Source organism: Rhea pennata, chromosome 14 (genome assembly GCF_028389875.1).
Source record: "Rhea pennata isolate bPtePen1 chromosome 14, bPtePen1.pri, whole genome shotgun sequence".
Lineage (NCBI taxonomy): Eukaryota > Metazoa > Chordata > Aves > Rheiformes > Rheidae > Rhea > Rhea pennata.
The window spans coordinates 1,222,039-1,355,337 of record NC_084676.1 but is presented as its reverse complement, the minus strand read 5'-3'; the positions used below and the strand labels follow the sequence as shown (position 1 = coordinate 1,355,337).

Genomic DNA, 133,299 nt, shown 5'->3' with positions numbered 1-133,299 from the left:
TGGGAATCTTCACTCTCTCTTCATTTCTTCTGATTATTTCTTCTACTTGTTGTTACACATATTCCTAGCAACGAATTAAAAAGACTATCTCATCACAAATATCTCCAGATTCTTGGGATGCATATCTGCAGGTCAACTGCACAAATGTTTTATTTTTCAACCTGTTTAACATGAACTTGTTTGCCCTGCTTCATGCCATTGGAAGAACATGCTGAATTCTGAATGCTGAAATAAAAAAGTGCTGCTATTTTTTAGAATGTGCAAAAATATATTGCTTATTTAAATACAAGATTTGTAAATCAGAGAATTTCATGGGAAATGAATCATTAGTCAAAGTGCAGACTGCACTGGAGGCTGTATTTAATTTATTTTCAAAGACTGTATTCGTGCTCTTTGGTCCATGATGTCATAAGTTATTCAATACACAAAGGTGTCTCCTTATGTCTCACAATAATTAAGCTGATTAAGTTGTATTATCACTAACAAGAAGTGTTCATTCCACTCAAGTGAACACAGCAAATAGAGTCAGTGACATTTCCACCTCTTAGATTGAAAGCACATTATAGGCAAACTGGGAGGCAAGAGCCTCACTTAGCCCAGGCCTATTTCTTCATCTGATCTCTGTGGAGGAGTTAGCAACCGACATTTTCAGAACAGTAAAAAAAAAAAAAGAAAAAAGAAAAAGAAAAAGAAAAGGAGCATAGGAGCAGAGCAAAACAAAACATGACAATCACATAGACAATTTTTCATTGCGGCAGAGGCTAAATTATGAGGGCATAAGTGAAAGAGTATTTATTTTTACAAAATGTGTACTGAGATCAAGAAGGAAGCAGGCGGAGAGAATCTAGCCAAGAACAGGAGGCTGTTCTGTAGGATGAGTCCAGGGAGATGTTTAAAATACTAAGGCAACTTAAAACAAACAAATAGACAAAAAAAACCCAGTATGGATCTGAACTGAGTCATAACTAAATTAAGGCATGTTCATCCTCATATAATCTTCAGGTGAGAGGAAGAGAAGGTGAAGGCCTAGCATCACTGGAAACTGTAGTTAACCACTGAGTGCTGCAGACCTCAGGCTGAATCCAGAGCCCTCCAAGGTCGGTGCACAGACTCTCACTGATCCCCAGGGCTTTTAGATCTGTTGATATTGATCCCCATGTGCAGCTGTGACCACAAGTGTCCAATAGCTCTACCCAACCCAGTATAGCTGCATGTTGAAGGAGGGCCATGTCTCCAGTTTCCTGGGGCCCTGGCTTTTCTAATTGCTGCTAGACTCCATGCAGGGGTAAATAAGGGGTAGAGTTGAGCACAAGCTCCTCTGCATGCCTTCTTTCTGTCTTCTTTTCTCTGTACCTTTGGATTCATTTTACCTCTCTGGTACAGACTTCTAAGTCATTATAGAGATGTAAGTAATGTTTTCATCCAGAAAGCCTATTCAGCAGTAACAGGAGCATGAAAACAGTCCCTATTTGTGCTCGTGCCCAGAAGCACTGTATGTCTGCCTAACATGGCCTGCAGCATTTTGCACCACATGGCAGCCTTCCCACTGTTGTAGAAGCAAATCTCAGGCTGTTTGACAGGTCCCTGAAAGCTGGATTTGCCTCTGGATCTCTGCAAGAACTGGAGGGCATAAAGAGAGCTGTTTGTTGAGTGCATCTCCAAAGTGGCTCCATGCCTGTGCATTACCAGACTAGAGAAACCAGATAATGCTCATGAGCTGTGCAGGAGTATAAGCACAGGAAGAGCTGTAAAAATAACTGGCTGTAGGGCTAAGACCTTGCATTTTTAATCACTTTCTGCCCCTCTGGGAGATCTTCAAAGTAGGAAGATCTATCAGACTGATGTATCTGACCAGGGATGCCCTTTTGAAGAAGGGACAGTACTATGGTTGTAGTTAGGTTTAAGCCAGTGCTATCTTCCCTAAAGCAAGTCCTTTTTTAATCATCTTTTTTATTGATATACCAGTGCAGAAGAGAGATTGGAACTGAGCTCTTGTCAGAACAGCTGAATTTCCTCTAACAAAACAAAAGGAGACCCTCAGAGCCTGCAGCGAGCTCTGCTTGAGGTGGGCTGTTTGCTGACCCACAAATACCTACTGGAAGTGGCCTGGCCTGCACTGTGGTGATTAACCACACTGACCTGGTGATTAACAAAAACCACAACTATTTGTATGTATCTATCTCATCTCCTGGGCTGAGGATGGCCAGGAGTGATGGAAAGGAGAGGGCAGCAGTTTACTCAAAATTGATTTAGCCTTAGCAGTAAGGGAGAAAAATGCTGCTAAAATGCACTAGGCAGTGAGACACATTTCTGGGAAGGTGACAACAGCTGGCTGTTTGGCTGCTTAATTCCATGAATTACCACAGAGAGGGGTGAAAAATGTCCATTTCAAATGCCTCTGTTTTAAGTGCTCATTTTTGAGACCACTCTTTGGGGAGGAACATCTAAGAAGCTGATATAATGTAACAGCTCCGTGGGTAAGAAGCACAGTCCTTCTCTCTGCTCCAGGATACCACATACCAGATAACTAGGTTGTGTGAGCTAATGGCTTGGCCCCACTGCAGAGGGGACAGGGCTGAGTCATTCTAGGCTTACTGGAGAGGGGCTACAGTGCCATCTCCTAAAGCCTGCCCAGCACCACCTAAAAACAGCTGGGAAGATATTGCCAGAGCTAATCTGGGAAACAGGGATGCCCACTGCCCCCACAGGGAGCTGAGTCCATTTGATGCTTTTATTGTTTTTTAACTCTGTTAATAAGTTTATTGTATCACTTCAAATAATCCTCTTGTTTTTCTCCTTCTGCTCCTTCACTGCTTCTCCTTCTGAAGCAGTGAAACAGGCTAATACTGTACAGCAGTCTGAGGCTGCAGCTGTTTTGGGCTTTTTTTTTTTAAGCTTAACACTCTGCAGAGGCAGGCCATTGAGCAATCCACTTCAAGAATAACATCCTTCATTCTACTGTCAAATCAGGATAGAAAGTCTTTCATCTGCTCAGACATGAGCAGGGATTGAAGTCACTAGAGGCAGTCAGATCCCTTTCATGTCCAAAACAGTGCCCCCCTGGGGTGCCTGACCCCCCAAGGACCCCTTCGAGTGCCCTCTACCCCCCCCCCCCCAACATCTCTAGGAAAGAGCACATTACATGCATGTAGACAAGGACTTGCTGGATTAATCTCAAAAGCTGCACCGCAGCCTCAAGCTGGTTGCTGAGTGAGTGGGGGGCACAACAGCCATGGTGTGGCCATCTCAGGGCTTCATCTGAAGGTGGACTCCTTGCCCCATTCAAGATGAAAAGTGTGCATCCCCCCACCAGATACAGACTTCCCTACTCTCAAAGTCAGTTCCTGTTCCGGGCACACATCCTGATTATATCTTCCTGTCTTCCTGCTAGTCTCAAGGCAAATTTGTGGGTAGCACCAAGCACTCTAGCAAGCATCAAGAGGAAAGCTGAAATGAATCATAGAAATAATGCAGAAAAAAAGAGCATTATTGTTAGATCCAGCCCCTGTCCCCAGCAGGCCAAGGTCTGTCATGCCTGTGCCTTGGCACAAATCTCTGAAGAATCTCTGTGTAAGCTGGAGCAAGAGCAAGGAGATGTGCGATGTCTCCAGCACACAGACCCTCCTGACCATGTTCCCTAAATGGCCCTGAATTCGGAGAGGGAGGAAAGCAGACCTGGAGCTCCCAGTACCCTGGTAAAATGAGTAAAATGATGTTCTCTCCTGGGGTGTTCTAGTAGGTGAGGAGGCCAGAGTGACCTGCATGACTGCTGGAGCTGATGGCCATGTTCTTCAGCTCAGCAGCAATTTCTGCTGTCAGGTGTAGCTGATGGCTCAAAGACAGTGAGATGCCAGGATGAGCTATTAAAATACATTTTTATTGGTACAAAACAGACATTGTGAAACAAACTTGGTTTAGAAAGAGCCATCATGCTCTGCACAGATGGGTTGGAAATGAACTGCCCAATGACATGCCAGCAATTGGCAATGCTGGCAGACAGACTGGGTGGACAGACACACCATCAGGTTCCCACCATTTCCTCCTCTCCCTCCCTCTGCCCTTGACCTGAACACGAGCAGAACTGATGGACAAGGTGCCTGAGAGTGAACTTTTGGGGCTTCCAGTATGTCTCACCTCTTTTGGTAGGGTTTCCTGCTACCTCTGCTCCCCAGGGTGGGGGAGGTCAGTGGAGTAGGAGGAGATAGTCTTCTGGGGATGGAGTTCTGCCATTAAGGCCCCCTGACAGCTTGCTAAAAGCCCTCAAAGAGAAGCAGGGCACAGAGGGAGATGTCTGCCCTGTGCATGTGGGGACATGCAGAGACTTCAAGGCAGAGGTTCTCCCCAAAGGTTTAAGGCTCAAGGAAAGCAGAGATTCTGGTGAGGGCCAGGGAAGGGGAATGTCACACATTTTGGAGTGCTTCTGATATCTGGAAAATTTCAAATGATTTCACCTTGGGCTAAGGGGTAACTCAGCAAGGCCTCTTACTGTGCATCTCTCAGCCACTTAAACTAATAGCTCTTCTGAAAGTCACATCTGTTTCTACTCCATCCCATACTGCTCAGAGAGCAGAGACTGGTGGTGACCTGGACTCTGGTTGTGTCCTAGGCACAGGATCTCTAGCCCTACAAGTGTTGTGTCACAGTCAGAAGGGAAGCACCCATGATGACTGGGTTTTACACTCACTTCCCAGAGAAATCAGGCACCAGTGGCTGCTCCGAGCATGCAGCACATCCTGCTGGGTCTCAGGGCCAGAGCAAGGTACATGTGTAGGGCCAGGCTGGACTGGACCAGGCTTAGTCTGTTCCCTTCATGTGGAGAGCCCCTTTCCATGCCTTCTGGGGCAGAAATACATGCATGCAGCTCAGTACATTCACATAGCCAGACAAGACAAAGAGATAATAATGTGTACAGAGAAGGACCGTCCCTAAAGGGACATGGCAATGGGTAAACTCGAGGCAGATTTGCTTAACAGGTCAATGGAAGCCCAACACAGCTCACTGCCAACAGAGCCCCACAGAATGAAATGGGAGAACCCTCCTCCCACCCCTGTCCCTAATCTCTTGCTCCCAAAAGCCTTTCTGTGCACCCTGGTGAACCACAGTCTTGACAGCCCTGTGGGGTCCCGAGTGGTTCGTACAGGGATTTATATGCTTTGGATGGACTTTGTAGCTGAAATAATGTAAGCAGCCCCCAGGACCTTGGGCAGAGCCATCCAGACCTAACCCCAGCCACTATTTTAGGTCATTGTTGATAACCACATTGTCATGCATGTCACAGTAGGTTGTCATCTTCTTCCTCTTGCCAAAGGTGGAAAAGCTGTTCTTGTCTTCCCGGCCCAGGAAGAGAGGCCCATCTTTGCTGGAAAGTAGGGTAGGAGTGCCGGGTATGTAAACATTGTGTTGATAATCCAGGGCTGGTATGTGCCCTGGGTACAGGGGGCCATACCGGGGTGTCCAGATGCTGTTGGTGCCTGCTGAGGCTTTCTGAAATTCTGGAAGAAACATGGGTGCGAAATCAGCTCAGGGGAGGTCACATTCCATTGCTCAATGGGGTGATCAGATCCATGTTCCCACATGCAAGCCCATGGTCACTTGCCACTATCCTTCCCTTCTGGGGCCCAGATGCCCTTTTCCCCCACACTACCCTACCACTGCCAAAAGCAAGTCTTCATATCTCCACCAGATGACAGGAAACTCTGGTTTCCCCAGCCCCAGTGCCCCAAAACGAACCAGAAACAGGGGTCATCAGCGTGCACAGCCTCTCATGCTCCTTCTGGAGGGCTCTGTGGATTTCCCCCATGTCTTCCAGGCTCTGGGAGCTAAAAGGAAAAGATTAATTCAAAGCTGAGTCAGAGATTTCCATCTTTCCACCTGCTCCCTTCTTTCCCATATTGCCAGATTGAATACCTCTTCAGGGTAGGTCGCTGCATGCCTGGAGGCAGCCAGTCTGTGTTGGGCTGTTTGATCTGGAAAACACAGGGAAGGGGAAGAGTGGTTATCAGGGTCCTCTATTGATCAGTCTAGGCTCTTGTACCCGAGGTTTCCCATTCTCTTTGTGGAGGAGCAAGCAGTACATACCCATTTTACCTATCGAGAAACTGAGGAAGAGTTGAACTAGTCCATTCCCTTCCAGGTCTTTCCTACCCTCTTGGGCATTTGGGTGGCCTGAGGCTTAAACTCTATCTATGGAGTTTAATTGTCAAGTTCTGACCTTCTGAAAAAGGGGTACTTTTCTTAATCTTGTTAGTTTTAGAAAGTCTCTTTTTCAGATGTGATGATGGTTTAACCCAGCTCTCAAGCCATAAAAAGGGAGAGGTGAGGAAACTGGCTCAGGAAAGAGGGAGTGGATTAAATATCTGGGGGTTGTAAGTGACTGGAGGGGGGATATTAGGCAAGTGCATCGAGAAGCACAAGGCGAAGGACCAGGAGAGTCTGTCACCAGGGAGTCAGGCTCTTCTTGGAAGGGCTGTTTCGTTAAAAGTCAAATATTTGTAAGTGGATTAGACGCCTCATCCCTCTCTATCCCTGTAATCGCGTTTCCGAAGGAGTCTTTCATCGGAGAAATTAGACGTTCCTCATTTCAATACTTAACAAGTGTTGACATCAAAATCCCTCCCCGGCGGCTCGGCCCGGCGCCGCGCAGCGGCCGTCGCGGGGAAGCGCCGGTTCCTGCGGCGGGACCGGGGATGAGAGGAGCGGGGTGACGAGCGCGGGGCAGGACCGGGGCCAGAGAGGCGCCGGTGGGGTGAGGGGGGGGAGACGGCGAGCGGGGCTGCAGGGCCACCGCGCCCAGTGACCCCCGCGGTGGCTTGACAGCCCTGCAGCCCCCCAACCCGATCCGACCCGACCCGACCCGACCCGCGGCCGCCCCCGGCCCAGGGCAGCGCCGCGGCGAGGCCGTGAATTGCCTACCGAGACAAATGCGAGCCGCGCCCCCCCCCACTCCTCCCCTCGGGGCGCAGGAGCGTCTCCGTTGCCTCTCACGCGTGGGAAGGGAGGCGGGAGGGCATTTCCACCCGTCTCAGCTGAGCCTGCCGTTCCCCCAGTAATTAGACCCGCAGGGAAGCTCGGCAGAGAATTTCCCGCTGTCTGACGGCTGCTAATTCCTACACTGATCAAAGGTCCGGGCTGTTTTCTTGGAAAACTTGAGCCTGCTTTCTCCCATGGCAAAGGTTGAGGGAGGTGGTCTTTAAGGCAGGGGGATGGGGGATCTGTGGAGCCTCAGTAGGTGCCACCCAGCCTGGTGCCCCGACATTACCTGCTTAGAGACCTGGAGCTGCTGGCTGGTTTGGGACTGCTTCCCGGGAGCTGGGAGGTTCCCAGGATCTTTCTCATTGTTCCGGGGTGGGCTGCAGGGCTTGAGGAACATGAAGTCACTCTGTGCAGACTCAGGGCTGAGGCAAACCTTGTAGCAGTAGCCTGGCGGGCCCCCACCAGGCACATCCAGGCAGGCGGTGGGCACTGTGCCCGCAGGGAGCTGTGCTGCAAGATTCGACATCTTGAGGCCATCGGAGGAGGTGCCAGGCCCGGGGCAGCAGCGGCAGTGAGGTGGTGAGCAGCCACCACCTCGCCAGGAGTGCTGCTCCCCACGGCATCGGACGGCTGTGAGAATGAGGATGGCAAGGAGGAAGGTGAGGGAGACTGAGCCCAGGGAGACAAGGAGGTAGAGGGTGAGTGGGGAGGATGAGGAAGCCTCAGGGGGGAGGCTGAAGTCACTGAAGTCGGAGAGGGTCTGGGGCATGTTCTCTACCACTGAGAGCAGGATGGACACGGTGGCTGAGAGGGCTGGCTGTCCACCATCTCGCACCTGCACCACCAGTCTCTGCCGGGTTGCATCCTGCTCCAGAAAGGAGCGGAGCGTGCGCAGCTCACCTGTGTCTGGTGCCACACTGAAGAGGGTGAAGTCAGTGGCCTGAAGGAGCTGGTAGGAGAGGCGGGAGTTCAGCCCTGCATCCGCATCCACTGCTGACACTGTGCCCACCAGGTAGCCAGGCCCAGCTGATCTTGGCACCAGCTCAGTGGCCACTGAGCCATTGCGTGGCATGGGTGAAACGATGACAGGTGCATTGTCATTTTGGTCCAGCACAAAGACATGAACAGTGACATTAGCACTGAGTGGGGGGAAACCTGCATCCTGTGCTTGCACTTGGATCTGAAAGCTGCGGATCTGCTCATAATCAAGCGAGCGCAGGGCATACATGTGCCCGCTGTCTGAGTTGATAGACACGTAGGTGCCCACAGGCATGCCATGGATGTGCCCGTCAGCAATGGAGTAGGATAGGTAGGCATTCTGCTGGCAGTCAGGGTCCAATGCACTGACAGAGCAGATGGAGGCTCCTGGTGCATTGTTCTCCATCACATAGACGCTGTAAGAGGGCTGGAGAAAGCGTGGCGCATTGTCATTCACATCAGACACGGGGACAGTAAGGGTGCTGCGGGTCAGCAAAGCAGGTGAGCCCATGTCCCGTGCTGTGATGCTCACATTGTACTCGGGCACAGCCTCTCGGTCCAGTTCTTCCGTGGTGACCAGAGTGTAGTAGTTGTGGAAGGAGGAACGAAGCTCAAAGGGCACATCGGGGCTGACCTCACAGCTCACACGTCCATTCTCCCCAGAGTCCCGGTCAAGAACACTGATGACAGCAATGACAGTGCCAGGTGGGGCATCCTCCAGCACGGGTGTGGACACAGAGGTGAGGGTCACCTCTGGTGCATTGTCATTCACATCAAGGAGGTGCACGAGAACCCGGCAGTGTACAGCAATGGCCGAGGGCCCACGATCCTTGGCTTGCACATAGAGTTCGTGGAGGCTGGCACGCTCATAGTCCAAAGGGCCCTTCAGCAACACCTGGCCACTGCGGGGCTCCACACGGAAGAGATCACGGACATGAGGTGGTGCATGCCCACTGAACGAGTACTCAATCTCCCCGTTGGAGCCCTCATCCAAGTCAGTGGCATTGAGCTGGATGACCAGGGTGCCAGCAGGGGCATCCTCAGGCAGGCTCACTCCATATGAAGGCTGGTCAAAGGCAGGCACATTGTCGTTGGCATCCAACACCGTGACAAGGATGTGTGCTGTGCCTGAGCGCTCAGGGACACCACCATCGAGGGCAGTGAGCAGCACCCGGTGTGTGCGTTGCTGCTCACGATCCAGGGCATGCTCCAGCACCAGCTCTGCAAACTTGCTGGCGTCACTGCGCGTCTGCACCTCGAGGGAGAAGAAACCATTAGGGCTGAGCTGGTAGGTGCGCACAGAGTTGGTGCCCATGTCAGGGTCGTGGGCACTCTCAAGTGGGAAGCGAGCACCAGGCACAGCAGATTCAGCCACCTCCAGCACGTACTCCCGCCAGGGGAAGGTGGGTGCATGGTCGTTGATGTCCTGCACCTCCACCTCGATGCGGTAAAGCTCTAGCGGGCTCTCGACGAGTAGCTGTAGGTGGAGCAGGCAGGTCCCCCCGGCCTCGCACACCTCCTCCCGGTCGATCCGCTCATTCACGAAGAGGATCCCGTTCTCGAGGTTCACCTCCAGGTGCTGCCGGGCACCGGCCCGCGACACGATGCGGAACCGCCGCGCTGACAGCGTGGACACGTCCAGCCCCAGATCCTCCCCGAGGTTGGCCACGAAAGCGCCGTGCTCCAGCTCCTCTGGCACTGCGTAGCGCAGCTGCCCGGCAGCGGGGCGTGGGGCCGGGGTCCCGGTCAGGAGGAGGAGGAGGAGGAGGAAGGAGGGGAGGAAGTACTGCCTCTGCCTGGCGCCTGCTCCGACCCCCATGGTCCCGCAGCTCTCCCGGAGCGGCGGCGGTGGGAAGAGGCGCTCCTCTGCGGCGGGGGGAGCCCCGCTCCACCGGCGCTGCTGCCTCCTCCCTCGCTTTTGCTTCGCCACTTGCACTTCCAAGTAGTTTCGGGCTCTCGGGGGCGGCGGGGGGAAGGCCCCGCCCGGCGCTTCAGCACCGCATTGGTGGGCCGAGCCGCGGCCACAGGCGGCCGCTTAACCCTTTCCCTGCGGGCCCGAGGGCCACTGGGGCTGCAGTCCACCCGGTTTGCCCCCCTCCAACTCCCCCCACCGAGAACCGGAGGCGGACGGACTCGGAGCGGGGGAGGATTAGCCCTCGGGAGGAGGCGACGTCCCGTTAAAGACGATGGGAGCCGCGGCGGGACCGGCCGGTGGCCCCGCACCCGCGGCGCCGATATTACCCCGCAGATGCTGCGCTCGTCCCCGAGGTAGATTAAGAGGAGCCCGGAACGCGGCGGTTGCCAAATCCCCCGGCTGCGTCCCCCGCCGCGCCGGCCCTAACCTTTACCAGATGGTTAAGCCCCTCCAGACTTGATTACATTTCTCTGCACACCGTTTTCCTTGTAATGCGGAGTTTTTAATTACAGAAGCAGGGGGATTACAGCCCCGGATAAAGCTGAGCCCATCAGCGTGGAGGCATAGAGAGACCCCCCCCCCCTTTCCCTGCTTGCTTCCATACCCGACACCCTGCCTGCCCAGAGCCCCTCGCCCCTGATCCCGCGGCTCTACCGGCCGCCCCCACCGGGCACCCGAGCGCCAGTCCCTCTGCTCCGCCGGGGCACAATCGCCCCGAGGACCGAGCGCCAGCCTCCCCGTGCCCCCCAGGGACGCGGGGGTCAGGCCCTCCCGCCCCCCCCCCCCCCCCGGGGCAGATCCCCCCGCGGAAGGCGCCGGCACAAACTTTCCGCCGGGGGCGGGAGAGGAGAGCGCGGACCGAGCCTCCCTTCCCCGGAGGGCGAGCGATGGAGCCGGTGGCAACCCGTCCACCTCACCCCGGTACCAGCCACGGTTCCTTCGCCGGACGATCCGTTCCCGCTGCAGCCGCGGTCTCCTGCCGCTAAGGCGCCCGGGCAGCTCCGCGCTTCGCCTCCCGCCGGCGGAAGGTCCGCGGCCGGCGGCGCCGTCCCCGGGCGCTCGTTAGCGGGACGGTGCGGACGCGCCGAGCCCCGCGGCCGCCTGCCCGTGGCTGATTAGGGCCCGGATAATCTCCTAACGATCTAGTTAAGGGATCGGCAGGGCTCGGAGCGGCTTTAGCTGTGCAGTGATATTTTACCGCTTTTGTCTCTTCCTCCCGGTCCCCCTCGGAGAAAAGAACTGCCTGTCGTCCCCTCCCCCCCCCTGCTCCCAAAGACCCGCGTGGGAAGCAGAGCGTGGAGGCGACCGAGGGGCGGGAGGGAGCACGGGGCTACGGAAAGGGGCAGAATGGAAGAGGCAACCTGCTGCAGATAGGGAATTTGTTCCCCGGGAAACCCAGCCGACCCCTCGTGGGACGTGTCATGCGTGGGGCTGCCAGTTAGGGAGAGGCGAGGGGATGGACAGTGTGAGAGCAGAGTGACACTGCAGGGTGAACAGTGGGCAAGAGCGGCAAGCCTGGGTCACGCATGGGATCAGACTCAGGGCTCCCGTGAGGGCAGTACAAACAGGATGATGCCTGGTAAGTGAAGCCCAAATGGTGTCAGAAGCACTGATGTCTGCCACCCTACTCCTGGACCATCTTCCAAACCAGGGCCACCTCTGCCTTCATGCCTCACCCCCGTAAGAGCAATCTACCCCTACTCCATACCTGGTCCGACCCCACGCTCTCTGATCTGTCCTCCCAGTTCCCGATCAGTCCTCCCATCGCTGATCTGCTTCTCTGTCTAGGTTTGTCCAGTGCCTGGACCTCTCAGAGCCGGTGCTGGGGTGGTTGGGATACAGCTGCTCTGGCAGTCTTCTGAGTGCTTCCCAGGCAAGAAGGGTATTTGGGGATAGGGGATTTGGGGGGGGGGGGATGGGAGGGGGTCTCTTTTCCTCCAGTCCAGTCCTCTCCCATCTCTGATCCGGTACATGCTGGGAAATTCTTGGAGCTGCTCTCACCCCTTTGTCTGATTCAGATTAAAATATTCATTCCTCCCCCCTCTCCCCCCTGTGGTTCCAATCTGCTCCCAGAGGGATCCCTGCTCCCCCCAACCCCCTCGCCCACCCTGCGGAGTCACAGCACCTGCTGCCTCCTGCTCAGTGCTGCCTGCCCTTTCCCAGCTCTGCTGCTGGTGCACCCCCCCTACCCCAGCATGTCTCTCCAGCTGCTCCCCAGGCTTATTGCTGCTTCTTTGGGTAGGAGGAATCTGTCCATCTCCCCTCTCTGCCTTGCTTTCCTCTCATGGGGGACCCTGTAGCCCAATCATCTTCACTCCCCCAAACCCTGGGGGTCCTTCCTGACCTTCTCCCTCCCCCAGTCTCCATCTGTGCCCTAACCCTATCAGACACCAAGCCACCCCTCAACATATATTTTACCAAACACTTAAACTCTGCCTGTCCAGTCCTTCTTGGTCATCCTTTCCCCCATGTCCACAGTTTCAGAGGACCTAGATGAAAAGTGGTGGGCTTGGGAGATGAGTCCAGGCTTGTTCCGAAGATCCCTTTTCTGCAGAGGAAAGACCTAGGAGGGAAAAAGCACAAGCTGGGGGGTGCCTAGGGGGTCCTGCAGGGATATGGGGGCTCCAAGAAAGAGCCTTTTGTTGGGGAAAACACAGCAGAGGAGGGCAGACAGCAGGACAAAGAAGATGGCATGGGGGCAGCTCTGCACCTCCTGTTAACACCTCAGTTTGCATCCTATAGTTTTTAAGTTCTCTCCTGTGACTGGGTCACCCAGGGGAGAATTCAGCTGTCATTCCTGTTCTCCTGGGGTGGGAAATCAGGGTGCAACTAAAAGTCTGTTTTTGGAAGAGGCTGGAGGCTAGAAAAAGTGTGTATGAGGAGGGTTGTCCCTTGCTCTGACATGTCTTGGCACAAGCAGGTGGGAGGCTGGGTGCTGCAGGTCACTGCTGACATGTCTTGGCAGGCCAGCAGGAAAGATCAAGGTGGGATGTACCAGGAGATGCTGTGGATTAGGACTGACTTGCCTTGGAAAAGCCATACAAAAAGTGAGGGGAGATGGGTCATCCAGCTGCCTGCTGGCACCAAGCCTTACTCAGCCACCACTGTCACTCCACTTTCCTGTCAACTGCATTCTGGGGCAGAAGGGTCTGAGAGGCAAAGATACCTCTATTAGGGCACATATCCCTCCCCCCAGCACTCCCAAGCGCTCAGCCATGTACATGGGTCTGCCACTCCCTTCCTCCTGGCTGTGAGAACAATTACAGTTTGAGGAACACCACTGTGGAGGGTTCCCATTTGAAGGTCAGAATGGGCCCAGCTCTTTGCTGGTACTGCAGCTAGCGAATTGCTGCTGAGTTGCCTGCACAGGGTCAGGAACAGGGGACCTGGGTCTGCGAAGCCAAGAGGTTCTGTGCAGAACAGTGGGTGTTGTGGTCATCACTTCTTTCTCAGAGGCATTGGCTCCCTGCAGTCACTTGAGAAGATAAAGGAAGCACCTTGAAGAGGATGGTGGCTGGTCAGGTGTTTTTACCAGTGCTTGCTGGGCAGTCTACCACACCTTCGTTGCTGGAATATCCTTGGAGATATTCAAATCTCACCTGGATGAGACAATGTTCAACCTGATTTACCAGCCATACTGAGAGCAGCTGTTGAACCTGAGACCTCCAGAGGTTCTTCCTGACCAAAATCATTCTGTGATTCTGAAAGCCCCAGTCTGCAACAACTCAGAAGTGGCCCGAGAGGTGAAGGGGACAGATGCCTTAGTTTCAAGAGAGCTCTGCTATCATCTTGGGCAAGGAGACATTGCTTTTTGCAGGTCCCTGGCCCAAAGGTGAGATATGGAGCTCTGGGGGATGCTGGGAATCCATTCCACCTGAGTGACTGGAAATCCCAGCCCACAGGCTCCATTCTTGCTCAAGTTGCTCAGCATCCTCATACACCCTGACAAAGGACAGTGGTGCAGATACGCCTTTCACACCAGGTAGAATTGGACCCTGGTACATCAGTAAGGTTTTCCTGAAGTTCCACATGGTCTGTAGGTGAGAATAAGATGCAGCTGAGGAAGCCAGATCAAAGGCCAATATTGATAGGGTAAATTGGATTCTCTTGGCCAGCCATACATAGGAATGAATCCCCCAACTTTTCTACCTGGGATGGATGGAGGTTGAGATACAGACTCAGATCAGCTCACAGCAATCCTCTGTAGTTGTCATCTACTTCTCAGCATTTTTAGGACATGTGTGGACAGGCCCTGCTCAGCTTCTGGGTGACCCAGTTCTCTTGGCTCCCTGTAGGACAGAGACCTCATTGGCAGCTTATAAAGAAGACCTCTCCATTCCTGCTTGAGAGAGGGAAATTTTCTTGCCAGCCCAGTGCTGCAAGGGGAGCTGGTTTTGTGGCTGGTGTCTCATTCCTCTTGAAGTAAGAGACCCCCAGACCTGAAACAGAAGAAGAGTTAATGCTCCATTATCCCGAGAGCTGAAACTTGTCCTCTCCCAGACACCTCCTTAATGCCCTGTGAGTATATTTCCGTTCCTGGAACTCTGAGATATACTGTGGGGATCGACAGGCAGGAAAGTCAGGCTGAACAGTGCTGTGATCCTTGGATGAGGGAAAGAATAGGCCTTGGGAGAGAGAAGGTGATGTCACTCCTCTGCTGGCACCGTGTAACTCGTCTTGCAATATTGCACACAACATCTATATCTGCAGATTTGAAAGGCTTGGGAAAAATACCTTAGAAGAACATACTTAAATGAAACAGATTGAACTTTTTATTCAAAAGAAGCTGGAGGTGGTTTGACTGTAAGGCCAGAGAGCTGTCACAAGGAAGAAACATTGGGGACAACAAGACATTTAAAGGCATAAGGTCTCATGGCTTGAGGTTAGAGCCTTGGGCAATTTCATGCATTGAACCGCAAGAGGGGATCAAGCTGTTAGAACTGCTAATAACTTTCCGTCTTTTTATGTTTGCAGATCCATGTGGGGCAGAAGATTTGGTTTCATCAAACCCACGTTTCCTGATGTACCTGGATGAAATGGAAAGATCAGCTCTGGGGAGAAGGGTTCAGGTTGACCTCACATTTTCCAGCAGAGAAACCATTGCAGCTGTCTCCTTTGTGTTGGTGATACAAGAAGACACTTCATCTGCTCTCTCCTATGAGAAGCAGGTCCTGTGGTCACAAGGAAATCTCCTGTCAGCTCCTAAAGAACTCCAGGCAAGGGACCATAACACTGACAACCTCCCTTGGCAAAAGGCCTCCATGGTCCTGTGCTTAGACCCTGAAATCATGCCTCCTCCTCTCCTCTCCTCTCCTCTCCTCTCCTCTCCTCTCCTCTCCTCTCCTCTCCTCTCCTCTCCTCTCCTCTCCTCTCCTCTCCTCTCCTCTCCTCTCCTCTCCTCTCCTCTCCCCTCCCCTCCCCTCCCCTCCCCTCCCCTCCCCTCCCCTCCCCTCTCCTCTCCTCTCCTCTCCTCTCCTCTCCTCTCCTCTCCTCTCCTCTCCTCTCCTCTCCTCTTTCCTCCCCTTTCCCTTTCCCTTTCCCTTTCCCTTTCCCTTTCCCTTTCCCTTTCCCTTTCCCAGCCTCTGTCCTTGAGAGCACTTGGCTGCATGCTCCACTCTCCAGGAGAGATGGACACGTTCTTGAGGAACATGCCCACTCTACTGGTAGAAAGTACAATGGAAGGACATATCTGTGGACAACAGCAGGGTTTCTCCCGGTTTTGGTGTTATGGAGGGGCAGTGTCCACCCACTCACTACACAGCATGGTGTGGGCATGCACTCACAATGCAGCTTGTCCCAGGGGACTCACTGCAGGAGGACTCACCACAAGGGCAGGAGGCTGAACCAAACTCTGGTTGCTGTCGAGCACTTTCAGGTGAACTTAGAAAGGTGCCTCAAAGCTAAATAGCAGCCAGGAATATGGGAGTTACAGCGACCCAGGCAAGAAGACAGAGAGATGGGAGCTGGGGTTGATGTTCCTTTTTTGCTCTCCCCTTGCATCTCCCTGCACCAATACCTGAACAACCAATTTGTGCATGCATCTCGCTTCAGATTTCCATGCTTCTGGGCTGGGTTGGTGGATCTCGAGAGGGAAAGGGAGAAAAAAAGCACATTCTCCTTTGTCTACACTTCTGCTCTTCAGCTATCTGTTCCCATGGACCCATCCTGGCTCTCTGGGAATGCCTCTCTGGAGAGGAAATCCCAGTTCTTTCAGTCCTGGGCAGGTATGAGAATGTTTCTTCTTCCCAGTTCCCCCTCCATTTTCTTTAGCCATCCTCATTCCTAGACTAGAGACCCTCTCTACCTTCCTACCCTCCCTTAACGCTTGCCAGGAACTGTGTGGCCCTCCATGATGCCTCCCAACATCCCTGTCTACTCCTGGGAGATTTGCAGATCCTCCAAGACTCCCTTTCTCCCCCACCAGCCCTACTTCTTTTCTCTCTGTCTGGGAGATCAGTCACTGAGGGTGTCGACACGTCCAACTCCCCTGGGAGGATGGGGAGTGCAAAGCTGGGGGGTGTTGTTATGCTGCAAGGAGGCAAAGCTGCCATGAGCAAGCGCTTTGATCTACAGACAATTACAGACGAGTGTAGGACCTCGCTTCGCTCAGCCGATAAATAATGGAATTCGTGCGTTGACACAGACAGATTCCCCCAAACTGTCAGCAAAAGGGAGACAGAGAGAGAGAACGAGCAGGGAGACAGAGTGACTGGAGGGAAGGGGAGAGGAACAAGGAGAGAAAGGGAAGAGGAGGTCCTGTGGGAAAACGGGGAGAGATGGCAAGGGAGAAAGAACAAGTTTAGAGAGGCAACACTGATGGAGGAAAAAGGATAATAATTAGAAGATGGAGCATGTGGAGAAAGGACAGTGACAAGGAACACATATTTGTAGAGAGAAAAGAAAATCAGACAGGAAATGTGGGTAGAAAGGGGAGGGAGGGGAGTGATGTACACACAGTGGGCTGAAAGCAGAGAAAAAAATCTGAAGGTGGAAAAGAAAGAGGAGGAACAAAGGCATGCCAGTGCCCCCTGGGCTCCCCGGCTGCCTGGTAGATCACACACTCTTGAGGGCAGGGACCGTTTTCCTGCTTCGGGTGTGCGCAGCGCTCTGCAGAGGGGCCCTGACCCCCCTGAGGCTCTCAGCACAGCAAAGCCATGCAACGGGAACACACATGTGATTTGGTCAAATGATTCCCCTGGTGAACAGCCAGCAGCAGAAATTTGCTCTAAGATCACAGCTCCCCGAAAGGGTTCCTGTGGACACCCTGTCCCCATGTGCCTCCTCCCTCGTTTCCCCCTGCTTCTCTCCATCACCCTATTGCCCTGATCCTTCTTCAGCTTGAAGCTGTTTGTTCTCTGGCTGATGATGATTTTTTCTTTTGTCAGAACAAAGAAAATGTCTCTCCTTTGCTCATGTGCCCTACCAGAAGCCTCCCACGCTCATGAGCCCTTCCACGGAGCCCAGTAGAAACGATCCTTCCAGCAACCCTCCAGCCAAACAAGCGAACAGTTCTGACAGCGATGGAGTGAGCCACCGGGGGCCATCCCTGTCCTCCCCATCTGGAGCACTCACGTGGACTGTCACTTCCCACTCAGCCCTATTTGTAGCCTAACCTGGCCCAGCCATGAGTGCTGAGTGTATGGAGAAGAGCCTGACCTGCTCAGGTTTCCAGGACAAGCATCACTTCACTGCCACTGTCCCCTGCTCCCCACTTGGCTCTTTTCAGAAAATCACAACCTCCAAGCTCCAGAGGAGAATTGAACACCTCCCAGCCCAAGGAACCCACACTCAAGTCTCCAGCCTGCCCCTGCCACTGTTCCTCCATCCCTCCATTCTTCCTTCTTCAGAAATGCAGATTCCGACTGAGTCTTGCACTGTTGCCCTCACTGGTACATAGCAGGGTCTCCCACAGGGACGTGTTCCTCTCCTGGGTGAGGAAAGCAGGACAGGTTGCATCCTCAGAGCTGGTTAGGCTGAGAGCCAACCCTTAAGTGTGGCAATGGAGCTTGGGATGCACTGGGAGGATGCAGAGCAGCCTGAGGGTGCTGCCGAGTGTGCCACCTTCTCCACCAGCTTCACAGGAAGCAAAGGGCATGGACCAAACTGGATCAGGATAACACTTAGGAAGCAGGAAGCTCTAGGGCTGTCCCTCAACAATGTTGAGCCAACAGGCTGGGGTGGACAGGCAGAAGTATTGGCCCCAGGGTTATATGGCAGACTGTCGCAATGGAGGGTTGACTGATGGGGCACGGGAGACCCAGGAACCTGCCTTTGTGGTCTGGCCCCGCCCATGTCCTACCCCCCTCCAACGCACATCCCAACAGAGCTGGGGTTTGATGGTAGATCCTCCCAGCACCGTGTTACTGGGTCAAAGTAAAGCGGGAGGGCAGATTTATGGGAATGTCTCCCATGGAAGTAATTTAGCTTAATGATGGTGAATGGCAAGAACTGCTGCCTAACTGGGGCAGCATTAGCATATGGCCTGAGCAGTGGGAAGACTGGAGCCTCTGCCAAGCACTTACACAGCAATCTGGGGGGGGGGGGGGGAGAGAAGGGGGAGGGAAATGGGTGTAAACCGCTAAAAAAGCTGGTCTTTTAGTGCCAACACTGCCAATAAAGTCACTGAGGCACATCGCGATTCCACTGGCCAAGGCAGAGTAATGCACGGGGCTGGGCTGGAAACCTCCCTTCCCCAACATCCCTCTGGGTCTCTGGTGCAGGGCCAAACCCAGTTGTTTTACTGGTACAGTGTGAACCCTGGGTTGGATCTAGCTGCTGCTACTCCATTCCTGAATGCAGTGTGAAGAGAGAGACAGGCCCAGCTTTGCCCATGCAGGACAGCAGGAGAGGGCAGGGATGCAGGGGCGCAGAGCAGCCCTCCAAATGCCCCTGGCAAGAAGGGGGGCAGCAGCATCGTGCTGCACGTGGCGGGATTCAGGCACTCTGCAGGGTCTTCCCTCCCCCTACCCCCCCCCCCCCCAGGACAAGGACAGGGAAATGAATAGCTGTGAGAGAAGAAGCAGCGCGAGCAAAAGAAATTGTTGTTTTCTCTGGGGTCTGCCGTGACGCTTGAGCGCTTCCCCAAGCACCGCCATCAATGTTTAATTTCACGGAGCAGGGATAGACTCGTTCAGGCTGACCACAGTCTCCAGCTCATCTGGGACTGAGTGGTGTGTGTATAAGTCTGCTGAACCGGGAGATTGTCCCCACAGGGTCGAGGGGCTGCATGTCACAAAGAACCACTCGCCAGCCGGCCAGAGTGGGCCCTGCACCTCTCCACCCAGGCACTGAGACCAGGCACTGAGCTGGCATCAGGCACATCAAACCACATTCCTAGGGAGATGAGACAGGGTATCCTGGCCAGGACACAGGAGACATGAGAAATGCCCTGCCTTTCTCCACCAACCCCCATTTGGCCCAGTACAAACCAGCAGAAGAGCTGCACCAGAAGAGGTCACAAGCCTTAGAAGAGTGAAGTCAGAAGGAGCAGGCACAGAGTGTCCTGGGGCTGTTTGATGGTGAGGAGAAGCAGCAAGAAGAGATGCTAAGCTGGGCCCTGCCTCTCCCCAGATAAAAACCCCCAAGCCACCTCCGTGCTACAAAGGCACAACCTCCTCTCCACCGGCAGGCTTGCAGCTCAGCATGGAAACAACGAGAGTTAATGAAGAGCCATGGAGAATCACTGCTCTGCTGCTGCGGGGGCAGCAAGCAATGCTGGGAGCTAAGGGTTAATGCAGAGTGTGCAGGGAACGTTATCTGTCTCTTCTCTAAATATTATTTCCCCCCATGAAACCAGCTTTTCATCCTTGGCTAGAGGCAGCTCCTGCTGCTGGGAATCCAGCAAGAGCTTGTATCTCTGCTCCTGCACACGCCGCTGCTCTCAGCAAGCAGCCAAGACAAAGAGCTGGGCTCCCCCAGAGAGAGCAGCCCCAGCGCGGGGACCGGGCAGCGCACGGAGATGTTGGCACGCGTAGGCGGCCGCTTCAGCCCAGTGGATGCAGATGGCCTCAGGCTTGGGTCTGGGTAAAAGGCTTTTAGTGAAGGCTGGGGAAGAGCCATGTTAATGAAAGCCCTCTCGCACCCCGCTGCACTGCAGAGGCATTTCCTGCTCCTCTTCCTCCTCTCTGACAGGGCACAGAGAGCGATGGAGAGCACCAGGCAGAGAGAGTGAGACCTGAACATGCTCAAGTCCTGCACAAGCCTTGCCACCTGTCCCAGGACAGGAGAAGAAGGCATTTAGGAGCATGGGAAGCTGGGCTATCCCTTTCATACCTCTCCCCATGGATGTGCTGAGATGAATGAGAAGCAAGAGATGCTCCACAGGGAAACCAAGGCAGCAGCCGTTGACACTGCTTCAAGGTCACAAAGCAGGAAAGATGAAGGGTGCAAAGCAGCGTCTGCTGGCCCATCACACATTTCAGCAGTGTTAGCCCAAACTGAATTAGTTCAGGCTGCAGTGAGGGTCCGTTTGGCTGCAGAGTTGGTGCCTGGGGTAAAACGGCTGCTGCTAAATCTTGTCTGAAATGCCCTAAACTTTTAATGCGCGTGAAACAGCGCCATGGCAGCATCTCTTCCCCACCCTGGAGGGCACAAAGGCACAAGCATCTCCTCTCTCCCATTCAGCTGGAGCCATGCGCTGCAGTCTGAACAGCACCAGGTACGTGGCTGGAATGAAAGCTGCCTTTCCAGCCCGTATGCTGAGGGAGCATTTGCAGAAGTCAAAGAATTGCCGAGTTGAAAGGGTCAAATCTCCAAGGACAGTTGTATCTGACTGGCTATATATCATTTCAATAGCATCTTCAATGGGGATTATAATCTGAATTGAAGTGGAAAGACCTGAGGCAATGAAGCTGTCAGCAGTCTAAGATTAAGGAATTAAAACAGCAGCAAAGCATTATAGGATTTGTTCTAGACGTATCGGAAAGAGAAGGCTAAACACACTTCAGCCTTCCTCAGCTAGGAAATTTCATAAAGGTACAGAGAAGGGCAAGAACAAGGATCCCATCAATATACATAAAAGAGTGAGAGCAGAAAGAGAGATACAGAGCTATGAAGGAAAAAAAAAAAAAAAAAAAAAAAAAAAACACTCAGTCACACAAGATGTAAATCCTAACCGGAGATGGAAATGATTCACACAAGGTCTGATTGAAGTAAATAAAAGCAGCAATGAAGAGGATTTAGGGAAGAGCAGAGGTGAAGTGACACTCAAAGTCAGTAGGAAAGAAATGATCCTTCATATATTGACTGGTAAATTCTGGAGCACAGCCCAGTCCGCTCTGGGATTCCCTAATAGAAATGCAGGTCCCCAGTCCTGTCCTCGCCTCCCTCCACCCTCCCAGTTTTTATACACATCTCCAGCACTACTTTAGAAAGCAAAGAACAAGGACAACTGCCTGCGCATGGGATACAGCTGAGCAAGTATCCACTGAGGGACGGGGAGGACAAGTCCTGTCTTCATTTCCATGAAGCGCCCCAAGAGACCACCGCCGGCTTTGCATACCTTGGGAGATGTCAGCCACTCTTCTCAGTAAGATGCAGAAGCTTCAAAACAAAAAAGGAATCAAACTCCCAGCAAACGGCCAATTAAAATTATCAGTTTATTTATTTTTGGCAAACTGCACACATCTTTTCTGCCATTTGCTCTATCCTAGATCAACCCCAGGGAGGAACTTCTCCCTTGCTTTAGGAACACCATAGTTATGCCATGAAACACAAGGAAAACCAGGAAAGTAAAAGTTAAATCTGTTACTGATAAAATACACAGGAAAGTTTCAGCAACTCAGACTCCAAGCAACCACCAGCTCTGCTCAGCTCAAGCCATAAAGATTCAGGTTGAACAAATCACCACCGCTCATGTAGCACATTTCCTTCAGTTACATGATCTGAAAAGAAACCGAATCACTCCCCGCATCTTGAACACACAGCCCCAAAACAATAATGTCCATTTGACTAGAATAATTCTGAGCGATGCTGCCTGTACAGAACTGTGTACTTTATTGACACAAAAACATACCCAGCAGAACATTTCCCTGCACACACAAGGCCACAGAGCACAGTGACGAGTAGCCAGATCTAGGACACAGAGGGAGATGAGAAGCTAATGACAGGTGGAGCTTGTTCTGCAGCACAGGTAGAGCGTGGAATCAGTTTTCAATTCCTCCAGCCAAATTCTACTGGCAGATTTACATACAAGTCCTCAATCAAGTCTTTAAAGAGTTATCCAGAATCCCCTGGTAAAAACAATTGTTTCAAGAAAGAGGAGAGTCCAGAGCTGCTCAGTGATTCTTTTTGGTTGAACCAAAACCAGAGAAACCCATCACAGCTGCCATTTCATCATCCTCTTCAAATGTTAAGTCTTCTTCTGCCCTCCTTTTCTTCTCTCTCTGCTTCTCCTTTTTGTAGGCTTTGGCCTTTTCCTCCTGCAGTGAGGAAAAGATAAGCAAAGCAATTTGAACCTCTTTAGCCAACTAAGCTTTTGAGACACTGGGCACTGCCCAGAGACACAGTCATCCCAAGACCTACCCAACACCCAAGCCATCTCTGAAGAAACAAAATAGTCAGAGGGAACCATGGACTGCAATCTCTCAGGAGGTCTCCCTTTGTCTACAGACCCCAAGAATGAAGTCACACACAGAGCGGATGTAGTCAAAGAGAAGTGTCATGAAATTGTCAGCTCCTGCTTCAGAACAAATGTCAGAGGCTTCATCTGGAATCAACACTGAGGCAAGAAGGAGCTGTTTTTAAAGCAGGAGGTGTTTCCCTTGTACCAGTGCCCTGTTCCAGCAACTGCAATGTCGAATGTCACTGCCTGATGCCTTTCAGAGTGGCAGAGTGACAGCTGCTCACTGGAACAGAAGCTGAGCTCTGAGTAGCTTTGGGGGTTTTGGCATCAAAGAGTTTGCACTGCTCTAATCAAAGTGTTTCACTACGCAAAGATCACAGGTCATGGAAGAGCGCCAGGCTTGTACTGGGTCGTGTAGAAGCACAGCTTTGGCTTCCAACTTAGCAACTACTCCCACCATTCCCATCATCATTCACCATTCAGCAACTAGGAAAGACAGCCATGCCCTGGAGAAAGCTACACCACAAAGTTGCTGCTGATTTCTTTGTTGCTAAACTTGATTGGCAGCAGCTTTTCAACCCACAGCTCTCCCCACACTGCTGAGGCATGTCTCTTACCTCCTCCAAATAGATTAGGCTCAGCAGCACCAAAGCCTGCTGGAGACAGAGCACAGGGCTTCTTTCTATGCTAGGATTTGAGCAGCATCCCTAAAAGGGCATTCAGCTGCGCAGCAAAGCTCAGGGCTCAGACAGGGAGACTCAAGCAGGCAGCAATTTTAATATTTGGCTTTTCAATGACTGCTGATCAAAGAGAAGCATCCACAGAAGCTTCCCCAGTCCCCAGGAGAACTTTGTCAGCTGCTTTTCCAGTGAATTCAATCTTCATTTCATGATACTGCCATTTAAGCCCAGATTTGAGAGGGATTCAGTATCTTTCACTGCCTCCACACACATCTTGCAGCACATCACATTCCTCACAGGCCTCTTCCACATGTTGGGAGGCCATGCAGGGGCAACGTGCCACCTGGAGAAGGAACCCCAACAATCCAAAGGATCGCGCAGAACTTCAGAATGACGGGGGGCAAATATGTGCTCTGATTAGCAGATCTGTTAAAGTCAAAGTTAAGGTACAAAACAGGTGCACTGTCAGAGCTGTGCTGCTCTCAGCTGGAGCCCAAAGTGTCAAAAGTTATTCTTGCACATAAAGGGGGAGAAGAATTTCCAGGGAGACTAGCAGAGAATTAAAGGGGAAAAAACAAACAAACAAACAAACACACACACACAACAAAAACTCAAAGCAGTCTACCAGAGGTGCATGCTATCAAGAACAAGACTTCTGTTGAATAGAATTAGGAACTAGAGCTGCTTTCTCTATGAAACATGTTTCTTGGGGCCCATTGACTCAGCAGTGCACTGCCATTGCCCAGGCTCACCTCCTCACGGAGCTCCTTCATCCTCTCCTCAAAATCATAGTCCTTCTGCTTCTCCTCCATCTTCTTCTTGTTTACCTCAAAGCGTTTTTTCACCTGATCCAGCGTGGAACGCTCCACCCTCATGGACATGCCCAGATTCCTCTGGTCTATAGAAAAAGGAACGGAGCCAGCCATGTTCAGCAACATTCTGAGCCTTTAAAGCTCTGTGCATAGCCCCTTCCCTGACTCCAATTTAAATTTCTTAGAATGGCATCATCTTACTGCTTGCCATCCATCCCCTTAAAACAGTTCCTATTGCCAGACTAAACTCACGCACAGGGCTGTACATGGTCATTCACCCCAGAAGCTCAGTACTGCCAACCTGACCTAGCCGCACTGAATCCGAGTCCTAAGGGTCAGAGCAAACAACAAATGGAAGTGCAGGCAGCAGTGTTGCCCCCGTGTTCCTGAGTGACAGCGCCTGACACAACACTGTACAACCCACCCAGTAGGCCACCCAGCCTTCAGTATGAAGGTCCAGAGCACGTACGAACTGCCTGGAACACTGCAGCAACCCTCTGAGTCAGCCAACCCTCCAACAACCCACAAAAATTAGCCTTACGTTTTTTGCCATTAATGTGATCCAAGAAGTTAATGGAGTCTTTCACCACACAGTCACACACGTTGCAGTAATACCTGCCAGGATAGAGGGACATTAGCTCCAAAGCAGGGGATAAACAGTTGTTTTGTGAAGTGAAGTTTAAGAACATCTGAAATGCAAAATCCATGCATCATTTGGACCCATTGGTTCTAACCCAGACTGCTGCTCTAGGCTAAGATCAAACCAGACCAATGCCACAAAGCCAAAACTCCTCATCAGCATTAGAGAAGCAAGTGCAAGCCCAGCATTATAAACTGAACTTCCATTTCATCATCTGGTCTCAAACTCATTGGAGGACCATGCCTTCCTTTGGGATAAAGCTCTTCTACCCAGGACAAGGAAATTTCCATTGCAAAGAGCCCCAGCGCAAAGAGATGTGCAAGGCCAAGCCCCAGATTTACAGAGCTACCTGAGTTAACATTGGAGTTGCCACTTCTGATCTTGATGCCTACGCCACTGCAATGAAGGACGGGAGCCAAGACCCATGCTCACCCATCACCAGGGCAGCTGTGGCATCTTCCCCTTCCAGTGGCAGGGAACATGGCTGCAACAGGGCTCCAAAGGCAGGACTGGCCAGGTTCCCACCTCAGCTCCTAACTGCAGTCTGTTCTCATCTGGCGGCAAGGTAAGTCCTCACATAGCTATCACCTCTTAGGAGTGAGTCACAGCTTTAAACAGCACTGCTCTAGTCCTCTTTAACACCTATTACTGCAAAAACTCAGCCAGGGCCTGCCTGCACTTCCATCCCTGGATTCTGTATAGGGATGTGGATCTCCTCGGGCACTGCTGGCTACTTGGCTATGCCAGTGAGTCACTCACAGACTACTCTTATAACAGTACAACCTTAAAGCATTTGTTTAGCTGCTCAATGGCTTAGGATGAATTACGAATCTTTTCAGCATTTGGCCAAACACAATCCTCACAAATAGCAACCAAACACCATTCCTACGGACAGGCCTCTAGCTGTTTCTCTCATTCCCAGCACAAAGATATCAAGATCACAGACCCAAACCAACAGCAGTTGGCCCCTTTCTGCAGGCAGGCCTCCTGGCTAACAAAACCTAAGTGTGCAGCAGAGATCTGTCTCAGTTGCATTTTCAGGAGGGCTAAGTCCTAAGTCCCCAGGTCTTACCAACACAACCCTGACTCCAACACAAAGACCTACCCTCCCATCTCTGACTGTGGGGTAGTTTTGGTGATGACGATGGTCTTTCCCAGCTTCGATTCCAGGTCCACCTTATAGTCTCGGTGCCGCAGGAGTTCTCTTTTGACAGGCTGAGCTGGTTTGCCTACAACACAAGCAGAAAACCCAGGCTCTCATCAGGAAAGGTCAAGCTTTACATGCTGGATTTTGTGTTGCCCTCAGTGAAGAGAGGCCCACCAGGAACCTGAGAACTATACGATTCATTCAGGAATTACACATTTTTGTGAAGAAATGGTTCCATTCCCTCCTCATTGTGCAGGCCAGAATTAAGACTCTTATAAAAACAGAGATCAGTAAGGCATCTCCAGCTCTGATCTGGGTCATCCTCTGAGATTTTCCTGTTTCCAGAGGCTGATCGTTCCTCTCCCTCCACAAAGAATAGGCAGACAAAGGCAAAGGAAAGAAAGTAATTGCTTTTGTAACAATTATATTCAACGACAAACACAGGAAAAAGGATCAGAGCAAGCCAGCCTTGAACTGCTGTTATTTCCCTTTGGGACTTCACTTTTAGCTGCTCTCTCCCTCTCAAACTCAAAGGGTTTGGGTGACTCACTGCCAAACGAGCAAAGCTTGCCTGGAGTCAGTATATTACCCACCATCTTTCTTTTCTCTCTCTTCTGTGAGCCGCTTCTCTGCGAGTTTCTCATATTCATCTTTGTCCCACTTTCGGCGGAAGTCCAAGTTCTTAGTCTGAGAAGGAAATAAAGTATATTAACATCTGTTAAACAGTTTGACTAGCTACAAGGAGAGAATGGGGAAAAAATGGAATCCATTTGGCCTGTGATGCCACAGCAATACATTAAGGGCACTACATTATATTCTAATCTCTGTTTTCATACCCAAAAACTAATGATATAGTTTAAGAGAGTAATATTTAGTATGCCTATATCTGCTTCTTTCAGAAGGATTTCAAAGCACTGAGCAAAGTAATTAATTTATCTTAATAGTTCCTGAGATGAACATACATGTTCTACATTTGAAAACCAGGCACAAACAGGATTTAAACTGCTTTATCTAAGGACTTAGAAGTTCCAACTGGCAAAACACAACATAGCCATTAGCTGATCATATCTATTTTTTCCAAAGTCAGTTAAATGTGAGTTCCAAAAAAATCAAGTGAGGAGACCATGAAACACAACACAGGCTATAAAGAGCTTGATTAAAATATATGCAGAAGCATGGAAGGATGTACATATCTGCTCTCAAAGACAACAGCAGCACATGTTTATATTATAGGAATCACAGCACTCCGTTTGCTATTAAACTCTCAGTGAAGTATCCCACCCCTATAACTTTCCCATTCCAAGTTTCAGACAGGTAGGAAAAGGAAGAAACATCTTCAAGACAGACTGGCTCTTAACCAGCTTCCCAAAGCACTCGGAACTGAGAGTGAGGATATATAAAGACTATTCTTTTTGCAGGTAGCTCTGTCACCATCTGTCACATGTGGATTTTTATCTAGCCACCAACACTTGAAGGCAAAAGTGACCTGAGAAGAATCCCTTTTGCACCCACATCTATTCTTTCACTTAATAGTCAGAGTCTCTTCTTAATGTCTGTATGTCATACAGTAAAGGCCACAAGGAAAAGGTCCAACACCTCGTAAAAGTCAGGGCTTAGAGCTCAGACACTTCTTTACTTCCTACAAAAGGTAATTCTTGGATGATTAGAAAGTTGCATTACACTTAGCATGGCAGAGGCAGCAATAGGTTCTCAATTTCATATTAAGAATGAGGATAGCTGTACTTTAAACCACCGCTGGGGAAAAAAAGACCCACATACATCCACCACCTTCTCCAATTCAGGCAAATCAAGAATCCAATCACAATCCGAAGAAAATAAATCTTATTTGAAGCTACAGCAGCAGCAGCACAATCATTTAAGGTTTTTTCCTCGGGCACTCCTTCAAATGGAACGAACAACTACTGATAAGAATAAAAATGCCTTAGAGAAATGTAGAAAAATTCTCATTTATTCTCAGAGCTTCTTAAGCACTTTAAGTGTATCATAACAGGTTTTATTAGCCACCCTGAGCAAAGGAAAGAGGAATTATCACACAGTATAAATTAATGTTTCAGGGTGTTTTCCAGAATCTAGATTCTCCTGCACACTGGAATATTATCACAAATCAAAGCTGGTTGGAGCCCAGAGAGGAAGAGATTTACTTGCTGCTTCACTCTCTAGTTATAATAAAAGGGAAATAGCCTGCCATAGATCTTTACCAGTCTCCCTAGGCCAGAGACAATGAAACAAATCAAATCAAAAACTGCGAGCTATCTGTGGCAAGCTTTTAGACATACACTATCCAAAGGAACTTTCTTTAATTGGTCCAGTGGAAGCAAGGGTGGCTGCAAGCCCCCCAAAACTTTATCTAACAACTGCTTTGGGTGACACACAGTATTTCCCAAATAAGTAACAACAATTAAAAACTGAATCGTGCTCCAAAGCCTCCTGTTTGCTGCAGACATAGACGCTGAATGATCTGTTCAGTATCAAAGCCTATAAAAGATTTCAGTAGTCTCAAGTTGGGCTCTAAGCAAGGGGAACACAATCACCAGCAGCTAAAAATGAAACACAAGCTCTGAGCCATTCCCCGGGAGACATCCTGTCTCTTGCCCTCTCTCAGCATTGCTCACTTCTCAGCAAGAGAACGGTAAAAATATTTGCAAAGAAAGTATTAAAACACAGCCCCTGGTGCTGTGCTGCTGACAGCTGTCAATGTGTTTACCAGTCTGGCTCTCCAGTTTGGTTATACAAACAGCACCCACCTCAGTCACCTGATCTCAACAGGCCCCAAACCCAGTCCTGCAGGATCTGTACAGGCAGAAAGACCTCACTGCCACAACATACAGATCAACCAACGCCAGTAAAACAACCAAGCAAAGCAGGAGCCATCAGAGACTTGAGCACCACCACCATGGGAAGGAAGGTTTCTCTATGCAACGAGTAGCAATTTTGGCAGGACAGCGCAGACGCTAGCTCAGATACGGGCAACCATTTCCCAAGGAAACGGAAGAGAAGCCAGGCAGGGTGCAAAGGGGGAAGGGAAGGAGGGAGCTGCCTCCACACCGGGCCAGCCTGCCCCGGGAGGGGGAAGGCAGGGGAATGCCCCCACGCCAGGGCTGCGGCAGCCACAACCCCCCTCGCGAAGGCTCGCAGAAAAAAAGCAGGGCTCCCCGGCTCTAAGAGCGGCGCTCGGGGTGCGCTCACCCCCCCCCCCCCCACTTCGGCCACGAAGCCATCGGGGCTCCGCGGCGCAGCTCCCGGGAAGCGGCCCGCTCACCCCCACCCCCCGCGGCCTGCCCGCAGGCCCCGAGCACGGCCCCCCGCCGCCGCCCCTTCACCGCCCTGCGCCCCACGAGCGGCCCCAGCCAGCGCGGCCCCCCCCCCCCCCCCCCCCCCAAAGCCCACGGACAGAAAGGGGAACGGGCCACCGCAGCAGCCACCACCACCACCTACCCCGCTGCCTGACGCCATGTTGAGGATGCAGGCGATAAGGGAACGGAAACTGTCGCACTGTGCCCGCCTGGGTCGTAAAGCGAGGCAGTCCGCCCAAGCACCACGGAGGGCTCGCCGCTTTGGCCTAGAGCGCCACGGGGAAGCGGCGCGGGAATGGTCACGTCACGGCAGGTGGCCTGCGGTTGGCTCTGCGGCCGGAGCGCCGCCTCTCTATGGTTGCCGCGCGGCGCTCTAGCTGCCCTCATCTCCAGCTGTCATGCCTAGAAACTCTATGGCGGCGGGGGCGGCCCCGCGTGCCGCCCGGTGCTGACGGCGGGCCGCGCTCGCCGCCGCCGGCCATGCTGCGGCTGCGCTCGTTCGCCGCCGTCGTCGCCGCCGGGCGGCTGCCGCCCACGGGCCCGCGCCTCGGGCCGCTGCGCCCCGCCGCGGGCCAGGGTAGGCCCGGCGCGGGCCGCCCCCCCCGTCCAGCGGGCCCGCGGCGGGGGCGGGCGGCGGCGGCGGCGGGGGGCGGCGGGCCCGGCCCGGCGCTGAAGACGCCCAAGGTAACGGTGGGGGGAGGAGAGGGGGCGGCGGGGCCGGTAAGCGAGGGCAGCGCCGGCGGCCGCCGCGGCATGGCCCGCCCCGGCGCTGACGGCCCCTCCGCCCCCCCGGCCAGGGCACCCGCGACCACCTGCCCGCGCACATGGCGCTCCGCGACCGCCTCTTCGCCGCCGTCGTGGCCTGCTTCAAGCGGCACGGCGCGGCCGCCATCGACACTCCCGCGCTGGAGCTGCGGGTAGGGCAGGGGCCTGGGGGCGCGGGGAGGGGGGGCGGATCTGGGGCCTCCGCACGGCTCTGTTCGCTGCGGGAGGGCTGGCGCACCCGGCCGCGCCGCGCCGCCTCGGCCGAGCTTCCCCATCCCCTGGCCGTGTGCGCCCCGGGGCGAGTCACGGAGCGCTTCCCCACGGGGGGCCTGGGCCGGCAGCAGCTTTAGCGCTGAAAAGCTGTGCGTGTGCCCCCTGCTCCCCTCCAAGTGAGTCCTCACTGCGAGGCTGGGGATGGGGTTCAGGGCAGCCAGCCTGTGCCGGCGTTTGGGCTTCAGTGCCCGTTCTCCATCCCCGGGGGCTCTGAGCTTCACCTATGGCTGCCCTGCTTCTCACTAGGAAACGCTGATGGGGAAGTATGGAGACAACTCCAAGCTCATCTACGAGCTGCAGGACCAGGGGGGAGAGCTGCTGGCCCTGCGCTACGACCTGACTGTATCCTGCCACCACCACGACCGTGTAGAGAGTGTGAAGTTCTTGTGGAAGCTACAGTGACGTGCTGTGGTCTCTGCCTAGGTTGAAGGCATTAGCGTCCTACTTGCCCATGTAATGTTGCCGTGACCCATCCGCAGATCCCAGCTTCCTATAGTCTGGATGACCAAAACTCTGACTCCTTCGCTCTGACCAGATGAGATACCAGCTGGTCTGACTCTCTCTGTGTGACTCCCACCGCTGGTTGCCTCCCAGTCAGTCCAATACCTGCAACAAATCTGTTCTTTCTCCTGTAGTCTGTGGGCAATAACTGGTTCTAACCCAGTACTGTGCACCAATATCCTGCACAGTACCGTTTTTCTCTCTTCCTAGTCATGGTCCCCACCTGTGAGCACTCCTATCCTCTCTGCCATGCCAGGCTAGGCCAGGCCTTTCCGAAGCCAGTGCAGGGCTTTGGTAGCTATTCCGAGTGCAACAGCTGCAGATATGAAACAAACATGCATCCTGGGCCTTCTCCGTCTCTGCATGTTTCCCCTAAAAGCTCTTTTCTTTAATATCTTCTGCACTGTATATTGAATTGTCTCTGTATCACAGCTTAAGAAAGCAAAATGACCCAGCAGAGGTCTGTGTCTGCCAGGTGTTAACATCCTGCAGTTAAATGAAAGGAAGTGAAGTTGTCCCTGCGTTACAGAAAAGCTAAGCATGGTTCCTCACGCTCTGCATCAACCCAGTCTGTGTTTTGGAGACCTGTTACGCAGTGAGCAGCCTACAAAGTGACAGGAGGACAGGGGTGGCTTTGGGGATTTGGTTGTCTGTCTCAAGGAATCTCTGGGTTCTGTCCTTAACCTTTTGGACCCAGGTGCCCTTCGCTCGCTATTTGGCAATGAACAAAATCACCAACATTAAGCGCTACCACATCGCTAAGGTGTACAGGAGGGACAACCCAGCCACAACCAGGGGCCGCTACAGGGAATTCTACCAGTGCGTGAGTGTTGTAGCTCCTGTGTGCGAGGAGCAGGGCCGGTTCCTGCCAGGAATGTGGGAAGAGAGCGCTGGGGAATGGCAAGAGGGCTGTTTACCTTCAGCTGCTGTGTGGTTGTTTGTGCCCTGTTGAGCTCTACAGCTGGAATAAAGGCTCTGGAGTAAAATAGAAGGGAATGCTATGTAGGAAGATGGAATTTCTCTGCCTTTTCTTGTGCCTTAGGATTTTGACATTGCTGGCCAGTTTGACCCTATGATTCCTGATGCTGAGTGCCTGAAAATAGTGCACGAGATCCTGAGTGAGTTGAAGCTTGGGGACTTTCTCATTAAGGTGAGACGAAAGCCAAGTGGCTTTCTTGCATATGTACTTTCCCTCCCATCCCCTGCTCTAGTGGGCTCTGGGTCTGAGAGACCAGTGAAAAGGTAAAAGGAGATCCCAACAGCCGTAACTTCCAGCATGTCTTGGGCAGGAACAAAGAGAAATTGCAGTGGAGTGACCTCCCCTGGGCTGAGCATGCCTCTTCCTCCCCCCAGGTCAATGACCGACGTATTTTGCATGGTGTGTTTGCCATTTGTGGCATCCCAGAGAACAAGTTTTTAACCACATGCTCTACCGTGGACAAGCTGGACAAGGTAAGAGAGTTGTGAGGGCTCTCCTACCTGCATCCAGCACTGTGTGGGATAGTAACAAATGCCTGGAAGTAGCCCTGAGGTTGAAAATTGTGCATTATACCTTTTGGGCTGGTCACTTCCAGTTTCAGGGTATGGATGTCCAAGCTGGGCAGTGGTGTTGCTATTCCCATGAGAAAGAAGTATCACAGCAGTTGACTCAATATTTGTAAGGGATTCTGAGAGCTCTTTGGCTGGTAGCGGTAGCCAAGAATAAAGCCTGGCATTGTCTGTGACTTCCATTTAAGGATTCCTGTGACATGGACACAGATCATTAGCAAGAGTGCTTGCTGTGAAGCATCTGCTTTCCTTCCACACGTGTTCTGAATCCATAGGCTGGTGGAGACCACAGATGAGGGCATTCTGCAGTGACTGATGTTCTTGTCTCCCCTCACAGATGTCATGGGAGGATGTGAAGAGCGAGATGGTGGGAGAGAAGGGGCTCTCTCCTGAGGCTGCGGATCGCATTGGGAAATATGTTCAGCTCCATGGTGAGCACTGTAGGGTGGATCCCTTCTCCCTCTCAGCTGAAAGCCCCCTTCCAGCCTGCTCGGTCACTGTCCCCACAGGTGCGGCCACTCTCTTCCAGACCAGGCAGAGAGGGGCCAGTGCACCCTGGGCAGGGACAGAGCGTGCAAAGCAGCCCGCGTGACTGGCTGGGCCCCTGGTTGCCAGTGCTGCCCTGTTGCTGGCCCATGGCAGACCCCAGGCATGCCTTGTTCCCACAGGTGGCCTGGACCTGATTGAGCAGCTCCTCCAGGACCCAAAGCTATCTCAGAATAAACTAGCCAAGGAGGGGCTGGGGGACATGAAGCTGCTCTTTGAGTACCTGACACTGTTTGGCATCACAGGGAAGGTGAGGAGGTGCAGAGGATGGTGGGGGGGAGGGGGGAGCGGGTGCTGCCTTTGTGTCTGAGCTGCGCCCAGTGATGGGACTGTGCTTGTGTCCTGCAGATCTCCTTTGACCTGAGCCTGGCACGAGGTCTGGACTACTATACAGGGGTGATCTTTGAGGCTGTCCTGGTACAGCAGGAGAACGACCTTGTAGAGGAGTCAGTCAGCGTTGGGAGCGTGGCTGGAGGTGGTCGCTACGATGGGCTGGTGGGGATGTTTGATCCCAAGGGACGCAAGGTGCCCTGTGTGGGAGTCAGCATTGGGATTGAGCGGATCTTCTCCATCATGGAGCAGAAGGTGAAGGTAGGTGCTGCAGGCAGTACTTGATATGGGCAGGGTGCTCTGAAGCAGTCTGTATCATTTGTTACGGATGATAGAAAATGCATAGCTCCATAGTGCTCAATAAAGGGACTTCCTGGAGAGGGCTGTAACATCTGAACATCACTGTGGAAGACAGAGCACTTTCCTCTTCTCTTCTGCAGCCCATTATGTGGCAGTCACTGGCATCTGAGGGCAGCGTTTTGTAGCAGAAACTAAGGAAGTGTCAAAGATGGACCCCGAGTTCTGGTCCTGCTTCTCTCTTTGATTCCTGCGTGGCTTGGTCCAAGTCACTTCACTCTTGTCTCTCCCCTGTGAAGTTTTTCCCCTAGGGATTGTGAAATTATAAATTCAGTAACAGCTGTGAAACTCACTTTATAATGAGTGCCATAAAAAAACCCTGAGAGGAAAGTAATCACTTTACATTTAGTTCTGAGCTCATGATTGATGGTAAATGAGGCCAAGGCAATGTGTTTGTATGTGAAGAATCAAAAGAAACATGGGAAAGTTGTCCAGGTCCCATCTGGGAAGGAGGAAGGCCATTGTCTCACAGAAACAGCAGCACACAAATAGTCTGTCAGAATGCAGATTCACTGCGGGGCTCGTTAAATTTGCCCAGGCTGTCTTAATTGTGGACCCTGTTAGCTTCTGAAAGGTTAGCCTTGCTCAGTAACATTCACTGAACAGTGATGATCTGCTTTTAAATAGACTTGTGTTAGTGAGCCAACAGTTAAGGTCTAAGGTGAGTTAGGATGAAAGCGGTGAGCTCCTGTTGAGAGCTGCGGATTCTCTCAAAGCCGAGTGTGATGAGTGTGTCTGTCCTTGCAGGCCTCTGGGGAGAAGGTTCGTACGACTGAGACGCAAGTGCTGGTGGCTACACCTCAGAAACATTTACTTGGTGCAAGACTGAAGCTCATCTCTGAGCTGTGGGATGCAGGCATCAAGGTAAAGCAGGGATGTTGGCTTGGCCCTGTTACATTAACTGCAGTCACAAGACAGGAAGATCAATCCCCACTAGCTGTCTGTCTGTTCAGATCTGGGCCTGTCTGAGATCTAGCGGACGGAGAAGGAAGGCAGCTGTGAGCACCACAGGCAACCACTTGCTGCAGGAGTAATGAGGCAGTTTTCTATGGGGCTGACTGTTTTGCTCCATGATCATCAGAGAAAATTTTGCATTAATGATTTAGACCACCTGTTCTGCTCCCTTCTAGGCAGAGATGCTCTACAAGAAGGACCCTAAACTGCTGAAACAGCTGCAGTACTGTGAGGACACAGGGATTCCCCTTGCAGCCATCATAGGAGAGCAAGAGTTGACAGATGGAGTTGTCAAACTGCGAGTTGTCACAACAAGAGAAGAGGTGAGAATACCCTTTTACACCAGGATTCAAAAGTGCTTCCAAAATCTATAAATCGTCATTGAAAGGCTCCAACTTTTCCCTCATTGATGGTGTTCTTTTGGGTAGTTGTATCACGGATCTGTCAGAAAATCATCGTCACAAACTGTGTTGGGATCCACAGCAAGTCCTCAGGGCCGGATCATTCTGCTTAGCAGCTTTAAATATATTTGTTCCCTAAAAAAGAGGGCAGCAGTGGGCCTCTTCATTTTTCACTGTCCCTTCTTGAACAGCCTAAACTGTACTCCGAGGTGGGAGGCAGGACATGTGGAGTAGGGGTCCTGTTAAGCCTGGGGGATGGTTGAGAAGAGACAGTTTCCTGATCAGCAGCGCTGATTTCCACAGAGCAGGTTCCACTGCCGCTACCTCTTTCTTGCTGTTTGCTTTGTAGGTTAATATCCCAAGAGAGAAGCTTGCTGATGAAATCAGAAGAAGGCTGGAGCCCTGCAGCCTTTCTGACCAGAGCTGCTCAACTCTGTGAACTGCTGTGTAACTGAAAACCCCCAGAGCACTTAGCCATCAGCTGCCAGCTGAACTGTGGTCCCCACTTGTTACCCTGAGGCTCATCTGCCTAGGCTAAAGTGGTGTTGAAATGGGGTTATCTGCTCAGAAGTAGAAAGGATGGAAAAGGCATGGACAACGCGGTCGCCTTCTTAACCTTCTGGTTAACTGATCTGAGGGGGCAGGACAAGTTTGTGCGCTCCTAATTCCGCAGTAGCGGTTAACCGTACAGCAACTAGTCTATCTGCTGCGAGGGTGATGCGGCCGGGGTGCCTGGAGGGTCGCGGCGGGCTGGGGGAGGAGGGTCTGCCGGTGCTCGCAGAGGTTCGAAGGGGCCCTGCGGGAGACCGCGCTGGGGCCGCCGACGCCGGGGGCGCAGCCAGCCGCCCGGCCCACTGCCGCCGGGGAGCCGAGCCTCTGCGTTGGGGCTGCGGTGGCGCTTCCGGGGGATGGGTGGGTGGGAGCAGAGCGCCTCGGCGTGTTGTGTTTTTTTTTTTTTTTTTTTTTAATTATTATTATGATTTTTTGGAAGAATGACCGAATGAGAAAATAAATGAAGCGGAGCGGCCGCTTCACCCCGGCGCCGCCCCGCTTCGCCGCCCGCCCCGTCGGTGCGGCGGCCCCGCCCCCGCGGCAGGGCGCAGGCGCGCGGCGCAGGCGCAGGCGCGGGCGCGGCCATGGCGGACGCGGCGCGGCGGCTCAAGCAGGAGACGGCGGAGCCCAACGCGGTGCGGCAGCGAGAGACGTGGGGGGCTGGGCTGGGCGGGGGGGGGGGTGCTGCGGGGGAGCTCGGGGCGGCGGCGGCGGCTTGGACGGGGCGGGCTTGGGGTGCTCAGGTTGGGGGACCCGCAGCAGCAGTGGGGCTGCGGGGGGACAGGGGTGCTAGGGCTGGGACTGAGGCGGCTGGGGAGGCAGCGGAGATGGGGCGTCCTGGGGATGCAGGGGCTGAGGGTGCTGGGCGAAGCCTGGGGGCTGCGCCTGCCTGGTGCGCTCACCCCGCTTCCCCTGCTGCTCCCTCCCCAGATCGCGGAGGAGGTGGCAAAGTTGCTGGAGATGAAGGCCGAGCTGGGAGAGGAAGGGAAGGGCAAATTTGTGCTCAAGACCCCGAAGGTAACGTCTTCAACCGCACGTGCCCGCACACAGCTCTCCGTGCGCAGTCTGCTTGTGTGAGCACCCACCCGTATGCACCTGGGTGTGTAGAGTCTCCGCTGGCAGCGCTGACCTGCCTGTCTTTGTTTCTGTTTCCCTTTTGCTCATAATGGCTATGTGGTAGGAGAGAGAAGGATGAAAGTAACTCTGACAGCATCCAGCCCAGATATCCCTACTAAAACTCTAAAGGCTTCTGGTGCTTCTGTGACAAGCCACCCCAAACTGATGCAGTTAGGGACATAAGTTCTCGTTTGGTTGTTTTACAGCTGCACACTATAAGGCGTGTGTCTGCCTCAGTCTCACTGTTTGGAGTAGGATCACAACTTGTATTACCCCTGGTGGCAATCATGACTTGTATTACCTCTGGTGGGCAATTTAGGACTAGGGCTCTTCAGCACTGACCAGTAGCACCAGTGTCTGCAAACCCTGGCTCTCAAAGGTAAGGATCCTCAATGTGCTCATACTCCTGCTAACCACGCAGAGGGGTGAAGCCGCTGACAGGTTGAGTGAGTGCACAGTATTGCAAAGTGCCAGGCTCAGTGCGGGGTGCTGCAAGGAATATATGAGCCAAGGAAACCCCAATGCCCGGCAGTGTTTGCCGGAAATATTCAGCACATCTTACAATGTGGCAGGGAGGAAAGATGTCTTTTTTTTTTTTCTCATGGCTTCTGGTTTTGTATCAGTCTGTAGGAATGGATCCATCCTGTTTAAAGAGCAGGTCTGGACTGCTGCCAATATCTCTTCTCTCACAAAAGAACTCTTTCCTCATGGGCAGCCTTAGGCCCCAGAGAATAGTGTCTGTAATACAATTTATGCTAAAGTTTTTTTGTAACCCAAATGTTTCTTTGCTAGCAGCTGACCAAAGACAAACTGCTCTGCCACACTGTGACTTGTAGACAGCTATGGGTGTTGTTCACTAATAAACCAGCTTATGCTAACACCAGTGACTTAGAGGAAATCCTTAACAATGTTCTCCTCTGATTACTGCATTTCCTTTGTTGTATATTTTGGTAAACTTAATTGTGATCTGGAGAGGCGATTTCCAGCCCTGTGAGTTCCAAGGGAAATACAAGTGGAATTTTCTGCATCTTAGCCATGTCAAAGCACTACTGAAAGGCACTTTTCACTGTGCAACCAGTATACAGGATGTTGCTGAGTGTAATATGCCTGAGCGCTCTGCTTTTTCTCATCTGACTGTACCTTGAAAGAGAGATCCAGTTAATTAACAGTCAATTATGCATTGCTGAAAGCTTAAAAGGGAGTTATCAAAATGACTCAGTGGCTCTTAATAGTGAAGAAATTAAAAGGGAGCCTATCCCGTTGAACAGCAGATGAGCAGTTTTTAGGTAGCACCATTTGAAAATATCTGACTTCCCTCTACATGAGTTCTTTGGAAAGTATAAAGTTGCTGTTTGTTTGACAGTTTCAAAGGGTGTATGCCCTCTAAGCCCAGTCGTCAGAATTATTTTACAGATCTGGCTGATGCATCTGAATCAAAGCTGTGAACAGATCTTCACTGTATCATCTGCCTTAAGAGCACTGAGTTCTCTGGGTCCTGGATCCACATAAGCTCCTTTGCCTCCTGCATCTTGAAACACCTGGCTCACATTTAGCTCTGCTGACTGTGACAGTTCACGTAGGAGCCGAGTCCTGATGTTTTCTAGTATTCTTTGGCGATGCTTTTTACCAGCTGTCTTGCCATCTGGTTTCTGGACATGATCTTGGTAGATTCTGCACCTCTCTGTCTGCTGCTGCATGCCTGGCCCACAACACAGACAGTCGCCAGGGATATTCTCTGTTACCTCTAACCTGATGTGTGTTTTGCTCTTCTTTTCCTCATCTCATCCCAGGGCACGCGGGACTACAACCCCAAACAAATGGCCATTCGGGAGAGAGTCTTCAATGCTATCATTACCTGCTTCAAGCGCCATGGAGCAGAGGTTATTGACACACCAGTGTTTGAGCTGAAGGTGAGCAAAGGCAGAGTAAGCTGGCTGAGCTGGTTCAGATCCAGCAGTTGAAGGCTTAAGGTGCATTTACAGAGTGGGAAAATCATTAACGCTGACCTTAGGAGACCAGTGACCTCAGGAAACTGGATTCTCTGTAGTAAGCTGGAGGACTAAGAATTGTTGTCTTCCATTTCCTGGTGTGTCCTTTCTTTCCATTCTTGTTCTCTGCATGTTCTAGGGCTGATCCCTTAGATCAGCTTTTAGGTATCCCAGACAGACTGTGGACTGTCCATCTCTGGAGATATTCAAAAGCCATCTGGACACAGTCCTGAGCAACTTGCTCTAGGTGACCCTGCTTGAGCAGGGAGATTAGACTAGACGATCTCCAAAGGTCCCTTCCAACCTCAAGCATTCTGTGATTCTGTGATCTGTTGTCACTGAAGACGTTGTTTGTTCATGTGTGCTTGTTTTGTAGGAAACGCTGACAGGGAAGTATGGAGAAGACTCGAAACTCATCTATGATCTGCAGGATCAGGGGGGAGAGCTGCTGTCCCTGCGCTACGACCTGACTGTATCCTGCCAGAGCCCAGCTCCTGCAATGCTGAGGGGTCTTGTTGTCTTTGGTATCTCCCTTTTGGAGCAGCCCTATCCAGAGGGCAAGGGAGGAAGAGGGATGACAGTCTCTTGCTTCTGACCTCTGTAGTGGCATGAAGAGCATGAGCAGATGGTGTAGTTCAGTGTGGGCAGAGCTCTTGCTCAGTTACTTGCTGTTTAGCTCTACAGTTGAGCAAAGTAGTGCTTGCATGTGGAGGGAAGGGAGATCTGTGCTGAGTGGGGTTTGTTCTATAACAGGGTACCCGAAGCAGGCTACAATTGTATTTAAGCCACACGGGCATGAGATCTGGCCTGTGGCAGTGCAGGAAGGTGTCTGTAAGGACACCTTTTCTTGTGCTAATGGCAGCACATGTGGGATTGTGTCTCAGAGAGCTGGGGAGGCCTCAGGGAACCGCAGGGAGTCCTGACACTTGTTGCTTTCTCATGGGTGTATGCTGCACTGTGCTAGATCTTGGGGAGATAATGAGGGCCCAGCACTGCCTGTGGGTGATGATTGGGTTGGGGTGATTCCTCCCCATTTCTGTCCTTAACCTTTCGGTCTCAGGTGCCTTTTGCTCGCTATTTGGCAATGAACAAAATCACCAACATTAAGCGCTACCACATTGCTAAGGTGTACAGGCGGGACAACCCAGCCATGACCAGGGGCCGCTACAGGGAGTTTTACCAGTGTGTGAGTTTGGCCATTGGCAGAGATGTTGCTGGGCAGCAGTTGTGAGGATATAGGACCAAAGTCAGTGCTACCCTGAGGTCAGCTTCCCCGTGACTTTAAGATGCTTAGGAGGATCTGTTGACCTTCTCCTCTGTGCACCCCTGTGGGTGCTAAACCCAGCCTGAGAGTGAGAGCCTGAAGACAGTGGCCATAACTTAAGGCACTGTTGTAACAGGGAACTTAGTAATGGAACTTCCTGGAGCCCGAGGCAGCAGGCTGTTGCTTTGCACTGTGGAGGAGGGCAGCTCCTTACTGCATCCCACAGTGCCTACCAGCCTGGCCTAAGGGAAGAATTTCTTCCTGATCCCGAATCTGGCATCAGTTTAACATATGGGTATGCAAACAGGACACGTGAATTAGGCAGGTGAGTGACTCAGCCACAGCACTTTTCCTGTGCTTAGTTGATCCTCCGTTTCAAAGGAAGGCGCAGAAAAACCTGGAGGCCTCATTACAGAACAGGTCAGAGAGCAATGTCCCTTTTGGTGCTCTCAGTCAAGTACAGGAGCCCTGAGGAATGGGTTTGTTCCACTGTATTGACACAGTCTCCAGGGCCTCATATCACAAACTAATTATTAATTGAGAATATTACTGTTTCTCCATACGATCTCTGTTGATGTATTCCAATTCCTGATGCTGTCAAATTCCCATTTCCAAAATGTCTACAGTTTGCCTGCTGTCTCATTTGAAAGATCAATCCAAGATGTTATTCCTAGTTAGAAATGGTCTTCTAATATCTAAGCTAAAATTATAGCTTATTTTCCCTTGTGCCAATGCAGTTATTTAAACAATAGCTCTCATCCCTTGATATTGATTCTCACCCCTTTCCAAGTATTCCCTTAGAGAAAACTTGCCTTCCTTAAACTGAGTAAATCAAGTTCTTGTACCCTCTCTCCTTGACCTGCTTCGCTTCTCTGCTCAGCCTAGCAGCTTTTTCTGCATCATTTCTTAAATATGATTGACCAGCTCTTGGCTGGGTTTTTCCAGTAGCATTGCCAAAGCGCTCACTACCTTTTCTTGTCCCCAGGATTTTGACATCGCTGGTCAGTTCGATCCTATGATTCCTGATGCTGAGTGCCTGAAAATAGTGCATGAGATCCTGAGTGAGCTGCAGCTTGGAAACTTTCTTATTAAGGTGAGACCAGAGCTAGATCCCCAGGCATGATTCTCTGTGCCACAGTGCAAAGCCAGTGGTCTTTGTCTCTATGGCTCTACTCAGCAACATCTGTTCCCTTTCTAATCCCTACCAAGTCCTCATCCAGAAACCCTAGTTGATCTGGCCTCTCCCTGCTCTTGCACTGTCTGTGTTTGCAGGTTGAATGTTGGTCCTCAGCTCAGACTGCCCTTTAAGTGGGAACATAGGGGGTTCCCCAAAGCCACAGTTAGTGAGGTTCTCTGAAGAATTAACCATGGTCCCCTGCAAAATATCCAGCAGCCCAAATAACAATGTGGCTGTCATATACACTGCCTGCAGTAAAATAGGCTCTAACCCAGGATGCTTGCCCTTGTCCCCACTTCTGGTCCCTTAGTAGGGATATCTCCTGTGTGTGTGCAGTGTTGTCTGCAAATTCCACCAGGTCCTTTGTGGGACTGAGACATCTTCCAGAAGACATATGCATTACTTTAGGTTGCACTTGCCATTTGCTTCAAAACAGCTGTCATCTTGGTATGGTAACAAATGGTTCTAGGTGTGCAGATCAGGATAAGTATGTTTACAGCAGCAGGAGAGTGATGGGTAGGAGGATCTGACATGTAGGAGGACAGTGGGAGCTCTGAGGGGGGCCTAGAGCTGGGCTTTTGATGGGCTGGGCTGGGAGGTGAGAGGTGTAGGTCATATCTGACAGCAGGCTGGGTGTTAGGCTCACCATTGTGGCCTCCGCTGCGTCTGTCTGCCCTTGAGCCAGTCTGAGATGAGCTGAAGGGCTGTGCACAGGAACTGCCATCAAGTTGAGGTCCAAGTAGTTTGTGTTTGGTCAGCGGCAACAGCAGATCCTTATGAGGACAGACAAGTGACCCTGTAATGGGGAATGGCAGAACAGCCTGCCTGTGGTGGAAACAGCTCCATCTCTTCCATGAGTGACCATCTGGTTCATGTCAATGCAGGAGTATTTATAGCCTTTGAACAGTCCGTTGCTGTCTAATTTAACTGCAGATATTCTTGCTAGCCATAGAAATATTGAATCCAGCTAAGCCTTTGGCCTCAATTATCTCCTCTTGCAGAGCATAATTAAACTGTGGGAATTTACTGTGCTATAAAAAAAAAATCCCTCAACAATGTTTTAACATAATCGGATATCACTTTACCCTGTTCTCTCAGTGCAGGAACAATGTACTGAATTCACCTCAGTTCATGGTCTGTTCCTGGCCTGTTTTTAAACCTGCATTAGAGACTGATGGCATGTGTGCTCATGTAAGAGGGCTTGTAGGTCCCACTAGTTTTCTTCAGCTTTTTCTCTGTTAAGTGGAGATGTCTGTGGCTCTAGAAGGAGAAGCTGATGGCTCTACCCAGGCTTGGTAGGAATTAATTGCTGTAGTTGGCCTGGTGTGAGGAGAGAGGCAGCTTTGCTCCTCAAAAATGAGGAAAAGACTGAAATTGCTCAGGAATTATAAGCAGCAAAAAATACTACCAGCCACTTGCACTCCACGTTGACTGTTGTTTCTCTTCCACTATCTGTCTCTCCACCCCACTGCTCTAGCTGAGTCTGATTCTCCACATTCTGATAAAGCTCATCTCATCTTGGTCTTTCCTTTCTAGTTCCTAACCAATGACAAAATTTTGCCCACTCCTGACTGGCTTTTTGAGTCGCTGGAGAGGTGCGTTGGCAGACTTTTGAGAATGCAGATAGCTGTCTTTTTTCCCTACTATTCTGAAATGGGAAATATCTTATACATCAGAATGCCAAGCAGCTCCACAAGAGTTCCCCATCAGGCTAGGGTGGCTGCTAGTTTTTCTCTTACATAGCTGAAACCAGAGAGGAGAGAAACTGGACTCAGTTGAACCATATGTCTGAGTTCATAGTAAATGACTTGTTTCCTATCCCCCAGGTCAACGATCGACGCATCCTTGATGGGATGTTTGCAGTTTGTGGTGTTGCAGATAGCAAATTCCGGACCATCTGCTCCAGCGTTGACAAACTGGATAAGGTATGGGTTGGAGCTCTGGCCTGCAGCAACTGCTACTGGGCTTTCAGTGAGTCCCTGTCCCTGTGGTTGCTCTGGCCATGGGGCTATGAAAGCTGGCTGCAAAATGCAAATAATTGAGGTGCTCCTTCTCCTTCTTTTTCTTTCCCACATGAATGTTGAGGAGGAGACGTGCTGGGCACTGCAGCCACATAGCAGAACTGGGTTCTATGCTTTCTCCTCCAACATCTCACATGGTGCTGACAAATGGAAAGAAGGGAGGAAAAGGCACTCTTCTCCTTGGAGGCTCTCTAAAATTAATATCCCAAACCTCAGGTGGCTTAAGCTACCGCTGCTTATGAACCTAGAGCTTGAGATCCCACCTTTCAGACTGAGCCACAACATTGAAAAGCCTTTTCCAATGTGGTTTTTAGGATGGTGGCTTAAGGAATCATAATTGTATTCTGGAATCTTTGCTCAAATTTCAGAACTCAGTAGGAAAGAGATCTAATGGCAAACTGCTGTGGTAGTCTAGAAGAGGAGAACTGCAGTCGTGCATAAAAGCAGTTACCCTGCAGGTGACAGGGCTGGGTCAAATGGAAGTGGTTGTGTTGGCTGCAGAAATCGTTGTGTTGTCCAGCAAATCTTGCTGTTGAGTAAGTACTACTCTTGCTTGGCAATGTCATGTCCAGCATCCTTGCTGGGAACATATGGACCGTAGTGTGTGCGCTTTGCTGGCCATGCTGTTTAGGGGTGATCAGGGAATCCTGGTAGAACCTGTGCCTCTAGCTGGGTTGTGGGGCCCTCGGGAGATGGAGTGAGCGAACAACAGGAAGACGGCAATAGAAGCAAGAAGGACATATAGAAATGAGGTTTTCATGTTCGCTTGGAAACAAGTGTCTGAGTTAGAGAAAGAGATTTAGAGTGAGAAAGAATGAGAGATCAGAAACTCAGATCAGAAACTCTGTGCACAACTGGTTCTGTAAGTTTTTACTGTCCTCTACTAATAGCTAAGGAATAGGAATCTTAAAATAAAGATACAATTTTTAGTGCACTTCTTTAGTGCACTGCAGTGCTGGGATATAAAGAGGCTCTGCATGGATATAAGAGATGGAGTTATGTACTGGAGAAGAGATGCCGTGGAGAGCATGGAAGAGGTGATGACGCAATTCTCCAGGTGCAGCTCATGTCTCACAGGAAGTGTCAGCATCTAGGGAAGAGTGAGCATCAGATTAAGCAAGATGCTAATACAGATTAGCACTTCTTGCTATGAGTCCTTCTGTCTCTTTTTAGATGGCTGAACACAGCAAGGGGAGCTTGCCTGCTCCTGCCTATACTGTCCTTAGCCTGTGCTTCCCAAAGCCCTGTTTTAGTTTCAGTTCAGTCAGCAAACCTTAGCAATGCTGTCAAGAGGAACAGCGTTACTGCTTCACGGTGTCCAAATTACACCTTGACAGCATTCCCAAGTTGCTTCTGGCCTTGCAGCTAAGACTGCTATCATTGTGGGCTGATCATCTGCGTATTCAGCTTCATACAAGTGTTCCCAGCTATGCTGAGGTCTATGCTGTCTCAGTGCAGGCCTGCTGCATGAATCACAGTTTAGGCACAGCTGTAGAAAGAACAGTACCAGGTGAGAGTAAAGCTCACATAGCCCAACATCCTTTCCAATGGTTACCAAATGTAAGTGCCAAGGGAAGAACTGAACATGTCCCAGCTTTCTTACCAAGTGTGCCCTACACATTATGAGAGAGAGATTTACTGATGGTAAGCATCAGGTGTGGTGGACTCTTTCTGTTGTATGCCTCTGTCTTCTTGTGGTCATTGATCCGTCCTCTGTATTTTGGTTTCTCTCCTTAGCACAAAAGATGCAGTAGTCTGGGTTGTGACTGGATATATGCCTACATGGTATTAGGGAATAATGGGACTGTTTAAAGAACAAATGGATCAAGCCAGTTTGACTTCAGAACAACCCTTGGTTGGAGTGACATTCATTAACAGTACACATTGCCAGTGCTCAGTTCTTAATTATTATCCAGCATTATCACTACAAAGAATTAGTCCTATACAATCTCGTGCCAAATTAGCTGTGAGTGTACTTAACTGTTGCTGTGTTGTTAACGCTGATGGCTCCATCCTTTATGATCTCAGCAGCTCAGGTGGAGGCGACTCAAGGTTTCCATGGAGGGAAGGTGTGGAACTGAAGTGGTCAACTTCTTTGTTTCTTGTTTTTTATCACTTGTTATTGGTGTTCATATGCTCCTGACTCCATCTCCAGAAAAACAGAGAGGCTTCATTTGCTCCCGGCACAGTTTGTCTTGTTTCTATGACCAGGACTTGTTCTGGTTCCACCATACATCTATCCTGCTCATTCTGCATCCTTTGTTGTTGTGTTAGATTTTACTTCTTGCGTGTGCTTGTCTTCACCTGCTTTATGCAACTGCCTCAAATCTATTTGCTGCTTTGTAGTTACATGTTTATTACATATTTTTGCTGAGCTTTGTAACAAAAGGTTTTTACATTGTTGCTGGCAATGCGATTAGTAGTATTACAGTGTTACAAAATGCTCCTACAGTGTCAATTATTATATCATGCTCCTATCCAGGTTCAAAGCAAGTATATTAATTATATGCTGCTAAGAATACTTCATGGGTGCAACAGGCCTCAGTTTTGGCTACATTTTGTTTTCCGTTTCCTTCACGGAGTCCTTGTCCACTCTGACACTGACAGAGTCCCACAGTGTAAAGACATGTTGGAGGAAGACAAGTCTGTTCACCTGTGTGAGGCAGGACAGAGGGCCAGGGCTGCCAGAGAGCGTTCCCAGGAAGAGCTGTATCCCTGGGGCAGCAGCTGATGTTCTTGTCTCCCCTCACAGATGTCATGGGAGGATGTGAAGAGCGAGATGGTGGGAGAGAAGGGGCTCTCTCCTGAGGCTGCGGATCGCATCGGGGATTACGTCCAGCTCCATGGTGAGCACTGTAGGGTGGATCCCTTCTCCCTCTCAGCTGAAAGCCCCCTTCCAGCCTGCTCGGTCACTGTCCCCACAGGTGCGGCCACTCTCTTCCAGACCAGGCAGAGAGGGGCCAGTGCACCCTGGGCAGGGACAGAGCGTGCAAAGCAGCCCGCGTGACTGGCTGGGCCCCTGGTTGCCAGTGCTGCCCTGTTGCTGGCCCATGGCAGACCCCAGGCATGCCTTGTTCCCACAGGTGGCCTGGACCTGATTGAGCAGCTCCTCCAGGACCCAAAGCTATCTCAGAATAAACTAGCCAAGGAGGGGCTGGGGGACATGAAGCTGCTCTTTGAGTACCTGACACTGTTTGGCATCACAGGGAAGGTGAGGAGGTGCAGAGGATGGTGGGGGGGAGGGGGGAGCGGGTGCTGCCTTTGTGTCTGAGCTGCGCCCAGTGATGGGACTGTGCTTGTGTCCTGCAGATCTCCTTTGACCTGAGCCTGGCACGAGGTCTGGACTACTATACAGGGGTGATCTTTGAGGCTGTCCTGGTACAGCAGGAGAACGACCGTGTAGAGGAGTCAGTCAGCGTTGGGAGCGTGGCTGGAGGTGGTCGCTACGATGGGCTGGTGGGGATGTTTGATCCCAAGGGACGCAAGGTGCCCTGTGTGGGAGTCAGCATTGGGATTGAGCGGATCTTCTCCATCATGGAGCAGAAGGTGGAGGTAGGTGCCTTGGAACTTGACTAGGGTGGGAGGAAGGTGAGGATTTCCACTCTTCACCTGTGTTTTGCCCCCTATTCCAGGAGATGCTGAAGTTAGTCTTACTCACTGTGGTCCTTTATGGAGGAGCCAGTCAGGTCCCCACTCTGCTCTGCAGCAAGAGTCAGAGCCAGGTCACAATCTCCTTTTTCCTCTTGTTTGAGAGATGATCTTTGGAAGTCTCACTAGAGATAAGATCCCTCTTCCAGCATGATTAGAGATGGGAATCTGACATGTTCAGCTGCAGCTGGAGTGGGTTCTCTCAGCAGTACCAGGTACCCACATCAGATGCCTTAGTGTTCTCCGCTGCATTAGGCACCTAAAATGACCACTGAGCCTTCTTGGCATGCCAGCCAGTGCGAGACTGACAGGGTGAGAGCAGCCCTGTATGTGCACCCATCATAGAATCAGTAAGGTTGGAAGGGACCTCTGGAGATCATCTAGTCCAACCCCCGTGCTCAGCAGGGTCACCTAGAGCATGTTAGATAGGGCCACATCCAGGCGGGCCTTGAATATCTCCAGAGAAGGAGACTCCACAACCTCTCTGGGCAACCTGTTCCAATGCTCCGTCACTCTCACAGAAAAGAAATTCCTTCTCACATTCAGGTGGAACTTCCCGTGTTTCAGTTTCTGCCCATTGCCTCTTGTCCTGTCACATGGGACAACTGAAAAGAGTTTGTCCTCGTCCCCTTGACACCCTCCCTTCAGGTACTTGTACACATTGATAAGATCCCCCCTCAGTCTTCCCTTCCCGAGGCTAAAGAGGCCCAGCTCTCACAGCCGTTCCTCATAGGGCAGGTGCTCCAGCCCTCTGATCGTCTTGGTAACCCTATGCTGGACTCTCTCCAGTAGCTCCATGTCTTTCTTGTACTGGGGAGCCCAGAACTGGACACAGTACTTGAGATGAGGCCTCCCCAGGGCTGAGTAGAGGGGCAGGATCCCCTCTCTCGACCTGCTGGCAGCACTCTTCCTAATGCACCCCAGGATACTATTGGCTTTCTTGGCCACAAGGGCACATTGCTGGCTCATGGTCAACTTGTCATCCACCAGCACTCCCAGGTCCTTCTCTGCAGGGCTGCTCTCCAGCTCCCCAGCTTGTACTGGTGCGGAGGGTTATTTTTTCCCTAGGTGCAGAACTCTGCACTTGCCCTTGTTGAACCTCAGGAGGTTCCTCTCCGCCCAGCTCTCCAGCCTGTCCAGGTCTCTCTGAATGGCAGCACAGCCCTCTGGTGTCTCAGCCACTCCTCCCAGCTTGGTATCATCAGCAAACTTGCTGAGGAGGCGCTCTGTCCCCTAATCCAGGTCATTGACGAAGAAGTTGAAAAATCACATTGCATACAAGATACTATGAGGATCAGAAAGGGATTGGATCTCCCAGATCAGGGAGCATAGTGTGTCTAGGAGGTGCCAGATACTTTACTCCTGTCCCTTCTGCTCAAGAGTTTCTCTGCCCATTCCTCATCTTTAGTCCTATTCAGTGCATGCCAGGTATATCTTGGCCTCCCATTTGCATCCTCCAGAGCTCTGTTGTTGTGGAGAGCTCTCTCCTGGCAGCCAGATACAAACTGGATTTCTAAGTGGAAAATGAACCCTCTCCCCACTACCTCCAGTCCTGGACAGGTTTGTCCTTCTTCAGGTGACCTTTAAAGATTTCTCCCTCCAGAGAAAGCAGAGGCAGGAAAATGCCACTTTGAGTATCCAGTGTCTCATTTGGGAGCCGATGGCTGATGATTACTCCTGAGAGTCCTGGAGCATATCAGTTTGCTGCTGTTACATCCAACTCACAGTTTCCAGCCCAACTGTGCAGCAGACAGCTGGCTCTGTCCAGCTCCCACTAGGCTGCTCCTGAGCCATTCAAGGCAGGTTTCTGTGAGGCTGCAAACCTTTGGGTGCAGAGGAACAGTCTCTAGGCAGCTGAAGAGAGAGAGAGATTGCTCATCCTCAGCAGATCCTCCAGCCTGCACACACTTGCAGTGCAAGAAGGAGACTGTGTTAAACACCTATCACAGAACAATCCCAGAAGGTTGGATTTGGCTCCAGGATGGGGGTCTGTGGGCCTCTCTGACTGTGATGGAGCTGTGCTGCTTGTCCCACTGAGCCTGGTCCTTTTCTGAACAGGTGGATCTGGGATGTGGACCATTCCTCCTCACAGGGTCTGGGATATCTCTGTATGTCCATGGCATTTACTGAGTCTGCCTCTTCTCCAGGCCTCTGGAGAGAAGATCCGAACAACAGAGACGCAGGTGCTAGTGGCCTCTGCCCAAAAGAAGCTCCTAGAAGAGCGACTGAAGCTCATCTCTGAGCTGTGGGACGCTGGGATCAAGGTATAAACTGCTGGTGGTCACATGAGGAGCTGCCTAGTCAACTCTCCTGTTTCCTATGCCAGGAATGGACCAGATCTAGCTTTACTCGGAGAGGAGGGAGTTGTGGAGAGAAGGTTGGCAGCAGGCTGCCTTCCTGACTGGAGTCAGCCTCTTCTCTGTGCCCCGAATTGGACATTCCCTAGGAAGGGCTGGACACAATATGGTTACCTCCCTAGCACTGCAGGGGTTGCTCTGGCTGCATCTTTAACTTAAGACAGATTGTCAAGCCAGCCCCTGCTGCATGGCAGCTGTGATTTCATGCTGCCTCCAAGAGAAAGCCAAAAATACCTGGCCTTTCAAGGAGGGGAAGGAGTCAGGGAGGAGCCTGGGCTGTTTTCCACATGCAGAAGGTAAGTTGTGCAGCATGCCCTGCTCCCTGCTGGCTTCAGGCAGCTTCTCCCCAGACTCCTTGGAGGCTGAGTAGCACCTCAGTACACTGCAGGGGATTCTGAGCCCGCAGGGACATTATGGGTGTCAGCCCTGGTCTGCCACAGACTATAGCTAATAAGCTGGTGCTTTCCTATGATAAACAGAGTGTTGTGAGTGCCTTTGAGCTGCATTGCCTTACTCACTAGCTATAATGTCCAGCCTTCTCCTTTAGCTCCAGTCTCACAACCCACTCTGTACCCCACTCACCAGACAGCGATGAGCAGGTTAGACCAAGAATGTCCAGCTGAGGGTGCAAAGAAATGGGTTGGAGCTGAGCAGAGTGTTGTGCTTTGGGTCTCTTGCAGGCAGAGATGCTGTACAAGAAGAATCCCAAACTACTGAATCAGCTTCAGTACTGTGAGGACACAGGCATTCCCCTTGTTGCCATCGTGGGTGAGCAGGAGCTCAAGGATGGAGTTGTCAAGCTGCGAGTTGTGGCCACCAGGGAGGAGGTGAGGCCTGTGCTACCTTGGGAGTGGGACTGCCAGCTACTTGACCCTTCATCTCAGCTCAGGCCAGCCCTCAGGACCCATCATACTCAGCTGTTCAGCAGCAGTGCAGTTAGGTTGTAGGTAGCAAGGTGGCTTTGCAGGCTTGCATTCTGAGCTTAGTATCCAAAGGGGGAGATGGGAGGAGCAAGGCACTTCCACCTGATGTGAAAAGCCTCCAAGACTTTGGAAAGCTGCTTGTCAAGGAGGTGCTGCAGAGGGAAAGACTGTCCACATATAACAGTCAGAGGAATGAGAGCCTGTGCTGGCAGACTCGATAGGAGGTCCATTGATTGATGGCAGTACTTTAATAGGCCTGGACTTGTGTGTGCACCTTTGGAGAGAGTGTATGGAGAGTCTCCTCAGCCTTTCTTGACTTGCTGTGCAGCACTTGCCTGGCCTCAGTTTCCCACAAAGCCTCCTGTAACAGTTTAGGTTCTCAGGTCTTTATACATTGCACTTCTCATTAGATCTTTTTAAGTTGTGGTCTCTCCAGGGACTTCTGAAACACATGCTATTCCAGTTCTTCCCCCTGCACCGTTCCCCCAAGCCAAGGAGCACTGTCTCCTCCAGCTCTGGAGAGTCTCCCATCATGTGGCCTCCTCGAACTTCCAACTCTTCCTTAATTCAGAGGTCTGGTGTGTGTGGGAAAGCTCAATGGGCTGTGTGTATGCTCATGCTCTCCTTCCAGGGCATAGGACATCACTCATCATCCTGGGTGCACTGTTAGGATGAGTGGGGACAGCAGTGATCCATGTGGCTGTGGCTTTGGAACCAGTAGGAAGCACTCTGGGAGGAATGTGACTCATGATTGTCAAGAGCCAGATCTGCATTTGCTGCTCGATCCCTTTGGAGGAACAGGGGACAGAGAGCACCACCATGTGATCTCCTGAGATGGAGGGCAGCGAATGTTGTGTGGGCCATTCCTGTGGGACCAGAAAAAGTCACAATATGTCAAGCTGCTTGTGTTGTATTTATGGAACTTCGTGCTTCTCCTTCGTAGGTTGGTGTTCCCAGGGAGAACCTTGCTGAGGAAATCAAGACACGAACAAGCCAGTTTTAAACCCTTCTGGCCACATCTACCTGTTCACTGGATTTCTGCTGACAGATTTCCTCCTGTAAATGCCAAGCTGCTTGTCTCCTTTACCAAGCGATGTGGCTCTGGAGAGCCTGAGAGCCTTTGAAAGCTGTGTTTATTCTTGTCTTGTGCCCTCCTTTCCGCAATGGGAGCAGAGAGGCTGCGTTGCCTTCTACAAAACACTGTGGCCCTGAGCGATTTGCTGGAAAGCTGTTTTGTGAGAGTCCCTGGCAAGCATTTGCCTCCTGTCCATGATCGTTAAGGTGACAAGCGGAGCCCCATGCTGCTGGCAGACCCCAGGGTCTTGGCTGCAGCTTCTTGTTCCCTTCATTTTGAATAAACGTCCAGTCTAGCGTCGCTGCTCTGGCTTGCAGGGAGGTGACCTTATGCAAAGCAAAATGTAAAGGCCATTCCAAGAAACATAAATCTTCTGTCTGTCCCATCCCTGCCTCCTCCTTTTGCCTGCTTTCTGCTTGGGGCAGGGATTCATTTACCTGCCTCCGCTCCTCTGAGCGGGAGCTGACGTTAAATGCTGTCTTGGCTGCTTCTTGAGCTGTGCTTCCTTCACGGCCCCTTGAACAAGCCATTCTGCAAAACATGGTGCTGTGCACAAAGAAAGGCTGTGCTGACGTCCACCCTGGACAAACGGTGCCGGTGCAGGGTGCCACTGCTACGCTGGGTCAAACGGGTCCCCTCCCCTCCCGCCCCGAGCCTGTGAGTGCCCAGTCCTCAGCTCTGCGTCTCACCTCTGTGCCTGTGCCTCTCGCCCATCATGCTGCTCCCCTGCCCTCTGCAAAGCTGTGTTTTGTTTTTTTTTTTTTTAATTTGCCCAGTTTTTCCCCCTTCCCAGAGGTCCTACGGTTACAGAGCCCTGGTGGAGCGCCCAAACCTCACTGCAAGGCAGTGGGGAGCAGCAGCGTGGAGGGCGCGGGTACCCCCCCAGGGCGCCCCGCTTCCCCGGGGGCGCGTCCCTGGGGTGGGGATGGGGGGGGGCGGTGGGATCCTCCCGCCCCGGGGCGGGGTAGCCGCGGCCCAATGGGCGGTGGCGGCGCTGGAAGCTTCCAGGCCCCGACGAGGGCGGAGCGGCGGCGGCGAGGAGAAGCGGGCGCGGCGATGGAGGCGGCGGTAGGTGCCGTCGGGGAGCGGCCCCGCGGGCAGCCGGGGTTGGGATTGGGATTGGGATCTGGGGGGGGAGTCTAGGCCTGGGGCGGGCCCGGCCGCCGGCGGCGGGTTCGAGTCCTCCGCGCTTCCCTTCGAGGGGCGGCCGGGCCCCCGATCGCCCCGTAGGGTGGGGGTGACGGAGCTCCGGTGCTGCGGCTGGGCCCGGCCCGGCCCGGCCGCGAGGCCGGTATCTAGAGCGCGGGCGCCACTTAGGCTGCGGGGGGGCGGGGGTGCAGCCGCCGGTTTCGGAGCCGTCTCGAGGGCTGGCGGGGAGGGCTCGGAGCCGGTGTGTCGGGGCTGGAGCCCCCGGGGCCGGTCTTACTGCAAGGCCCCGTCGTGGTCCGCACCGGCAAACAGCGCCCCGAGGCACCTCCCGTTGGGCGGCGGCGGGGTCGGGCCCAGCCCGAGAGCCGTCGGGGCGGCGTAGACCCCTCGCTCCGCGCCTTCTCCTGGCGCGTTTGCGCTGGCTCCGTGGGAACGGGCCCCTCCCGGCGGGGCAGCCGGCCGAGCTCATGGCTCCCCCGGGCCTGGAGCCCCGAGCCCGCCCGCCTGCCCTCCTGCGTGTCCTCGGGGCAGCGGGTTGGCTCCGTGCCTGGGTGGTGTTTAGGGACCATCAAGGTGATGTTAGCACCTAATCGGTTGCGGCTGTGCCTGGAGAGCCGGGCCCTGCCCTTCCCGAGGGCCTGCCCGCATGCACAAGCTACCCGAGACGGGGTGGGGGGAAGGATGGCCGAAGGGGCGGGCAGTAGCCTGGGCTGTAACGCAGCTCTGGCGCTGTGGCGGCAGGAGGCCTAGTTGCATAATGGCTGGAGGTGAAGCTGGTCTTTCCGCTCCCTCTCAGCAGAATTGACCCACTGTAGAGTCCCCACCTCTATACAAAACTGTTTTCTCACCTTCGAAAAAGACCAACAGCTTGGAGAGAGAGAGCAGCCGTTACCTGATGATGCAAAGGTACATCAGATTGAAGTTACCCATTTGGGTACATTTTAATCTACTCAGTTTGTGGCCTTCAGAGGCCCTAATGGGACCTTGCAGCACTTAATGAGCTAAAGCATAATATTGTCACATAGGTGGTGTTTTCAGTCCCTCCTTGAAGTTTTTGTGACCCCAAAGCATAGGAAGGTGCTGGCAGAGAAGAGAGTTGGCTGTCTGGGGGGTCCCAGAAAGGGCTCTAGCCCTTTCTTGCAACAGTGCAGGCTATTGAGCAGGTGCCTATGTCTTTGCTTTCAAAGCTCCAATGGGTATCTGTAGAGGAACACCAACAGTGTCCTTGTGCTGTACAAAAATCTCTGGAGTTGACTGTTTCACATGGAGCAGACTTGGAGAGCACACGTGGAAGCTCTTAGAACGTACAGTGTTGGGAGTCCGCTCGGGTTTCCCGAGGAGCCTTACCTTAAAGGCAGAGCAGCAAAGCATTTGTTCCTCCGTGGCCAGCTGGTGGTAGGGCTTATGGTTGCTTCCTGGGGTTGGGATGCGCCTCGCTGGGAGGCTGGAAACTCTTTGCCCAGAGCCGTTGTAGCGTCATCTGCCTTTGCAGACTTGGACTGACAGCATCAACCAAGTCAATAAGATGGCCCTGCTCACCTGGATGAAGGAAACTGGCATCGACCTAGTGCAGGTCAACGGGCAGAGGCGATATGGCGGCCCACCACCAGGTATGTGAAGGGTATCTTAGTACTGCCGTGCACTGGAAGCGTGGCATGCCTGGGCGTCTGGTGGGCATGGAGGCTAAGTGGGTCTTGCCCCTATGCACTGTCACTGTGTACCTGCAGGCTGGGTGGGTGACCCCCCACCAACGGGATCGGAGGTATTCATTGGGAAGTTGCCACAGGACATGTACGAGAACACGCTGATCCCCCTCTTCCAGAGTGTGGGGAAGCTCTATGAGTTTCGTCTCATGATGACATTCAGTGGGCTCAACCGGGGCTTTGCCTATGCCAAGTACAGCAACCGGCGCAGTGCCAAGGTGGCAATCACCACCCTCAACAACTTTGAGGTGCAGGAAGGCTGCGCCATCCTGGTGTGCAAGAGCACGGAGAAGTGTGAGCTGAGCATGGATGGCCTGGCCACCTCGCTGAGCCGGAAGCACCTGGAGGCCATGCTGCAGGAGGCTGCTGAGGGCATTCTCAGCATCACGCTGTATCCCAGCCCTTACTGGAAGCAGGCCCACCTTGCTGTGCTGAAGTACAACTCACACCGGGCTGCTGCCATGGCCAAGAAAAGCCTGATGGAAGGTACTGGGAGGCAAGGGGGAGGCTTGTTTGCTATGGGATGGTGCTGGGTTTTGTCTTCCTGGTATGTCTAGGCAAGCACTGGCCCCAGCTCCAGGCTCAGCTGGGGGGTGACTTCAGCCTTGAGACATCGCATCCCCTGTCCTCTCCCCATGTTCCCTCTAAGAGCAGTGGTCTTCTATGAGGCTGATCCCTGGCAGTCATTATGCAAATTGAGCAGTGCTGGGGGCATCTGGAGGGCCTCAGTCTAGTTGGCTGCTTGGAGCAAGGACACCAGCAGTACTGGTCTGTGTCAGCTGGGGCTTTGGCCAAGTTCTGCAAACCGCATTGGTGGAGGCATCACACCTCTCAGTGCCCTGTCCCAGGGCTCCACTAGCCTCTTATGGGACATGTTTCCCAAAGGTCCAAACTGAACCTTCTCAGCTTTTGTGTCTGTCTCCAACTTTTATCTGCCCCAGTTGAGAAGCATTTGGCTCCGTCGTCTTTGCACCTGTCTCCAGGTAGTTGTAGTCTGTCTCTAAAAACACCCAAGCTTTGCAGCCCTGTGCCCCAGCTTAGCTTGGTTGCAAAATGGAGTGGAGAAGCAGTACTCTGAAATGAGAGCTGGCCTGTGGCTGAGCGAGGTGTCACAGAGGTGGAGGATCCTCTGTGGTTTATGCACTCTGGGTCGGAGTTAGACTAGCCCTTGGGTCATTGTGCCAGATGCTGGGGAACAGGAAGGGACAGTGTGATAGTGACTGCAGAGCCTGTAGCACTCCTGAGAGGTAGAGGGCTGGTGCACAAGTGTCTCTTGCAAGCTGAGATCTCTCTTGCACAGGGAATATGAGGATCTATGAGGAGGAAATGAGGGTGGACTGGCTGAAACCTGACCTGAAACAGAAGCTACGATCCAGTGAGGAAAAGCCATTGGCCATCTGGGTGCCACGTGTCAAGTCTCCAGGGAGCTTCAGGCAGGCACAGGTGCCCCTGTCTCCAGTGTTGTGCAATGTGCTGGACCGTCTGGATGCCCTGTGCCGAAGGAGACACCTGGGGACCCCCTTGTTCTTTACAAAATGTGTCCAGGAAAACCCTGATGGGTGGCTGCGGTTCTGGTGTCAAGTGGTGATCCCGGCGTACCCAATGCCCTTCAGTGGGTTCACATGGGTCCGGCAAGACGTGCCAGGTGCCAGTGGGCATGAAAAGGCAAAGGACATGATGGCACTGCAGGTGCTCAGGATACTAGGTGAGTCCTTCCACAGAGCCAGCACAATACCCACCTCTCCCAACGTCTTACAGCATCTTCTGGGCCTGTGGGAGTTGTGTGTTCCATAGGGCAGGTTGGGACCCAATCGGGGAAGGACCCAGCATAGCCTGGCAAGTGGGGCAAGGATTTGAGCCCAAATCTAGGATATGCAAGAGTGGAGTGGGGTTCCTGGTTGGAAGCAAAGGGCATGAGGAGCTAAGAGGAGGTGTTGGGATTATGAGCTCTTGGCTTCCTGCAGAGCCTGATACTTTTCTCTCTGTCACAGGGTGCCAGCTCATGTAGGCAGTCATCCCACCTGAACCATGGGCCAAACCTGAGCCATCTGCCTACTCATCACCAGTCCACAGGAGTGAGATGCAGGCCCAGCTGGGGATGCGGTCCTGTTTGTTTTGGTTTGAGTTTGTTTGGGTTTGAAAGCTAGCTCTGGAGAATAGAGGTGCTGTCACAACTTGTGATGGCTGCCACGTCCTCAGCCAGCAGTTGGTTCTGTTCTGTTTTTGGTGGGTGTAGGTTTTACCCCCCTGGTTTAGCTTTTCTCTAATCAGTTTGTGTTGCTCTGCTCTGGTGGGGAAGCCTGGCGTAGGTCCTGGGAGAAGAGGAAACTGCTTGGAGGGACTTCTGGCAGTGGGTAAAGGCCAGGAAGGCTTAGGGGGCCGCAGGGGCTGGCCTGGGATCATGGGCACTGTGCGTGGCCTTGGCTCTCCTTTGCTGGCATGCCTGGTATCTGAGGAACGGTCTGGCTGATGGCATGTTGCCAGCGTTCAGGATGAGGACAGGGCCGTGCATGGGGACTGTCCTGATAAAGGGGGTATGTCCCATTTCCTGGCAGAGCTGCTTTTTAACTAGGAGAGCATCTAAAGGCTCTTGGAGATGTGGGGCTGTTTGTATCCCTGGGCTGCGAGGAAGCAGCAGTGGGGTTATCAACTATCTATGAATGAGTCCTCAGCACCGGGAGGACCGGCCACAAGCCGGCCACTTGGTATTAAAGTTGCCTGGAAGGCGCCTGCTGTTTTATGTCGTCTTTTGCCGCTGCAGCTTCTGTTGTCCCATGTGGCTGCTCAGCAGGTGAGGTCTGCATAGTTTCCATTCACTCCCTTAAATCTCTCTGCACCTTCTATTGGTGCCTCCTAGAGCCCTAGGTGCTGCTGAGATTTCTCCCTGTTTTCAGTGTGACCAAGAGAGCTGGGTGTCTTCTGCTGTCCCTGGGCCCCTCTGTGCCTTTTGGTACATGCCACCACCTCCATGTGAGTTTGAGAGTACCCTACAGGAGTAATGATGTCTAGGGGATCCTGAATAATGCCCTGATCCATCTCCTCCAAGGCCTTCAAAGGCTCAGCTCCTCACACACATGCACACCCCGCCCTGCTGCCAGGGCTTTCTGATGTGTTTGACGGCCCCACAGGCCAGGGTTCTCCCAAGAGCTGCTTGGAGGCTAGCACCCCGTTGAGGCCGTGCTGCCCCAGTGTGGGTGAGGCTGGAGCAGGCATGCCCATGCAGCTGGCTCGCAGCCCTGGCCCTGAGCTGTGCCCCAGGAGCTGTGCTGTTTCCCTGCGTGCGTGTGAGATGGGGTATGCATGGGGGTTGCGAGGGCACAAGCCTCGCTCTGGGGTCGTGGGGTGCCTGTGCATCTGCTCAGCCCTACTGACCTGTGTGTCCCTCTTGGAGGAGGCCCATGTCTCCCAAACCACTGGCTGTCCTGGTGTCCCTGCTGCGTCCCTTCTCTGGGGTGTGCCTATGTTACATGGGAGCCAGGCCCCTTGCCATGGCCTTATGCTTAGGTGGAGGGCAGCTGTGAGGCTTGGGTGAGGGGCACCCTGTTTAGGGTGCTCCTTCCATCTCCCCCCCCCCCCACCTCACACTGCTAGGTTGCAGGCAATAAGAAGTAATGCTGGGTTGCAGGAGCCACCTCCTCATCTCCCAGGACAGGCTCAGGGAGGTGTCCTGTGTTAGGACATCAGCTATGTGTTGTGCAGCAAGGTCACCCAGGAGAGACATTAGTTGGTGCTCTCAGTGCATCAGCTCCCAGGCCTCCAGCAAACCAGACTTGCCTTCCTCATCAAGCTCCAGCCTCTGGCAGGCTTTGAGGACAGACTGTGAGGTGCTGATGTGACCCAGTGAGCCCTACAGTGCAAGCAGCTCCTACTGGGACACAGGGATGGCCAGCTCATCCTGCTCCTCAGCCAAGTGGCAGTGGAGCTGAGGTTTCCTGCTGAGTCAGATGATTCTTCCCAATCCCTGTGGAAACAGCAGTGGGAGTGTGACGAGCCAGGCTTGGAGTGGACAGCACAGGCACATTTCCCCTTGTGCCCATGGGCACACACCTCAAAGTGGTGACTAGAGCCAAGAGGCCTTTAATTGACCTCCCAACCTACCTCAGGCTTTGCACTCAGGCCAATGAGCTGGTGGGACCAACTTGTGCTGTGAAGGAGAGATATCAGCCATCAGGCTGGATCCCCCATCATATGGCTGATTGCGGGGAGGCAGCCCCCTGATAGCGTAAAGCCTCTGTTCTGTGTCAAGGCTGGAGCTGGGGGCAGGATTTCAGGAAAAGACTGTGGATGCACACAGTGAGGAATTGTTTAGAGACCAAGCTGGGAATCCTGCCCACCTTGGAGTGGTGATCCTATGATGTGTCCAGCTGCAGAGTGGTGCCCCCCCTGCCACACACACCCACCCACCCACCCACCTTCCATGTTACTGCACTCTGGTGCTGCTGCCATCTATGTCTGGACAAGAGAGACCTTGTCCCTGATGGAGGAGGATCAGGAGGCCCTGGAGCTCCATGCTTGGGCAAAGAGGCTGCACTGTCACTGGGGAGGGTTTGCTTGGGAGATTGCTCAGAGCATCTGTGTCCCAGGCACCAGAGTCACCCCAGACAGTACTATCTGGAGCTCTGCATCCAGCACCACCCTCAGCATATGCTTGCCCTCCACCAGTCACCTGGCACTGCTTGGAGCCACAGGCAACTGCTTCCTTCAGGAGCAGATCCGGATCAGTGGGCACAAGGTAAAATAGTATCACAAGGTCCAGCTTGGCATGCCAGCCTGGTGCATTGGTCCCAGATAGGCGTGCATGAGGAGGAGGGGGGCAGTTAGGCCGAACAATCATCTGCAGCCAGAAATCCCAGGAGGCCACTGAGGCAGGGAGTGGCCTGGGCAAGAGCTAGAGCTGCTCCCACCTGGTCTCCATTGGAATGCTAGCTTGGAGTAAGAGGAAGATCCTTCAGGAGCTACAGTTCAACTCTGAGAACCTGGTCCCCTCAGGTCTCACCATCACTCTTGGGCATGAGGAAATGGACCCTGAACCCAGCAAATGCTCAGCCCCCCTCCCCATCTGCCCCAAGCCCCAGGCTGGGGAGCACTGCCCCTTGGGGAAGGGAGTCCTGGAGGAAAGGGAGCAGGGGCTCTCTGAGTCTCCCTCTCCTGCTTTCCTGGGGGAGTGAACCCCAAAACTCCCTGGCCTGAGCCAGTGCCTCCCTGCCTCAGAGGCACTGGAAGAAAGGATGACTGCCCTGGTTCAGGTGGGACCAAAGTGGTCCCATAAGCATGGGGCTCTCCCTGGGTGTAGGAGGAGGTGAGCTCCCTCATCTTGCTTCTTGCCTTACACAGATACACTTGGCAGAGGGGCAGGCTGGCTGTGGGAACGTGTCCTGCCTTAGTGTGGCTCAGGGCCATGGAGGAAGCTGTAAGCTGCCAGGAGAAGGAAGAGGGCTGGAAGAAGGTTCCCTCCAGCTCATGTCTCTTTATTGTGACAATCTGGAAGGAGAGAAATCAGCCTCACCTCAGTGAGACTCCAGGAGAGATGGAGCACCTGTTCCCAGGAAGACCACTCATCTTATCCATGGTCAACAGCACCAGCTACAGCCACATCATCCCTCCAGATGTATCTTATGATGTATCCACAGACACATCATATTTTAATCTTCTTCAAGGGAGGAGCCTGGAGGTCCAGCTGGGAGATAGTGCTGGCAGTGAAGGAGAGGCACTGGCTGATCCTCTTGCCAATGGTCTCCACCTGGAGTACAAACCACCCCTAAGCAAACCCTAGGCCTGGCAGTACCCCAGGCACCAAGGCTGGGCTCAGTAGCAGCTTAGCTGCTGGCACCAAGGCCATACCTGGAAGCCAAGCTGCTGCAGCCGGCCATGCAGGTTGTCCAGAATCCTCCTGCCATCAAAGATAAAGGCTGGCTTGAGCATGGCCTTGTAGATTCGCTCATAGTCCAGCTCCTGGAACAACACACAAGTGGAGTGCACAAAGGTAAGAACTGGGGCTGAAAGTGGTGGCCTCTCTGAGCTGGGACCACAGGCCTCCCAAGGGGTTCCTAGCCCCTGTATCCGTACTACTTGATACTTGATGGGAATGGTCCGTGTTGCAACTTTTGTATCTGTACTACCTGATACTTGGTGAGAATAGTCTAGTGCAGTAACTTTTTAGTGCCTAGAACACTACCGCTGTGTTACGCAGGATACAAATAAGTAACTAACAAGGTCTTGGAAATCTGTGAGAAAGAACAGCAGTTAGTCACATATAGATTCTGTGGCTGGAAGCCACAGAATCACTATGAGAAGCAGTCAATATGAAGGTCAGAAGCTGAAGAGTAGTGAAATAGTGATCCCCAAAGTCAAATGTGGCCCCCGAAATAAGTCTGTACGTGTGCACAGTATCACAGCCTGGTTATGCAACCGGAGTGGAGTTGGGCTAGACTCCCTGCACTTGTTGGCCCCAGGTGCCAGGACTCCTGCCTACCGCAAGTAATCATAAATGCCGGAGTTTTCTGAAGGAGGGGGAGGCTGCTACACAACAGAGGACCACATTGCCTCCTCGGGGACGCCCGAAAAGATTGTGCCTGCCGACTCTCTCTCTCACCATGCAGACAATCGGGACAAGCATTGAGGTGGTCCTTCTCAAGATTACCATCGGGTTGGTCTGTTTGTAAGTATCTACTAATAAACTGCCTGCTACTGAAGAGTGTTAGTGTGTGTGTGTGTGTGTGTGTGTGTGTGTGTTTGTGCTGGCTTGCCAAACCAGATGTTTGGCCCCCGGGAATCTAACTAGAACAGCCCCTCCTGTTTGGAAAGTTTTGGCTCACAGCCAGGGTGGAAGTGGTTGTAGTGTTAGATGTTCCAGGTGGCGGCTCAGATTTGAAGGGCAAGGAACAAGCAGTGCCACAAAGAGAAGGGGAACGTGGCAGAGTTTATGCCTAAGTGGAGTAACCACAAGGGTGCTGAGTCTTTCCGAGCAGTATGGCTAAGGCTGGGCACCTTACCTTGAAGATGTCCCATTCAGTGCAGATGACAATAGCATGGGCATTATCACAGGCTTCATAGGGGTCTGAGGCAATGGAGACCAGGCTGAGCCCTGCAAGACAGGAACCAGCACAAGCACAGCAGGAGGCTACCTCCTAGCACACAAGATGGCACTAAGAGATCTGTGCCAGGCTTTGGGGCTGGGGAGTGTCAGTGGCCTGCAGTCTTGGACAGCTCAGGCAAGCATGGGCCCTACCCCTCTCCAGATCCTCAGGTGAAGCAGTGGAGTGGGCTAAATCCTGCATGATCTGCTCCTTCTTCACTTTAGGATCATAGATGTACAGATGGGCGCCCTCATCCATGAGGTACTTGCTGATATGGATGCTGGATGACTCCCTGGTTTGAGAGAGGCAGAGCTAAGCCGTGTGGGGTCCAGTGGAGGTCTTGTGTGCCCACCTCAGGGTGATCAGTTGTTTGCTGCAGCTGGCAAGAGCCAGGGCCAAATCTATGCTAGAAGCCCTTGGTTTCCCAGCTCTAGCTCCTCTCTGGGCCTAGCCTTCACGTTTCCTTTAAACACTGCCTTTCACATTCCCCACACAGCCCATGGCTAGACCAGCCTCTCCCCAGCTCCAAGTGTTAAGTCATCATGAGCCAGTGACTTGCCAGACCAATGCCACCTCCCCTCATGGATAGGTTCCTTTTCACTAGGACATCATGGGAATACAACATAAGTACTTTCACTGCTGCTCTGAGGTGGAGCTGTAGAGAGTAGGAGACTCGTCACATTGTGCCTGTCAAATGACTACAGAAAGGGGAATGGCCCATCTCAGATGCTCCTTCCCCACCCCACCCCACCCCACCCCATTGGTACCTTGTGTCCCCGGTATCCTTTTTGAATGCAAAGCCCAACAGCGCAATTTTCTTGTCCGTGACAGTGTTGAAGAGGCAGCTGACGATACGGGCAGCAAACCGCCGGCGCTGGTATTCGTTGAGCTCAATCACCTGGTGGGAAGTGTTGTGGCAGGTCAGGCCATGTGCTGAGCCCCAACCCAGCAGCTGTGGTGGGGGCCAGCTCCCTGAGCAGGATTCCAACTTCAACCCTTGCTGAGATAGTACTCTGACCAGAGCTTACCTGCTGCCAGTACCGAGCCACTTCAGGCAAATTGAGAGCTTCACAGAGATAGACCAGGTTGAGGACATCTTTCTGGAAACAGCTGCCCCCAAAACCTGCTCTGACAGAGCACCATGGTCAGACAGTGCCAGCCAGAGACCCTAAAGGCCCCCTTGGGTAGGAAGATAGCTGCAAACCTCCTCCTCCACCCCAGCACTAGGAGAGGTAGAAAACAAACTTGAACAGGCCAGGGGGGCACCAGGGCTTATGAGGGATAAGCAAGCTACGACGTAGATATGTCTCAGTCTAGATGATACGTCCCAGCCTAGATGCCAGTACAGACCCAGCTCACAGTTCCTGGGACAGAGGAGCAGGAACCCTCTGGGCACAGCACGGTGGGCTGCAGAGGGCAGCAGTCACCCACTGGGGCAGAAGGTGTAGGACTCACCCACACTGGCCTTGAGGAAGCGGTTACCAATGCGCTGGTCTGTGCCAATGGCGTGGGCCACTTCCTCCACATCAGCCCCTGTCACCTCACACAGGGCACTGATGGAGTTAATGCTGCTGATCCTCTGCGCCAGGAATGCGTTGGCAGCCTGGACAAAAGGGATATGTGGGACCCTTGCCTGCATCTCCTGGGTCAGCTTAGGGACAGGAGTACGTACCAGCTTGGACAGCTCTGAGGACCATGTATTGGTAGTGATGATACGGGTTTTGGGCACCCAGTGCACATAGATGCTGCTAAGGGTTTCGATCGCCCTTTGCCCCTCAGGTGTCTCATCACCACCAATGAGGACGCGGTCGGGGTTCTTCAGGTCGGAGATGGCTGTGCCTTCAGCCAAGAACTCAGGGTTTGACAAGACCTGTGGGGAGGAGACTGTGTGGGTGTGGGATGTTGTAAACCCACATACTCCTTTCTTTCAGTTCTTGCTGTCCCTGATCTAGCAATGAGATACAGGGGCCTCCCCTCTGATACAACATCTTCCTGTGCTCCCCAGCCACCCCCTAACTTGTGATTTCCCAAGGGTCTCTAGCACCTAATGGTGCTGGGAGTGAGGGCTCTGCTCCAGCATGCTGCCCACCCATGCTGTACCTGGAAGGACAGGTCAGATTTGGTGTTGGCACTGAAGATTCGCTGGATGCTCTCAGCTGCTCGCACAGGCACTGTGCTCTTTTCCACCACAATTTTGTAGCCTGTGGCTACCTGGGCGATGCGTCGGGCACAAGCCTCGATGTACTTCAGATCAGCTGCCCGACCCTTGCCAAGCCCAAAGGTCTTTGTGGGAGTGTTCACCTACCGGGAGAGCCAGTGCAGCAGGAGAGTTGAGTGGCCACAGCAGTCAGGGGGAAAGGAGGTCCCTCTGTCACTCAGACCCAAAGAGGACACAGCATGGGGCAGGTCTTAGCCATGGGCTGCCCTCCCCACTCACCGATATGAAGATGATATCGGCCTCTCTCACCGCCTTGTCGATATCAGTTGAGAAGAAGAGGTTGATGCCACGCTGGGCTTCCACCACCTCCTGTAGACCGGGCTGCAAAGGAAAGGTGCAGGCATGAGCCCCTGAGAACAGGGATGCATGGCAGAGTGCTGGGTACCACCTGCTGAGTACCCATCAGCACCCAGAGCCATACTTTTGGGGAAGCTGCTGAAGAAAGGGAACAGCAGATCCCCTACAATTGGGCACATCAGGTTACTCTATCCAGGCAATGTGCTCTGCTAAAATACTGCATGCAAAGGGCTGTGGTGGAGGGGTATAGGACTGTAGCAACCTCCTCTGAGAAGCCTGCCTGCCCAGCAGAGTCTCACCTCAAAGATGGGCAGCTGGTCCGAATTCCAGGCCTGAATACGCTCCTCGTTGACATCCACCACAGTGACAGCAATTTCTGGGCACATCTGAGCAATAACACTGCACGTGGGACCCCCCACATAGCCAGCCCCAATGCAGCAAATGCGCTTCACTGGCCCCATGGTCTCAGGGCTGGCCAGCTCAGAGAGCAGGACTTGCTGATACCTAGGAGAAACAGCTGGGGAGCCATGCTGTGAATTAACAGCTGTGTCCCTCTCTAGAGCCAGAGTGGCCCTCTCTGGCCATGTCTTAAGGAGCAGGACTGAAGTGAGTACATGGCAGGTTGCCTAGGTCCAGGGAGATCAGCATTCCTGCTGTTTGCCAAGAGCAAGGTTCCTATGCTGATTTACGGGATTTGAAATCCCATGAGTGTAATGCAGGATGCAGGCTCTTCTAGGACACAGAGTGTCACAGGAAAGCAGTCCCCTTCCCCTGGCTCGGTCTCAGCTGCCAGGGACCCGTGTGCCTGTAGCCAACGCCTCTAGCAAGGCCTCAAGGCCAACGTGCACCCTGCCTGGCAAGATGAGCACACGTGGTCATGCTACCTGGTGCACGGCTATGAGGAACATGCAAAAGCCACCTGGACAGTCCAAGCAGCTCTGATGGCAGAGTTGCAGAATGGTTGAGGTTGGAAAGGATCTCTGGCAATCATCTAGTCCAACCTCTCTGCTCAAGCAGGGTCACCTAGTCAGCAGTTAGGAACCCCTGCCCCGAGCGTGCCGAGCCTCAGGCGATGACAACCACTAGCTCGGGACGGCTCCAGCCTAGTGGAGACCATGTAGCATATGTCATGTCCCCACACTGCATGGGGCTGAAGGGGGCACCAGGGCCTCCCCACCACAGGCACCCATTGTCACCCCCCAACCCAGGCATTGCCCCAAAAGTGACGCCCCGCCTTGTCCCCCCCTCCCCAGATAACGTCACTCTTGGGACAGCTCTCGTCAAGGCCCCAGTCACCCTCAAACCCTAGAGATCCCCCCCCGGGGCTGCTCCCTCACACGCTTCCAGCACCCGCCATGAATGCTGCTCCCCCCCCCCCTCATCATTAGGGACCCCCCAGCCCCGGCTGCCCCATCCTGAGGCAGTCCCCCAGCGCCGCTGTCCCCACAGCCCCCCCCGAGGCGGGCCCGTCCGCGGCTCCGCCTGAGCGGCAGTGCCGCGAGCCAATGAGAACACCGCCACCCGCCGGCACGGCCCAATGAGGCGAGCGGGCCGCTCGCGCTCACAACAGCCGCTCGCGCCCTACCTCCGCGCGCCGGCCGCTTCCCGCCGGGCGCGCACGCGCTCGCGACGCCTGGACAGCCCCACCCCCAGCCGCCGCACCAACGGAGCCAGACGGCGGCCAGCGAAGCTTTATTGGCCGGCCGCGGCCGCGAGGCCCCGCCCCCGCCGGCCCCGCCCCCTCAGTCACTGTCTTCGCTGTCGCTCCCCGTCGCCGCCTCCGGCTCCTCGCGCAGGTCCGCAAAGAAGTCCTCGCCGCTGCCCGCGGCCTTGCTGCTCAGGGCCTTCAGCGGCCCCCCCTTCTTCTTCTTCTTCCGGTAGTCGTCCACCACAATGGAGGCCAGCGAGGAGATGTCCCAGAACTTCACCTTCTGGTCGTGGGCGCAGCTGGCCAGGAGCTGCCCCCCCGGGGCCACGGCCAGCTGCTCGATGGGCTCCCCCGCGTGCTGCCCGACGCAGCCCAGCACTCGGTTCGGCAAGACGTTCACTGCCCTGGAGATGAGGTGAGTGACACCTGAGCGAGGACCTTCCTGGGGCAACCGTGACCTCATCCAGGCCAGAAGCCCAGCCCCTGTGGCATCAGGTCAGACACATGCCCCCTAGGCACCAATACAACTGTTGCTCACCTTCCTTCTTTTTCATCCTCCTCACTCCCACCCAAGGCCAATCTCATCCCGTATGTTTCCCAGAGCCTTCCCCCATTCTAGCCCAGCCCCGGAGCACTCTGACCTGATGACTCCATCAAGGGACCCCGTGCACACGATGTTCTCCGTGATGGGGACCATGCAATCGATGGACTCTGCCCTCAGAGCGAAGCGGTCACTAGTGGCCCCAAAACCATCCCAGTTGAAGAGGTAGATTGTCCCCTCGCTGGAGCCACAAGCCACTTTCTTCCCTCTCTGAGCCAGGCAGAGAAATGTAAGATGGAAGCAAGACAAGCAGCCTGGGGACATGGAGAGCAAGCCATGGGGCTGTGGGGCTGCAGCAGGGCCTAGCACCTACCTTCAGAAGCACAACAGATGTCAGGTCCCCATTCTGCGGCTCTGAGAGCAGCTCAAAGCGACGCCTCTTGATGTTGAAGACACCCAGGGTGCCATCACCACTGCAGGAGACAGAATCATCATCATAGGTGCAGGATCCTGGAGCAGGGTGCAGACAGCATGAGCCCAGGTCACAGGGGAACACCCTACACGAGCACATGGAGCTGATCCGGGCACTGAGGAGCCCTGCGGTACCTGGCAGTCAGCAGCAGCTTCCCATTACTGTCCACAACCATAGCGCTGATGTATTCCTCGTGCTGCTGGGCCTCCAGGATGGTGGCTCCCTTACGCAGGTCCCACACCTTCAGTGCGCCACCGTCATCCCCCGTGGCAAAGACGTGATCATTGATAGGCAGCACACAGTTGAGGGCCGAGCTGCAGAGACCCCAGCCCCATATTGGCATAGTCACGGCACAGGCTCTTGCCCCAGTCACTAGCAAACAGAGCCCAAAGCGCTGGGGCAGCCTCTGCCTGCCTGGCCCTGGGCTTGTAGCCCAGCACAGGACAAAAAGGAAACAGGGTGTCAAAGTACCTCGGATGAGCCATCCCCCTCCCCAGGGGTTGCGTGGTCTGCGCACACATACCTGTGAGCCTTCGAGAAGCGCGTCTCCAGCCGGCCCTCCTCCACCGTCAGGATGTGGATAGACTTATCTTTGGACACGGTGAAGAGCTCTGGAGAGCCGTGTCAGCCCCGAGGGCACCACGGTGGGCACGTGGGTCGGGGCCACGGGCTCCTGCCCCGCCGGCCAGCGCCCCAGCCGAGGCCTGGCCGCCCCGCATGGTTGCGCACTCACTCTGCCCGTCAGGAGAAAAGGCCACGTCCCGGCACGACTTCAGGTGGTGCCCCGACGACCAGAGCTCCCGGTTGTCCCCCTCCACGCAGGAGAACGAGTACCTGCGAGCAGCAGAAGCCCCGTTGGACCCCCTGCCCCCCTCCCCTGGGCTACGGCCGTGGCCCCAGAGGGCCCGGGCGGGCGGCCCCACTCACAGGTACACGTCGCCGTCCACGTCCCCCGCCGCCAGCACAGCCCGGGCCGGGTGCAGGGCGATGGCGTTAGCCGCCGCCTCCAGGAGGATGTCCTCAGGGGCGTCCCGCAGCCGCGGCGCCGCCGCCTCCTCCGCCTCCTCCTCCGCCTCGCCGCCGGCCGCGCACACCTGGGGCAGAGCGGCGCGGTGAGGCCGAGGCCGAGGCCGAGGCCGAGGCCGAGGCCGAGGCCGAGGCCGCCGCCGCCCTCCCCGACGCGCTCACCACCGCCGGCGCCGCCATGCCGGCCCAGCAGCCACGCGCCGCGCAGGCGCAGGTGCACACCCCGGCGCAGACCCCGCCCCGCGCGCAGGCGCAGGCTCACCCCCCGCCCCCTCGTTTGCATGCAGCGCCGGGCGCTAAAGCCCTCCCAGGGCCGCCGCAGCCCCGCCCACCGCCCGCAGTACGTCACGGCTGCACTTGCGTGCGGCCGCAGCCCGAGCTCTTAGGAGCAGGGGAGGGCAGAAGAACGCCGGGGCCGGCTATAGCCCAGCGGTTACTTCGGCAAATTGAGTTGTGCTCAGTTTCGCCCCGTTTGGGGTTCGATTCCCGCGGGCACCCCTGGCCCTTTTGTCGGACGCCAGTCCATTATCTTTTAGTTTGTTAATGTACCTGGCTTTGTAACATATTCTCTTTTTTAATTACTCATTTGCACACTAGGCTCCTGCTGTGCCGCTCAGGAAGCCGGTAGGAGCCCTTGGCAGCACCTTTCTTTGTGCCATCTGACTCTAGAAATACCCTGGCCGTGGCCTCTTCTGCCCCTCCCGTGAGAGTCCTGTGTGCCAGAAGAAAGCAGCCAGGGCCTGGTGGTAACCTGTGTCCAGGTGGGAGCTCAACCCCTCTCAAAGGCTTAGCTGCAAGAAGCACATAGCACCCAAAGGTGCTGCTCAGCACCTCATCCACACCCCCAAAAGCAGTCAGCAACATCTCTACACTTGCCCTTATGGGCATTTCCAGCTCTTTGCAGGCTGCACACTGCAGTGATGAGCTTTGCCCCGTGGTGGCCACATCCCCAGGCTCTCTGCTATACCAGCCCCATCACATGCACCACGCAGCTAGTCCCCCGGCCGGGCTGCACAGCAAAGTGTCACCCCGAGCCCCAGCACCCTACCTGCCTCTGAGACAGTGACAGAGGCTCCTTGCACATCGAGCCACAGCACTGGGCAGCAGAGACCAGCTCTGAGGCTGGGGCTGTAGAGCTCAGGGAGGGTTGCTGCTCCCATGCTAGGTTCAGTCCCACCACCAGCCATTTTGGCAGCTTGGACAAATTTTACACACAGGAAGGAGTATGACTCCTCCATGATGAACGATGAAGTCCCTCAAACTAGCATCCAATTTCTTTCCCAAGCATCAAGACATAGGTGCCTGATACACTCCTGACAGCTGTGTCATTTCCTCCAGTAGGCTCAGCAGCTAATTTTCTCCAGCCCCAAAACACCATTAGAATAGCATTTACTGTTTCTCCAGGTACTAAGATAGCCTAAACATACTCTAATCTTTACTAGTTGCAGGTTCTCACAGCCAGGTAGTAGTGCCCTGAAAATCCACACTTCATAGATTGGGGTAAGAGAAAGATGTAATTCCTTCCTAACTTGTTACCAACTTCTCTGCAGGTACAGCAGCATTACTGTTAAAAGCTTAACTGCAATTCATTTCAGGTTCCAACTTCTGGAACGCTCCGGCCTCTGCCCCCGCTCTATTTGCTGGACAGGGCTCATCTGTGCCCTAGGCAGCTCCCATGCAAGATGTTCTTATCTGGGACAAGGGAGTGGAGGTGGCTTTGCCATGCCAAGGGTAGCAGAACCAGGCTGAAGCCCCAAATGGATGGTCACTACTAGGGGTGGACAGACCCCCTGTATGAGGGAAGGAGCTCATGCTGCTCTCAGTTCACACAGACACACACTCCCTCAAAGTTAGTGCAATTTTATTGCAGCTACAAGGGTTACAACAAATCACAGGCTGCACAGCTGGCTCCAGAGTAGGGAGAGCCTTGGAGCACAGCCAGACAGCACAACATCAGGTAGCACACATCACCCCAGCCTGGAGCAGAGAGAAGATTGCTCAGAGGCCAAGGGAGCATGTCAATGAGCTCTAGGAACACAGCATCCAGTGGGCAGGGGCTCCAGGAGCTGGAGGATGAGACATGGGAATGCAGCCAGGGCATCAGTACTTAGGCCTTTTCACCTCAACCCTGAAATGAGATATGGGAGTGATGCTGGAGAGAAGAATGCAGAGCAAACAACTCAAGCCTCCTCCCACCCAGAACTCAGCCCTGGGGCCAAGGGTTTCACCTCACAGCAGAGTGCTGGGACTCAGCAGTTCCTTGGTGCACCCAGCTAGACCGTGCTCAGCTGACTGCCTCGTCAAGGAAGAGTCCAAGCAGGGCCCTCAGCTGTTAGGGCTGCTCAGCACCCACCCACAGCCAGGGACAGAGGTGCCCTGCAAGCACTGCAGAAACACTCTGGAGAGGCTGAATGTTCTCCACTGTCTCTCCAGGCCCACTGATGAGAGCTGGCAGGGAGATCGGGAGTCCTTGCCCATTCCAGCCCCAGGGAGAGCTGGCAGGAGGCGGCCATGTTCTTCACACTGAAGGATGCAGGCCTCAGAGCTGCCCAGCTACTGAACTAACAGCAGAGGCAATTATACTAACCCATCAGCCTCCAGTTTCTTTCTCTTCTCGATGATCTGCAAAGAAAACACAAGCTTCTGTTACCCTGAGGGTAGATGGCTGCCTGCAACCACACAAGGTCAACTCCCTCCTACAAGGGAAAGGCAGGGTGGAGCTCTGGTCTTTTAGCAGAGGGCTGAAGCCAGCTGAGGTAAGGGGAGGCTGTGCCACGAGCTGCCCAAAGCCTAGAAAAGCTTGCCCTGTTCCTTCTTTGTTCCCTCTGGGCCAGCAAGGATAAGCCATGTTTTCTTAGTTTCTGTTCTTGCTTTCTCCTACCCAATCATGCTGTTCATGGCCAGCTCGTCCTGTCATGATACCCTCCTCCCAGAGCTCCCAGCACCACCAGCTGGGGAACAAGGGACTAGTAACACACCTGGGCCCTCCAAGCCCATTCAGACAGCTCAGAGCTGTCAGCTTTGAAAACATTCATCTGCTGCAGAGCTCTGAAGGCCCTGAGCAAGGCTACTTGGATCAGGGCTGCTCAAAGTGAAAGAGCTGCAAAAGGAGAATCTGAGCCTCTGGATACCTCCCAGTTCCTGAAGCCTCAGGTACCTGGGTCTGGCTGATGATCTGGTACAGAGCAGATCCAGCTCTGGAGGGAGCCAGACCTGCTGCACATCAGCAATGCCTGGCTGCAATGATAGGCTGGACCAAAGAAAGGTGTCAGTGAGTGCAGAGCTGGTGCGGGAACTCTCCTGATCCCAAGATATGCTAACAGTCCGTGGCCCAGGCAGACAGCACCCCAGCTCAAGGCACTTACCGCACTGATCTTCTTCCACTGTCGGTCCAGCTCTGCCTTGTCATTTGTCTCCTTGAAGCGACGGGTTTTGCGTCCCTCGGACATCTTGATTCCATACTGGAATGCCGCTCTGGGGAAGGAATAGGATAGAGAGCACAGTACTCAGAGCAGATGCACTAGGCTGACAGTGAAAATGGACACTTAGATCTGCTCCAGTTACAAGTCTATTCTCCAGAGGGCTGTATTGGATCCCTGAAAGCAGCATGGATCTCTCTGAGCTGAAGTCCCAAAGGGAGATACTAAGAGCAAACACAAGCCACCAGGCACCAGACTTTGGGGATCTTTTTCTAGTCCCCCCCCTTCAAAGGATCCATCTCCTTCTTGATTTAAGCTTCTCCAAAGCATAGCTTTGGCCAGTGTTACTGTCCCCACTCAGAACCCTCCTCCAGCTGCATCCAGCCCTTCACAACTGCTGCACTCACTTGGGCAGAGCCTCTTTGTTGTTCATGTATTCACTGTACTCCTCCTGCGTGTCGAAGTCCCAGCGGCCTAGGGGCCCCTTCTTGTTACCCTGCAGCAAAAAAAGAGAGAGAAATTCAGTCCTGCTCCCCAGTAATTCTTATGCAGCCTATGGGCTCAGGTAAGATCTCAACCTCCTGTCAGCTTAACGTTCAATGCAGCAGCATTGAACTCTAGCAGCAAGCCTAGATTTGGCTCTGAGATCCCTTCCCCGAGGAACTCCAAATGGTAGATGTTGTGGAACAGGGAGTCGAGACAGACTAGCTCACATCCCAAGAGCTTCTCCGTTAATTGTCAGAAAGCAGCGCATATTTGCTCCCTAGGACAATAGCTCCTTCACAGACCCAGGCACACAGCGCTTCAGCAAGCCTCGAAACACATTCGACATCCAGGTCCAGAGCATCCAACCCACCTGCACAAGCACATTCCCCTCCTGCGGGCTCCTCTGAGCCTGTACTGATGCTTAGATAACTACCTGGTCCTAAAAGTTTGTAAGGGCATACCTGATCCATTTTGCTGTAGTCCACCTCTTCATCGCTATCCACAGCCATATCATCCATTCTGCAAAAGAAAAATAAGAAAAGTGCTGGAAGAAGGGTCCTTGGGACACAAATGAGGACCTCATGACCTAGCTACAAAGCTCATAAGGCAGCAAGCCGGCGCGAGCCATCTCTCACAACCCCAGGTCAAACACGCTTAATTCCCAGACCAGAGGGAAGTTACTCCACTTGCAAGCTATAAAGGTAAACCTGGATCACAAGGGCATCCAAGGTCAAATGGCACATACTCCTAAGATAACTCTACAGGCTGAAAGCTGCTCTTATGCTGACTGACTGCTCTGCAGCCCAAGCTTAATGAGGGCATCCTTTACCAGGGCACACAGCCAACTCCAAGCCCCCTTCATCTCTCCCTGCAAGAGGACTGGGACAGGACTGGGTGGGGGCAGCAGGCCCCAGGTAGATGTAGCAGAGACCTGCTAAGAAAGAAAAGTCATCTCTATCTGAATGCAGGGAGTATTTTACTAACCAGTTGCATGGGGTGACAAGGCCTCCAGAGACAGCAAGGGACAGTGGGGCTGCTGTGCCAGCTCTTGCTGCTAGAGAAAACTAGCCCCCTCAGTGCCTCCCACTCCCACCTCACAGCCTCCTGGGGCTCACTTACGTGGCAGGGTAGCACTCAGCGTAGCTGTTCGACATGCCAAAGAAGTCGCCCAGCTGCTTCTTGTCTTCTGGCTTCTTCAATGTGACATTGGTAAAGGAAAGCAACAGCACAGCAACACCACGTAGCCCCATAGCAAAGGGCTGAGCACAGCCAGGCAAAGAGCAATTCTCTTCCACCTCCCTCTGTCCCCCCACTCCCCAGGCATCTGCTTGCCCCACAACAAGCAATTTAGAGGCTGCAAGACTTGTATGTAGTGTACAACATGTAGCAAGGTTTGGGTGACATTTCTCCACTACAGCAAAAGGAGCCCTACTGCATTAAGAAAGGGCAGCCACGCAAGTATGCTCATGCAAGACTTGCTCTCCAAGGAAGCCCAGCCCTGTAGTCAACCAGGCTGGCACGGATGGTAAAGGATATGTCTCTGTTCCCTCCCAACCAGCAGCTCCAGCAAACTTCTCATTGATAGATTTGATGAGCTCCTTGGCTGAGCCAGGTCCTGGGATAGAGAGAGCAGCAGACTGAGTTTTGGTGGGGGAACAGCTCCTCTTGATAAACATGTAGGGCTGACATGAGCCCCCTTCTGCATGACCAATTCATACAGCCTCCTGTGGCAGCCAAGGGCAGCCTGTGCAAGGTATTTGAGATGGACAGTCCTAGGATGGGACAACAGGCAGCAGGACAGTTGCTTTTCTCCATACAAGGTAGAAGAGGAGGAGCTGGGAGAAAAATTGAGGAGCAACAAACTCCAATCTGATGACAGAACAGGACTAGTGAGGGGCAGTTTTTGCAAGGCTAATCCCAGGAGACCCTGAAACTCCTTAGTTTACTGCCAGCATACAGCCTGTTGAGCTGGTCCACTGCCAGGAAAACATCTGCATGCACACTCAGGCAGGGCTGGCATGCACCAGCCTGGAGGCAAAAAGCTCTTCACTCCAATCCCCATCCCTCAGGGCAGGCAGTTCCCCCTGTCATAGCACCCTGCGGGAGCACAGAGAGCTCATGCAGTTAGAGAGAGGGAACTAAGCAGCTGTTCTACAGCCTGCACATGACTTGACTCACCTTTGTCCATGTCTGCGGGCTGGAAAGAAAAGGAAGAGATACAGTGTTACCTAGGACAGCTCAAAACAGGCAAATGACAGTGCTGCAGGACATGCAGCTCCACCTTAGACTGTCTGTGGCAAGTGAATGCATACAGGACCAAGCCATAAGGGTCATCAGCTTGCTCCAGTCCTGCCTTACCACTGAAGAAGACAACAATTGCCCAGGTCCACACCAGCCCCTGGCTGTGAGACAGAGCTCAGTAGGAGCTGAACATAGGTACACATGATGACATGACCAGGGAGATACCCAAAGCCACCAGAGTAACCACACTAACCCCGCAGCTGTGGTTCCCAAAAGGCAGAGATCAGGTGGAGGAAGACCATACTTCATAAGCAGGGACTCACCTCATCATCAGCTTTAGGCTTCTCAAAGTAGCTGTGTCTTTTCTTCTCCTCCTCCCGCTCCCTCTCACGGTCACGCTCCCGGTCCCTCTCGCGCTCCCTGTCCCGTTCCCGGTCTCTGTCGCGCTCTCTCTCACGGTACCTTTCCCGCTCCTTCTCTCGCGGAATCTTTGCGGTGGAGGGTACGTAATCCCCAATGTCTTCAAAAATACTGGAAGTGGAAAAGAGCCTCCAGTTATGAATGGTGCAACAGGAGAGGCCACAACCACCTCCCCTTGAACTGGAACTTAAAGAAGCAGCACGCAGCACTAGCAGAGAGTTAAGGATGCCCACTGGCTTCCATATCTATCCGAGTTATCACTGCATCTCTGCTCTCTCCTATTGCCTGGACTTACTTCCTGTGGACCAGGACAACACAAAGCCCTTTCATACCTCAAATCTGAACTAAAACCAGGGCTTGCCCTCAGCCTGGGCTTCCTTGTCCTAAAAACAACTCAAAGAAATGACATGCAAAGAGGCACCTTGCTCCAGATGACGTAAACACGGCCCTCTCCCAATCCAGAGAGACATTCCAAAGAGCAGAAAGCTATGACCTAACAATCCTAGTGGGGCCCACTTACTTCATATCAGCTTCAGGGGGTTTCTTCTCATCCAGCTTCCCTGCAAATACACAGCAGCAGTCAGAGGCAGGTCATCCTTCACCCCACCCATACAACTTCCCTGTTTCCACCCTGGTTCCCAAGTCCCTACAACAGCAGGCCTAGAGGATGTCCTCCCAAGTTCCTCTGAGGTTCCCACATCATATCCCCTTCAGTAAGCTACCATGCCCCTCCCTGACAAGGAGCATTTCCCTAAGGAAATTTGACTTAATCACAGAGGATAGAGCAGCTGCAACTCTTGCAGCTCTAAGTTCCCAACAGCCTGTCCCCATCCCTTGTAGTCCTGGCACAGAACGGCCCACCTTCATGACCCAGAACTATAGGGAGTTGCCATCCTCCAAGTCCACCACCTCATGGCACAGGGACGTATGACACCAACAAAATACACCTCATTCTTTCAAGGTGTGCTTCAAGCAAAAAGTCCTGTTATTGGCTCACTTAAGCCAACTGTCTTACCTTTGTCTTTCTTCTTGAGCTTCTTGTTGCGGGTCCCTTGCCTGAGATAGGAGAGGATCTGTGTCAATTTGCTGATGACAATATCATTTGTGGTCAGCGTAGTTTGCGCCTGAAAGGGAAATCCCCAAGGAAGCAGCTGATTCTCTAGCCAGGCAGCCCCTCTTGCCAGGCCCTGCCCTGGCCGGGTCAAACCAAAGTAGTTAAAAAACCGGGATGCTAGCTGGGTACCTCCATAGTGGGGCAGTCAGCCTTGCTCCGGATCAGCGTGGTTGGGATATCAGTGTCGGCATACTCGTCATCCAGATCCACCACGTAGGCCATCCTCCCCGGCAGGAACAGCTCGTTCCGTTCATAGGCTTTGCTCTTGAACAGAATGCGGTAGACGTTCCGCCCTGAGCAGAAGGAAACATGTGGGAGAGCTGCTCTTGAAAGAGCAATGGACAGTGCCATGCTGAGGCACCTGGAGCTGATCAGAGATCTCATAATCACCTGCTAGGCTGCTTCCTCCAGCCCTCAAAATCAGAGTTTCTAGTCAATGGAGATGTTCTTGTTTGCCAGACCCTCCCGTCCAACAAATTAAGACTTTCATTTTTCCATTCACCCTTCAAGACTTCTCCTACCCTTCATGACAGAACCCATGTAAGGTGGTGAGTAGCCACATGCAGACAGTCTTACCCAACCGAGTCTTGAATTCAATTTTGTTTTCAGGATCTTCATCTTTCCTGAAACGGAATAGAAGCATTACAGTAAGTGTTTGTATGCTTCATCCTCTTCCTCCAGGGGGGGCTGCTGCACTCAGGAGCAGAGCATCCTTAACTACTTACTTGGTTTCCTTTTGGGGCTTCTCCATCATCTCCTCCTCTTCCTTCTCTTTGCTGGCAATCTCAGCTCGTACCTGGCCACAACGCAAATCCGTATGTTACAGACCAATCCATGACACAGCTGTCCATCTGAACCAGCAAGAGTTCCTCCACCAGATCCTCAGCCCCTCTTAAATCGCTCCCCATAAGAGCAAGCTATTCCTGGAACACACTGACAAGACTGGATGGAGGAGTCTGTAAGAGCAGTGACTGTTACCTTCTCCCTACCCTCTGCCATTAGAGGAAAAGAGGAGAAAACTGAGGAATACAAGTGACACTCTAAGACAAGCGCTATCCAAAGCAACATGTGCTATCTGTGCTCACCTTCTGCAGCAGCGCAAAATCCAGACCCTTCACCAAGTGAGTGTGCTCCATGTCACCACCCAAGAACTTGGACTCCTGAATCAACTGCCTCCTCTTCTCTGCAGCTGACTTATCCCTGTAAAACAAAAATAGAGCCAATTATGATAGAGTCAGCCTGAAGCAGACAGGTAAGAAAGCCTGGCCACAGGCTCACGTACGCCTCTGCAGTGGGCCCCACAGCTCTGTAGTTTGCAGTTGTGCTGATCAGCTCTGTTTCCTCGTAGTCCTTGTTGACACCATCTCTCCTTTCCTTGGCTCGATCCCTGTACTTCTCAGCCAGCTCCCGCTCCCGCTCTATCTCCTGCTGGCGCAGCTTTGCATAGTAGCTGGGATTGGAGAAACAGCTCAGCATTAGAATTACAGGGTTACACTTATAACACTTGGCCAGCTAACACAGCCACCAAGGCCCCATACATGCCTTTTCTGCTCCCTACCCCTTCCCCTAACACGTGCTAAAGCAGCAAGGGACACAATTTGCTTTGAAAACACTAGACGAGGTAAAACCATTGCAGAGGCTCACTGGAGAGGAGCTAAGCCCCTTCTAAAAGGGGAAAAACTCCTAGTACCATCCTGCTACACAGATATGCACCAAAGGAAATGCTCACTAGTATAGATGTTCCAGCAATGTCCAGATTTGCCAGTCACCTGCAGAGCTCTCTCCCACTTCTTCTGGCAGAGAAGCTTTACTCCCACTCTGCTATCATCTTTCCACATCCACTCCCACAAGCAGTGACAGTCACTCAGTCTAAGCCTTTAGCACTCAGCTCCTTTGCTCTTGCTCCAAAGTCCCTAAATAATCCAGGCCATTTAGGGTCCTCCTTGGTAGCCCAAGCTGCTGAAGAATTGCTTCCATGGGAAGGAGATGACATGGGAAGATGTCTCTTGATGCATTACTTCCCCCATTTACCTTTTCTTCTTCCTTCTGCGAGCAGCCGGATCTTCATCTTCATTGTACTCCCGGGGCATCCTGAAAAAGGGTGAGAAACCACATGCATTGTAACCTGCACAGACTCACACCAGCAAAGGCAGCTAGACAGAACAGGAACTCAGGCACAACAAGACACTGAGATACCAAAGGGCTTTCACAGAATGAAAAAACAAGGCTGCCTCTTGAAATCCTTCACATAGATTTTAAAAAACCATGCAAAATCCACTCTGCCATGCCTAGCAGTTCTGACCAACTTACTTGTCCAATTAACTCCAACAACATGTACACGGTTTGTATGGGCCTGAACACAAAGCAAAGCCAAAGTCTGCCTGAAGTGCCCCACTACAGAGTACAGGCTGGGAAAGTCATACAGAAACAGTCCGGAAGGGCCAAAGGCTGTGCTCGGACCCGGGCTACGCGAAAAGCTCTCTACTCACTCATGGTGGCGAGATTTGGACGGCGGCGCAGATGTTGGCGCTGCCCGCGGGGTCATGAGAAGCTTTCGGAAGTCTTCATTGGTCAGCTTGGATCTGCAAAGAAAACACGGGAAAAGTGACGCTCACCTCCCGGAGAAAGACCGGCCCGAGGGACGGGCACCGCGGAGACCGAGGGCGCCCGGCACGACGCGGGCGGGTGCAGGGCAGCGCCGAGGCAGCCTGCGGGCCGTGCTCGACGGGGCGCCCTCGGCCTCCGGACCCGGCACCACCACCCCGAGGCCCGCGGGCGCGCGCGAGCCGCCCGGCGCGCGGGTGCCGTTGCTCACTGGTGGAAGGAGTGCGCGTCGTCCACGTCGTGGCCATCGGGGGCCAGCGGGTTGGAGAACGGCTCGCCTGGGGCGCGGGGGAGAGAGAGAGAGAGAGAGGCAGCGCTCAGAGCGGCCGCCCCGGCCCTGCTGCGAGGGCGGCAGCGCTCGCGCCGGGCCCGCCCAGCGCCGCTGCCCCCCCCCTGCCCCCTCGACGGGCGGCCACCACCCCCCGGTGCCGCCGCCGCCCCGACTCACTGTCCCGCTCCGGCATCTCGGCCTGCTCCGCGCAGCAGCTCCGCACCGGAAGCGCCCCCTCGCCCTCCCAGCACACCCCGCGGCCAGCCCTTCCGCCCCAGCCCGGCCTTGCCTCCCCCCGCCCCCCCGCGCATTGGCCAGCTTCGGAGCCAGGGCCGCGGCGATTGGCGGGGGCCGAAGCCCCGCCCCCTGCCGTCGCCAGGGGCAGGCCCAAGAGGAAGATGGCGGCGGCAGCGGCGATCGTGAGGGGTATCGGGGGCGGCCTGGGCCGGAGCGTGCGGGAGCTCCGCGTCCACCTGTGCCAGCGCTCCGCGGGCAGCCGCGGCGTCAGGTGCGGCCGCCGGCGCCGCAGCCCCCGCGTCATGGCTGCGGGAAGCCCGAGCCGCGCGGCGCCGCCGCTCGGTGCTGTCGGGGCGTGCCGGGCGGCCTCGGCCGTCCCTGCCGTTGGCCCGGCGGGCTCCCCGGGGCCGGCGTGCTGCCGCGGTGGCTCGCGGGGGCGGGGGGTAAAGGGGGGGCCCGGCCGTGCGCCTGCCGCCCCGCGAGCCAGGACCCCCCCTCTGTTCCCAGGGACTTCATTGAGCAGCACTACGTGACGCTGAAGAAGGCAAACCCGGATTTCCCCATCCTCATTCGCGAGTGCTCCGAGGTGCAGCCCAAACTGTGGGCGCGGTACGGTAAGCAGGGCAATGGTGATCCCTGACCGGTGAGATTCAAACGCCGGGGCACGTCAGCGGCGTTCTTATCTGCGCGCATTCTGGACACATCAAGTGGGTGGGAGGCACAGAGCAGACACACTTGCTGCGAGGGCTTTCCCAGCATGTGCCTGCCATCTCCCGCCACCGTAAAATGCCCATGCAAAAAAAAAAAAAAAAAAACCCCAAACCCTGCTTTTTCTTTCTGCTTTCCCTGTATCCTCAGTGAAACAGGAAGGAGCAGGAAAGCACCTGCAGAGGAAGCTTTGGTTTCTTCTCAAAGGCATCTGGGCTAGGCAAAGATCATTCAGAAACTTTCTTTTGATGAGATGCAACAACTCTTTAAATGTGAATTTCCCAGTGTTAGCAGAAGGGCCAGCACAGCCTCCAAGTACAGTGTGTCTCTTCTGTCTTGCTGTGACTTGCAGGAAGACATGGTGCAAGGCAGGAGTTGCTGAGGAAGCAGTGTGTCTTTCAGCAGCATTTTACTGAAGTGTTTGTGAGGATTTGGATGCGTGTGTTGAAAGCCCACATATTACTTTGGGGATATCACTGCAGCCTCTGTTCAGCTGCTTTAAGAGTAAACAAGAAGAGGGAAGCAAGCCTGGCATGCTACTTTGGCTTTTCTAAGGGAAAGGTCGAATCATAGTGTAAAGGGAATGTGGAAGCGGTAACTTGGGCATGGCAAGGCGCACTACAGAGTGCTGGGTGATAAAGGAGGGTGGTGGCAGCCAGGGCTGTGGCTCCAGTGCCACTGGCTGAAGCCCTCACAAACCTAAATCGGGGCTTTGGCTGCCCTGAAAAGGAACAAGGCATCTATTCCCTCTCTCTTACCTTCTGTCTCTCCTACAGAGTTTGGCAAGGAGAGAAGCGTGCCGCTTAATAACCTGAGTGTGGATGAAGTAGCCAAGGCCTTAGAGGACATTGTGAAATGCAAGGTCTGAACACAGTGAACTGCACATGCTGATGACTTTTCTGATAAGCTTTAATGTTAAACGTGTCTATCATTAAGTTATTAATCTCATAAAGGCATATGCTTACCCTGAGCTGTGTGTGTTGGGCTTAAAACTGCAGTGACTAAAGGAGACACTGGAGTAAACCAGCAAATCCAGCAAGGCTTATACGCCACCATACCAGAAGTGAGAGCCTTTCTGCATTGGTTGCAGCACAGCTCTGCCCTGGCTGCACACAATGAAGCATGGAGGAACCTGCCGGACTTAGGTCCGACTAGCTGACTGCGAATACCTTGGGGAGAGAGCATGGAGAACAGCCATACTTTGCTAAGGACTCTCATCTGGGACCAACAGCCCTGTGCTGGGGTTTACAGCTGGCTGTTAGACCCCTAACCATCCCTAGGTCAATGGTGCGTGTGAGAGTAGAGCACACTTCATTCCTCCTTGTAGCACAAGGGCAGGTGGAGGGAAGGGAGACAGCATCACCTAGGAGAGAGCAGGCAGTGCTGCCTGCGTGGTACTGACAGCAGAGGCTCCTGCTGGCTGCAAGGCCATGTCCAGCAGTGCTCGCACTCGCTCCTGGAGTTCTGGGGTGCTCTGATGCTGCTCAAGGGCTTGATGTCCTCCTTGGCTGACAAAGTCAACAGCAGCCTGTGGAAAGAGAGAGGGAGGGGTAAGAGCTGTCAGGATCTCGGCTGCTTCCTGAGAGCTAAGGCAGCTGAGTAGTCACTACAGTTGCTCTTATCCATCCGAGCCCTCCAACCACCATTCTAAACCCCAGGAGCAGGGCTAGAAAATTCACCAGAGCCCTACCAGACACCAAAGCCTAAAGTCAGGTAAATACAGCTGCCTAGATCATTTTAAGCACAAAGCTGTGTTGACCCCCTGCACACTGAACACCTGCATTCAGTGCCAAGAGCTCTGCACAGAAAAAGGCCTCAGTACCTGGGCTTTTCCCATTAGCCCATTTTTCCATAGCAGCTCCATGCTGGGTTGGCCCAGACAGGACTGACCCAGAGTTGTACTGGAAATAAAGTTGGTCTGAATGAAACATCAATGGAAATGTATGTGAAAGAAACAGCAGAACAAGAGTTCAAAGACAGCCTGTATTACTGCCAGTTGTGTTCCTGACTATCAATAAACCACAGAGAACGTGTTTATGTGAAGCCCTGAAAGACTGTGTTGCTGTAGCTGCATCACAGACAACTTGGCAGTGGAAATGCATCTGCTTAATGGCAGGAGGATCGTGAAAAGGTCCCAGCAACAAGGCACGTGCCCTCCTTCTCCCACTTAGCCTGACAGAATGAGGAAAAACATGCTAGGCAGCAGGCCAGCCTGGAGAACATGGAGCCTGAAGTAAGCACAACTGAAGAAAGCTCTGTAATAACCAGCAACTCCTTAAGGGTACAAACAACCTGTCCAAAAAAAACACTTTGGGGTTCCTCTTGACTGCCAGGGACAGACACATGACAAGGACTTCTGTCCTCTCTGTCACACAGTTGATCCTGCTCCTTCCTCAGGCACAGGTCGGTGTGCTGAGGCATGTGGGGACAACATTGGAGTGGGTGAAGCCGGCTTTGTTTAAATAACCATTCTTGTCCCTTGCTGTAAGATCTCGCGCTGAGCTGTGTGGTGTGAATCTCGCAGCCCTACCTCTGGCCGGTGCAGGAAGAGAAGGTGCAGCAGCTCGAGACATTGCCCCACCACTTCTGAGTCAGTGAGCGTGAGGGTGCCCAGCAGTGGGGGAATCATCCCCTGCCGGTGCTGCTCCTGGCAGTAGGCTGGCCCCTTCTCCGCTATATTGCACAGCACGGTCAGGACCTGGAGGGAGAAGCTGTGACAGTGACCAACCAAAACTCCATTAATGGCCAAGGGATTTCTGACAGACTTTGGAGGGCTGCAGACAACCTCCCCATCCCCTCCCTGGAGGCCAGGCAAGCCGTGTTTCCCCAGCTCCGTATGCCCACTGATGCCTGCTGGTTTTTGAATGCTCGTTAAAAGCCTTCCTCATCTTCACCCTGCTGGGGCTCTGTTCATCCATCTACCCTGCTCTGGTTTAACTTGGCAGGATCCTTTCCTCAGTAGCAAAGGCCAGACCACCCCTGGTAGAGCACCTGCCAAGAGGAAGGCATGGGGTCTTCCAAAAGAAGGCAGCAGCTTCCCTCAACCCACTCCAGGTATTGGCAGGCCTGGCACCAAGCTAGTGGCTGCCTTGGGTTCCTGCAACAATGGCAGTAGGGAGAGTTGGGGATCCCTCCTCCGCTGGGAAAGGCCTCTGTCAAGGGCACCAGTGAAGGCAGCGACTTCAGAGGAGGCAGATGGGGATGCTAACACAAGGCAGGATCCTCCGCCAAGCTGTTGTCCCTGTCCCAAGCCAATGTCCAACCTGAGCACTGCACACGCAGGATTCAAGTTCCTGAAAGCTGAGTGCTTTTACCCGGATCTGGGGTGCAAGACAAGTTCTTACCAACACGCTCACTGTCTGGGAACAGGGCAGGAGCTGCAGCAGGGCCGGGAGCAGGTCCAGACCAAGCACAGCAGAGCAGAAGAAGGGCTCATCCGCTAGGAGGGGTGAAGGACAAACATGTTAATGAAGCAGAGGTCTCAATGCAGGAGGTGGCTTAGACAAGGGACAGAGGTGGTATATGCCAGGTGCGCTTGGCAAACATGAGGTATGCTCACAGCACATGACGGGCTTGGATTCAGAAACACAGGGTGCAAGAGGACAGATGATCCCCACCCTTCCATTTACCAAGTTCAAAACCTATTCTGGGGACTGAATCAAGGCAGCAACGTGCATAATGGGAAAGGCCTGTTCAATTTCAGAGCATTTTTGCTGTCACACCTCAGAAAGGAGAATTTTCCCATCCCACGGGCATTGCCAAGTGCTTGACTTCAGGCACCTACTGGCAGTCCCTCCCACGCTGACTAACCCTGCGTGCGGTGTTGTTCTGCTGGGAGGCTCCTTGTGCAATGATCTCCGAGTCTCCCATCAATCAGGGCAGGTCCCAGCAGCAGCAGCTCTAGCTCTGCTCGTGGCCACACAGGGACACTCACCCGTAAGGTTATTCAACAGCCAGAGACACTCTTGCACAATGAATGGGTGCTCCTGGAAGAAGCATCGCAGGATTATGAACAGGGCCATGAGCAGGCGCTCATCCTGGATCTGGTCTTTGCAGCCCACCGTCTCCTCTGCAAGCAGGTTGCTAAGGCACCGCAGCACCGGGCAGACGAGCTGACAGTGGGAAATGTAACATCCTAGAGCTAAACTGCACCCCCACAGCAATGCTGAGGAAGGCAAGAGCCCTGCCTAAGCTTACCAGCTCCAGGCCCTCGGAAGCGTTTTGGGAGATTTCAGAGGCCAAGTCGAGCAAGAGTGAGGCAAGAGCAGGAATAGCCCCCAGGGATAGCAACGCCGTGTTGGCTGTATGGCTGCAAAAGGAAGGGACAACATCATTGCTCTCTGCACTCAGCCTAGAGACTGCAGCTCTTCCCAAACATCTGGACCTGGAATTGTTTCCTGTCCTTCTGAACCATCACAGGGTTCATTCTGCATTCAAAGAGTGGCTTGCACCTGTGCAGATGCTTTTAGAAAGTTTAAAAGTCCATGGAAAATGAATGAATCCTCGAAATGGCTCCAGAGACAACCACCCTGGCTGTTAGCTCTGAGTACTCATTTACACTCCTTCCCCCCCCTTGCGGGTTTTTTGTGTCACCAAAACAGCCAGGCTGAGGCAGACATAGGTTGCTGGCTGCAGTCAGCCTGGCCAGGTGACACTGAATTAGCCCCACAACTTTGAGGATTCAGGGAGCTTGGGAGGACAGGGCCAAACACGGGGAGGTAGTGGATAGTTTCTCAGAGGACTTTCTCAGAAACAGCCTTGGGTTACTATCAACAGTATTGTGCTGTAAACAAACTCAGTGATCCTATAAACAGCATGTGTGCACTAGGATGTAAGATTTGATGTGCCCAGCATGAGAGGAAAATTGCTTTCCCAAAGGATAAGGGCAAGGGGAGACAGTCCAGGTCAGAGCCCGGAGATCAGCAGCAGCAGGCTCCGCGCAGGCCTGTGCTCCAGCCAGCGGAGCCCTCGCGCTTCTGCGTTCTGGCTGCCCCAGGGGATTCGAAACAAGAGGAAAAGTGTGTTTACCTACAAATGATGTAGTGGAGACACCAGGCAAACTCCACAGCAGCTCCTGTTCCAGACTTGAGGCCAGAGCAAACCAGTCGAAGCATGTGCTGGGGGAGACCAGAGTCCAGAACCAAGCTGCAGGCAGAAGGGTAGAGTTAACAGAGACACAGGCTGGAGTACAAGCAGGACAGACAATCGACAGGCAAAGATCAGTCCCCACTGCCAGGCAGAGCACTGCTCTCCTCCATGCTGTCCAGGCAGGGACATGTGCTCCGAAAAGCACCTGGAAGAAACTCTCTCCAAAGGGCTACAGACATGGGCACAGCTAAGATGTGGTGCAAGGCAGTTGCACGCTTTCAGCAAACACCACTGGCTGCTTATATCCCATCAGTTAATAAATCCAGACTGCTCAGTTATCTCCATTGTGAAAAATACCATGCCAGGCACTAACATCCCTGTCTGTGGCAGGGCTTTGAGGACACTTGGAACACCTTGGCCAGGGTCACATCTTTGGCACTGGGGACTGTCAAATGGATCTTTTCCCTGTCAGGAAAAACACGGACAGAGTTTCCCTAGTCCACTCACCACTGTCCTTTACTGAAATACCAAGGCTGTCTGCTCAGATAAGGCTGAAGGAACAGAGCCAAGCCCTGCACCCTGATCTGCATAAAATCTCCATATTTCTGGTAGGGTTCTGCTCTGAACTATTAATATCACTGGGATGGGAGATGCATCATTGTCCCTGGCATGCAAATACCATGCTTGGCCCCAGGGACCATCCTTACAGGGTAAGAGACTCAGACTCACGGTACAATCTCTGTGGGGGCTTCCTTGGCTTGGAGCAGCTGCGACAGGACGTAGCCCAAACCTTCCAGCACAGCCTCATGTGGGGACTGCAGTTAAAGAGAACAAAGCTAATGCCACAAGATAGACTCACGAGGAACCCAGGGTACTGGCCACCATGCTGGAGAAAGGGCGATACTTTTATGTAATGCCAAAACCCAGCAGGTAGGAGGCATAGTCTCTCTATGCCTGGGGAAGAGAGGGGCAACAGCAGGGGCTGAGAGCAACGGAGCCAGCTCAGGCCTTGCGTGAACAGGTCACAGCGGCTGCGTTGCACTGGATGTTCAGCTCTGCGAATGACAGCCCTGCTCACTTTGTGCTGGCCTCATCTGCCTGCTGGACCCAAACCATGCAGCGGGGAGAAACCTGCAGGTCACTATGTTAGAGATAGTTTATCTGCAAGTCACAGTTATGCATGTGAGAGGTTTAATTGGAGAAGAGCGCAAAACGGTATCCTGAGTCGCTAAACTGGTATGCTGGAGAGCCCATGCAAGCCCCTTGCCTATGAAGAGGCAGCCCTTTGCTGAGCAGTCTCCACGCACAGCCACAACTGCAGAACTCAGTACTGTCAGACAGTGTCTAAGGAGCACAAGGAAAGGCCTCTTTTGGGGCATGGCGTGCGAAGAGCCTTGGCACAGCTATTTCACTTACCTGGATGCAGGATGCCAGTGCTGGAATAATGCCCTGAGGCAGAAGCTGTTTCCTCACGGCCTCGCTTTCTACTACCAGGTTCCCCAGCGTATACAAACACAGCTCCTGAAATACACCCAAAAAAGCAGGTCACCTCCTCCATGATCCTCAGCAGGACCCCAGCCAGCCTGGGTGCCCATGCCATGGCAGCCAGGACGACTTCGGGGCCCTGCAGCCCAGGCCAAGCTTCCCCAGAGCAGGGCAGAAGCTGTCTGCAGAAGGGCAAACACAGGAAGATGAAGCTGGACTCTCCCAGCTCCCCTCTGTTCCCAGCTAGATTGGCTTCAGTTTATCTTTCTTCTCTTGCTCAGGCTAGGACTGGCAGAACATCTGATCATTTCCATTTCAGAGGTTTTCGAGGCCTCTTATTCTCATCATGTTTCTCTGAGACCCCTCTAATTCCAATGCATCCTCTTGGAGGCTGCCTATGTGCTGTATTAAAATGTGGTGTGTGTTGTCTTGGAGTTAGTCCCCATCTTGTCCCTTAGCTCTGATCCTGTCTGCTCCTCAGAGAGGCGCTGCTTGCTAGGCAAGGCTCTCTGCTTTACAGCTCACGTGTGGTTCCTTCCCTAAACTGACCACTTGCCTCAAACACTGACTGAGTAACACTGACTGACTAACACAGCCTTCCTCTCCACCATCAGGGGCTCTGCAGGGTTCTCTTGCTGCCTTTGTGCTGCCCATTTGCCCATCCCAGGAAGCGTTCTCATAGATCCAGCCTCCGCAGGCACTAGCTGACCCAGCTGGCAAAACACATGTGTCCCAAAGCTTGTCCAACTGTTCACTCATTCACCTGGATCAAGCTTCACAGTTTGGAGTCACAAGCACCCTGCTCTTCCCTCCACCTCGATGAAAGCTGTCTATTTTCTTGACAGGTGAGCCAACAAAGTATCCGTCCTCTCATCTCAGCCTGCAACTGCTCAAGTTTTTCAATCGCTCCTTGCAAGCAATCCAAGGTCTTTTAAACATCTGAAACAACCTGCATCACCTGGTTCTTGGCACACAGACACGAAGCCCACAGATCTGATGGTAGAGTCCAAGCGCCACAACCCACAGCCCCCCTGAAGATGTAGCTCTGAGCTGGAGAGGGCAGCTGGTCCTGGGGCTGCACAGAGAAACCCACTGCGAGTGGGACAAACCACTGCAAATGACAGAGCCCAGGATGCAGTTTACCTCATTAAATATACCAGCAGTGTGGCTAGCAGAGTGAGAAATGGAGTTATCCCCTCTGCTTGGCACTGGGGAGACCACACCGGAGTGGTGGGCCTAGTCTGGAGGCCCCAGCTCTGGAGAGCTGGAGGCTGCCAGAGTAGCTGGGACATCAGCAAAGGGCTACAAGAGGGATGAGGGGTGCTGGGCTGGGTTCACCTAGCTAAGACAAAGCTCAGGGACATTTACATGAGCAGCCAGCAGCCGCTTGGAAGGAGGTACAAACACGATAGGGTCAAGCTCCTCTTGGTTTTGGGACAGGGCACAGCAAGGAAGATTTTTCACACTTGTGGATTTCCAAGACTCGGTCAAAGTCATGGCTGCCCTGGGCTAATGCTGGGGACAGTCCTGCTCCAAGGGAGAGGTTGGACTAGAGACTTCTAGAGGATCCCTTCTCACCAGCACTTCTGTGTGAGCCCTGTTAGGCCACAGCTGACCAAAATAGGTCCTACTGAAACCCAACAGCTACCAAATGAGCATCAGGAGAGAGACTCCTGGCATACATAGGCCTGGATCTTACCATAAACTCAACGCTGTGTCCCGAGAGGTAGGTCAGGAGATAAGAGGTCACTGGTAGACATGCCTCAGCCACAGCAGGGTCACTGGAGTGGGAGAGCTCGTGGAGACAGCGAGCTGCCTCCATCTGCATGTCAGCCAGGCTGCTGGTGAACAGTCCAATGAGCACCCGAACACTGCCATCCAGCCTGCAGGAACCCAAAGGGTGCTGTTACCTCCTGCCTTCCCACCCGCAGCCACACACCACTGTGTCCATGCAAAGAGAGGGACAAAGGACCACTCTGGGCATAGCCTTAATAGCACTGCTTTGGTTTGGCAGCCACACAGTGTCAGACTTGGGCTGACCTGACAAATTTTTGCTGTGTCTCCTTATTCTGCAGAGCCCAGCGGAGGCGGCTCAGCGATCTTTTCCTGTCCTCCGAACCTCTCTGCACACCTCTAAGCAGTCCCAAAACCTGCCAAAAGAAAAAGAGATGGGTGAATTTCAAACAGAACCAGGGTAAAAATTTCATCCCGTTAACCTTGGAAGTAAAGAAGTCCAGGGTACAACTGCAGATGGTCATGATGGACCTTGGTGCTTCTCAGGGTAACTGCGTCTCACAGTGACTAAGAAAACACTCACACCCCCACCCCTAGCCACACATGCTCCTCAGCATGCCTGGGGAAGAGCCCCAGGACTCCCCATCATCATGCAGAAGGTAATGTTCCTCACCTCCTCCTCCGTGAGGGGGTCTGGCACGATCTCCACTCCATCCTGCCCACCCTCTGCCACAGGGTCTTCCCGCAGAAGCCTCTTGCTGACCAGCTGCTCCTGCCGCCGGGCCTTCCTGAGAACTGCAATCAGACTGGTCCCTATCACCACCTGCCTACACCAGGGCATGTTTTGATCTCCCCAAATGGCCTCATTCTTTTCAATGGGGAGATGCTGTCACGCTGGGTGCCCCGGGCTAGGCACAGGGCCGGAGCTGCACGGCAGCACGTGAGGCCGCGGCAGCCAGGCCAAGAGAGCACGATGGAGCCACGAGGGCTGTGCTCGGAGGGCCCCAAGGCTGCTTTTATAAAGGGCAGGCCTTGAAAAGCCTCAAGAGAAAAACTCCCACAGGGAGACAGCCAAGGAAACACTGGGGTGCCCAAGACAGAAAGGCCACGGGGATAGAGAAGGATGCAAAATGCCGGCCCAAATCGGCAGGGAGCCCTGGGACCCCAGCGCACAGGACCTTCTCAGGCACCCATCGGGCACACACAGCACCCAGTGCAGAAGCTGGGCAGGGTGAGGGTCCCCGGGGATCATGGTGAGGTGGGCGGCCATCCTGCCGCGGGGCAGCCGGTGGCTCTCGGTGCCCCGTGTTACCCCCGTGACCTGCTCCCCTCCCCGGGTCACTCTGCCCCTTTCACCAGGCACCGACGGGCCACAGCGGGGCAAGACCGTGGACGGAAGCCGCAGGCAGCCGGGCCCGGACCAGCAGCTCCCTCCAGAAGCACCTCCACGGCCTCCTCCCCCGGCCCTCAGCTCTGCCCCGGGCCCTTCCCTTCCGCCGCCGGGTGCCCCGGCCCTGCCGAGCGGCCCGGGCCGCTTCCCCGGCTCCCGACCTGCCTCTCGCTCCCGCCGCCGAGCGCGAAGCTCCTCCAGGCCGCGGCCGCCGGCCCGGGCCCGGCACCGCCTCCGGCTCCACATGGCGGCGGAGGAGCGGCGGCGGGGCGGGGCGGGGCCGGGAGAGGGGCGGGGGCGGGGCCATGCGTACGGCTGGCGGGGGCGGGGCGCGGCCGGCAGGGAGCGCGGCGGGACCCTGGGGGCGGGGCGAGAGGGCGGGAGGGGGCGGGGCCATGGACACTGCTGGGGAAGATAGGGCCGGGGGCGCGGCGGGGCGGGGCCTCGGTACCGCTGGCAGGCGGTGGGGCGGGGCTTCGGGGGCGCGGCGGGGCGGGGCCTCGGTACTGCTGGTGGGCAGTGGGGCGGGGCCTCGAGGACGCGGGCGGGCGGGCAAGCGGTGGGGCAGGGCATTGGGGGCGGGGCCTCAGTGCCGCTGGCGGGCGGAGGGGCGGGGCTTCGGGGCGGGGCCTTGGGGCGGGGCCTCGGTACTGCTGGTGGGCGGTGGGATGCAGCCCGGTCCTGGGGCTGGGAGCATTTCGCTGGCGAGCTGGGGGCCTCCGGCCTATCCCAGCTTATCCCAGCGGGAGCCCCCGAGAAGGCGGGGCCCGGCCCGGCGCCACACTGCAGCGCCGCACCTGGCGCACGGTGCCCTGCTGTGCCCTCGATGCCAGCAAGCAGAGTTAGTCCCTCAGTCCCCCTCGCACAGTGTGGCCGTATGTCCACAGCTGGGGTGTCAGCTCCAGGCAGTGTGCTGGGATCTTTCAGGGTAGAAGTTACAACCAGAAGGATGTCACCCAAGGGCAGGTGCAAAATCAAGTGCCTTGGAAGGTGAATGTAGCAGACCACTAAGGAGATGGAAGAACTCCATTTTTACAAGAAGAAGCTGTTTGGGCAAATTTGCAGCAGACAGCAAGAAGAAAGAGTTAAAAAGTACCAGACCTAGCGAGTTAGAAGCACTGATTTCACCAAGGGAAGTAGTGAGGGGAACTCAAAAAGGCTGCTGCAACTTTTCAGCAATTTACATGGAAGTGGTTTCATGTAACCCAAGAAGAAGAAGGAGAAGGAGAATCGCTGGATTGCTCAAGAAAAGGAAGTGAAATTAGTGCAACATTGAGCCCACAATGCTGAGAGCAGGAAAAGGAACTGCCATGCATGCAACAAGTGGATAGAGATCTTCCCTTCACCTGCTGCAGAAAGACAGTGCCAGAGAGCCAGGACCAGGCATCCTGGGCCCCAGAAGTTCTTATGCCGATCATCTCTCCCTGCTGGGTCACATCAACAACGAACCGGGAATTGCGTCTTCCAGCTGTGCTGTTTCGCTGTCTTTCTGAAACCTTTTGGTGACACAGAGAAATTCTTGTGGAGGAAACTGGTGTCTTTCAAAAAATGCCTAGTGATCTCTGCTCACTGACAGGCAGCATTAAGATTTGGAGCAGGCACCGCCAAGAGCAGTTGCCTCTGGAGCACAGGGCAGAGGGTGTGTGTGGTTTCCTTGGCCCAGTGAAGGAGCCAGCTTGCCAAGAATGCCCGACCTTGGATGAAGAAGTGTCCTTAGCAGCACTGGGCTGTGTAGTGTGGAGCAGATTGTGTGAGAGGCTGAGGGGAGCGAAGAGTATTTTGTCAGTAGATGTCCCATCCTACATGGCACACAGGGATCCAGGGACTGTCTGGAGGCAGGATGTGACAATCCTCCTTCACTGGTGGCTGCAGGGTGCTGACCAGCCAGACTCGGGTGCATTCACGGCACCCCAGCCCCACTGTTCCCCAGTCCTTCCTAGGAAAGCTGAGACTATTGGCACTTAGACCAAAATCCCTCCCTGCCTGCAGCCAAGGGCAGCTGTGGTTATCTGGGAACCCTTAGATACAGGGAAGTGGAGCAGAAGTGACTTAGGGCGGTTGCTTTCTGAGGCCCAGGAGGCCCCGTCACGCTCAGGAAGTTCCTCAGCAGGACTGGTGCAGAGCCCGGGAGCCTGCTGCCACGTGTCTGCCAGCCCTGGGTGCGTGGATCAAGGCGGGTGATGCAGGGCGGGGGGACGCCTGTGTTCACTAAACACAAGCAGGACAGGGCTGCAAAAGAGGAAACAGCAACTGGAAGACACCTGCGGGCTGGAAAGTCTCCTTACGCAGGGGAAGATCTGGCTCTGGAGAGCAGAACCTAGGAGTCTGACACCTGAACCTAGGAGTTGGCAACAGCGAGAGAAAGCAGCCACAGCACAGGGAAAGATTTCAGTTGTAACCTGGCCGGTGAGTCCCTGGACAGCCCCCCCTCCCTTGCTTAATGCTGCTTCCTTGGTGAGGGGTGGCTTCATGCAAGTGCTTCTTTGCACCAGGAGGATAGATTTTCCCTTGGAGAATGGTGCAACCCCACGATGACACAGAGAGGTGGGGAAACCACTGTCCTCGGAGGTATTTGAGACTCAGCCAGAGAAAGCTGTGGCAAGCCTGGGCTACTGCCGGCAACAGTCTTGCTCCGAGCACGAGGCTGGACCAGAGACTCCCAAAGTCCCCTTTCCACCACTTGTAGGGGTCCTCGATTGAACCGAGACAGCACAGTCTTAGGAGCTCTTAATCTTTAACTGCCACTTTTTTGCAAGCTATTAATAAGACTCTCCCATCAGAAAAACAATCTCGGTGCTGCCAGGGGCGTTAGAGAGCCTCAGAAATGATTTCCAGCTGTCCACTTGCCAGCTGGTAATGAATCAAATTCCTGTGTGAGAAAGGAAAATATGAAGCCCAGTGCTGCAATTTCCTGTCCTGGACTGCGCAGAGCCACGCAGAAACCCAGATCTGTGGCTCTTCTGTCTTGCAACCCGATAGATCGGGCTCTGTTGTGCATTGCTCAGCATTTCTCATTTTTCCTGATCCTCAAAATTTGCCGGTCATTTAGACACAGGAGGCTCTGCAGGAAGGTGACCCAGGCATGAAACTTGTGTGGCAGCCACTGCCTCGGGGGGAGGTCTGCTGTCTGCGTCTCAGCCCTGTCTTGCTGAACTCCTGCTTTTGGGGTTGAGAGCTTTGCACTGGCAAAGTGACCAGGCGCAGGGGTGCTGGACCCATACGAAGGGCAGTCAGGCAGGTGTGGGGAGCACCATCTCTGTGAGGCTATCGCATTGCTCAGGCTCTCCTGTGCTGAACAGACCCAGATCAGCCCTTCCCATTCCTTTTGTGCTCCTCTCTGCTGCCACTGCCAAAGCAAAGTGCTGCCTTTCACCTTCGCGCTCTTCATTTCTAGGCTGTTCGCCATGAATGTGGCCATCCTCCTTCTGCTGGGGCTGGGCCTGGTGGAGGGAGAAGGCAGGTGTTTCTTCAACCGCACTGAGGAACATTGTGTGTGCCGTAGCCTGTCCGAGGAGACCCTGGGGAGCATCATCCAGTGCCTCCCAGCCTCTGTTGTGGAGTTTTGGGGGGGAGACCTGGAGAAGTATGCAGCCTTACCTATTAGCAATCTGCAGCCCTCCACCATGGACTTGCTGGAAACCCTCCACATCAGGAAACTTGTCTTTGGAGACCTCCTGGTGCCTGAGGTCCTGCTTGCCAAGGTCTTGATGTTCTTTTCCTACACCCGAGTGCAGGAGCTGGTGTTTGAGAGCTGCAGTTTTGCGGGTAGAAGTAACTGGACCGAAATGGCCGGGTGTAACTTACCCATATTGACCCTGCGCTTCCACAACGTGACGTCAGCCCCTCTGACAGGCCGTGAGCAGGGCTTCTCCAGCCTAAGCAGCTGGCTGGAGACACTGCAGGAGCTGGCAGTCACCAGCTCCCATGTCACCACCCTGCCCTGTGCCATCGGCAGAGTTTTCGGAACATTGCGCTCCCTGGATGTGGCACAGAACAGCCTCAGGGATGACAGCTTGATGCCCACCTTCTGTGAGGGTGCATTTCCACAGCTCCAGTTACTGAGTCTGCAACGCAACAACCTGACATCCTACCACAGCGTGTGTGAGAGCCTGCAGCTGCTGCATGAGCTCCAGCATTTAGACATCAGCCAGAACAAGCTCATTGCTGGTCTGGCCTCCTCCTGCCAGTGGCCGATGTCCCTTCGAATCTTTAACTTATCTGGCACTGGCTTGGATGGAGTCCCCACACCTCTGCCTCCCAATCTAGAAGTGCTGGACATGAGCTACAACCACCTCCATACTTTAGACATTTCTTTTGGCTCCCTGAAGACGCTCCTCCTCAGCCAAAACATGCTTCAAGATGCCTCCTTCATCAGGAATTGCCCCGTGTTGGAAGTCCTCCATCTGGATGACAATTTGATCCCAGAGCTGCCCTGGGATGAGGTGCGGGTCCTGGAGCACTTGAAGGACCTGGCTGCAGCTGGCAACCCCTACAACTGCTCATGCTCTGGGGCCAGGGGGATCCAGACACTGGCAGCAATGGTGCACCTAGGGCCGGCCTGGCCCCATGGCTATGTGTGCCATGCACCCCCTCACTACCAGGGCATTCTGGTGAAAGATGTGCCTGTCTCAGTACTGCAGTGCAACAGTGCTGCGGTGATCACTCCCATCTGCATTATTCTTGCCTTACTCTGTGTGGCTGGAGCAGTCTACCTGGCCAAATCCAGGTACAGGCTGTTCCAGGACTGCCGCAGGGCTGTGAAGGGGGCGTAGGACCGTTCCCACCAGTGCTTCCCATACAGCAGCTTGGCTATGGCACATTCAGGGGGCTGCAAGGCTGGGAGCTGCCGGGGAAGTCTCACAAGGCCCCAACATGCTGGTGGGAAACTCTCTGGGGTCCCTAGTCCAGCCTCCCCTGTGGAGCAGGACTGTACTAGGCTTTAGCTCAGGGGGGCCACAGCTTTGTCTGGCCAAGTCTTGGAAAGTCCCAAGAATGGAGTTTGCCCTTGCTGTGCTCTGTCCCAGGGCTGCACCATGCTAGACAGAAAGATTTTCCTAACGCCCAACCTGAACCTCACAAGTCCTAATTTGCACCCATTGCTCCCATGGTCTCGTCTGCCCTGAGCAAGAGGAGTTTGGCTCCATTGTGCTTGTTCTTCCCTCCGAGCAGCTACTGGCTCCTCTTGGATCCTCCCCCCGAGGCTCAACTTGGCTGGACCATCCCATCCCAGCTTCCCGCACCTCTGTGTAGCCCTGTGCCCTCCAGCACAATCATCCTGGCAGCCTTCACAGATCCCTTTCCTGCCTCTTTCCTGACCTGAGGGCTCCACACTGGGCCACATCTGTAAGGATGTCTGGTTTGTGAGGATATCTGCTTAATTGCTATTCAGCCTAAGAGAAAAAACACAAGAAAGGAAAAGTGATAAATTAAACAACCGCATATGCAAACCCTAATGAGCAGGAGATAATGGAGATGGTAACAAAGACCAGAGCTCTCAAGGCACTGGTGGGTGACCCTCTCCAATGCAACCTCAAAGAGGTTCAACCACAAACTTTGTAACTGTTAAGAAAGCAGGTTTATTCTGGGTTATCAGAATGGGTCTCACAGGAAAGACTGAACTGATTAGGAGATGTTGAGGATTATGGAAGTGTGCAAAACTTACCAAGGGATGTTTAAGAGAAGCATCAAAGCTGAAAGGGAGGGGTCATGGTGAGTGGCTGGGCAAGGAACAAGCACAGGAAAATAGAGAGGATGGGGAAGAAAAGGGGCTGGTCACAGGTAAGCAGGGTTGGTAAAGGACTTTGCCTGGCTGAGCCCTGCACTGGTCCCACATTTTGTGTGTGACCTCCCTCTCTATGCTTCGGTGGTGTGTGTGAGTGTGTGTGTGTGTATGTGTGTGTTGGTTGTGTCACCTGCTAGCAAACACAAGTTGGATGACCTGTTGAGTAGGAAATCAGAATATAGAAAGAGCCAAGGTCAGAGCTGGAGACTGGATAAATCAGGCCCAGGGTCCAGGCATGGATCCTGGATGGTTTGGATGTCTGCTGAAGGGTTTGAGGGCCTGTGGGTGCGCATGTGCATGGGGATCGAGGGTATGTGCCGTCAGCGAGTGTCAGTCCTGATCTGGAGGGGAGGGACGGAGTCAGGCTGCCCATGTGCTTGTGTTCATGTGAGTGCTGTAGGTATTTAGGTGGGTGCTGGTAACAGCAGGTTTGATCCACAGGGTTAATTGTGTCTGTACTGTGGGTCTATAATTGCATTTTTGAATTTGCACTCAGCCTCACAACTGGCCAGACCTGGGAATGGGGAGCGGCAGCTTACATCTAGTGAACTGGGAAGGAGAAATCCTTGTGTTTTAAAATCCTAAGACTCACCTTCCCATGACAGCATCCAGGAGATGACTCTGCCAAGCCTAAGGGATATCTGAACCCTTACTTGACTGACTGTGCTCATTTGCCATTTCCTTATTTGCAGTCATGGCTCATGTGCAACCTGATATCACCCTCATATCTGAAAACATTTGGGGAAGCAGAGGATCAGGGAAGCAGGGGCAGCTCCATAATCTCCTTCTGCAAAGGGGAGTAGTGGCAGACATGAGACAAATGTGTGCATCTCCCTGTGGTGCCTGGTCCCATCCAAACGCAGGGAGCAGGGGCTGTCCTGGGATCTCTCTCTTGCATCTCACAGTCTGTATTTCCATGCATTGTGGAGACCTTGGCTTTAGCATTTCCTTTTATGCTTTCTTGGTATGACTGATTTCAAATAAATGTGGTTCCATGGTTTGTGGTTGCTCCTTGTGTCTAAAAAGCCTTCATGATGGTCCAGAGTCCCTCCTCTCCTGCTCCTACCTTGCAAGGATGTCACTCATGAAGCTGGGAGCTTGCTAACACCAGGCAAGTGATGTCAGGTGCCCACTGGCCTCCCATGACCCCATCGGCTTCTGGGGCTGGCAGCAGTGTTGGAGGGAGCTGGGCCACAGGGCCTGTGGGGGGCACGTGCTCTACGGCGCTTTGCCAACCCACCATCAATTATGCATGAATGGCGCTGGGATGGCTGACCTCACACCCTAGCAAGAGCCCTGCCCTCTCCAGCTGCTTTGTCCGAGGGCCAGGAGAAGTTCTCGGGGCATCATTGCCATCAAACAGCCCCATGATGAACAATCTTCGACACTGTAAAACCTCACTACTCCGTCACCAGTTGGGCTTGGTGTTGCAGGATGCGACCTCCAGGCTCTGGCCCTGCCCAACTCTGCCCACACGGCTGTGCCTGACACCCATGAATAATGCACGGAAACGCGATCACCCCTTGTAACCTCATCCTCTGCCCTGTCCCAAGCACCAGCTCCAAGTTTGCTCATATTGAGCTGGTCATGGATGCTGAGAAGGTGAGCGTCCTTGGGTGGGACAGCACAGGCTGGTTTGGGGGGATCTGCCCTCTGCCTTTGGCATGGTGTGGCCTGATGCTGCTCAGGCCTGAAGGGCTCGTCCAGCTCTTTACGGTGCTGAGTGGTTGGGGCAGGACCCAGCTCACGCCCCCTTTACCACACATCCCTCCAGGCCGAGCAGGATGTGCGCGTACGAGCAGCTGTAGGACTCCACCGGGCAGCAGGTAGGGCCAGGGCTTGGGAAGTGGCTGCAGCTGCAGTGTCCCAGCCCCTTTGGGCATGGGGCCCTGCCCAAATGCCTCCCCAGGGAACTAGGGTTGGGTGCTGTGGTGGCACTGGGTGGCACTGTGGCACTGGGACCATGGGTCATACTGGTGGGACTGGCCGGGGGGGGGGGTTAGGGAGAGGGAATCCTCCCCCATGCTGTGGTGCTGAGTGCCATGGTCACAGCAGGAGGGCTCACAGTGATGGCGAATGTGAAATCCCTAGGAGCCGGCTCTGAGGGAGGGGTAGTGGGGTCTGGTGGGGATGGCACCCTCCCTGCATCACCCACTTGTGGTGTTACAGGGCTGGGGCAGAGCCAGATGGCCAGCAGCGAAGATCCCGCACGGCTCCTCTTTGCGGAGAGGGAGGTCCAGGTGAGAATGGCAGGGACAAGGGAACTAAGGGGATGAGGGTTCGTGGGGGATGAGATGGGAGCAGGGGTCCCCATCCCAGCCACCTGCCAGACCAGGACCCCCAGTAGAGGCCTGTCACACTCAGGATCCCAATGGGTGCTGAAGCCTTTGGTTGACCTGCCGTATGCCTCTCTGGATCCTTCTGGGGGGGTTCTGAGAGCTAGCAGAGAGCAGGAGAAGGAAGGGGATCTCCACCATCCTCCAGGCCTGTGCCAGGCCCTCCATGCCATGCCCAGATGCAGCACTGCCAAGTCCCTCCTGCAGCCTGCGCTGGTCACACTGGAACAGCGGACAGCTGACCGTTAACATACTCATTCCCTCCTGCCAGGAGAGCTGTTTGACCATCGATGGCATCTTTCACTTGGACACAGGACAGGTACTGTGAGCTCTGGGTCCTCCTTCTAGACCCCCATCCCTACATCCCTCCCCAGCTGGGTGCTCCAGGGACATGCTGGCCCCAGGCAGGGGCCTATCACTCTGCAGCTCACCTGGCTCATCTCCAGAGGTATCGAGTGCCACTGCCAACTCCTCAGAGGTTGCAGGCAGTGCTTGGCACCTTGGGCTTAGTCCTAGGCGTGGCTCTACTGCTACTCTTCACCACCTCCTGGCTACTCTTAGGTGCTGGGATGTGGCTGCCATCTGTGCCACACCATCTGTGCCATGCTCTGTGCTGTGCTCTGTGCCATGCCATACCATATGTGCTGTGCCATCCCTGCTATGCCATCTATGTCTCTCCTTCCAGGAGAAGGTTTTGGAGCTGGCAAGACCCCAGCTGGCCCTGGTGCCCCTTGGCTATAGTGTATCCCTGCTGCTGTGGGATCCTCATGGTTCTGAGACACAGCTGCCACTCCAGGACATCATCTGGCAGGTAAGGGCACAGCCATGTGGACACTGGACACATGACAGTGTGTCCAGTGTGCCCTGTAGTGCGGGGCTCTGGGCTCCCACCCGGGCTGGTGATATCAGGCTCATCCTGTTGGCCCTGATCCTGCTGGTACAAGAGTGAAACCCAGCCACAGGTGTGAGGAACCCATGGCTCCTAGCTTGGTCGGCTTGTCCCTAGGTGATTGACAGTGTTTTCCAAGAGCTGGAGGCCACAGAAGGTGACACACGGGGCATGCAAACTGTCAGCCTGGTGCAGGTATGGTGAGAGCAGGGCTGGCTGGGACAGGGTGCCCCGGGTGGGGGTCCCACTCTGCCACTGCTGCTGACTAGCCACTGCTGTGCTGTGAGGCTTACACTGTACCAGTGTCCAACCCCAGGGGCTGAAGACCTTGAGATTTCAGGTTTTCTCACCCCCTCACAGGTCTTTGTAGGCAATGGAGGCCTGCCCTGCCTCCCTGTCACCCTGAGGGGCTGAGGGTGTCTCCAAGCTTCCCCAGCAGCATGTCACTTGCCCTGCTCCAGCAGCACTGTGGGCACAGGGAACCCTCTAATATCTCCTTTCCCACCACATGTCTGGACTTTGGGGCTTTTTCTGATGCTGACCCTTCTTCATGGCTTGAAAAGACCCTCCCATCTGTGCTCAGTTGGCATAAAGAAGATGCCAGCTTCCACTGCCAGGCCAGGCTTTTGCTTTTGGTTCCCAGATGCTGCCAGGGCCTGCCAGGCTCTGCGTGCCTGTCGATGTCCCAGGGCAGTGGCTCTCTCCAGTCCTGGGCTTGGAAATGCTGGAGGTGCTCCAAGACATATTCCTTCCCAGCATTCACATTTGCATGGGCATGAGCAAATGAGGGCTCCAGTGAGCAGGGCAGGTCCCAGCAGCCCCATCTTGCTGCTCTGTTTTCTAATGCTGCGCCTTTCCAGGTCTGTGCCCAGGGAGGAGCCTGGGACCTGCTCCGTCCTGGTGGCCAAGCCCTGCAGGTGATGGACATTGCACCCCTGGGCTTGTAGGTATCCAGTGCCCTATGTTCTGGCATCTGCATTCGGGGGCGGGGGCTGATGGCCAGGCATGGGGCATAGGGCTGGGACTGGGACATAGTGCTCATGCTCCAGTCCCTCGGGGATGTGGGGTGAACATGGCTCCACTTGTTCACTCTTGGCTCTCTCTGCTTCCAGGATGGTGGAGGAAGTGATGGAAATCGCTGTGCCAGACGCCCGAGCTGCCATGAGCATCTACGCATGGGGGCTGGGTGCCCTTCCAGCACCGTTCCCTGGGTGCATGCAGTGCCCCGTGGCAGATGGGTGCTCAGCTGCACAGGGGTGAGGGATTTGGGTAGCACCTGAAGAGGGATGCTCTGGGAACAGCTTAGCTCAGAGGGCCAGAGCTAGGCTGGTGCATAGGGAGGGACCAGGCCGAGGTCACCTCCACAGCTCCGCTTACCCGCCTGCCTCTCTGCAGGGCCAGCAGCCTCTTCACGCTCACCTTGGAGTGGGAACTGGAGGGATGTGGGTGCCGGCGCTCGGCTCTCAGGATCCTGGCTGTCTCCGGGGGCCCCGGCCCTGAGCCGTATGTACCGGAGCTGCGGCTCTGCCTGTGGGGCTGAGCCAGCTCCTCTCTCAGGGACTCCCATGAACCAGCAGTGCCGGGCAGGGGGGTGAGGACAAGGTTCGCTACCTGGAAGAGAAACTGTTTGGGCTTCAGAGGGGCAGGAGAGCCTTGGTATCCCAATGGGAGCCTGTGCCTGGGAGCTAAGGGAAGATCCCACTACCCCTCAGGCACACGGGCTGGCTTGCTCCCACTCTGGCCCTGTCTGGCTAACTGGGAGACCAGTCCCAAAGCTCTCAGACTGGTGCTCAGCCCAGCAAGGGGGTGCAGACCCTGCTGTGATGCTGCTGTGCCCCTCACCTCTGTGCCCCATCGCTCCCCTCATGCTGACTCTCCCCAGGCTCTCACCCCTGCTTGGGGCGCTGGCTACAGGACGCCCGCCGGCCAGCGCCGGCTCCCTGCCCTGGGTCATCGAGCGACTGCTGGAGGGGAACAGCCTCACATTCCTGCTGCTGTGCATGACGCTGCCAGGTAACCCCGGGAAGGGGATAACCGCCTCGGGAGGACCTTCCTCCCACCCGGCTGCAGGCACTTGGTCCCTGCTCTCCTGCTGCCCTGGGCCCTGCCTGGGGATGCACGTGGTCATCAACAAGCCAGGCACCAGCTCTGCCCATCTGTGCCAGCCTGGCCCATCTGCTGCGATGCTGTGCTGGGCCTGGGGACATCGCTGGGCCCATGCACACCACAGCCCCTATCCAACCATCCAGACATTTTTTTCAGACACTTCTGGAGAAGATATCCTGGCAGCCCTGGCACTTGCTGAGCGGGTGAAGGGGCTGGCCAAGACAGTCTCACCCACCCACTGGGACCCTGTGCAAGAGGCCACGGTGCGGCAGGTGGAGATCCGAGGGCTGCGGGCCAAGCTGCTGGCTGGAGCGGGCCGCCCGGAGCAAGAGAGAGCCGTGGCCCAGCTGCGGAGAGCACTGCAGGAGCTGCAGGTAGAGGGATGCCCCGAGCACCATGTGCCTCAACTGGGACCCAGGGTGGCACCATCCCCCCTGTTGGATGAGGTCTTGGCTGTGTCCTGGTGTTACAAACCCTTGTCTGGCACCATGGGCAGGGAAGGGAGCCAGAGGTAGCCTGCCTAGGGGGAGGGGACAGTGCAGTGAGACATGCCCATGCAGTTGTGCCATGCCTGGCAGTCTCCAGCACCCTAGCAAGGATGCCCAGTCCCTTCTTCCAGGTGCTGAAGAGCCAGAGGTGGGAGAAGAAGCAGATGGCGACCAAAGCATTCAGGGCAAACCAGATGCATCAACCTGGCGCCAAGGTGGGCACAGGCCAGACCTCCCTCTGTGGGGACAACCTGGACATAGAAGAAGCCCCAAATCCTGGTGACATCCCCATAATGACACCTCCTATTCCCACAGGACCTGGTCCCTGCAGAGAACCCAGCACTGGGCAAACAGCCTAGGACCCAAGAGCCCCTGGATGGACCCAGTCTGGAGCAGGGGGAAGGTATGGAATATGGAGACAGAGATGTGCCACTGTGCCCTGGTGGCTGATACATGGGCATGGGGCATCACTTTAAATTATGGGAAACCCCTCTGCTCAGGGGACTTGAAGAGGAAAAGGGTTCGTGGCTTTGGACTGGCTTCTCCAGCCCCCTACATCACACTTATTTTCCTTCCCTCTTGCCAACGAGGAGCCAGTGCTGCTGAGAGCTGCTGGAGAGGGAACAGCCAGGGCCCTAGGAGGGCAGAACAGGGCCTGCCAGAAGAGCCCTTGCAGGGCAAAGCGCCGTGGCAGTGGGCACCGAGTGGGGCTGGCGTGGTGAGCGAGACCCTGCTGGGTCCCTGTCTGGGGCTGGGCAAGGGAGTGCCTCACTGTAAGCCCTACAGCTCCAGTCCAAACCCTCTCTGCTCTCTCTCTCAGGCGAGGAGCCAGTGCCAGCCCTGCCTGTCCCAGCCCTGCCTGTCCCTAGAGGTCCAGTTCTCCCTGGCCAAAGCCCGGAGGCAGCGCCTGCAGGCTCAACACCATCTGCTCCTCCAGCAGGAGCTCGGGGAGTTTGGGGATGAGGTAGCGCCAGGCCAGGAGGTGAGTGGGGAGGTGGGCACAGGAGAGCTCTGAGTAGGACAGGGGCAGAGACTGGAGCTAAAGTAAAGCCTTCAGCAGGAGCTTCCTCACCTCCCTGGAGCCACTCTCCTGCGGCAAAGCAGCAGGCAAGAGCCTCAGGCAGCTGCCACACTCCAGCGCAGCTCTGCCCTTGTCCTTGTCTCTGCCCCTGCAGCGGGACACAGCTCACCGGCAGTGGGAAGTGACTGTGTTGAGCCGGAGCCTAGAGGCAGCACGGAGAGAGCGTGAGATGGCTGAGGAGGATCTGGAGGCTCTGCTGCACAGTCACCGGCAGGAGATGGAGGCCTGGAGGCAGCACACACTGCAGGTGGGCATGGGGCGCACGTCCAGGCTGCTGGCATGGCCCTGGACAGCACCAGGGCTGCATTAGGGAACCCTAGTTGCCTCGCAGGTGTTTCAGGCCCAGCGGCGCCTGGCAGAGGAGCAGGCAGAGGCACTGGATCGCCAGTACCGGGTACTTCTGCAAGAGGCACTCCAGGATGCTGTGGAGCTCTCCGCACAAAACCAGCAGCTGAGGGCAGCCAAACAGCAAGGCGCAGCCGATGCCGCCACGCAGACGTCCTGAGCCAACAGCTCCAGGGTGGTGGGCACGGCTGCTCTGGCAGGAAGGAAGGGATGTCCACAGGTCCCTGCCACCTGGGTCCACACCATGCAGCACATGTAAGCCACCAGCCCTGATACAGGTCAGATGGACAGGCCCATCCTCTGATTGTCCCCAGGGCAAGTCCTCCAATCTAGCCTGCTCTGGCTTTGGAGTGCTGCTGCTGTAGGAGTCTGGCGAGGGTACAAGGACAGGACCCTCACCAGTGGAAGAGGAGCTTTTTACCCCTGTCCCCCGGGGAAAACCCTGTGCTGCAGCAGGGCAGGTGTCTGCAGGAGCACAGGCTCGGACACAGCTCTGCTGCCTAAGGCTGAGCCTCAAAGGTGCGCAAGGTAATGAGACCAGACAGTGCACCGGCAGGGCCCCCTGCGGGCACCGTGCTGACGCGGACGAGCACAGCAGCAGGAGCAGAGCACGGGCCACAGGAGATTTAACAGCCCTGAGGGTGCTGCCACATGGAATAAAGTGGGTGCCCTTCACCAATGAGTGTTGTCAGGCTCAGATGTGCCCTGGGCCCCTTGAATGGCGACTGCGTAGGGCTCTGCCAAGCAGAGCAGATGCCTTCCTGCAGGGAGGACAAACACATGCGTGCTGTTGAACAGCAACTTTAATAATCCCAGCAGAGCCAGCACCGACTTCTGCCTGCCAGGAACTCACCAGCAGCAGTGTTCATGAAAATCCAGGTGCCATCTCCCCTGTGGGGAGTGGGCAAAACAGTCCATGCACCCTCATATTCCCCATCTGCTCAGTATAAGGCAGTGGCGGAGGGCAGCCACACTGTACCCAGGAACGGCAAACAAGCCCCAAGGGCAAAAGCCCTTTGGCCAGGAACCGGGGTGAAAGACAGGCTGGAAAAAATGCTGAGAAGAGGTGGAGGGAGAGACTCCAGGCTGTGCCATGAGACTCTCCAGAGCAGCACGCAGCTCTATGCAGAGCACCATTAACCTTAAAAGCCCAGAAGGAGAAAACTCTCTTCCTCACATTTCTGGGTCCTCAGAAGTGGCAAGGATCAGCGCAGGGCACCTCCTACCCAAGGACTTCAGTGCCAGGCTCCCCTAGAGATGAGGGCTGGGGATCAGCTGGGCACTTGGGGTGGACATGGCTCCAGCCACAGGAAAGCACTGTCCCACAGTGTTACAGGAATAAAAATGGCACCAGAGCAACGCTGGCCTGGCAGATTGTGCAGCAGGGCTCGGTAAGTGTACATGTGAGCCTACAGCACACCAGAGCTAACCGCTGCAGGGGAATCTTTGAGCCAGCAGTGCTTGTTGGCACAGGAGAGAGTGTGTTCTTTGGTGTGTAGAAGATGGGCAGAAGCAGCTGGACAATGCAGTACGCTCTGCACCAGGCTCCATTGCAGAGGCTGGGCCCATCCAGTGGTGCAAGAATCCCAGGACATGGAGCGTTCCCTCTTCCCAAAGGCACTTGGAGCCTGGCTGGCCAGGAAGCTGGCCAGGCTGGAGCACGGTCCAGCTCTCCCAAGCAGGGGCACTCTGAAAAAGGGGCCAATGCTGCTTTGTACACACATTACACTGCTAAAATAGGGGCAGAGAGGTCCTAGCCCATTTTTTCTTAATGGAACTTTGTCAGCTCCAGGAGTGGGAGGATTTGGACTCGGTCCTGCAAAGAGCAGGGCACAGAAGGAAGGTGCCAAACCAGCATTTTCAGCTCCAGTCCTTTGGAAACAGCGATAGGGCACCCCCGTCCCAGCACGCCATCTCCTGGAGTCCTTGCTAGTCTTGCATGCACTAACCAAAGCCCTCACGTGCACTTGCTCCTGCTCAGTAACAACTCGCATTCAGCTGCTCTGCCTCTTTGCACATAAAGAAGGGCAGGAAGGCTGATGGTCCGAGCAGTGCTATGCTTCTTATATAAGCCAGCCCCGATACAGCAATGACACCCCTAAGTAATGGCTGCCCTGGTACTGCATGCAGGGCAGGAAGGCAGTAGCTATGTGATCCCATAGTATAAGTGAACAGCAAGGCCAATACTTGCAACAGCGACGAAGAAGAAGAGGGTGAGCTGTAGGTCAAAGAGGGTGACGGACAGGAAGGCGTTAACAAGGATGGAGCAGGAAATCACAAAGAGCCTGGTGATGTTACTGCTGTGCTTCATGACCACAGACATGATCAAACCATTCAAAGCCTGGCTGACCACGATGACCAGCACCCAGGAGGAGAAGCCCTCCAGGAAACCTCCCTCTGTGCTGCTCCAGAAGTGGCCAGTCACATTGAGCAGAACCCCAAAGAAGTAAAGGAAGAGGTTCTGGAGGCTGAGAGGTAGAGCCTGGGCTTTCAGGATAGCTTCTGTGTATACAGCAGACAAGCCTGATATGAGGCAGTACACTGAGATCAACAGCAAGCCCACCAGTGTGATGTGCAGCTGCATCTTGGAGGGGTTGCCAGGGTCATGCGGGTCCTGCAGGCCTCCACAGCTGTAGCTCACCCCAGCAGCCGTCAGCAGGAAGAGAGCCAGCCACTTGCGCATGCAGAGCCTTTGGCGCAGAAAGAAGCTGTAGAGGAGTGCCGTGCTGACGATCTTTAAGTTACTCAGGACCTGGTAGGTGCTGGGATCCATGAAGAGCTGCATGTGAACCACCAGGTTGTTGTTTGCAGCATAGAGCAGGGCAGAGAGGCCAAAGGGGGCAACATGATACCATGACACAGAGCCTCCCAACAGCTTTCGGTCCCAGATCAGCAAAAACAGGAGGGAGAACACCAACTTCGTCAGTTCAATAAGAACCACAACAGATGAGGAGCTGAAGGGGATCTTCCCATCCACCTTACAGAGGTTTAGGAGGGGAGCATGAGAGCCATATATGGCTACAGACAAGATCAGCATCAGTCCCCACAGCACCCTCCGAAGCAGCCAGTTCGCAGGGCTGAGCAGAAAGCCAGCAGCATTACCAGACATTATCATTCTGGAGTGGCAGCCAGCAAGGGCAAGCTGCTACCAGGGCAGGGAGGCCAGACAGACTTGCACCCTAAAACATTCAAGAAGAGATCAAATACCATGAATTTAATGAGTTCGATTAAGATACGTTAACTGTTACATTTGTGGTAGAACGGAACAGTTTCATTCTTCATTCAGGAGAGAGCTTCAGGCCTTGCCAGGAAGCCAGGCAAAGCATGTTCCTCAGGCACAGCGATTACTGGATGGAAAGGTGCACGGGCAGACGTGCCACCGACAGCTTTTCACTCCACAGGGGAACAGGGGGAGAAGTGAAGGGAAAAGGCAACTGGCAACCACTTGGCTGCTGACGCTTCCAAGCTACGAAGAGTTAACGGAGCAATCGCCTCTTCCACAATACTCTAATAAATATCGCAGAGCCAGACTTGCTGATGTCTCAGGAGTATCTGGTATGAAGCATTTTTCCAGCAGAATGGTGTATGTGACTGCTGTCCCCAAAAGCCCATCTGCTCCTGCCACCTCACCGAGAAAAGCTGCTTCTGGAGAGTCACCTCTGCCAAAACCACTCCTCTCTAGTCCCGGCCTTTTTTCAGAGAATTGAAATAGTCCCGGATTGTCTTTTCGACGTTGGGAACGGCGTAGTTCTGCGCGGCGTATATTCCCGTGCACGTCCCAGCCACGAACCCCAGCACGGCCGAGAAGCGCAGTTTGGCGACCACGTAGCCTGCCAGAAAGCCCTTGAGAAACGGAGAAGCCAGCAGCGAGCCGTCCTGCAGCAGCAGAGCGGGGAGAAGCATGAGAGCCCCGCGCCGAGCCGCGCCGCGCGGAGCCGAGCCGCGCGAGGCCGCGCCGCGCCGCTCGCCGTTACCTGCCCCACGCCCGCCTGCACCTCGTCCTCCACGCGCCGCTGCAGGCTCTCCAGCTGGCCCTTCAGGAAGGCGAGGTCCTTCAGCTTGGGCACCGAGTCCTGCGCGAGAAACACGTGCTGCTAGACGGCCACGGCCACGGCCACGGCCAAGAGACGCCGCGCGCCCCGCGCCCCGCTCACCTTATCGTCCGCCATCTTCCCGCCGGCGGCGCACGCGCAGCCCGCGCCTCACGGGGCGCCCGCAGCGGCGCGCGGCGCCATCTTGAGGCGGGGCGGTGGGAACGGCCGGCAGTCCGGAGCTCCTCACGCGAAGGGGCTGCAGCGGCTGCTGGCGGCTGCCCCTGGCGCGGCTGGGCAGGGGGGGCGGTGCTGGGGCCGGAGAGGCGCCGCTGGGCGGCAAGCAGCAGCCTTGGCGGGCCCGCGCCCTGCCCGCTTTCCGCTCTGGTAAAGGTCTGCCTCGGGCCCGTGGGCTTGGGGATCCCAGTCGGCCCCCGGCTGGGCAGTTAACTGCAACCACCGAGTCTCTCTTCCCTCAGGCCTAGGGAAGGAGCAGCTGCAGATGAGCTTGGAGGCCTGGCCAAGGACGCAAAGGAGAAGAGGAAAGGGGTGGAGGCAAAGTGCTGCCTTCCTGCCACCAAGCACGGTGGGGGACCACCTTCCTGCTGCCCGCTCCACATTCCTGCCGAGGGGAGGAGGAGCTGCTGCACGGGAAGTGAGGGAGCAGGTTGAGCCCAGCCCTTGAGCTCAGCCCTCTTCCCTCTGCTCCAGCTGCCTGACCCAAAAAGGTATGTAAAAGGGGTCCCTGATTATGGAACTCCCAGTCCTTTTCTAAGCCTTTTGTTTTATGCCTCTGTTTTTACACCTCTACCTGCACTCACCCGAGGATGCTGTGATCCACCTGTGGGCAAAGGAATGTCCTCCTAGTCATGGGGGGACTGGCCCCTGCAGTTCAAAGGGGAGCCTTTGTGAAAGACAGAAAACATCGAGGAACCAAACTGAGTTAAGGCAGCTGGGTGAGAGTGGGAGTCCAGAGGCAGGGTTCAAGGAAAGCACTGTCAAGGCTGGGAGGGCCCAACTGAGGTTCTCCGGAGTCAGGACCTGCCCCTCTGCAGCCCCTGTTTCATCAGAGTCTCCTCCCTTCATGTCTGTACTGCATGTGGGTCAGCTCTTGTGTCGTAAAGGCCTGTTCTGTGTAAGTCTGTGTGAATAGATAACTGCAGATGGAGGTGAAGAAGTAGCTATTTGAGAACAGCAGGCCAAAGAGAGGAAGAGTATGTGCTAAGAGACAGATTGTGAAAGTCTCCCCAAAACTGATGTGGTCTGGAGACTGGCAGTGGTGTTGAATCTGCAAGAACTTAAAAACCCAGCATACTATGAACCTGCTGAATCTGTACCAGGCTAGCATCACAGGCTAGCATCAGCTGTAGGTTGTGTAACTTGGACCATGACCAAGAACGCAGAGGCTGCTGTATGCAAACAGAGACTGCAGCATTATACAAGCATCAAATGAGAGAAGAGCCCCTCTGTGCAATGCTGTAAGCTACTACCTGGAAACCCCTGCTGTGTCAGTGTGACCCTCCACTCCTCAGTAATCATCTGGAGTCGGATCCCAGGGGTTGTCACCCAGGTAGCAGCATGGTGAATGCAAGTGACCTGCATGAGTAAGTCACTTTGTTGTGGGACTGGTTATGTTTCTAGTAATACCAGTTAGAGTCTATTAATAGTAACAGCTTAACGACTGAAAGGTGTTCTAATAAATTTTAGCTCTGACTTGATGCACCTTAAGATAAAAGGTAATTGCATACCTGTTCCACATCTGCCCAGAAGGAACGTTTGGGAAGGGGAGGAGTTGGGGACCCCTCTCACCCAGCTGTGTGCGTTGCAGTGCCTGGAGACCAGCAGAGGATATGCAACAGCTCACCAAAAAGAGTCTGCAGCTGCTGATATGGGTGCAGTCCCTGTGCCACCATAGCAGGTGAGGGAGTTCACCCATAGGGGTGGTCAGAGAGAGCAAGTTGTCCCCACAGCCCACACAGGAGAAACAGCAGTTCTCAGCTGTGGCTGTGCTCACAGTACCACCTTTCACTGCGGTCTGTCAGCAGGGGTCTGTCAGGACATGCTTGGTCCCAAATGTAGTGGCTGGATATTACTTGCCAATTCTGTGGCTGGGACTCCTACCTGCCCACTCCCTGGCCGTAGGCGGTGGTACCTGGACAGCTTTCCTTTATCCAGCATTGAGGGGTAGAGGCAGCCCCCTCAGGTCTCTCCTGCTGCAGGTTTCAGGGCAGACATGATGGTTTCTTGCTGTATCAGGCTATGTCCAGCCAAGGACAGTACCAGCAGCAGGAACAAGAGGCAGAATCTTTCTCATCCTTATTAAACCATCTTCCTCTCTGTTTCAGGAACAGAACACTTGTGTTTGTGCAGACGATGCTGTGGGCTCTTCACTCACCAGTCAAAGTAGATTAGAAGTCAGTGCTTTTTTTTCTGGGGGTAGAAGGTGACCAAGGCATCCTGTCTGTATCCATATCTGCCATGATTCTTCGGATCGCTGTTCTTGCCATGAGCAGCTTCCCAGGTAGACTTGAGCATATACTCAGGTATGATGGGAGCAGCAGCCTAGTTGGCTCTTCCTTTTACTGCAGACAAAATTTGCTGCCTGGAGCAGTGGAGATTCACTCTCAACTTTGGTCCTAAGCGTAATGTTACCCAAGGGGTGGAGCAGGCTTGTAGGGTCTTAGGGTTGCCAGGCGGGACCAAAGCAGGAGTGATGGGCAGAGGAAGGAAGTTTCGGGTTTTACTTCTCTGTAGCGCACCCAGAAACAAAGGGGCTTCACCTTTGCCCTGGAGCTTAAAGCACATTGGTGAAGTGGCAGCTCTTCTCTAGAGCTGCTGGGATGAAAAAAAGCCTCTCCTGCCCTGCTGGGCTGTGTTCCCAGCACTCGCAGGTTATATCTCCTTGAGGAGGAGTGGGTGAAGCAGCAGCTGCTACTATCCTGGGAGGGGATTTTAGGGATGGGTGAACCTCTGTAATGGCAATGGAGGGGCTGGATCAAAGAGAAAACGACTAACCCAGTCAGTAGCTATGTCTCTTCTGGGGAGATCTCTCTGCTAAGAGATAAGTGTAGTAGCGGTTCCTAAATACAGTAAATTCACTGTGGGGGAACAGAGGTGGTTGGACTGAACTGTCCTCTGCCAGCTACCATATAAAGGGCTGAGGCATTTTGTTCCACTTGACTGTTTTGGGGACCAAAGTGGGAGGCTCAGTCAGCCATTTCTGGGAAAGAGAGCCACATGCATGTAGGACAGCTCTTGGAGACTGCTGGAAGGGGAGTCTGTCTTCAGTCTCCAGCAGCCACAAAGACAGCCTGCACAAATCTGACTCATGTCTGATACAGTTTTTAGAGCAGAAACTTCTTTTCTCCCCACCCAAGAAACATGAGCAGACAGGGCTTCTGATTTCCAGTATTTATTCATATTCCAACAGTGATATTAATATTGATTTATGACAGTGCTTTACAGCCTTGTAAATGGAATGTAAGTACATAAGTAGCTGAAATTTTACTTTCTGTACCTTTGTAAAAAAAGAGAGCGCAGTGGGACAGGAAAGCATGTGTAAAGGGGAAGGAGAGAAGGAACCCCAGGAGAACACTTGCTTCTCCCACCATGACCCATGAAAAGAAGTGCAGTGGGCAGACAGCAGTAGGGACATGGAGATGGTTCTCAGCTACCTTCTCTTAACTCCAGCAGCATAGCCCAAGAGCTCTTCCAAAGGAGGAGCTGGGGAACAAGCAACTTGTTCTGCAAGCAAGTTCGTTCTTTTTCTTTTGGCCACAAATTAAATAAGTGAAGAGCTGCTTTGTATCAGTTGTGGCTCTCCAAATCTTACTCCCAAGGGTAAAAATGATGCAGCATGTTGATGAGACGTGTGATTCCCACTCAACTTTTCCCAGTAGCTCCACAGCAAGGGGTGTATAGGCTGCCATAAGCAGAAAAAGCCAGTGGGGGAAAAAGTGCGGCAGGCCTGCCTGCTTCCGTTCTTCTGCAGTATTTTATCCATGGGTTAATGAATACAAATTCTAGTTACTGCTCCTTCTGCAAGGTTGTCTGGAAAACAAGCTCACTTACCCTTTGCGGCTCTCTCTGGTATTTCACAGAATGGCCCTAAACAGCTGGTCAAAGGATGGGTAAGAGTTGAGATAGCACTTACCACCAGCAACAAAGACAAGGGCAGAGCATGGTTTTCTATCACCAGCCTGGCAGGCCCATTTGAGGGTTCACACTGAAATGCTTTGACCATTTTTGTACAGAAAAAGAACAAAACTCCACATTGTGACAATTCCAGTCCGTACCACATTGGGAATAAAAGCTCTGTTTTTTTTTCAAGCAGAGGGAAGGCCTGATGCACTGCTGAGTGAACTTGTATCATTCAGCTGCAAGTGACCTGAAAACCAGCTCCCAAAGACCTCAAGATTTCCTGCTGAATAGAGGGGAAGGATCACCCCTCTTAATGTGCTGGCAATGCTATTCCTGATGCTGCCCAGGATGCCATTGGCCTCCTTTGCCGTAAGGGCATGTTGCTGGCTCATGGTCAACTTGGTGTCCACCAGGACCTCCAGGTCCTTCTGTGCACCTGCTTCCAGTTGCTCTTCTGTGTGGGTATGTTTCTTCCACTGGGATGAGAGAAGACTGGTGGTATAGGGACATATCTCTGGAGGGAAAAAAGCTGCGGTGAGATGTGACCTCTTTGGGGTGTGAGCCTCTGGAGGGAAGACAGCCAAGATGGGATGCGTCTCTGCTGTAGTTTTCTGGCTGTAACTGGTGGTGATCCCCTCCAAGGGCTGATCTGTGCGTCCAGACACCAGTCTTCTGTGCTGCCATCCCAGGCAGAGCCCTGTGGGTCGCACTGGCCTCAGGGAAGGGCTGGGAGGCCCAGGAGCCCGATGGCACCAGCCCCAGCACTGACATGACACACACCATCCAGCTTGGCAGGGGAGCAGACCACTGGGTCAGACTGGGCTCTCAGCCCAGTGCCCTACAGGGCCAGGGCTAAGACCCCCCTGTCTTGGCTCCCCAGGGCCCCAGCCATCTGGAAGACGAGTGAGAGGGCCTGGCTGGGAATGCCCCTGACCTGGCATCATTTGCAAACCATGAGTGGCCCTGCAGCCCCCACAGATTCCTTTGGTGGCTCTGCAGCCCCTGTGGTGCTCCCTGTGGTGGCCTTTCAGCCCCTACAAAAGTCCTTCCAGCAGCCCTGAAGCTCCCGTGGTAACCCTGCAGTTTCAATGGTAGCCCCTGTGGCCCTGCAGCCATCCTTAGCCCCTCTAGGTGCCCTTGGCCCTGCACAGCTGGGCTACTTCACCCACACTTGGTGCACAGAGGCTCCATGGGGCCTGGGGCAGGAAGCGACCCATGCTCACACTAGGGTTGGGGTGTGCGGGGCTGGCTGCTGGAGCCTGGCTACTGCCTTGGTCAGTAATGTCACCAGTTATTCCTCGAAGGACTTCATGAGAAGAGGCATGCAGGTTGCAGCTGTTGTGTATTGCAGAGGCCTTCAGCATCAAAACAGTTCCCTGCCTTCAGTCAACATCTTACAGTTCAGGCCAGTCTGGATTGTTAAAAAATGGAAAATTAAATGATGCAGAAAATGCTTTTCTTATAATCTAATGTTTTCACCATACTCTTCTTGTGCAGTTAACACAGGCTTTCTCTTTGCTGGCCCAAGAAATAGCAGGTCAGGTGCTGTGCACCTGCAGACCAGTTCACAGGGAAAGATGCTGGAATATCACGGCTGCCATTACTTTCTCAGTCAGGGCACAGAGCCTGCAAAGTATTTTACTTTCCCACCACCTCGCTTCACCCTCGCAAGACACGGTTTTACTTGATGCTAGTACCCAGGGTGACTGAAGAGGACAGTGTAGGGAGGAGAGCATGCATCTACCTCTATCACCTGCTGTTGATCAAAATTTTCAGCATCAAAAAATGCTAAGTAGAGCAAAAGGCTCCTCTTTTGCCTTACCTCAGCATGTCACTCTGAAAGTGGCTGCAGCACGACTAATGCTGCCAACATTGCTTTGACCTCCCTTCCCTATGTCCTCGGAGCTTTAAGTTGTTTTTCCACTGCTTTGCCTGTGCACCTTTCCTAAGCACTGTGCAGACATATTCAGTGTGACACGTTCACTGAAGGTGCCAGTGAAACCCTGAACTGCAGCACTTATATCTTGGTAAACACACACTACCGAGCCACAGGGGAATTTGAGGGAGCAAGAGAAATGCACATTGCAGATCCTGAGCCAACAATTTTATACGCAATTGGGGCAGTGGATTTTCTCTGTGTACTGCCCCTCGTGGAGGCCACTCCAGGATTTGAAGGCTCAAAGATATAAAGATGGGTGTTCACAGTCGCAGCTATGCTCTGAAACAGGCAGCGTGCAGGAACATCAAGTCAGCCCAGTGAAGGCTTCCTGACCTTCAGACGGCTGGCTGCTCTCAAATTCAGTTTATACACACCCATAGTATACTTCATACTGCTTGCACTGAGACAGTGGGAGGAGGAAATCGAAGGCACTGCAGAGTCAGTGCCAGATGTACCATCGAGCGGAGCAGTTACTTAATATCTAATTTAAGTCTGAGAGCCATGAGAGGCCAAATGTGGCTGACAGGCATGCTGAAGCACTGGGTTGCTATTTTCCTTGCTTTGCAAGGATGAAAAGTTTGCGAGGGTGTAAAGTTTGGGATGCAAAACTTTAACTATAGGCAGGAGATGGCCCTTGGGGAACTGCCATCTTCTCGATTACTTCAAATAAACTCATTTCTCAAGCAAGGTCTTAACTACACGAAGGTAAAAAATCAGTCTGAATGCAAGGGCTGTTTCTGGAGCACATGCACAAAACTTGAAAAGTGCAAACCGTGCAGGCTGACTTTGAAAATTGAGATATTGCTGGAAAAAGCACTTGAGGGCAGCATAGCATCACTGAAAAGCCATGGCTGCTCACTGCCTGTAGCAGCTTCTTCAGGAAACACCCACTCGTGGCCTCTCTGACAAGCACTTTCCTGCAGAACAGCAGGAAAAGCATCTTTTCCTCCATTGAAGCACGCAGCTCCCACTGGCTCCACGCACACGTATTGGAGCTGTATTGGTGATACCTGGTTTTACTGCAGCCTCACAAAGCGAAACCAGCAGCGCAAAACTGATTGTGACTCACCATCGTTCACAAAGTGTTACCACCACTCCAGAGTGGAGGGATCAGCTGAATTGACCTGCTCTTTAGAAATCGTATGGATGTAAGATTTAGGGATACAAGTGAAAGTAGGTCCTGGTGAATTTTGTTAGCTATTGTCAGGCTTCAGCAATATTTCACTTTGGCTTCTTCTCCCCTCCTGCGCACCTCAGATAAGGAAACAGCCTGAATTTGCAAGCCTCCTTAATATGACCTTTTTAAAAAAGCAGGAAGTTTCTTCTCAAATACTTCTAGGCCCAAGTGAGGATGGGGTTGTTGTTCATGGGGGTGGTGGATGGGTGGGAACACAAGCAAGGCTGGGGACACTTTGGGCCACTCGGTACTGGAGATGGTTTTAGAGCAAGTCAAGTTTCAGGGTCTTCTAGAGGATTTGTTTTATTAATGCCAACATTTATATTCAAGCCACTGCATAACGTTTTAGAAGCTTTGAAGTTCACCCTGGCTTTTCCATTAGAAGGAAAATGTTAAGACATATATTTGGCACAAGACTTGAAGACACAGCAGACAGCAGTCATCAGGAAGGTAAGCAGAAATGGGAAGCCGCTACCCATTTCCCATGATCCAGTTGCTAACTGCCAGCATTAACAACCTTTGCAGGGACAAAGTCCTACAGGCACAGTCAGTGAGAGCTAGATGGAGAAAACCAGCATCAGGATCAGCTGCTCCGATTCATGAACAAGCAAGTGATAGCATAGCTGAGAGCAAGGAACACTGCATCTTCTTTCCTCCTCTTTGAAGCCGTGGGTCTTTCCTATGCTGCTCAAGATGAGATGTGAATACGTAAGCATTCTGTACAGTGCAACTCCAGTTCCCACCAGGAACTGAATTAACTTAAATGGCTCAAAATAAGTTCCTCCAATTTTAAGCAGAGCATTGATGTATTCATAGTTTCGGGCCAGAGAACTGCACAAGGTTTTAAATTTGGAGACAAAAAGGGTCACTTCTCTGTAGCAAGCAGTAATGCTCCACCTCAAACTCTTTAAGCAGTGCTGGGTACTAGGGGATCAATGTGTGGATGTGTTGGAAAGGACTTTAAAAAGCCAGTGCTGAAGAGAGCACAGTCTGAGCTGAGAAGAGATGCCAGATCAAGGGATCCGGCTTGCAGTGCTGGTGACATTTTGCTGATGTGAGACACAAGTTATCTTGGTGAATTTTTCTTGCCTTTCAGCTCTGGAGTAGGAGCAATCCAAACCTGGCCACGGTACCAATGTCCATTGCTACCCAGCAGGAGATGGGATGAGGTTTCCCAGAAGAGCTGGATGGGATTTCCAGCTCCCAACACGGTGTGTCTCACAGTGAGCATCCCAGAGCATGGGATTAAAGGGCACAGCAAACTGGCCGGGGTCCCTCTCATGGCCATATGTGAACACTGGTCTGGTACTGCTTCTCATAAGCATCTGCCACACCAGCAGCAGTTTCATCTTCTAACTGCAGATCCTGGACAGCGAGGGTTAAGATGATGCTCTGCACCACCTTGTGTTCGAGAGGACTAGCCAAAGGAGGCAGTTTATCGGTGCGTTTCGTTACTATGCATCCCAAATGAAAACCTGGCCGTTAAAATAAGACAGCTGCTGCGATAAAGGTGGCAGTTCACAACCTTTTTGTATAGGTACCAGAGCCCAGCTAGGCAGCAAGGTTTGCTGAAGTCAAACGGCGGCACAGATCAGCGGCTCCTGGCGGTGGCAGGGAACCCTCTCCTCTGCGCTGAGCCGATGTTTACCGAGAGAGGGATGAGACCGGTCCTGAGCCTCCAGAGAAAAATTGCCAGGGAAATCTGCTGATGTTTCAGTACTTGCATCTTAAACCTCTCATCTTAAACCTGTTGAGGACGAAGCACCTTTCAGCTCCCACCCTTCTGCTGAGTATTGGTGGAGTCAATCTCAAAATACCCAGGACTTTCAGGCAAGTTATCTTTAGTATACATTTCCCTTTAGAGAAAAAAATACATATTTTTGGAGAGTCTAAAGGGATTTTAGGTGGTAAGGGTAACCTCCATAAAAAAACCTCCACACATCTCCATAAAAAGAAATCCTAAGCTCTCCATTTCCAAACACAAGCACCTGGTCTGCACTGGGTCTTTAAGAAAACTCTCCTACTGGCCACGCTGAGGTTAGAGACTAACACTCACCTCTGCTATAGGGAGCAGGACTGATGGATCACCGCTGGCAGTTAGCAGTCACTGCTGATTTCTAATCACCTGCAAGGAGAAAAGACCAAAGTGTGCCTCCGTAATGACTGCCAGCTTGGCAGCTCCGTGGCTGCAAAGGAGCAGGAGCTCAGCTCATTTGGATCCAAGCAGTACTGACAAAATTTGCTGGGCAAACAGCTAAGCTGTGAGGAGGAGCTCCGGGAAGCCTTGTCCTCGCTCGGGAGCTGCAGCCGAGCTTGGTCCCGGCACCGCTCCCGGCCAGAGCTAGGTTGTGGCCACACTGCGCCCAGCTCTGTGCCTCGCTCATGCGTGGCCAGACCCTGTGCACTGACTGATGGCCATGGTGCTGGAGCATGGGCCTCACTGAAGTGAGGCTGTGTTGGGGCCCCAGGGAACCAGCAGGGACATCAGGGCTTTTATCCCCTTGTATCTGTGGGCTGCTGAGAGCTTGGGGCCGCTGCTGCCCAGCCTAGCACGTACCAGTGGTGGGCCAAGCTACGTCTGCGTTTATGCCACCCTGCAGCACCTTCAAATACCCGCAAAATTGGGGCACCCTCAGTCAGAGCTGGGGGGGGGGGATACTGCAATGAGTGCAAAACCTCAGCTGTTTGGTGGCTCTTAGAGAGGTTTGGGGTAGGAGGCAGTTGTCCTCTGTCTGTCAGCTTGGGCAGGGAGCTTCCACTCGCTTTTGAGGCTTGCTTTCCTCCTACATGGGATTCAGCTCTGCTTGTGCTTCGCGCTGCCAGCAAAGCCTTCCAGCCTGCCTGCTTCCTCGGTGCTGGCAGCAGCAGGAGCAGACCCTTTGGCTAGCAGCGTGGCTTCCCCTGGCAAAAGGCTGCGCTGACGAGTTTGCTCTGTGCTCGTGCCCACTGCTCTGTTTGTCCCCTGCTAGTACCGGCTGAGCTCATCAGCCAGCTCTGACTGCAGGTAGTGATGGCAAAGAGAAGTCCCTGTGTGTTTGAAGGAAGCAAGGAGCCAGGGAGAGGAAGGAGATGGTGTTCATACCCCCATGAGCTAAAGGTTGCTGCTTTAGCTCGACCCTTTCTAGACCTTGCAGGATCCCTGCAGGTGTTCAAGACACAAACCCGTGGGGACTGCAGTGGCACTGTCTTCACTGCTCGCACAACTGCTCTGGCTCTGTCCACGTTGCAGAGCTCAGCCCGGATGCTGTGCATGTATCTCCAGTTTCAGCATTTCCCCATGGGATTTGCTGTGCGTCCTCGGAAGCACTGTGCTGCTGCGAAGCAGGATGCTGGTGCGCAGCAGCAGGGCCAGTGGGAACTGCTGCTGGAAGTCCCAGTTGAAGCTGATGGTCCAACTGGGCAGCTCTCCAGACCTGCGCCTGTCCCCGCAAGGGTGGCCGTGTTGCCAGTGGCTCTTTCTCCCACTCTTGGGCACTTTGTGGGCTGCATTGGGACCATCTGCCTCTTTGCCCTCAAATGTGGGATCTCCCCAGGCAAGGCGCCTGAAGTCTTTCATTTCCCTACAATGTGCCCTGTCTTTGGGGAGACTGAGTTTATCTTCCTGCAGCAGCTTTGGGGTGACTGGAGGTGTTTGAGGGCAGGCCAAGGTCTGCATCTGCCTGCAGCTTTCCCTGTTTCCCCTGCTCGGCAGACACAGCACTGTGCACTTGGCACATCCTGGTGGCCTCGGCAAAGATGCCCAAATCCTGCGCAAACTAGCAGGCCCAGAGTAGCTGGCTCTTTGCAGCAGCCTTCGCTGTCGCAACCCCTCCCTTAGCAGCCCTTTCATCTGCCGTTTTTGTCTTGTGCACAGATGCAACACCCAGAGATTAAGCTGCAGATTAAGGTTTTACTGAATCCTGAAAAGGGTTCCAGCTCCCGGGCCCAGCGGCACTAACGTGTGGCCAAATCTCTTTTTGTCAGCTTGCTAGGCTGGAGGCAGGAAAGGCATCTCCCACCTCCTCCCCACGTGCACGAAAGATGGAGCCCAAATATTTGCTTGGGCTTGTTTGCTGGGAGGCAGCCGCTAGGTAAGAGCAGTTTCGTCCTGCGAAGAAAGAGTGGGGAGAGAAGGGGGCTGGGGCTGTTTCACAAGTGGCTTCCCAGAGAGACAAAGAAGCTGTGGCAGACCCATCTCTACACAGAGTGCCACCGGGGTGCAGAGGGTCTGCCCATCTCCAGGCCAGGAGAGCAGTGCCTGCCTGTGAGGACCAGCACACGCTGCCCTGCAGGGCCCATCAGGCTCACGGGCATCCCTGGAGCCTCATCATGCTGGCACTGAGCGAGGAGAAAGACGTGCAAGCGCTCACGGTACAGCGGCAAAAGGATTTGGGATCCTGAGTCACAAAACTCAGTGCTCTCAGCCATTTTGGAGCATATTCCCTTGGCAGGGATGGGCCTTCCCTGTTCTTCTGAGGAGCTGGGACATGTCCATGGGGTCAAAGCCCTCACCCTATATGCAGCTGTCTTTTTTGTCCCCTGGATCCTCCTCCTTCTCTAAATGCCCCATTCCCAGGCTGGTGCCCACTGATATGTGTCTCTACATGGCCATGGCTGGGGAGATGCTGGCCTAGGACAGCCAGCAGCCTTGGCTGAGGAGAAACACATCTGCAGGAAACCAGGCACAACCATGGCTGTCAAGCCTGGGGAAGAGAGGTGCTGGCCAAGCAAAGCCGCACACCCATGTCACCAGGGCAAAGCAGGACTGGCTCGTCTTCGCTCCAGCCACACAAGTGGCCAGAAGTGTTTGGGAAAAAGGAGGGTGACAAACAACATGACAATCAGTTCAGATAAAGTAAGTGAGCATTTCGGCAGGTATCTCTGCACGCAGTCCGGCGCTGGTGTGCATATACCAAACTTGACTTTTTCAGCTGCAAAGAGGAATCTGTCCCATCCCCTCAAACAGCCAGGCCAGAGCAGCAGGCAGGATTGCTAAAGCTGTTAGAGAAAGCCACAAAGCATGGCCAGGGCATCTGGCATGTAATTCACGCCTGCAAAAGCTCTTCTGTGGAGGGCATGGGACCGGTGAGGGCATAGAGGTCATCAGCAGGTGCTGCAGGCAGCTCTCAACACAGAATTACTGGAAGTAGCAAATGCAGGGAGAGCTCTCCTACTGCGGGACTGCAGTATGTCACACTTCCCCAGGCCTGACCTCTTTTTCCACTTCCAAATTGCATGTTGGTGGAAAGTAAAGACGTTATTGTGTAACTGCATAGTCGGTCCATCAGGCTGGAGGGCTCATGGAAGTCCTGCACATATTCCTTGTGCCTGCATAAGCGGTCAGATTAGCCACACCATGCAGCTTGGAGGTTTTGGGGACTGAACACACACATAAACACATGCAAGTGGGATTTCCAAAGGCCTGTCCAGCATCACATGATCTCCAAGGGCAGACTGCACGTTGTGCCCAAAATTTGGAATAATACAACATCCTCCAGAGGAAAATGCCTTATGCGATACAAGTCAAAGCAGATTAAAAAGGCCCAGATGAATTTATATGTACGAGAAATATATAACACTAAGGACAAATAAAATGGGAAGCAGGTCACAGGACTGTGGTTTGAGTCAGCTGTTTCCAGCAGACATGATCCCTGCGAGTTTATGGTGGTTAAAGTGTCTGGAAGAGGTTGGGGATCGCTGCTATGCAAGTGATTTGCTGCAAAAGAATGAGGTTTGGAGAAAGAGGACCAAAGCCCTGAGGCTGTGGTGTGGGGCTACACAGCACTGGTGCTTCAGAGGCAGTTGCTTCGCAGAGGCTGAGGCAGATCAGACTCGCTTATCTGGAGGTTGAGGTCTGTCGAGCAAAAGGTCCCATCGCACACAGTGTACTCCTCCTGACATTGCTGCTGGAGGTGCCGGAGAATCTCTCTGGACAAGAGGTGGGCCTCAGGTTCCCCTAACTCTGCAACAGGAGACAAAACCCACCTTTGTTGGTTTGGCCTGAGGAAGGGGTCTGGGCAGGGAGCATAGCCTCTGGGGGATTCCTCAACACACACAGAACTGACTCTGAAGTCAAAATACGGTTCTTGCCTCCCTGCTCCCCGCACCAGAAAAAGGAAAAGAAACATGAAATGCAAGAAAAGAGGTAAAATACAGGCACTGTGTGCTGGATTCCCAGCCGTGCTCGTTGTGATGGGAACTACCTTGCTGCATAGAAATGCTTCTTTCTCTGAGGGAGTGCTCTGAATTTGCTTTGAAAAATGACGAGATCCATTTCAGTGAGAATCCAAAGAGCTGTTTTCAAGCCCTGCTGCCCTGGCAGAGATGGGGAGATGGGAAATGAAAGGAAAAGGAGGAAAGCCACAGCATATATATCCTTCCCACTGCAAGGGATGGCTTTACAGTCCCAGCCATTTCTCCCAAGAAACTGAATGCTGATGGGAGCCAGTCCTTCCCCTGAAAGGCTGTTGTTGTATTTAGTGTTGGACAAGACATTCCTGCTGCCCCAGTGGCGAGGCCTGCTTGTCTCAGGTGCCCTTGAGGACTTGAGTAAGGACCAGCTCTGTCTGCATCCTCCTTGCTCCTTTCAGACCACCACCAGGAGGTCCTTCTGTGTTGGGAGACAGCCCCTTCCCCTGACATAGCAGAGTCCCCACCACGCCTGAACAGGGATATTAGCCAAGCACTGCATGGCTCTTTACTCACCCTCATATGCAATGAGCCGGTAGGTACCCGCACACTCCTTGGCACCTTGTAGGATCTCCTCCAAGGTCCTGTAGAAAAGCTTGGCCTGCTCCATGCGGTCCTCTCGGCTGAAGGCAGCACACTCATCCTGGGACATGGCGTAGAGAGACTGCAGTGGGGTAGCATACTCCACTGCACAGGGCCTGAGCTGCAGGGATGCAAGAGGAAGGCATGGGAGAAGTAGGACTGAGCCCCTTGGCCCAGTGGCTCCTTGGCCTGCTATGCGTCGGTGCTGCAAGCTGGGGCTGCCGGGACAGCGAAAGCAGAGCAGGCCATGGGGCTGTATAATGTCCAGTGGGACAAAGGGGGCTGGCACGACAGGGAGCCGGCTACCACCATGCCCTTGGCATAAGACAAACTCAGAGAGCACAGAGCAACCAGCTTTGCTGGTGCTCCAGAAGATGAACCCAAGCCATGATTCTGGGGGTGATTTTCCCCATGGAGTTTGAATCCTCATGAGACCTCCCTTCCCATTTCTGATCACACCTTCTTGGTAGCTCTTTCACTAGAGAAGGGGAACCGTGAGCATCCTTTGGAGAGCAGGAAGACAGAGAAGAGGGTGAACACTGGCAAGATAGATGTAAAGCTAGAAGGAGGCTAGCAAAAAAAAATGAGGAGGGATTTGTTAAAACTATAAAAATTCCTCATAAAATCAGTGTCAAATACATCAAAAGTAGAATCTTGCTAGGGAGTTAAGAAGGCTGACAGATGATCGAAGAGCACACAGAGCTTTCAAAAAGGCAGAGAAGTGACATTAATGCTTTGCCTCTGCAAATGGGGCAGCACAGGCAGATGCCTGCAAAGACCACCCCCAAGGAACTGTCTCAGCCCAAAGCAGCTGAGATGATGAAAGATGTCAGCCAGTTGCTTGGCCTTGCTTGTGTCCTTCTGGTGAGAAGAGCTGAGAACGGACTTCCAGAGGGTCCAGTCCACTAATCAGCTCGGAGGGTCGCAGGTGGGACATCAGCTTCTAGAAAGAGCCTTGGGAGGGAGCAGGTTACCAGCAAGTCTGACACTTATACAGGGTAAATTGGCAGAAGGATACTAAAAAGGAGAGGTAGAGGATCAGTGGGTAAATTCAGAGTAGTGGGAAGCACTACTGGCCTTGGAGTACAGTCACCCCAGTGGTAAGGGAGCAGGAGCATGCCCCAAAAATGGGAGCTGCCCATGCTGCATATTCACGAGTGAACCAGCAGCGAGTGGAGGTGACTGATTTTACTGATGACACAGTGGGCCAGGACAGGTCCGGGCTTCAGAGCTGCTGGAGCTTGCTTGGTACCAAGCGAGTCAGCAGGGATTGTCAGACAAAACACGGCATAAGTGTGTGCAGCATAATGGGAAAAAAACAGTGGTGCATGTACTTCCCCAGTAATGGGGAAGCCTTCCCTGTAGAAGAACACTGTAGAAAGAGGCCCTGGAGTCTCTGTAGCTGGGGCTCTGAAGGCAGCAGCTCAAAGCTGCCATCAAAAGGCAGATCAGGAAGAGCCATGCAAGAAGCACTGCTATACCACTGCTTCCATCTGTGGTTGTGCCAGCAGGGCTAACACGTGCACTCCCGCCCCAAGGGTGCAGGGGGCTGAGGCCAATTTGCCTGGAGTCACAGAAGGGGATGAAAGCAAAGGGAGTGCAGAGTAACTTAGGGCTCATCAACTTGGAAAACAAATAACTGGAGGAATGGGACAGAGTCTAATTAAATAATGAACAACATTGACATTTTCAAGCAGCTTTTTACAACAAAAGGAAATACTCATTCGCTCCATGGCAAGTGACACTAGGACCCTACATCTGCTTTTTTAAGGTTTTCTGCTGTTTTCCTGATTTAATACTATTCATGGAGCGGTTAAGTGGTAGATGAGGAGAGAGCAGTGGACGTTGTGTACCTTGACTTCAGCAAGGCTTTTAAACTGTCTCCCATAACATCCTCCTAGATAAGCTCAGGAAGTGGGGCTTAGATGAATGGACAGTGAGACAAATGGATTGAGAACTGGCTGAAAGGCAAAGCTCAGCGGGTCGTCAGCAGTGGCGTGGAGTCTGGTTGGAGGCCCGTGGCTAGTGGCGTCCCCCAGGGCTCAGTACTGGGTCCCATCCTGTTCAACTTCATCAATGACCTGGATTAGGGGACAGAGTGTCTCCTCAGCAAGTTTGCTGATGATACCAAGCTGGAAGGAGTGACTGATACACCAGAGGACTGTGCTGCCATTCAGAGAGACCTGGACAGGCTGGAGAGCTGGGCGGAGAGGAACCTCCTGAGGTTCAACAAGGGCAAGTGCAGAGTTCTGCACCTAGGGAAAAAATAATCCTCCGCACCAGTACAAGCTGGGGGCTGACCTGCTGGAGAGCAGCTCTTCAGAGAAGGACCTGGGAGTGCTGGTGGATGACAAGTTGACCATGAGCCAGCAATGTGCCCTTGCTGCCAGGAAGGCCAATGGTCTCCTGGTTTGCTTTAGGAAGAGTGTTGCCAGCAGGTCGAGGGAGGAGCTCCTGCTGCTCTACTCAGCCCTGAGGAGGCCTCATCTCGAGTACTGTGTCCAGTTCTGGGCTCCCCAGTACAAGAGAGACATGGAGCTACTGGAGAGAGTCCAGCATAGGGCTACGAAGATGATCAGAGGGCTGGAGCATCTGCCCTATGAGGAACGGCTGTGAGAGCTGGGCCTCTTCAGCCTGGGGAAGAGAAGACTGAGTGGGGATCTTATCAATGTGTACAAGTACCTGAAGGGAGGGTGTCAAGGGGACGGGGACAAACTCTTTTCAGTTTCATGTCCCACAGGACAAGAAGCAGTGGACAAAAATTGAAGCACAGGAAGTTCCACCTGAACGTGAGGTGGAATTTCTTCACTGTGAGAGTGACAGAGCACTGGAAGAGGTTGCCCAGAGAGGTTGTGGAGTCTCCTTCTCTGGAGATATTCAAGGCCCGCTTGGATGCAATCCTGTCTAACATGCTCTAGGTGACCCTGCTGAGCACGGGGGTTGGACTAGATGATCTCCAGAGGTCCCTTTCAACCTTACTGATTCTATGATTCTATGAAGTGATACTAATCCCCCTGAAAAGGCTGAGTCTGAGAGTATGTAGCCAGGAGGAAGGAGTGTAGATGGCAGTCATGGACAGACCTCCCCACCTTACAGAAGACTGCTGGAAGCTGAAACCATCTAATAGGAGAGGGGTCACTGTCCTGTCACTGCTGGAACAGGACCTGAGGCCAGAAAGATCTTTGGGCTGATGCATGCTGACTGCTCTCGTGACGCTTAGTATACCTTGTTGTCTTCATCCTTGATCATGTAGAGGCTGTGTTTGTAGACTCTTCTTTTTGTGCCAGCTCGGGTCAGGGTTGTTTCGGGGAGGTCCATCAGGTACTGGATGTTGTTGTCAGCTTTCTCTAAGTTGTCATAGATGTCACAGCTCAGAGGAATCAAGATGTGGAGCTTCCAGGTCTCCCTGTGTGCCAGCACATTGGGATTGGCTCTGCTGAATTTCTCCATTGACTCTTTCAGGCCTGGTGGAAGAGAATTGGGAAGAGGTGCCTGGGGTGAGAACAGCTGCTCTCTAGTTTGCTCCCCATTTCCCTGCTAACACTGTAAAAGTGGGAGGATTGATATTAGGAGCTATTTCTATCTGTAGGAGTGATAGCGCAGGGAAACAGCTACGTACGTGGCAGAACTATTTTTAGGTACCCAACATAATAAGACCAGGCGAGCCCGTGAGCGACGTTCTGCTTGGACCGCTCAGACATCTCGGATATTTCCACAGCTGAGGGCTTCTGTGGAGGGAAGAAAAGAAAATACTGGTGATGAAAGTGACTGCTTGGGCTCTTCTGCAACAGCTGGCTTCCCTATGGGACTAGAGAGAGGCTGTCATCTCAAAAAAGCTCTGGAGGGAGAGCAATCCTGCTTCTCCTGTCCATGGCCACACCTGGCGGAGAGGCCAAGAGCCCTCATTGACCCATGCAGCTCAGCTGACCCGCTGTGGCAGCCCAGTGCCCGCCTCCTTCCCGCAGATGAGGAAGCTGATGCTGGAGTGAGCCTTCTGGCTGTATCATCAGTAGTGATCACGTGTGCTAGTGCAACTTGCACGTCTGCCCGGTGCTCACAGCACTCAGGAGGAGGCACCCAAACATCTACCGGACACCTTCTCCAGTAGGGATGGTGGGAATTCCAGGACCACTGGTGGCCCCTGCCTGCTTTATGTGTTCATGTAATGGGAATTGTTCAAAGCCCTTAGGCACCTAAAGGCTTTGCTCCCCAAAACACCTTTCTGTAGCCTGGGTGATCTCTTTCCCCCCCAGGCTCTGCCAGGGTAAAGCACAGCGAGGCTTCTGCGAGGCTGCAGATGTGCTGTGCAGCGCAAGCGTGGCTCTGCCGCACGCCTGCTAATTAACCCTTGGGAGACTGTGCAAGCTGCCTCCCCTCCCCAAGCACTAGCTTGACTGACATGTTTAAAAATACCCATGTTTTCATCTCAGTTGGGCTCTGCCTGTGCTGGGGCTGCTGCCAGCGCCCCAGGGCGGCTGTGCTCATTAAAAGTCTGCCTGAGTGCGGGTGGTTACCTGGCCCTCCTGCCAGGACGCACAGCAACACCGGGCCGAGGAGATCAGCTCTTCAGGGTCGAGCTAATCAGATGGTTTCTCCTGCAGCAGGGCCCCGAGGTGGCTGGGCGGCTGCAGCGGCGCTGCATGCAGGTGGGCTGCACGCCTCACTGGCCAGCGAGGGGCCAAGCAGAGCTGGGCTGGGTGCCCCTGCAGCCCTGCCACTGCTGTGCCCTCTGCCCAGGGATCGCCTGCACACCCCTGTCCCCCCTGTAACAACCACTGCCTGTGAAGGGTGGCCAGGCTGGAGGTCGTTGACGCCTTACATGGAGACCGAAGGTGAGGATCAGGAGCTGGCAGAAGCAGGCCAGGCCCAGGTGGAGGCCGAGCGGCTGCCCATCTTCATCGAGAAGAGCCACGTAGGCTGAGCCGCAGACAAGCAGCAGGGTCACGTGCCAGTGCAGGGGGAGGCAGGCGCTCAGGGCCCTCCGGAAGCTGCCGCCATGCCTGGGTGGGAGAGGGACACAGGTAACACGCTGGCGCCCTCCCACCTGCCCTCCCCAGACCCTGTGGCATGCCGCTGGGGCTGGGGTGTGCTGCCCGGGGCATGCTCCCACCTCCCTGCCAATGCTGCCTGTCTCCCTGAGCAGAAGGGAGCCCCAGGGGCAGGCTGCCTCTGCTTGGAGCACCCTGGGGTGCCCTCCGCTGGGACAGGCCATGGGTCTTGTGCAGCACCTGCTGGTCTCAGAGAGGAGCAGACGCAATGGTGCCCTGGACAGCAACAGACCCATTATCACCAAAAGCCCTGTGCCCTCAGGCACCTGAAGTTAGAAGAAGACTGGGAGCTGAGATTTATTTCCCAGACATCACAGACAAAAAGCAAAATGGGGAGGTACAGCTTAGATGGGAGGGACAGGTCCATAGACACAAGGGGGAACTGGGCGGGCAGGAGAGGGGGAGAGGAGGAGGAGGAAGAGCTGAGAGATCAGTGAGGCTGATGGAGAGCAGCATGTGCTGCCAGAGGATGACAGTGTCGGTGTGAAGGGCATGCATGGGGACAGAGCAGGAGCAGATCTCCACAGGCAGCTATGGTCTTGGCTCTGGGGTGGCCTCACAAGCCCAGCAGACAGCCCCCCTCCACGCTGGCTCACCTGGTTTCAAGGTGGAAGATCTCCTCTGCAAGATAGGAAATGCCCTTGAGCAGTGCCCCGATCTGGAGGGCTGCAAAGTGGGCGGTGAGGATGCGGGCGGTGTGCACCAGGGACTCCCTGGTGAGGTACAGCGCTGCAGCACACAGGGCCAGGAGAACATATGTGGCACGCTGTGCTCGCCCCTCCCTGGCCTTAGGGATTAGTGGGGCAGCAGGGTTGGGAGGTGTCCTCGATTCGTGAGCCATCTGCAGCAGAGAGGGGTGTCAGCAGTGCCCATTGTGCCCCAGTATCAACAACAGCACCTTGGTGAGCGTGCGCAGCCAGAGGTCACCGAGCACTCCAAAAAGTGCAATAAAGTTATCCTTTCCCTTGCCCTGCTCCTGAAACGCAGCCACCTTTGGGGAAGAGCCTGCATGTCCTGAGCAGGGCCACCTCAGGGCTGCAAACACAGCGCTGTCCGGGGGGCCTGCCCCAGTCCTGGACTCACAAATTAGCCCCCCAAGACCCACCAATTCTATCTCACTTTCCTGGCATGGGCAGAGATGGCACCAGAGCTGCCCAATACTCCTCTGGGCCACTGACCCCCATCGGCTGCCCCCTGCATGCCCAAATGGGTTGGCAAGCGAGATCCTGGCTGCCGGTCCCACTCCCAAATCAGTGCCAGTCCCACACCGGCTCTTACCGCTCTGTACCTGTGGGGGCCGTTGCTTCTCTTGCAGCACTCACCTGAGCAATTAACAGCCACAACCACAGACGCTGCCTGGGTTTCTTGTGCTGCAGTTAATGAGTTCGAGCTCCAGCCCAGACACCTGCAGCCTCTGGCTCTTTTTGGAGGCTGCTGCTGTGGCCAGTGTCTCCGAGCCTCTGTGCTATACCGATTTCTGGCACCAAGGGAGGGGCTGCATGAGTCTCAGCAGCTCTGCGCAGAAGAAAATGAAAATGAAAATGAAAATGGAAGGAGTTACCCGCAGCTGCAGGCCGTGCAGATGGCACTGTAGCTCTCCCACACTGGGCACTCACAAGTTCTCTAGGAAGGAAGGAAATCCAGACACTGGGCAGGGCAGGGGAATTTCCCAGGGCTCAACATCCAGGAGTTCACCTTTCCAAACAGCCTCAACATACCAATCAGCTCATAAAGGGGCTAAATCAAGCAAGAATGAAAAAGGAAACCAGAAACCTTGGATTTGTTAAGCACAGTAGGTTTCCAGGTGTGAGCTGGACCTTGGAAGAAGTAGATTCCTTTTGGCAAACAGCCTGGAAGGAGGGTGGTGCACAGCTACCTGGACCCATAGAGCTTCAGGAGACAGCAATGCACCTGGACACCAGCAGCACAGCAGGGGTACACCACAGCTGGGCCCTTGCTGGTGAGGCTGCTCCCTCCACCAGTATCACTATCCCGCTCAGCTGCTGGCCTCTTGGGAGGGATGGGGAGGCATTGCCTAGGTGGGCAGCAGTGAACCTGGGAGAGCCAAAGCTCAACTGGAGTGGGAACCAGTGGGAACCAGTGAGGGCTGTGAACAACAAGGAGAGATCCTAGAGGTACATTGGCAATAGAAGGAAGGCTAAGGGACATGTGGTCTGCTGCTCACTGCAGTAAGGGTCTAAGCAACCATGGATGAAGAAAAGCCTGAGGTACTCAAGGCCTTCTTTGACCCAGTTTTTACTACTGAGGTTTGCCCTCAAGCCTCCTAGTTCCCTGGTCCTAGCAGCAGAGCCTGCCAGAGGCATTACCTGCACAAGAAGATTGACTTAGAGTGCACTGAGCTAGCTGGACACACAAAAGTTCAAGGGTCCTGGTGGGATGCACCCAAAGGTACAAAGGGAGTTGGCTGCTGCCATTGCAAGGCTGCTTTCCCATCTCTTCAGAAGGTCATAGCAATCCTGATGAATGGGAAAAGGCAAACGTCACACTCAACTTCAAACAAGACAAAAAGGAGGACCTGGTGAACTACAGCCTGCTCAGCCTCACCTCAGTCCCAGGGAAGGTAACGAAGTAAATCCTTCGGGCAGCCAGCTCAAGTGCCTGAAGGACAAATAGGGCAGTAGGAACAGCCAGTGGGGATTTACCAAGGGCAAATTGAGCCTGAGTAACCTGATTACCCCCTACAAGACACATAGCCATGTGGCTAAGGGAAGAACTGTGGCTTACCCTGACTTCAGCAAAGCCTTCAGTATGGTCTCCCATATTCACCTCATAGCCAGACTGGGGAATATGGACTAGATAAGTGAATGTCCAGACTGTGCTCTGGGTGAGCTTTCTTTCTGGCCATGAACGCCCATGGAAGCAGGGAGACTGGCAAGAAACTCTTGCAGACCCAAAGACTGGCAAGCACCTTGCTGAGAGGTCTAAGAAGGCTGCAGCAGGCACCCAGCACAAGATCTTGATCCAGACCTGCCTACAGGTCACATTTAATTCAAGCATTTGCAAAACAAAAGGGTGGGAGGAAGGAATAAATGCACTGAGAGACTGATGTTGTGCCATCTGTGCTTTTCTCAAGGTCGAGGAGCCTTGTTTTATTAGTACCTTAGAAAACCCAACAAACCTGCTTTACAGGACATTTGACTTGTTTTCCTAGTCTGGGGAGAGCTTGCTGCTCTAGTCTAAGTCCAGGTTTCCTCTTCAACATAAAGGCTGGCGAAAACATCACACAAGTCACTCCCTCTTCTGGCCTTGAGCTGTCCCTGTCTGCTGGGCCTGCGTGGGCCACCTCTGCCTGGTTCGCTGACCATCTCTGGCTGGCTCTCACGGTGTGCCAGAGCAGCCAGCCTGTCGGGCCCTTGCTGAAGCAGGCTACCCTGCATTCCATCTCCTGTCTTCTACTGGGGCCTCTCTTAGCAGCTGGATTGCATTCCCAAGCGTGGAGTCTGGCCACCTTTCAGTTTTACCTTCGGAGCACAAATGCATGCATTATTTCTGTCCCTTTCACTTTTGCTTTGAGCCAGCATGTGCCCCACAGCCCCAGACCTGCTGCTAACAGAGCTGTTGCCAGGGTACTAATTGCAATAAAAGAGCAGCATGAAAGAGCCATTTTGACTGCTGCAGGCTGCAGAAGCTCACAAGACTAGAGAGAGATGAGGATCAGAGCAAAGAGCAATTGCATCCACAGCTCACAGGCCGGTTGCAGAACTGGACAAAAGCTGGGTGAGCAACTTCTGTCCTGGCTCCTGAGAATTGACCTGTGACAGCGGAGAGAGGATGCTGCTTGCAGCATAAAGAACTCAGCTTGGCATTTTTTCCTGGGAATTTCAGCAGTCTGTATGCATTCATAGCCCCTCTCCCAGTCACTGCTCCTAGGGTCTCAACCCACTTTGCATCACCTCCACCCCACTTTGTACCTGAACAAGTTCTGTTCTCCTGGCCACCATGGCCTTTGCGGGCTCTCGGCCATGCTGCTTGTGGTGCACAGCTTGGAGCAGAGCTGTAGTGCTAGGTCCAAGAGCCAAGTCTAGGCTCTGTGAACAGCGTCTGAATATCTCCAATGGACACCACAACATCTCAGCTGGCCTCCCTGTAAATCAGTGTTGGCAACCCCAGCCCTTGCCTCCTGCATGATGGAGCTTGCTGATGTGTGCTGGTCTCTCCCCACTGACTCCCACGACAGGTAGCTACTCAGGATGAGTGAGCCAACCCTCAGACAGCTGCTAGGTAAGACACAGGTCGCCGTGGGTTTCCTGTTGGCTTCATTTCTTTTACCCAGGTGAGTCACTTTCTCAAGGTCTCTGTGTGATGTCCTGTTTAGACCCAGATGTTAGTTACTGTCTCTGCGCATGCAGTGTTAGGAATCTAGTAGACTTGCCTTCATCAGTCATACTCTTCTCCACGGGCTTAATTAGCCCTGCAGGGCAGAGCAAGCTCTCCGGATCAGGCCTCTCCAGCTGCTGCACTGCAAACCCTCTGGCTACTCCGGAGCCTCCCTGCTCCGGACCTGGGGAACACAACATTGCCCCATACCTTGGCACAACTAGCAAGAAGCAAGCACTGAAGTTGCCAGTGTTTTCCTCTCTGAGCTTTTGCTTTAGTTGATATGTTACATTTCCAGGCTGTGCCTTGTTTGGTAGCAAGCAGTAGGCAGGCTGGCCTCTTCTTATAATTGTGTTTCCATAAGCTTGGGAGTTGATTAAAGTTCCCTCTTTCAGTACTTGCTGTTATTCACTCAGTGAGAGGAAACAGGAAGCCACCTATTATGCCAAAAGATTTTACTGATATATAAAAAAACCCAGCAAGCAATCTCCCCAAATCAAAGTAATGGCACTTCCAAACAGGCTAGTGCTGAGAGCTCTGTTTGAGATTTAACTGGGCAAAGAAATCAAACTATAAAATGCACCCACACTGCAGAGCCCATTGAGATTAGAAGTTTCTCATCCCAGAGATTTTTAAAAAGAATACTGTGACAGGCACTACAAACCATTCATATCATAGAATCATAGGATCATAGAATCAGTAAGATTGTAAGGGACCTCTGGAGATCATCTAGTCCAACTCCCTGCTCAAGCAGGGTCATCTAGAGCATGCTGCCCAAGACTCTGTCCAGATGGCTATTGAATATCTCCAAGGAAGGAGACTCCACAACATCTTTGGCAACCTGTTCCAGTGCTCAGTCACCCTCAAAGGACAGAACTTTTTCTTTCTCTTCAGAAGAAACTTCCTGTGAAACAGTTTGTGCCCATTGCCTCTCATCGTCTGACACTGGACACCACTGAAAAGAGTCTAGCCTCATCCTCTTTACACTTATTTAAACACATTGATAAGATTCCCCCCCACACCCAGTTTTCTCTTCTCCAGGCTAAACAGACCCAGTTCTTACAGCCTCTCCTCATATGGGAGATGCTATAGCCTCTTAATCATCTCAGTGGCCCTTCACTGGGCTCACACGAGCAGCTTCATGTCTCTCCTATACTGTTGAGCCCAGAGCTGGACCTAGTACTCCAGGCGTGGCCTCACCAGGGCAGAGTAGAGGGGAAGGATCACCTCCCTCGAACTGCTGGCAATGCTCTTCCTAATGCAGGCCAGGATACTATTAGTCGTTGCCACAAGGGCACATTGCTGGCTCATGGTCAACCTGGTGTCTGCCAGGACCTCTAGGTTCTTCTCTTCAGAGCTGCTTTCCCCCAGCACTTAGTGGTACATGGTTCCTCCACATCAGCCCCCGGCATGTAATGGTGTATGCTGAATAGCTTGGGCTTACTAGTCCTGGACCAGCATCCACTTCTGCACTCTTGTGAGTGGAGTGAGACAAAGTCAAAGCAGCACTGCAGCTGGGTGTTATCTGGATCCATGTTTTCCATGGCCTAGGGCTCTACAACATCCCTCTGATCAGCTGCTCTCCCTATATGCACTTGGTTAGCAATGTGGGAGCTCATGGTCCAACTTCCCACTTTTGGGAGCAAGACATTCAGCTGAGTTGGCCCACAATACAAGATGGACTGGTTTCTAGAAGGGCCTTGGTGTACTGATCGGGGCAGGAAATGGGGTCAGCCCCACTTAGCATCACAATGCTATGGGTGTGTGCCTGTAGGCCAGGTGGAGAGCTGTAGCCAGGACTTGGTTTAGCCAGTGAAGAGTCTTGGTTAAAAGTCTGAGAATTTGTGATAACCTGGAAAGAGAATGCAAAAATCCCACCAGGACAGGAGGTGAAATCCCTTGTGTGTAGAGAGATGCTATGAATTTGCTCTGGCCTGCATTAGGAAGAGCATTGCCAGCAGTTCGAGGGAGGTGATCCTTCCCCTCTATTCTGCCCTGGTGAGGCCACGCCTGGAGTACTAGGTCCAGCTCTGGGCTCAACAGTATAGGAGAGACATGAAGCTGCTCGTGTGAGCCCAGTGAAGGGCCACTGAGATGATTAAGAGGCTATAGCATCTCCCATATGAGGAGAGGCTGTAAGAACTGGGTCTGTTTAGCCTGGAGAAGAGAAAACTGGGTGTGGGGGGGGGGAAATCTTATCAATGTGTTTAAATAAGCTCCTGATCTCTGGAGACTTGGCAGACCTGTGTGTCTGGAGAGTAGAGGGCTCAGCATGCTGCTCCCCAACCCAACTGGGCTCTTCACAGTCCAGGATGTCCTGGTGCATCCTTCTAAGCTTCCTAGGGGAAGAATATGGAGGCAGCAGCACGCAGCAGAGCACAGCCGGAGCAATGCTGTTGCAGGCTGGGGCATGCCTTGGTGGCATGAACTACTGGCGCTAAGACCTCCCAAGTCCAATCAGGGTAGCCTAGAGACCCAAGCAGGAGGTGCCAGTGTGTTCCACTGTGCTCTTCAGCCAAAGGTCTAGGTCAGGGTCACGGCATGGCTCTTGCAGTCCCACCTTCTGGAGGTCCTCCAGCCCTGACCTCCCACTGCCTTCCCCTTGGCATGGAGGGGCCACATTCCTGGAGCAGGCACTGGGCTGCCACTGGGCCGTGTGGTGCTGCATGGCAAAATGAAACATCCCAGGGTGCCTGGTGCAGCAGATTGGGGGCTTGCAGTGTCCCTTTGACAGCACCTTGTGCAGATAATGCTGGGGAGCAACAGAGAAATGTTGCCTCCTAGCTGCAGATGTACATAGTCCTGGCGGGGCCAAGGGCACATATGAAGTTTGTCAGCTCACATCTAGGCCTGGACACTGGCTTTGCATCCATGTGGCTTTTTGGGCTGCTCTGTGGTACAAGGTGCATTAGCTGCTTCAGTATATTGGCCCTGGTCAACAGCAACTGGCAGAAGACAAAAAAGGGATTTTCTTGCTTTCCCCTTAAAATGCAGCTGCTTTGAGAAACAAGGAGGACAGAGCTGCTGCCTGCTCTGGGGCTGCTTTGTGCATGGAGGCTGCAGTTTAGGGGAACAAAGGGTGCTCAGTGCCCTGGCTTGGAGGGCTGCAGACCTGCAGCAGAGGGTTGATGCTATCAACCAGGGATGCTGCCAAGAGGGAGCACAGCCAAGGAATGGGCTCCATGTGCTAAGAACTGTCATGTACAGAGGGATGGTAGCCCCCTCCCAGCTTATATGGGGAGACCAGGGATGGAGTGGGCAGAATAGGCTGCAGTGAAGGCTCTGTGCTGTGCTCTCAGCCCCTGGCACAGCAGGCTCCCCAGGGCTGCTGTGGGGCACTGGGCTGAAAGCAGGGAGGAAACACTGCCTGCACTGGGCAGGGGCCTGGCAGCGTGAGGAGCAAGGTGCACTGGGAAGCTGGGCCTGGCTGCTGGCCTTGTGGGAGGCTGGAGTCTGATAGGAGAAGGCCCTGGATATACGTAGTGCCTCCCCAACCAAAAGCCAGTCCAGGAGCACAATGTCTTCCCTAGTATCTTCCAGGTAAAGGACTGCTTCTGGGGCAGGCAGGACAGCAGCAGGCCTAACATAGCCTGTTCCTGCTGCAGGATGGGCACTGCAGCATCAGCTTGCTCACTCCCCCTTTTTTGTGTCATGTGCTGTTGCCCTGCAAAAGCCAACAGAGCTGTTGGCTTCAGCCCTGTGACAGCCTTACACAGGGGATGCCTGCAGGGACAGAAGTCAGATGCTAGACTGCTGTTACAAGCAGCTTCTGGTCCTTTGGCTCAAAAGTGCTGCAGTTGAGTCTGTTGTTTTAGTACTGCAATTGCAATGCCAATGTACGCTCAGGGATCCTGCTCACTGCTGGTGGTTGCTTTATGGCCCACCTTGGGAAAAATACAGCACTTTGTTATATGCTGCGTTGTACTGGGCTGTGAACTGGATCAGTTCCTTGGATGCACTGAGGAGCCTTTGCTGTGCTGAGTTAAATCTTGCAGAGAGAAGAGACCTGCTTCCTCCAGTCCTCAAACACCCATTGTGTCTCACTTCATCAGCAGAGTGGTTTTGTTGCAGGGCAAAAGAGGTCACAGTCGGATGAGCTGCAGAGGTATAGGGGCCAAAGGAATTGGTAAACGCCCCCTCTGTCTCCAGATTACATGGGGGTCTTGATCTTTGCTCACAGAGTGTACCTGGGCATGGGATACCTTTCCAAGAATGCAACCAACTTGAAGGATCCTTTGCCTCACCCCAACCTCAGGCTGTGATCCCTCATCGATGCTGAATTTAAAATGCTGATGGCAGCCTGAACCGTGCCTCTGGTTCTGGCTCTGGCTCTGCCTGCCACATGGCCCTTATCTATTAAGGTTCTTCCTTCCTTTGTGGCACTGAAACTTGTTGCCTGACAGTTTTTATCCATTTAATAAGCATCATTGGATTTCTTACCTGTGATTTATTCAGTCTTCTTTTGTTCTCCTGTAAACTGCCAGTGCCTGCAGTATCCTGTGGCAAAGAGCTCCCAGTTGCATGTTAGCTCCTTTTGCTTGTTTTGAAGCAGTCCTGGGCTAGCATTGTCTGGGATGCCCCTGTTGTTGTCCCGGGAGAAACAGGGACAGCCAGCCAGTCCCTGTATCCATCCACAGATCACTCACGGTTTCACAACTCAGCCATTTCTTTACCAGGCTGAAGCATTTCAGCTACTCACTCATTCT

General features: G+C 53.8%; 14 protein-coding genes and 1 long non-coding RNA gene across 23 annotated transcripts; 6 read left to right on the top strand and 9 right to left on the bottom strand.

The window, feature by feature from the left end:
• Window positions 1-5,226: 5,226 nt before the first annotated feature.
• On the bottom strand, window positions 5,227-9,769 carry LOC134146821 (protocadherin beta-8-like). The gene is made up of 4 exons (XM_062587388.1): window positions 7,259-9,769; window positions 5,908-5,966; window positions 5,731-5,819; window positions 5,227-5,492 (listed from the first exon to the last, which is right to left on the bottom strand). The coding sequence occupies exons 1-4, from the start codon at window positions 9,767-9,769 to the stop codon at window positions 5,233-5,235; spliced, it is 2,919 nt and encodes a 972-aa protein (XP_062443372.1). The 3' UTR covers window positions 5,227-5,232.
• An 11,679-nt stretch (window positions 9,770-21,448) lies between these two features.
• ZMAT2 (zinc finger matrin-type 2) lies at window positions 21,449-29,264 on the bottom strand. The gene is made up of 6 exons (XM_062587202.1): window positions 29,163-29,264; window positions 26,300-26,393; window positions 25,665-25,788; window positions 24,461-24,534; window positions 23,860-24,005; window positions 21,449-22,284 (listed from the first exon to the last, which is right to left on the bottom strand). Exons 1-6 carry the CDS (start codon window positions 29,178-29,180, stop codon window positions 22,141-22,143), a joined length of 600 nt encoding a protein of 199 aa, XP_062443186.1. The 5' UTR covers window positions 29,181-29,264; the 3' UTR covers window positions 21,449-22,140.
• Window positions 29,265-29,658: 394 nt separating this feature from the next.
• Window positions 29,659-35,389, top strand: LOC134146664 (histidine--tRNA ligase, cytoplasmic-like). The gene is made up of 12 exons (XM_062587102.1): window positions 29,659-29,704; window positions 29,818-29,937; window positions 30,305-30,400; window positions 31,257-31,382; window positions 31,602-31,709; window positions 31,913-32,011; window positions 32,445-32,538; window positions 32,776-32,903; window positions 33,002-33,244; window positions 34,088-34,204; window positions 34,471-34,617; window positions 35,045-35,389. Exons 2-12 carry the CDS (start codon window positions 29,845-29,847, stop codon window positions 35,132-35,134), a joined length of 1,341 nt encoding a protein of 446 aa, XP_062443086.1. The 5' UTR covers window positions 29,659-29,704; window positions 29,818-29,844; the 3' UTR covers window positions 35,135-35,389.
• Window positions 35,390-35,808: 419 nt separating this feature from the next.
• HARS1 (histidyl-tRNA synthetase 1) lies at window positions 35,809-51,201 on the top strand. The gene is made up of 13 exons (XM_062587078.1): window positions 35,809-35,882; window positions 36,178-36,264; window positions 38,154-38,273; window positions 38,728-38,823; window positions 39,412-39,537; window positions 40,601-40,708; window positions 42,619-42,717; window positions 45,566-45,659; window positions 45,897-46,024; window positions 46,123-46,365; window positions 48,609-48,725; window positions 49,499-49,645; window positions 50,685-51,201. Exons 1-13 carry the CDS (start codon window positions 35,832-35,834, stop codon window positions 50,742-50,744), a joined length of 1,476 nt encoding a protein of 491 aa, XP_062443062.1. The 5' UTR covers window positions 35,809-35,831; the 3' UTR covers window positions 50,745-51,201.
• A 440-nt stretch (window positions 51,202-51,641) lies between these two features.
• On the top strand, window positions 51,642-56,575 carry DND1 (DND microRNA-mediated repression inhibitor 1). Its single transcript, XM_062587414.1, has 5 exons — window positions 51,642-51,884; window positions 53,153-53,575; window positions 53,693-54,154; window positions 54,969-55,373; window positions 55,660-56,575. Exons 2-5 carry the CDS (start codon window positions 53,491-53,493, stop codon window positions 55,674-55,676), a joined length of 969 nt encoding a protein of 322 aa, XP_062443398.1. The 5' UTR covers window positions 51,642-51,884; window positions 53,153-53,490; the 3' UTR covers window positions 55,677-56,575.
• A 2,517-nt stretch (window positions 56,576-59,092) lies between these two features.
• Window positions 59,093-64,908, bottom strand: LOC134146682 (UDP-glucose 6-dehydrogenase-like). Of its 4 annotated transcripts, none has more exons than XM_062587134.1 (12): window positions 64,845-64,908; window positions 63,559-63,776; window positions 63,182-63,283; window positions 62,845-63,045; window positions 62,417-62,614; window positions 62,200-62,347; window positions 61,773-61,867; window positions 61,512-61,642; window positions 60,897-61,036; window positions 60,661-60,752; window positions 59,510-59,620; window positions 59,093-59,408 (listed from the first exon to the last, which is right to left on the bottom strand). In XM_062587134.1, exons 2-12 carry the CDS (start codon window positions 63,718-63,720, stop codon window positions 59,304-59,306), a joined length of 1,485 nt encoding a protein of 494 aa, XP_062443118.1. In that variant the 5' UTR covers window positions 63,721-63,776; window positions 64,845-64,908; the 3' UTR covers window positions 59,093-59,303. The 4 variants fall into 4 exon arrangements, with proteins under 4 accessions (XP_062443118.1, XP_062443120.1, XP_062443119.1 ...); XM_062587136.1 differs by having other exon boundaries at window positions 63,559-63,645; window positions 64,845-64,895; XM_062587135.1 differs by having other exon boundaries at window positions 63,559-63,763; window positions 64,845-64,861.
• Window positions 64,909-64,994: 86 nt separating this feature from the next.
• On the bottom strand, window positions 64,995-67,132 carry WDR55 (WD repeat domain 55). Of its 2 annotated transcripts, XM_062587306.1 has the most exons (8): window positions 67,109-67,132; window positions 66,848-67,014; window positions 66,654-66,754; window positions 66,444-66,531; window positions 66,055-66,234; window positions 65,822-65,921; window positions 65,549-65,718; window positions 64,995-65,311 (listed from the first exon to the last, which is right to left on the bottom strand). In XM_062587306.1, the coding sequence occupies exons 1-8, from the start codon at window positions 67,124-67,126 to the stop codon at window positions 65,002-65,004; spliced, it is 1,134 nt and encodes a 377-aa protein (XP_062443290.1). In that variant the 5' UTR covers window positions 67,127-67,132; the 3' UTR covers window positions 64,995-65,001. The 2 variants fall into 2 exon arrangements, with proteins under 2 accessions (XP_062443290.1, XP_062443291.1); XM_062587307.1 differs by lacking the exon at window positions 65,549-65,718.
• A 1,658-nt stretch (window positions 67,133-68,790) lies between these two features.
• On the bottom strand, window positions 68,791-77,763 carry IK (IK cytokine). Its single transcript, XM_062587445.1, has 20 exons — window positions 77,679-77,763; window positions 77,442-77,508; window positions 77,116-77,208; window positions 76,658-76,717; window positions 75,909-76,076; window positions 75,712-75,826; window positions 75,352-75,422; window positions 75,203-75,249; window positions 74,756-74,919; window positions 74,528-74,636; window positions 74,033-74,072; window positions 73,416-73,623; window positions 73,030-73,048; window positions 72,390-72,466; window positions 71,971-72,053; window positions 71,313-71,370; window positions 70,773-70,861; window positions 70,312-70,420; window positions 69,534-69,568; window positions 68,791-69,074 (listed from the first exon to the last, which is right to left on the bottom strand). The coding sequence occupies exons 1-20, from the start codon at window positions 77,692-77,694 to the stop codon at window positions 69,047-69,049; spliced, it is 1,656 nt and encodes a 551-aa protein (XP_062443429.1). The 5' UTR covers window positions 77,695-77,763; the 3' UTR covers window positions 68,791-69,046.
• A 97-nt stretch (window positions 77,764-77,860) lies between these two features.
• On the top strand, window positions 77,861-79,416 carry NDUFA2 (NADH:ubiquinone oxidoreductase subunit A2). Its single transcript, XM_062587466.1, has 3 exons — window positions 77,861-78,009; window positions 78,246-78,352; window positions 79,223-79,416. Exons 1-3 carry the CDS (start codon window positions 77,900-77,902, stop codon window positions 79,312-79,314), a joined length of 309 nt encoding a protein of 102 aa, XP_062443450.1. The 5' UTR covers window positions 77,861-77,899; the 3' UTR covers window positions 79,315-79,416.
• TMCO6 (transmembrane and coiled-coil domains 6) lies at window positions 79,338-88,404 on the bottom strand. The gene is made up of 12 exons (XM_062587465.1): window positions 88,305-88,404; window positions 87,427-87,548; window positions 87,060-87,169; window positions 86,719-86,902; window positions 84,951-85,055; window positions 84,264-84,349; window positions 83,475-83,591; window positions 82,644-82,755; window positions 82,381-82,558; window positions 81,791-81,885; window positions 80,977-81,144; window positions 79,338-79,974 (listed from the first exon to the last, which is right to left on the bottom strand). The coding sequence occupies exons 1-12, from the start codon at window positions 88,387-88,389 to the stop codon at window positions 79,810-79,812; spliced, it is 1,527 nt and encodes a 508-aa protein (XP_062443449.1). The 5' UTR covers window positions 88,390-88,404; the 3' UTR covers window positions 79,338-79,809.
• Window positions 88,405-90,489: 2,085 nt separating this feature from the next.
• CD14 (CD14 molecule) lies at window positions 90,490-92,968 on the top strand. Its single transcript, XM_062587754.1, has 2 exons — window positions 90,490-90,549; window positions 91,538-92,968. The coding sequence occupies exon 2, from the start codon at window positions 91,548-91,550 to the stop codon at window positions 92,913-92,915; it is 1,368 nt and encodes a 455-aa protein (XP_062443738.1). The 5' UTR covers window positions 90,490-90,549; window positions 91,538-91,547; the 3' UTR covers window positions 92,916-92,968.
• An 8,987-nt stretch (window positions 92,969-101,955) lies between these two features.
• SLC35A4 (solute carrier family 35 member A4) lies at window positions 101,956-104,296 on the bottom strand. The gene has a single exon (XM_062587446.1). The coding sequence runs from the start codon at window positions 104,283-104,285 to the stop codon at window positions 103,317-103,319; it is 969 nt and encodes a 322-aa protein (XP_062443430.1). The 5' UTR covers window positions 104,286-104,296; the 3' UTR covers window positions 101,956-103,316.
• Window positions 104,297-104,357: 61 nt separating this feature from the next.
• On the bottom strand, window positions 104,358-105,736 carry LOC134146866 (SLC35A4 upstream open reading frame protein). Of its 2 annotated transcripts, none has more exons than XM_062587453.1 (3): window positions 105,325-105,736; window positions 105,166-105,243; window positions 104,358-105,046 (listed from the first exon to the last, which is right to left on the bottom strand). In XM_062587453.1, the coding sequence occupies exons 1-3, from the start codon at window positions 105,337-105,339 to the stop codon at window positions 104,849-104,851; spliced, it is 291 nt and encodes a 96-aa protein (XP_062443437.1). In that variant the 5' UTR covers window positions 105,340-105,736; the 3' UTR covers window positions 104,358-104,848. The 2 variants fall into 2 exon arrangements, with proteins under 2 accessions (XP_062443437.1, XP_062443436.1); XM_062587452.1 differs by having other exon boundaries at window positions 105,145-105,243; window positions 105,325-105,730.
• LOC134146867 (uncharacterized) lies at window positions 105,392-110,806 on the top strand. 3 transcript variants are annotated; one of them, XR_009959903.1, is made up of 4 exons: window positions 105,392-105,588; window positions 105,681-105,929; window positions 107,030-107,119; window positions 107,547-110,806. It is a non-coding gene; the product is annotated as an uncharacterized LOC134146867 (long non-coding RNA). The 3 variants fall into 3 exon arrangements; XR_009959904.1 differs by having other exon boundaries at window positions 105,392-105,594; XR_009959902.1 differs by having other exon boundaries at window positions 105,392-105,929.
• Window positions 110,807-117,281: 6,475 nt separating this feature from the next.
• Window positions 117,282-125,729, bottom strand: STING1 (stimulator of interferon response cGAMP interactor 1). 2 transcript variants are annotated; one of them, XM_062587391.1, is made up of 7 exons: window positions 125,578-125,729; window positions 124,852-125,096; window positions 124,027-124,207; window positions 122,827-122,935; window positions 122,433-122,671; window positions 119,142-119,328; window positions 117,282-118,398 (listed from the first exon to the last, which is right to left on the bottom strand). In XM_062587391.1, the coding sequence occupies exons 2-7, from the start codon at window positions 125,094-125,096 to the stop codon at window positions 118,229-118,231; spliced, it is 1,131 nt and encodes a 376-aa protein (XP_062443375.1). In that variant the 5' UTR covers window positions 125,578-125,729; the 3' UTR covers window positions 117,282-118,228. The 2 variants fall into 2 exon arrangements, with proteins under 2 accessions (XP_062443375.1, XP_062443376.1); XM_062587392.1 differs by having other exon boundaries at window positions 119,142-119,268.
• Window positions 125,730-133,299: the final 7,570 nt, after the last annotated feature.

Coding starts and splice junctions, on each gene's coding strand:
- LOC134146821 (XM_062587388.1), bottom strand. CDS start 9,769: ATGGGGGTCGGAGCAGGCGCCAGGCAGAGGCAGTACTTCCTCCCCTCC. Junction 5,820..5,907: donor CAGCGACCTACCCTGAAGAG/GTATTCAATCTG, acceptor TTTTCCTTTTAG/CTCCCAGAGCCTGGAAGACA. Junction 5,493..5,730: donor GCTGATGACCCCTGTTTCTG/GTTCGTTTTGGG, acceptor TGTTTCTTCCAG/AATTTCAGAAAGCCTCAGCA.
- ZMAT2 (XM_062587202.1), bottom strand. Junction 24,006..24,460: donor TCACATTAATGGCAAAAAAC/GTAAGGCTAATT, acceptor CTTTTTCTATAG/ACCAGAGGAATCTGGGCATG. Junction 22,285..23,859: donor TGAAGGAGCTCCGTGAGGAG/GTGAGCCTGGGC, acceptor TCCTCACTGCAG/GAGGAAAAGGCCAAAGCCTA.
- LOC134146664 (XM_062587102.1), top strand. CDS start 29,845: ATGGCGCTCCGCGACCGCCTCTTCGCCGCCGTCGTGGCCTGCTTCAAG. Junction 32,539..32,775: donor GAAATATGTTCAGCTCCATG/GTGAGCACTGTA, acceptor TTGTTCCCACAG/GTGGCCTGGACCTGATTGAG. Junction 32,904..33,001: donor TGTTTGGCATCACAGGGAAG/GTGAGGAGGTGC, acceptor TGTGTCCTGCAG/ATCTCCTTTGACCTGAGCCT.
- HARS1 (XM_062587078.1), top strand. CDS start 35,832: ATGGCGGACGCGGCGCGGCGGCTCAAGCAGGAGACGGCGGAGCCCAAC. Junction 38,824..39,411: donor CCCTGCGCTACGACCTGACT/GTATCCTGCCAG, acceptor TTTCGGTCTCAG/GTGCCTTTTGCTCGCTATTT. Junction 49,646..50,684: donor TTGTGGCCACCAGGGAGGAG/GTGAGGCCTGTG, acceptor TCTCCTTCGTAG/GTTGGTGTTCCCAGGGAGAA.
- DND1 (XM_062587414.1), top strand. CDS start 53,491: ATGGCCCTGCTCACCTGGATGAAGGAAACTGGCATCGACCTAGTGCAG. Junction 53,576..53,692: donor ATATGGCGGCCCACCACCAG/GTATGTGAAGGG, acceptor GTGTACCTGCAG/GCTGGGTGGGTGACCCCCCA. Junction 54,155..54,968: donor CAAGAAAAGCCTGATGGAAG/GTACTGGGAGGC, acceptor TCTCTTGCACAG/GGAATATGAGGATCTATGAG.
- LOC134146682 (XM_062587134.1), bottom strand. CDS start 63,720: ATGGGGCCAGTGAAGCGCATTTGCTGCATTGGGGCTGGCTATGTGGGG. Junction 61,868..62,199: donor CTTCCTCAAGGCCAGTGTGG/GTGAGTCCTACA, acceptor CTGTCAGAGCAG/GTTTTGGGGGCAGCTGTTTC. Junction 60,753..60,896: donor ACCTGAGGATCTGGAGAGGG/GTAGGGCCCATG, acceptor CCTGTCTTGCAG/GGCTCAGCCTGGTCTCCATT.
- WDR55 (XM_062587306.1), bottom strand. Junction 66,532..66,653: donor CTTTTCTCCTGACGGGCAGA/GTGAGTGCGCAA, acceptor ACGGCTCTCCAG/AGCTCTTCACCGTGTCCAAA. Junction 65,719..65,821: donor CATCTGTTGTGCTTCTGAAG/GTAGGTGCTAGG, acceptor TGCCTGGCTCAG/AGAGGGAAGAAAGTGGCTTG.
- IK (XM_062587445.1), bottom strand. Junction 73,624..74,032: donor CCCCCTGAAGCTGATATGAA/GTAAGTGGGCCC, acceptor TTCCACTTCCAG/TATTTTTGAAGACATTGGGG. Junction 69,075..69,533: donor AAGAAACTGGAGGCTGATGG/GTTAGTATAATT, acceptor ATCTCATTTCAG/GGTTGAGGTGAAAAGGCCTA.
- NDUFA2 (XM_062587466.1), top strand. CDS start 77,900: ATGGCGGCGGCAGCGGCGATCGTGAGGGGTATCGGGGGCGGCCTGGGC. Junction 78,010..78,245: donor GCGGGCAGCCGCGGCGTCAG/GTGCGGCCGCCG, acceptor CTCTGTTCCCAG/GGACTTCATTGAGCAGCACT. Junction 78,353..79,222: donor CAAACTGTGGGCGCGGTACG/GTAAGCAGGGCA, acceptor TCTCTCCTACAG/AGTTTGGCAAGGAGAGAAGC.
- TMCO6 (XM_062587465.1), bottom strand. CDS start 88,389: ATGTGGAGCCGGAGGCGGTGCCGGGCCCGGGCCGGCGGCCGCGGCCTG. Junction 87,170..87,426: donor ACCCCCTCACGGAGGAGGAG/GTGAGGAACATT, acceptor TTCTTTTGGCAG/GTTTTGGGACTGCTTAGAGG. Junction 82,756..83,474: donor CTCCACTACATCATTTGTAG/GTAAACACACTT, acceptor TTCCTTTTGCAG/CCATACAGCCAACACGGCGT.
- CD14 (XM_062587754.1), top strand. CDS start 91,548: ATGAATGTGGCCATCCTCCTTCTGCTGGGGCTGGGCCTGGTGGAGGGA.
- SLC35A4 (XM_062587446.1), bottom strand. CDS start 104,285: ATGATAATGTCTGGTAATGCTGCTGGCTTTCTGCTCAGCCCTGCGAAC.
- LOC134146866 (XM_062587452.1), bottom strand. Junction 105,047..105,144: donor TGCAGGCGGGCGTGGGGCAG/GTAACGGCGAGC, acceptor CTGCTGCTGCAG/GACGGCTCGCTGCTGGCTTC.
- STING1 (XM_062587391.1), bottom strand. CDS start 125,096: ATGGCTCACGAATCGAGGACACCTCCCAACCCTGCTGCCCCACTAATC. Junction 124,208..124,851: donor ATCTTCCACCTTGAAACCAG/GTGAGCCAGCGT, acceptor TCTCCCACCCAG/GCATGGCGGCAGCTTCCGGA. Junction 118,399..119,141: donor CCGGCTCATTGCATATGAGG/GTGAGTAAAGAG, acceptor CTCCTGTTGCAG/AGTTAGGGGAACCTGAGGCC.